Source organism: Medicago sativa, chromosome 1, assembly GCF_051527215.1.
Source record: "Medicago sativa cultivar Bolivia chromosome 1, Bolivia_mono, whole genome shotgun sequence".
Classification (NCBI taxonomy): domain Eukaryota; kingdom Viridiplantae; phylum Streptophyta; class Magnoliopsida; order Fabales; family Fabaceae; genus Medicago; species Medicago sativa.
Genome location: NC_140749.1, coordinates 90080568 through 90191671, shown reverse-complemented (window position 1 = coordinate 90191671; position 111104 = coordinate 90080568). Strand labels below are relative to the sequence as shown.

The window sequence follows — 111104 nt, the reverse complement described above, 5'->3', positions numbered from 1 at the left end:
TGGCATAGCTTAAGAGACTTTAAACTTTAGTCTCATTCTATTATATTGAGATATATATTAAAATTCTATCAATCTCAATGAGCATCAATATTGGATGCTTAAGTCAATTTTGTTGGAATATGCACAATAACTTCTTGGCATGCAAATATACATTGTGCTTCTGTTTTACCAATATTCCACATTTTATGAGGTCATAAATAGTAAGTACAATGTATAATATCAATACTCCTATCGAGTATGATATTGTGTTATTGTGGTACTTATAATTTGAGATAATCATAAATGTTATTTTGTTATTGACATTCTAGTGGCCACATTAATCCACATCTTTTTCTTTAAACTAAGTGTCTATGTTAATCCAATTTGGGGATTATTGAATTTCCTATTTTGCTTTTATGGATTTTCATAGTCACATTTTTTATAAAACTTGGATTAATTGAATGTCGTAGAACATTTATTGATTTTGACTATATGTAATTACACTCTCTTAATAGGCGATCCCTATAAGTAATTACTATTCGTGTACCTATGTGGATATATGACTTCTGTAATATTGAAAACTCATTGGCAGAACCACTAACCACAGACTTATATATATGAGTATTGTAACTCATAATGATTTGATTAAGTCTATGTTATTTTGGGTTAGTGGGAGTTTGTTATAGCATTTTTTTTTAAAATGCTTGGGCTATTCTTTAGTGACACATTCTTTTTAATTCAAACGTGTCACTATAAATTCATCATTTGTTAGAAAAATGAATCTTTGATCTGTATGATTTGTTTTCCATATCGGATTCAATTTCTGCAGCATTAAAGCTCACTTCTCTTTTGATTGATTAGTGCTTTGACCAAATTCTTTATGACAAGTGAAATTTTATATTCTTTTAGTAATTGAGTATTGTCATCCAAGTGGGAGACTGTTGGATTAATTATTTAATTAATCAATTATGGATTGACAATAATCAATTATTATAAGTTAATATTATATTATAAATTATGGTCTATTGTGTTAAACACTAATTAGTTGATGAATATATGTGATTGAACTATTCTTTTTAAATGAACCGTGATGGGTTGGACCATTTAGCTAAGTCCAATGAGAGGTCCCTGCCCTCAGCTGTTTAGCTATTTAAACGTCATCCCATCAGACGGTTAATTATTGTGAACATCATTGTGAAAACCTAAAGCTAGACGGAATGAGGGTAGTCATCCCTCTCATAGTTGTCGGCAGTTATCCTTCGTCAACTTAATTCAAAGGTACACAAATTCTTCTTCCTTCTTTATTATTGATAATATGCTATAACTTGTATCTATTGATCTATGGCTAAACACTAAAACTTTTATCACGGATCACATGCCAGTCAATTTAATAAGATCCAATCATCTCATAAAAAAAAGTGTCCACCATGAGTGATCTACATGCAAAGTTGCAATTAAACTCTGCAAATTTGTTTGATTGTGTTTTGTTAAAAATGAGGGGTGTTATTTGAACAACCATTTGATTAACAACTTACATGACAACCATAATTTACAAAGAAAAAGTAGGTATTTGCACAAAAACCAAAACAATATAGAGATAAAGTAAAAAGTAATGTGAGTATGAAAAAGAAATCTGTCTTAAAAGTTGTCACGAAATGAATGTTCAAATATCATTTTTCTTTAAAAATACAACCCGAAGAAACTTGTTGCATAGATGCATGTGATGTGAGTATATGACAATTATAATGGCGGTGAAACGGCCAACGTTCATTGACCCTTGTAGTTTATAACGATTGATTTCTATTCCCAATGTCATTTCATTATATTTTAATTACATTAGAATCAATTTTAATATTTTAAAACAATTTATCCAGATCGAATCCATTTTTTATATTGGTATTTTTCTTTCTCTTGAAGAAAAACAAATTTCTGTGATCCACACCTTAACTGCGATTAGAGATATCGGGTCAGTGTTTATAATATTTTGCTTATTTTATCTATATATTTTTTAATACAGTATAAAAATATAAGGAGACCAATATTGAAATAAGACATTGATTTATTTGTCGGGGCATGCTTTTTAGATTAGGTAAATAATTTCAAAATAATGGAATCTGGTCATGTTGAGTATGAGACATGCTGGGTAGGGGTCTTTGTTCCCCCTTTTAATTAGTGTCCCTAGCTAATGCTTCATAAGAAAACATTTGAACCACATTAAATTAAAACAGGGAACAAAATTCTGGATCATTGCTGGGTATAATAGAGTTTAGTGTTTTGTTGGTATGTTCTTGTCTGAAGCTCAATGAAACCACTGCAGCAAATATATTTTTTTTACTCATTTTTTAAAGTTTATATGCGTGTAGTGGTCTTAATTATGAGCTCGTCTGTGGTGGCCAGGGAAAACCGTGGCCATATTATATGTGAGATGAGATATATAAAGTAGTAGCATGCAATTTGAAACACTCAAAAGTGGCGCACTGATGTTTGGGTAGTGAGTGACTTGTTGTCTTGAATCTGTTTCTTTGGGGGCATGTTTTCATTAGGTGAGTGAATCAGATTGATGAATCATAATTATATTGTAGTGTTCAATGTGCCCAAATCAAAATCGCGAGAGAATCGATAAATGTTGACTTAATTTATAAGAAGTTAACTCATATGCAGGGTTGTGAGTTCAAATATCGTTGTCAATGTGAGAACTTATTTGATGGTTGATCAGTAAGTAGGCTCTTTGAGCCTTGAGGTTAAAGTTGCTATACGGACCTCTTAGTTTTGCTCAAAAGCACCTCAAGTCATCAAATTATAACTCCTAAACGTACAAAATCTATAAAATCTATTTGATCGTAATTCTTGATTGATTTATCTTAAGAGTTGAGCAATCCATATGACGTATAAAGCAATTTTCTTTTGAAGCCTACCAAGACTCTGGTAAGCCCCAAAGCTTTAAACTTTTTCACATAAAAAAAATCATGAGCGAATATTGAACTTTATTTTTAAAAATTAAGTCGAATTATTTGTAAAATAGCTAGCATTATGAAAGCTCACTTTTGCAATAATATTTTTATTGAAAAAAATGTACTAGAATATTTAATTATGGATACAATTCTATTTAGCATTAACTTGTGTCACAAGAATAAAGAAGATTGAAATTGCATGAAGAAATTCTAGTGTATGCACAAGACAACAAGACAAATTTGATTAGTCTCCATCCAAAGACGAAGCTAGATGAGAGTCAACAGAGGCCATGGTCCTTCTCTCTGTGACTTTTTACCTCTTTATATTTTTTTTGGTTACAAAGCTAATCAAGCAAAAGAAAGAAAAACACAGAAAAGGAAAAGAAAGAGCAACTACGCCCTTGGGAAAAAGACTCCTGAAGCGTCACTCCTTAACAACCCAAGGAGGTCTGCTGGAGGAGTATGATGAATAATGATGTCAACATCTGAAGCCGCCCCTAATTTGGCCAACAAATCAGCACATTGGTTGCCTTCTCTAAGAGTATGCTGAAGAGAGAAATTACCGGTGGTCAAAAGGTCCTTAATGTCCTGAACTAAAACAGCATAAACATGATAGTACTGAGTGTCCCCCTGTATGGGATTGATGGAAAGGAGAGAGTCCGAGTAACAAACCAAATCACTAATGCCCATGTTTCTTGCCAACCTAAGACCGTGATAGATTGCTGTTAACTCTTTATATTAGTATGCATTATATGTTTTAGTCTCTGTTTTTTTAACTTAATATATTGCATAATGTTTCGTTTTTGATTCAATATATATGACATTAGACACTTAAGTTTCTATTAATAAAAACCTTTTAAACAAGTAAAATACAAAACAAGCATAAAAATTATTTATATTGAAGATGAGATTGCTGAATTTTTTTTATTAAATATATAATTATTGATGATTTTAACTCTATGAAAACCACTACGAATATAACTCCAAAAGTAAAAACTGGTTCTTGTAACTTGTTGTAAGGGCTAATTTGTCATTTTTCTTAACTACTAAATTTTTTTTTTATTTTTTCATGAGCTAAATTGAATTTCACATTTTTCCGCAATAACTAAAATAAAACTCGACTAAAAAATGAATCCATACAAAAAAAAAAAATGCGGGACCAGTCAGAGCCTTTTTGTTGACCGCTGGTCAATGACTAATTTATGTGCAACAACTCGGGATGATATTCCCCCTAGCTGGACATTATTCTAAAATAATACTCCTAATAATAGTAACTTCTGGTTCATTAATTATTATCAATATCCTATCTTTTTGATAGCTGGATATACATATGAATGTAATGATGGAGAGAGGAGCAGCCACATATGTTCGAATAAAGAGAAATGATATTTTGACAACCACTTTTTGACAATTTTTGGACAACTTTCTCTCTCATACTCACATGATGTTGTTATCCTCTCTCTTCCTTTTTCTCTCTCCATTGTTTTTGACCAATGAGAAGTGAGAAAAACAAGATTGTCAACAAAGTTGTCATAAAATGGATGTCAAAATATCATTACTCTCGAATAAACTTGTTGGTTGTAACAGAAAAAAGACGTAGGTTGTACAATATGCCTCAAATATATTGTCATTTTCTTCTTTTGTAAATATTTTTTAGAGAAATGTTGTTTGACCATAAAAAATTGATGGCTAATACGATACTAGGTGTTTTTGTGTGTATTTTTAATGTGTACGTAACATGTGGAATATAAAAAATAAGAGTTATGTAAATATAAAAAGAGTATAATCCTAAAAAAAAAAAAATAGTTGTTTGTTATTCCATACTAGATTTTGGACCCGTGCGATGCACGGGAAGTTGATTATCTCATTGACAAATAAATGTGGTAGTTGATTATGAAATGAATAATAGTTGTTGTTGAGCATGAGTTAATGCTTCGAAAAGATGATAACAACAACAACCAAACATTATCCCATTAAGTGGGCTTGACTACACGGATTGAAGTAAGTCATATTGTTCTATCATAAATCATATTTAAATTCAACTCCTTAATCTATAAACCTTTTCTGATAGTTTCTCTTATAGTTCTTCTAGGTCTTCCTATACCTCTTGTAATATGACTATCCTCTATTTGATCTACTCTTCTTACTATAGAATCTACAGGTTTTCTCTATACATGTCCAAATCACCTAAACCTATTTTCCACAATATTTATACTATAGGTGCTACCCCAACTATCCCTGCAATGTTGCCATTTCTAATCTTATCCCATCTAATATCACCACACATCCAACGCAACATCCTCATCTCCACACACTTACTTTATTCTCGTGTTGGTTCTTAACCGCCAATATTTTGTTCCATAAAACATCTTTGTTTTGACAACTGTCTGGTATTTTTTTCATTTCAACTTAAACGGCACGTTTGTATAACAAAAAACACATGAGGCTCTTCTACATTTCAACCATCCAACTTGAATACAGTGAATTACATCTGATTTTATTTCTCCATTATTTTGTACTATGAACCCAAGATTTTTTTTGTTGAAAGAATGAACCCAAGATATCTAAACTGTGTAACTTCTATGATATGATCTCCAACTTTCACCTCTAAGTTTGAACTACTTCGTCTTTTGTTGAAGTTACATTACATATATCATGTCTTGGTTCTACTCAAACAAAAATCTTACGCTTCTAAGACTTGACTCCAGGTCTCCTACATCCCATTCAATTCCTGCCTCGACTCTCCAATTAAGACTACATCATCTACAAAACCCATACATCTTAGTGCTAGCTATTGGATGTGTTTTATAAGTACATCCAAAACTAATGTAAAAAGATAAGGGATTAAGGTTGACCCTTGGTCCAATCCTTGTAATGAAAAATACATTGACAGGGATTAGACTCGACCCTTGGTCCAATCCTTGTTATGAAAAAAAAATCACTGATAATAGTTCCAATAGACAAATCCTAAAACCCCCGAAGTAATTTAGACTTCAAGAACATTTTTGGCTCCAAAAAGTTGTCTAAGAGACTTAAGACCTTTTATAAATAAGATAAGATACTCGATCATTTTCTAAAAATATAAAGAAACAACAAAAAATTAGGAAGGAAATGTGCAACAACTTTTTTGGCTACAAAAAGTTGTCCAAGAGACTTAAGACCTTTTATAAATAAGAAGATACGCGATCATTTTATAAAATTATAAATAAACATAAAAAAATTAGGAAGGAAATGTGGAACAAATTTTTTGGCTTCAAAAAAGTTGTCAAAAATACTTAAGAACTTTTATAAATAAGAAACACGATCATTTTCTAAAAATATAAATAAACATCAAAAAATTAGGAAGGAAAAGTGCAACAACATTTTTGGCTCCAAAAAGTTGTCCAAAAGACTTAAGACCTTTTATAAATAAGAAGTAAGTAAGTTAGACGATCATTTTCTAAAAATATAAATAAACAACAAAAAATTAGGAAGGAAAAGTGCAACAACATTTTTGGCCCCAAAAAGTTGTCCAAAAGACTTAAGACCTTTTATAAATAAGAAGATACGCGATCATTTTATTAAATTATAAATAAACATAAAAAAATTAGGAAGGAAATGTTGAACAAATTTTTCAGCTCCAAAAAAGTTGTCCAAGATACTTAAGAACTTTTATAAATAAGAAACACGATCATTTTCTAAAAATATAAATAAACATCAAAAAATTAGGAAGGAAAAGTGCAACAACATTTTTGGCTCCAAAAAGTTGTCCAAAAGACTTAAGACCTTTTATAAATAAGATTAAATTATAAATAAACATAAAAAAATTAGGAAGGAAATGTTGAACAAATTTTTCAGCTCCAAAAAAGTTGTCCAAGATACTTAAGAACTTTTATAAATAAGAAACACGATCATTTTCTAAAAATATAAATAAACATCAAAAAATTAGGAAGGAAAAGTGCAACAACATTTTTGGCTCCAAAAAGTTGTCCAAAAGACTTAAGACCTTTTATAAATAAGACTAGTATTTGGACCCGTGCGATGCACGGGAAGTTGATTATCTCATCGACTAATAAATGTGGTAGTTGATCATGAAATGAAATAATAGTTGTTGTTGAGCATTAATTAATGCTTTCAAAAGATGACGACAACAACAACCAAACATTATCCCACTAAGTGGGGTCGACTATATGGACTGAAATACGTCATAATGTTCTATCATAATCTATATTTAGATTCAACTCATTAATCTATAAATCTTTTTTAATAGTTTCTCTTACAGACTTCCTAGGTCTTCCATTACATCTTGTAATATGACTATGAGCTATTTGATCTACTCTTCTTACTACAGAATCTACCTGATTCTCTCTACTTGTGCAAACCACCTAAACCTATTATACACAATATTTATATTATAGCTGCTACCCCAACTATCTCTACAACGTTGTCATTTCTAATCTTATCCCATCTAGTTTTACCGCACATCCAACGCAACATCCCCATCTCCGCACAAATACTTTATTATCGTGTTGGTTCTTAAACTCCTAACACTATGTTCCATAAAACATCGCTGGTTTGACAACTGTCTGATATTTTTGCACTTCAACTTTTCATCTACTCATCTTACTACATAATCTACATGTTTTCCCTCTACATATCCAAACCACCTAAACCTATTTTTCACAATATTTATACTATAGTTACTCCCAACTACCTCTACAATGTTGTCATTTCTAAATCTTATCTCATCTAGTCTTAGCACACATCCAACGCAACATCCACATCTCCGCGCAATTACTTTATTATTGTGTTGGTTCTTAAACGCCCAACACTCTATTGCATAAAACATTGTTAGTCTGACACATGTCTGGTACTTTTGCACTTCAACTTAAACGATACGTTTGTATCACATAAAACACCCAAAGCCCTTCTTCATTTCAATCATCCAACTTGAATACGATGATTTATATTTTCTTTTATTTCTACAACATTTTGTACTATGAACCCAATATATTTAAATTGTGTAACTTGTATGATATGATCTCCAACTTTCACCTCTAAGGTAAAACTACTTCGTCTTTTACTGAAATTACATTACATAATGTGTCTTGCTTCTACTCAGACGAAAGTCATAGCCTTCTACGACTTGTCTTCAAGTCTCTAACATCCCATTCAATTCCATCCTCGACACTCCAATTAAGACTACATCATCTTCAAAACGCATTCATCTCAGTGCAAGTTGTTGGATGTGTTTCGTAAGTACATCCAAAACTGATGTTCAAAGATAATGCATTAGGATTGACTCTTGGTCCAATCCTTGTTATGAAAAAAAAAAACATATTTAGATCTAACTCATTAATCTATAAATCTTTCATAATAATTTCTCTTGTAGTTTTTCTAGGTCTTCCTATACCTCTTGTAATACCACTACTCTTCTTATTACATAATCTACATGTTTTCTCTCAACATGTCCAAACCACCTAAACATGCTTTCCACAAATTTATATTATAGGTGCTACCACAACTATCTTTACAATGTTGTCATTTCTAATCTTATCTCATCAAGTCTTACCACACATACAACGCAACATCCCCATCTCCACACACTTGCTTTATTCTCGTGTTGTTTCTTAACCGCCCAATACCCTATTTCATAAAACATCCCTGGTGTGACAATTGTTTGATATTTTTTCATTGGTATCACATAAAACAACTAAAGCTCTTTTTCATTTCAAACATCCAACTTGAAAACAATGATTTACATCTGCTTTTATTTCTGCTTCATTTTGTACTATGAGCCCAAGATATGTAAACTGTATAACTTGTATGATATGATCTCCAACTTTCACCTCTAAGGTTGAACTATTTTCCATTTTGTTGAAATTACATTACATATACTCTGATATGCTTCTACTCATTCGAAAGCCATATGTTTCTAAGTCATCTATCCAAGTCTCCGATAAAGCATTCAATTCCTCCCTCAACGCTTCTATGGCTTATCACAACAGAGAGATTGTTGATAAGAATTATTTAAAATCTTTTTTTTTGGTAGTGTGAATTATTTAAAATCTATTGTTGACCCTATTATAATATAATAGATCCAAAAATCAGGAAGAAAATTTGCAACAACTTTTTTGGCTCCAAAAGTTATCTAAGAGACTTAATAACTTTTATAAATAACATAAGATACGCGATCATATTCTAAAAAATAAAAAAATAACAAAAACGTTGGAAGAAAATTTGCAACAACTTTTTTGGCTACGAAGAGTTTCTAAGAGACTTAAGAAGTTTTATAAATCAGATATGCAACCATTTCCTAAAACTATTAAGAAACTGCAAAAAATAAGGAAGGAAATTTGCAACAACTTTTTTGACTCCAAAAGGTTATCTAAGAGACGTAAGAACTTTTATAAATAGGATATGCGACCATCTTATAAAAATATTAAAGAAACGAAAAAAATAAGGAAGGAAATTTGCAACAACTTTTTGCACTCCAAAAAGTTGTCCAATATACTTAAGAACTTTTATAAATAAGATATAAGATACGCGATCATTTTCTAAAAAACTGGAGAAACGACAAAAAGAATTAGGAAGGAAATGTGCAACCACATTTTTGGCTCCAAAAAGTTGCTGAAAGACTTAAGAACATTTATAAATAAGATAAGATAAGATGTATGCGATCATTTTCTAAAGATATTAAGAAACGACAAAAAATTAGGAAGGAGATGTGCAACAACTTTTTTCACTCAAAAAAGTTGTCTAAGATACTTAAGAACTTTTATAAATAAGATACGTGATCATTTTAAAAAAAAATAAGAGAGACGGCAAAAAATTAGGAAAAAGAGTGCAACAACTTTTTTACATTTTTGGCTCCAAAAAGTTGCTGAAAGACTTAAGAACTTTTATAAATAAGATAAGATAAGATGTACGCGATCATTTTCTAAAGATATAAAGAAACAACAAAAAATTGGAAGGAGATGTGCAACAACTTTTTTCACTCAAAAAAGTTGTCTAAGATACTTAAGAACATTTATAAATAAGATAAGATACGCAGTCATTTTATAAAAATATAAATAAACAACAAAAAATTAGGAAGGAAAAGTGCAACAACATTTTTGGCTCCAAAAAGTTGTCTAAGAGACTTAAGACCTTTTATAAATAAGATTTCACCGACCATCAATAGTACATATATAAAGTAAGGTTTTTTATGCCACGTGTCGCTCACACGTTTATTCTCAATATTTTTATATTTTTTCTATATTTTATTTGACATCTTATTTGACATAAAAATCTCAGCAAACTTTTGATCTTATCCACTAAATATTTTATTTAATTTTATATTTAATTCCTAATGTTTTGTGTAGCCAAAATATCTCAACAAACTATATATAATACTTTCAATACTATCAATTAAATCTTCCTTTATTTTTTTCTTTCTTTTTTTTAGGAAAAGAAGTTTCTATTAGTTTTTTTATTGAGGAAAAATAGGCTTCGGTTTGTTTTTTTTTAACTATAAATAAAGGATAATTTTTTAATCACGTAAACACATATTTTGAGCAGAAACTGAAACTCAACTCTTCTTTTGATCTAAGCTCTTTCTTTTTTCAGGTTTGGCAAACACTTATACTATTGTTTCTTTTACTTATGCTTAGATTTTTATTTTTATATATAATATGAGAGGGAACTAACACCTACGAGTGAGTTTACCGATTGTTTTTTTTCTTCTTTCAGGTCCTTTGAACTATTGTTGCTGGCATCCATTACAAACACCTACGAGTTTCAGGTCTTTGAACTAACACATATACTATTGTTTCTGTTTCAGGTCCTTGAACTAACACCTATACTATTTTTTTTTCCTTTTCGTTTCAACAGTAACGTTTTAATATTATTAATCACCTATACTATTTTTTCAGGTCCTTTTCATTTTAATATTATTAATCAGTAGCGTTTTAATTTTAATAATAATATTTCAAGACCTGAAATATTTTTATTTAGTTTTATATTTGATTCCTAATAATATTTTCAATACTATCCATTAAATGTCTCAACAAACTATATATAATATTTTCAATACTATCCATTAAATATTTCTTTTTTTTAGGAAAAGAAGTTTCAATTAGTTACTATCTCTTTTAGCACCATATTATTCAATTAGTTTTTTTTCATTGAGGAAAAAAAGGCTTCGGTTTTTTTTTAACTATAAATAAAGGAGAATTTTTTAATCACGTAATCACATATTTTGAGTAGAAACTGAAACTCAAACCTTCTTTTGATCTAAGCTTTTTCTTTCTTCAGGTTTGACAAACACCTATGCTATTGTTTCTTTTACTTTTACTTTTGCTTAGATTTTTATTTTTATATATAATATAAAGGGAACTAACACCTACGAGTGAGTTTACTGATTTTTTTTCCAGGTCCTTGAACTATTGTTGTTGGCATCCATTACAAACACCTACGAGTTTCAGGTGCTTGAACTAACACATATACTATTGTTTCTGTTTCACGTCCTTGAACTAACACCTATACTATTTTTTTTTTCTCTTTTCGATTCAACAGCAGTGTTTTAATATTATTAATCAGCTACACTATTATCACAGATACTATTTTTTCAGGTCCTTTTCGTTTCAATATTATTAATCAGTAGCGTTTTGATTTGAATAATAATATTTTAGGTCCTAAAATATTATTATTTCACCAGTAGCGTTTTAATATTATTAATCACCTATACTATCATTTTATGATAACACCTATACTATTATTTCAGGTCCTTATTTCTAAATCAATAGTATATATATAAAGTAAAGTTTGTTATGCCATGTGTCACTTCCACATTCATTCTCAATATTTTTATTATTTTTTCTATTTTTAAAAACCAATATTTTATTTTTTGTCAAAAAAATAATATTTTATTTAACATAAACATCTCAACAAACTTTTGATCTTATGCACTCACTATTTATTTTTATATTTATTGAAGTTCTAATATTTTACTCCCTCCGTCCCGGAATAAGTGACCCATTTTCTAAAAAAAAGTGTCCCAAAATAACTGACTCATTTCAATTTTCAATACAACTTTCATCATTCCCAATACAATATAACACTATATAATACTACTTTTATCATTCCCAATACAATATATTCCACTTTTCCCTTCATTTATACACTTTTCTTAATATGTGTGAAAAACCAAAGTAGGTCAATTATACCGGGACGGAGGGAGTATGTAGCAGGAATATCTCAACAAACTACACATCAATCAATCAATCAATAGTATATATATAAAGTAAAGTTTTTTATGTCACGTGTCACTTCCACATTCATTCTCAATTTTTTTATTATTTTTTCTATTATTAAAAACCAATATTTTATTTAACATAAATATCTCAACAAACTTTTGATCTTATGCACTCAATATTTTCTTTAAATTTTTATTGAATTTCTAATATTTTATGTAGGAGAAATATCTCAACAAACTACACATCAATCAATCAATCAATAATATATATATAAAGTAAGACTTTTTATGCCACGTGCCACTTCCACATTCATTCTCAATATTTTTATTATTTTTTCTATTTTTAAAAACCAATATTGTATTTAACATAAATATCTCAACAAACTTTTGAACTTATGCACTTAGTATTTTTTTTTTTAATTTGTATTGAATTTCTAATATTTTATGTAGCAGAAATATCTCAACAAACTACACATCAATCAATCAATAAATAATCAATCAATCAATCAATAGTATATATATAAAGTGAGGTTTTTTATGCCACGTGTCACTTCCACATTCATTCTCAATATTTCTATTATTTTTTCTATTTTTAAAAAACCAATATTTTATTTAACATAAATATCTCAACAACATTTTGATCTTATCCACTCAATATTCTCTTTAATTTTTTTTTTTGAATTTCTAATATTTTATGTATCAGAAATATCTCAACAAACTACACATAATACTTTCAACAAAGTTTACATGTATGATCTTATTTTATGATTAAAAGACTTCAATTTGTTTATTTGTTTTTAGGAAAAGAAACTTCAATTAGTTATTACTAATCTTTTAGCACTGTATCATTCAATTAGTTTTTATGTTTGAGGAGAAAAAGGGTTCGATTAGTTTTTATTTTTGATAAAAAAAAGGTTCGATTAGTTATTATGTTATCTTTTAGCAGCATATTCTAATGGAAATGTTATTATAAATAAATAAATTTTTGTTAATCACATATTTACATATTTTGAGCACAAGCAGAAATCCCAAACCTTCTTTTCATCTAACATTTTTCCTTTTTCAGGTTTGCCAAACACCAATTTTATTCCCTTTCAATCGATTTTTTTCTCTCATACGCATGGGCCACGAAACAAACCCATGACCACATGTTTAAAAGGACCCAAAACTCTTACCACTTAGACTAATTCATTATGATTTTGTTCCACTTTTTATTCTTGCACCGGACATTCATCTCATCATATATATATTTTTAAGATATTATTATAATTGTAAATTTAAATAAATTCAATCTAATATACTTACATGTGTATTCGTGCACACAAACTTATGAAACTTACTATTTAATATCTAACCCGGGCAACGCCGGGTCTCTAAACTAGTCGAGTCAAAGAGCGAAGTCTTGAGATAAATCCTACGTTAATTGTTATAATAAAATTATACACACAAAAACATAATAGCGTTATGCTAACTTTGTCCTAAAGTACGTGTTAAACAACTAAAAATTAAAATTATTCATTCAATACTTATGCATTCAATTAATTAAAAATTAAAATATTAAATTTAATGCACGAATTCCAAAAAAAAATTGACTCGTTAAAGCTATATTCGGTAAAAACAACGGATGGCTGATAAACTTATAGCGGACGACTCGTGACTGATAGCTTATATCTGATAAATTAATTAAAATGTTTGATAAAATTAATGGTTTAACTAGCTGATAAATGTAAAATGACATAAAAATATATTTTTATATTATTTTATTTTTCTTATAAAGACAAGAACAACATGCCTTTTTATATTAAAAAAATGCTTTTTTATATCGTGAAAAAAGAAAATCTTAGTTTCAGTCAATTGTACAAATACACTTTTTCTTTTTGGTGGTGGTGAATTGTACAAACACACTATGAAGCCATCAATTTTTTTTTACGCTAATCATGTCAATTATCTTTCGGGAACGATATGCATTTTCTTTTTGGGAAATGTTAACTTGTGCCCCAAGGGCACAAGTTTAGGAACTAAACATAGAAATTTTTTCTTGGAAATTGTGCATTCAATATATTAAAAGTTTGAAATTTTGTCTTTTCAATGCAAAAGTTACTTTTTAATTCCATTTTTAGTTTCTTAACTTGTGCCCTTAGGGTACTAGTTAACATGACCCTTTCTCTTAATTGGCATGAATGGCTTTGATATCAAACATTGTTTTGTTTATCTCATTATCTTGTCAAAAATAAAAAGTAGTATCTCATTAGTTGGTTTACTAATGTCAATCCGAGAGACCCTAGCTAAAAGCATCGTTGCATGTGTTCCGAAGACGTATATGATATGATATAGGAGTGAGTATTTTATGTATTAGAGTGGACCGAAATTCATTTAGCCAAATGGTTACAAAATAGGAAAATGTGAATTGCTATGTCCAATATAGATTTGGAAAATGGGCACACCGGATTGAGAAATTGAGTGGTAATTACGTGAAGCAAACGGTGTTATGGAAGTTGGTAATAGGAAGAAAGTGTGTGACGCATTTATATCCCCTTATTTCGCAATGCACATTGCAAAGACATAGATATTTATTTGAGTTGTTTGTTTTTGTGATGTTCCCTGAACTATGCATAAAGTAGTGGCACATGATGCAATGCAAAAAAGCTAAGAAAGTGAGAGATACCAACTCCTATCTCCGTGCCGTTTCCTGATTGTTCCGTGACAAGGGCTATTAATTAATCCCAACACATGGGTGGAATCTCCCAGTGCAAATTATTAATTAATTTTGTTTGTGTTATTTTTAAATGGGTCTTGCTAACAAGTGTCCTAAAGGCATTGTTTAAGGAACCCAAAAAAAGAAACAATGTCTTGAAAATACAAGTCAAACACTTTTTAGAGTCATAACCGTACAATTTCCAATGCAAAAATTGCTACTTTTAGATGCTTAAACAATGCCCTTAGGGCACTTGTTATCATTTTCCTTTTTAAATTCATATTCTTTTGACTCAAAACGACTTCATCTTTTTTTAAGAAAAGTTTAAGTGATTCCGTAAAAAAAAAACAGTTAAATGAGTTGAGCTGCAAAGGCTCACCATGATTAAGAGGCTCCTACAAAACATTTACGGTTGAGATATTTATAAATTATTCATTGAAGAGATCCTAACATCAACAATAAGAGTTGAACTCACAATTTTGCAAATGAGTCAACAACTCATCAATTGAGCTAATTTTTAATGACTCAAGACATCTTCATTTCTTTTTTCTTTTGAAGCAAAGCGAATCTGTATTTTTAAAGTAGAGATTTTAAAGATACGATAAATTGAAATTTTAAATATCTTTGTACTTTAGATTGGATCAAGGCTCAACCCATTACCGAACATGATCACCCTAAGTCACTAGCTCATAGGTAGACCATCACATGGACTCGCCCTAAAGACATTTTAAAAGATCGGATCCGGAACTGGTATAGAGAAAATCATGATTTGTTAAGAGTCTCACATCAAACAAAATATGGCTTGAACATGTATTTATATGTGGGAACAATCCTCACCTCAAAAGTTAGTTTTGTAGGGTTGTGTTAAACCCCAAATTTTTAAGAATGGCTTGAACATGTATTTATATGTGGGAACAATCCTCACCTCAAAAGTTAGTTTTGTAGGGTTGTGTTAAACCCCAAATTTTTAAGATTGTCTACATTGGTCCTCCAAAACAATTGTATAACATATAAATTTGGGTCCCAACACCTTAGTCAGGTTAAGACCCAAACCCAATCGTAAATCCTTAAGACTATACAAATCTTACTTCATCACCATCTCACAAGATATATTTCATTCTAACCCTAGTCCCTAGACATCCACCTCAATGACCTCACGTTTATACAAATTGAACTGAGCGGGTTTTTTAAACAAATTTTTAAGCTAAAGTATTGTAGATAGAAAAAAAAAAACATAATTGGAAGATTCAACATTTTAATTTTTAGTGGATATATATCACTCTATCGACATGAAAAAAAATGTTGCGACCTAGAGTGCAAAACTGTGTGAACTTGGATAGAACCAATATAACTCACACGCTTTAGCCTTTAGTGATTAAAATTGACTGATTCTAATAAGTCAAACAAGCAGTTGCCAAACTAAATAAAAACAATGCACAATGACACCATATAAAACAAAGAAGATATGTCTTTGATGATTAAGTTAAGTGACCTTTAGTCAGTATGAAACAAACACAAGGCTTTGACCAAGAAATGAATTAAACCACAACATTGTTAAAAATCTTACACATGAAACAAACACAGAGCTTTGACAAGCGACCATACATTGTAAATCCCAACTTTTGTTTATTTATTTATTTTGTTCACCAATAAAAAAATACCCCCTAAAAATTAATTAAGATGCTTTATAGGTCATATTCACATGAATGTTAGCAACAGTGTGTTGTACCATAATTGAGTCATACTACCAACCTGGATATTATTATTTCCGTAACAAACCACATATACAAACTGGCCTATAAGTCATGAGTGGTCACACACTCACCCAAAACCAAAAACAGGTAGGACTTGTTAATGACTTTGTGCCATTCAAACACTTCCAAAGGACACACCCAAAATTTGAAACGACATCAACAACTTTCCCTCAAAGGTTTTGTATCTGACACCTTAGTCAATATTCCCCTCCCATTAATCGACAATTAATGGATTCTATTTCCATCCCAATTTCGTTGTCACATTGCCTAATTATTTGGGTTAATGCAACGGTTTGAAATTGGAACATAATCAAAATAAGACTAAGACAATGACATTGATATATATCATTAGGTTTGGGGAGTTGAGGGTCACGATCATGTGCGTGAGGTGTGAATTAAGAGCCCACACATCGTACGTGGTATTATGAGGAACTGCAAAATTGGACACACAAACACCAAAAGCATGTCTGTGTCACATGCCTAAGGCAGTGACTGCACGTGAACAACCCCAATCCACCATCTTTGCCCGGTTGCGTTGCTTAATTGCTTATATCAAAGTCAAAATCATGTTGTAGAATATTCTTATCATTTGTAAGTCGATGTTACATGTGTCTTATCATGGTTTAATCAGAAGCATATATGTAATCTAAATAATTCCAAGTTGATCACATTCTTGGGTTAAGTGTCAGTTATAAGTTTCATCACAAGTGTTAAAAGTAAAGTAAACTCCCCTTCCTTTAGGGCTTGTTTGTTTTTTGTGAAAGGGAAAGGAAAGATTGAGGAAGAATAGAAAGAGAAAGGATTGGGATTCTTTCCATTGTTTGAATCCACCTTAAAAAGGAAGAAAGGATGCTGATAGCCGGGTCCCGCACAAAAAAATGTTTCCGCTCTATTGTGCATGGAAAGTCTATGGAAGACACTGTTTTGAACAAAATTACATAAAAAGCCATCACTCTATTGTTCAATCTAATCAAAAGAATTTAAGCTAATTTTTTTTAGAGTAAATTACACTCCCCTCCCCTCAAAGATGATTGAATTACACTCCCCTCCCCTCTTATGTTAAAATATACACTACCCTCCCCTTGAAAAGATAAATTTATACCCCCTCCCCTATAAGATGCTTGAATCACATCCCCTTCCCTTAATAATTAAACATGCAATACACTTTAATCTATTTTAATTTAAATAATTATTTTTTTGATATATAAAAAATTTGAGCAACCATTAAGAAAAATAAATTCATTTCTTTATAATTCAAATGTCAATGATAATTAAATTTAAATATTTTTCTATTAATTTTATAATTTAGAGTATAAAATTTACCTTAAATAACCATACTTTATTGTCTTTAGTAATTTTTCAGATATTTTAATTTTATTTTAGGTTATTTCTTATTTTATAATAGGGTTTAAAACTAAATGTTAATGCAATTGTGAATAAAAATAGGGAAAATATGTATTCAAATTTTGATTATATTAAAATAGACCCGCAATACTATTTTTTTTTTAAGTGTGTTAGATTATTAATTTTTTTGTTAGATTATTATAAATAAAAAAAAATTGAGGGAGTAAAGTGTAGGTTTAAACATAAGAGGGGGGGGGGGGGAATGTAATTCAAGCTTCTCTTAGGGGAGGGGAGTGAAATATTTTATAATATATTTTAAATAAGAGGGGAGGGGAGTGTATATTTTAACATAAGAAGGGAGGGGAGTGTAATTCAAGCATCTTTGAGGGAGGGGAGTGCAATTTACTCGTTTTTTATTTCTTTTCTCGGATGTTGGTGCACTTCGTTCTCTGCTATGCAAATGTCATCTTAATAGTAACATGAATAAAAAAACTATAAATCCTTTTGAATGTGATGTTAAAATATATTAAATAAAATAAAAATTATAATATAATATTAAAAGTAAATTCTAACGGTGTGTTCTATCGAAATAAAAAAAAGTGGTATGGTTTTATATTATCAATAAAAACATAATTTTAAATTACTTATATATATATAAATCTTTCTTTCCTTACACTTTCACTCATAGCAAACAACTAAATAATCATCTCACTTCCATTCACTTTCTACTCACTTTCATTCATTCAACAATCTTTCCTTTCATTTTCTTTGATATTCCAAACAAACCCTTAAAGATATTTGAATTACACTCACCTTTTTTCTTATGTTAAAATATACATTCTCATTCTCTCTTATTTAAAACATATTAGTGTAATCTTCACTCTCCTTCCCCTAAGAGAAGCTTGAATTACGTTATCTTCCTCTTTTATGTCAAAATCTACACTTTACTTCCTAAATAATTTTTTTTAAAGACCCTAAATAATTTTTTTATTTCTAATAATCTAGCAAAAAAAATAATAATCGAACACACTTCAAGAAAAATAGTATTGCGAGTCTATTTTAATATAATTAAAATTTGAATGCATATTTTTCGCTACTTTTTATTCACAATTTTACTAACATATAGTTTTAAACTCTATTATAAAATATGAAACAACCCAAAATAAAATTAAAATATGTGAAAAATTACTAAAGACAATAAAGTATGGTTGCTTAAAAGTTAATTTTATACTATAAATTATAAAATTAATAGCAAAATATTTAAATTTAATTATCATTGACACTCAAATTATAAATAAGTTAATTTATTTTACTTAAATGATGGTTCAAAATTAGTATATATTATAAAAATATTTATTTATCTTAAAACATTAAATTGTAGTGTATATTTATTTATTTATCAAGAGTGGAGTTGTAATTCAAGCATCTTATAGGGGAGGGGAGTATGAATTTAATTTTTCAAGGGAGGGGAGTGTATATTTTAACATAAAAGGAGAGGTAGGGTTGGGAATAGACCAGGCCGGCCTACAGGGGCCTACGGCCTGGCCGGGCCTGTTTATGAAAAATACTAGGCTTAGGCTTTTGAAAAGGTTTATTTAAGTAAATAGGTCAGGCTTAGGCTATCAAAAAAAGCCTATGAAGCCTGGTAGGCCGGCCTATTTATGCATATTATTAAAATTTATTTTTTATTTATATTAAAATATAATTTATATTAGAATGAAAATCAAATTTGCCTTAAAACTCAAATAATGGAATTTTTAAATAGGCTTTGAGGCCTTATAGTGAAATAGACTTTTAAGGCCTTATAACAATAGACAAACCTTACGATGAAATAGGTTTTAAGGCCAATTTGGCCTATTTAGAAATAGACAAAATTAAATATTTAATGACTTTATTATGAAGTAGACCTGTAAATAGGCTTCAAGGCCAGACCAAGCTTTTAAATAGGTCAGGCCAGGCCAAAAAAAAAAAAGGTCTATGAAATGACATAGGCCAGGCTTAGACTTGCAAAAAATTCCGTAGGCCAGATTGAGGCCTATTAAAGTCTGGCCTGACCTGACCTATTCCCATCCCTAAGGAAATGAAAGTGTAATTCAAGTATCTTTCAAGGGAGGGGAATGTAATTTACTCTAGGTATTAAGAAGTGGTTGTTGAGTAAAGTATGACTCTATTGGGTAAAAATAACGAATGTAATTTACTCTAAGTATTAAGAAGTGTTTGTATAAATTTTTTAACAATATGAGTACGTAATAGTTCATCAATCATCATTAATCATCCAAAATGTTCATGTCAAAGTAACAAACTACTTGCTTTCCATACTTCAAAAAAAAAAAAAAACTACTTGCTTTCCAATTAATTAGACGTGATGTAGTTCAATATAGAAAATAATTAAGTATAACTGATCCGTGCTTTAATGGTCCAAAGCCTATATTATTATTTTTTGATTTTTATTTGTGAGATGACACAGACAGACATTATTTTAAAGAAACAGGAAAATGAAGTAGAAAACCACTTTTTATTTATTTATTTAAGGTGTTAACCAAGATAAGACCAATGATATCCAACCATTAAAAGTGCTCTGGATACTTCTTTCTATTTCCTACCACTACTTTTAGCAAAACATCAAAGACCAATTTGCATTGTGATCTTCAAAATTCAGCTGTGCCATAAAATATTCGTTTAAATCTATCGGGCAAATTAACCAATAATATTTGATTCTATTTTTTGTCAAAAAATATATTTGATTCTATTTGTCAATTTGAAGTTTTTCTTTTTCTTTTAACCAGGTAAATGGTGTGAGTAGTATTTAATTCTACTAGTATATTCTTTTATAATTGCTAGTAGTTTGCTTCAATATAATTTTTAACTTTGTTTCACAGCCCATTTTATCAATCATTTTAGCTCAAATAGTGGAATGAGGGGGAAAGAAAAGATAAAATATTTATTTTCTTTTGACCAAAAAGGTTACAGTTCTCAAAATGCGAAAGAGTTAAAATAAGATACGTTTATGCAAAATGGCCGAAAGTGTTTAGGTTGGGTATGATTAGTTACCTGATTGTGATAGTCGTCACTATTTCCATTTTTCTATCTCAAAAAAGATCATCGATCTAGCCACTTAATTCAAAAACACTTTTCCTTAAATACGGAAACATTTAAATTTTATTAATCAAATAGTATTGCTGTGTAACTATTCCAAAGATGATTGTAAAAGTCTAAAATAGACTCTGGGTGTCGACAAAGGCTGTTGTTTCATTTGATAAGAATTAACTTATCTATAAGTTAATCTATAAATAAATTTCTAAATACTTTTAAGCTTTGTTTGCGAGTTTGGAGGAGAAAGAAGAGAAAAACTTGGGAAAAAAAAATGAGTAAGTGGAAGAAAGAAAAGGAAATGGAAGGAGACGGCTTTAGAGGGTTGTCTTTTCTTCATAATACAAAATCCTCTTCATTTGGGTAACTAAAAAATTGAGGAGAGTTTTGGGGATTTTGGAGGGTTCATATGAATTCTCCAAATTTAATCTATGTCATTATAACATTTTTAAAATAAAAAATATAGTAATTATATGTATTAATTTATCACTCTCTAAAAAACTATTCTTTTAAAAAATTTGAACGATTTCTCCTTTTCCACTCAAATTTTCCACCCCTTAAAGCCTTCTTTTCCCCTCCCCTCCAAACTCCCAAACAAAGCCTTATAATCTTATGGATTGCATTGATCTTTACCAACTTTTGAAATTAAACTCACCTAAACATTTTTTATGTAAAAAAAACTTTGGATTGTACGTAGAGAGAGACACTCGAGGATGTTGTCAATGACAATATAGTTAGTATTCACTTCAAATGCATTTTTTATTTAAGTAGTAGTATCTGAACAACTATGAAGTCCGGATACTCCAAAATGGTGTCGTACCCGTGTCGGATACGTATTGGATACCGATACTCCGCGGATACTCCGGATACCGTATCACAGAAGTATCAGAATTAATTATTTTAATTTAAAATATATATTTTATCGGATACTTAAAAGATACTCGACGGATACACACAGATACTTATAAGATACTTCACACAGACGTATCCAAAAAAAATGAAGTGTATAAAAATGAGACTGTGTTGTGAAAATTTAAGATTCAAATCACTATAATTACTTTTCAATTAACAAATTAAATATTATGATTTTGGTGGATGAAAGTAACGAGAGAGGGGAGATTTAAGCAATCAACATTAAACAAACTTTGTTTTGAGTTCTTTTATTGATACATTTGTTGATATCCTAACATATGAATGAAAATAGAATATGATTTATACAAAAACTTTACATTTTTTATTTTGATCATATGTATTTTTTTTTTTTTTTTTGTAAATTGTAACTTTTATGATTATATAGTATGAGTAATCAATGTTTTTTTAGCCGTATCGTATCCTAAATTTTAAAAATTTCGCGTATTCGCGTACCCGTATCGTATCGTACCCGTATCGCACTACGTATCCGGGCTTCATAGCTGAACAATCATTTGAGACAGTTTTTGTAATAACTTATTTTTTCTGTTTTTTTATTGATAAAAAACAATAGAAAGTAAAAAATGAAGTGGGAAAATAAGAACATAATATAAATATGAAATAGAGTTGTCAAAACATCTTTTCTCTCTTTTTTCTTGGTCAAGTAGCATAGTTGTTAGAATTCACATTTTTTAAGGTGGTGAATAAGTGGGGTGTCTGGGGTTGGAACCTCAGCCCCTACATATAATAATGCATAAGTATGTTCACGGAGACAAAACATTTATCTTTTTATTTTTACTAAAATCCAACTTTGTTATTTTAAGTGTTTTTTTATTGAAGATAATAAAGCTTGTCATGTGACACGTTAATATAGTTGAATTGCTCTCTCGTTTTTCTTTTCTTTCCATTCAACTTTGTTATTTTAAGTGTTTTTTTATTGAAGAATTATTTATTAAAAGCTTGTCATGTGACACGTTAATATAGTTGAATTGCTCTCTCGTTTTTCTTTTCTTTCCATTTTTAGATAGTATAATGATTAGAAATTTATTTTTATAGGATGAAAAAACGGAGTGTAATTTGAACATCAACCCTGTATATATTATGCAATGTTCATGTCAATTGAGTCAAGCTCACGAGGATCAATTACCCACTTGGTTTATTTTCACAAAACATGGTATAAAAATGCTACGAAAAATAAATCTTAAAGTAACGGTACGAAAAATGGTTTAATTGTAGCTCTTAATTCTAGAAAGAATCATTCAGGAAATTTCGAGTTTGATTTTTAGAATAAACAATCAATTTAGTCCTTAAACAACAACTCTATCATGAAATTGGTCCCTAAACTATTGAAATCAACTAAAAGGTCCTTAAACTACGAGAAATACATCGATGTAGTCTTAAGTTATACTCACGTCAATCAAGTTGGTCCCTAAAACCGGTTAACTGAGAGACCGAATTGATGTATTTCTCGTAATTTGGAGACCTTTTAGTTGATTTTAAAAGTTTAGGGACTAAATTAGTGAGAAAGTGATCATTTAGTGATTAAATTGAATGTTTGTTATTTTGTATGTCTCTTGACCAAACTCCATATTATCAGGGTTAAAGCCCCGTGGATGAAATCAACACAAACCATAAGTTCTCTCTTCATATGTGTTAGTTTTTCTATGATGCTTACCTCACACAAATGCTGCAGTTTTCATCTCAAAGCAAGATTTTTCTTGACACAAAGGTTTCTTAACTAGCAAGTATGATATACTTATATATAATTAATTTTGGAGAGAATACATTTATTTAAAAAATGGAGGGTAAGAAAGTAACAAGACATATAGAGGGACAAGAATAGAGGAAGTGATAAAAATAAGGTACAATAATAAATGAAAAATAAAAAGGGGTATAAAATGATAAAGAAAAAATGTTGGTGATGATGGATCGTCATCGTGCGTATCTAAAAACATCTTGAATCTATCTTTGACCATCGTACTTCTCCTTTTCTCTCTCTCTCTCTTAAAAATTTCTCATCATCATCATCCTTCACCTTTTCGCCGCTGTTGCAGACTCTTTCAACACCAAAAAACAACAATTACATAAAACCAAAAACATGATAAACACACAGATAGATAGATAGACAGTGAAAGAAAGAGAGAGAAACAATACACAAAAAATAAATCATCGATTATTTATTTTTTCCCCTTTCATTGTCACTGCCACTTCAATATATTCATATCATTCATTCATTCATTCATTATTCATCATTATCAATTCAACCTGAAACTCAACAACATACATAACCATAACCTTCTTCTTCTTCATCCTCCGATTCATCCCTCTCATCTAACGGTTACGATCTCCTCGTTTCTCCAATCGTACGGCCAGGGGTCCTTTATCTGCCTCTTTCTCTCTCTCTTTATTACGTAAGTTGTTGTTACTACTATCTCTTTTTTTTTTTTCTTCTTCTTCTTCTTCTCATAGTACACCATTTATAACACACTTTTTATTTTCTTCTCAATAATTAATAATCTCTTTTTCATTACCAACGAATCATACTCTCGTACAACACCAACACACACGTACATAACATAGCCTAATCTACTCCATGTAGTACGTCATTTTCCCCACTACCCATTTATTTTTTTCTTTAATTCTTCAATAATTCGTATTCAACTTTTGTTTTTTATGTTTACCCCACTTGTTTTTTTCATCAATCAATTTTGGGTTCATTGTGTTTTTTTATTTTTTTATTTATTATTTTTGTTTTACATGCATCCATATACACAGTTGTTTAATTATGCCTTTTTTTTTAATCATTGTTACTGATGCCAGATTTAGATCCATCATGGTGTTATAATCGTCTTGGAATCTTCAAATGATGTTTATTTCTAGTTGTTTAGCAGCATATACTAAATTTTTTTTTTGTTTTTTGCTCAACAGTTTTTGAGTTATTTGTGCTTCTTAATGATGTGCATGTGAGTCTCTTCTGTGTTCAGATGCTTCTGTTATTAGAGATTAATGATGATGTTCAGTTTTTGTGTAATATTGTACTATTATTGTTGATTACAATTATGTACTATAGAATTTTAGATGAACCGTTGAACTCTCACTCAATTTATTATTTTTTAATGCTTTTTTTACAAAAAGGTAAAATGTTTTGACAATAAATTGTCACCAGATTGTACCATATGCTACAATTTACAAAGTTGGGGTTTATTGTGTTGTCAATTCAGTGGATTTGTAGGTGTTTCTAGTTAAATCTTTAATTTTGAACCCTAATTTAAATGGTTTTGTTATGCAGAGGTTATTGACTCTTGGTAGATACTGTTGCATGTTTTTTTACGGCACTCTTGGTATACTGTTAATGTACTTGATGTACTTAGTATACTGCAATAGGTATATTATAAATATTTTTGTGATTTTTTTTTGAACTCTTTTCAGTTTGTATGTTTACACTTTATCGTATGTAATCATTATTTTACCATGCATATTAGAAATTTAGTATTACACAATGGTATTTGTGGATTCTGTACTTCTTCATACTCTTGTTATTTGCTCAATATTTTTCTCTTGTGATTGAAGTCCTCATAACATGTAATTGAAATGCAATTATACATGGATATTTAACAAGATCTTGTTAGTATTCCATGTGTTATGCTAGTGCCTGGTGTGTCTTTTAATTATAGAAAATGAAATACTTAGGTGTAATTTTTTTTATCTGATATTGTTTCAGAGATTAAGGTATATGCAGTCATAGTAAAGTTTTCACATTGACATCCAATCACATCTCTTCAATTTGTCACGTCATGCTAATAAGTTTCAAATAGAAGGCAGTTATGTAATTCTTTGTTGTGTTGATGGATTGTGATTAGTTGTTAGTGTAAAACAATTTTACACCAACAGTGTATATCCCTTAATTTCATGGTTTTTTACTTTCACATGATGGATTTATATTTGAATTAAGTGGACTAATTTTTGTGCCCGTTTGTGTTGTGTGACTTGTAGGAGGTGATCTATTGAGGTGCATAGAACTCGGGGGCTATCTGCATAGTATCTACTATCTACAAATGATCTTATTTATTTGATTTCAATTGTAGTTAGAAAAAGTAGCTTCAACGGAACAATAAATATGGAATCTAATGGTCATAGAAGAGCAAACAGATATGACTGTGTCGTTAAAGAAAATGGTGATTCCCATTTGTCAAATGATGATGAACATGATCCGTGGACTGCGTGGGCATACAAGCCTCGCACGATCACATTATTACTTATTGGTGCTGGCTTTCTTATGTGAGTGCTTCACTCGATAAACTAATTTCTAATAAGTAGCGTAACTTTTATAAGCTTGGAAATTTGTTCTTTTATAAATTGTAAGCCTTTCCCCTCACTTCAATTTTTTTATATAATTTTATTGTCAGTTGGGCAAGTGGAGCACTTGATCCTGAAAGAGATGCATCAGGCGATGTTGTTACTTCCGTTAAAAGGTTTGGCATCTTTAGTTTTATTAGTGTTCATTTTGCTTTGTTTAGCATTTTGCTGTGTGTATGAGATGCTAAATATCCACACAATTATTTCTTTGTAGGGGTGTATGGGCAATGATTGCTGTTTTTCTCACTTATTGCTTGCTGCAAGCTCCTTCTACGTGAGTTTGTCATTTTAAAATTGTTCTCCCAAGTTATAACGCTTAAACTTTATTAGAGATTCATGTGTATTATATTTTTTACTGGTTTTTTCTTTTCATTCAGGGTTCTTATTAGGCCACATCCTGCAATTTGGCGCTTGGTACACGGGGTAGCTGTTGTATACCTTGTTGCCCTCACCTTTTTGCTTTTTCAGGTTGGTTATGATTTATATTTTGTAAGGATGAAATTTTCCGTTTTGTTGGTGCATCTTTCCTCTCAGTTTTTGCATGCTTTCTGGATTTGCATGTGTTAGCTTGATCCTCCAACTTTGTCTGTCTTCTGTTGCTTTCTTTTGTCATTTTTAACTGTTTCCAGCAACTGAATAAAAGTAAACTAACATTTAATCTTAATAATCCCCTCACAGAAACGGGACGATGCTAGACAGTTCATGAAGTATCTTCATCCTGATCTCGGCGTTGGTAAGTTAATCTGATTCTTACAGTTTAGCTTTGAATCAGTTTGAAATATTTTCATTGTAGATCGGTGTTATTTCTGAGATTTTAAATGCCTAATGGGATATTTAAAAACCGGCTAACTAAATTTCAAATCTGTTATTGCTTTGTATGGTTTTTGACAGAACTTCCAGAAAGATCTTATGGTGCTGATTGTCGTGTATATCTGCCTGAAAATCCTGCCAGCAGGTTTAAGAATGTTTATGTATGATTTCCTCTTTCCCAACTTTGTGCCTTTGCCTATTATCTTCAAATAGTTCATCCATCTTTGCTTCATCATGTTGATATCTTCTAACATGGAGGTTTATTTGTTATGCTTTGTTTTTCAGGAGACTATTTTTGACGAGTTTGCTCTGGCGCACATTATTGGGTGGTGGGGGAAGGCAATATTGATTCGTAATCAGCCCCTTCTTTGGGTGTTATCAATTGGTTTTGAGTTGATGGAGGTTAGGCCATTAGGGTTGATCTGATTAATACAATCTGGTTTTTTTCACGTAGGTTTTATTGTTTTGGTATGTCTTCTGTGTTCTTTACAAAACAACCTATATTTGCATCTTCAGCTTACTTTCCGTCACATGTTGCCAAATTTCAACGAGTGTTGGTGGGACAGTATTATTCTGGACATCATGATCTGCAATTGGTTTGGTAAGTGTTTCAGATCAATTTTTATGTGAATATCTTTTTACTTGTCTAAATCCTGAAGGTATATATATATATATTTTCATTATCTTGGATGAGAATTATTAAATTACCTTACATGTTTATAGTTTGTTAATGTTTTTACATGCCTTCACAGACTTTATTTTCAGACTCCATTGAACCTTCATTATGCATCATATTGTAAATGATAACTAGTAGTACTTGTGTTACTTTTTTGTTGTTGGTAATTTTGTTTTTAGAATAATGTTCAAGCCAATAATAGTATACTTAGTTCCATATTAATTTTCATGCAAATTCAGTTCCTATTTTGAATTTTTGATTTTGTCATCCTAGAAATGCAAAATTTTGGATAGACCATGTGCGCTTCGGTTGATGATTCTGGTGGTATTCAGTAAATTCTTGATTTTTTTTATAAATATTATTTGTTTGAATCATCTGATCCCCTCCTCATCCAGAAAACTTGCTACCTATTTTTATTAAAGAGAATGTAGTTTTGCTTTTGCAGTATTTTTTGTAATTAATGTCTTCTGGCATTAAATTTGCCACAGCTGTTTGTAACATCTTTGACTCGGTTTAATATTGCAGGGATTTGGGCAGGAATGAATACTGTCCGGTACTTTGATGGAAAAACATACAAGTGGGTTGGTCTTAGCCGACAACCTAATATAATTGGAAAAGTATGCTTTTTCCCCGTTTTCCATTTGATTTGTTTTATCATAAGTCACTCCATTATGTTTGAATCTTTGATTTCTATTGAATTTGATGTTGCATGTATGATACTTTTTCACAGCAATACTTATTGTTTGATAGTTTTTTTTTTTTTTTTTCTCCCTAAAATTGTGTTTCTGATAGTATTGTCATATAACTAGTATCTTCACCATGAGAAAAATATTAATTGACTCGGACGGAATTTTAGCCAAACTTCATTGTTAATTTATTATGATTGCTATGGGGAGTGGGTGTGATTTTAACGCGCTTTGATTGCTACTACAGGTGAAACGAACATTAGGCCAATTCACACCGGCACAATGGGACAAAGATGAGTGGCATCCATTGCAGGGTCCATGGCGATTTATTCAAGTTCTCAGTCTTTGCACTGTATTTTTGACAGTAGAGCTCAACACATTCTTTTTGAAGTTTTGTCTTTGGATACCTCCACGAAATTCAGTTGTTATATATAGATTAATTTTGTGGTGGTTACTTGCAATTCCAACAATTCGTGAGTACAACTCATACCTTCAAGACAGGTAACATTCTCAGTCTCTCATGCTATGATGAATGACATCACCCTTATGAATTTTTAACATTTTGTCATAGTGTTCATGAACATTTTTTCAGTAAGCCAGTGAAAAAGGTTGGCGCATATTGTTGGCTCTCTCTCGCCATTTGTATTGTTGAACTTCTGATTTGCATCAAATTTGGACACGGTAGGTCTTTCATCCTCTTCCATATTATAGATGCATATAATATGGTTTAAATGCGTTTTGGTTGATGGTTGAACAACTTTTAATCACCTATGATAAGTTATTACTCTTCTGTCCCATATCATAAATCTACAAGTCATTTTACAATGAGAGACTACAGCGTTGTTTAGTAAAATATACAATATTTTTAGCGTTTACGTTTGATCACTGTCAATATAAACTATTTTACACTGTCAACAAATCGTATGTAAATGATCGGACAATTAATCATTGATGTAAAAAAAAATCTTTACATTGATAGTCTATACGAAATATGATGAATTAAAGCCATATTTTTATGAAACTTATGATATTACATGAGTTTTTTAATTCAGGTGTCAGATGCTTAGATGGCTTATAATATAAGACAAGGAATTGGTCGGTCTTTGACCAAATCACCAGAACTTATTGAGACCATACTAGACATATCCACAATTTTTATTATTATTTAGACCATACTACATACATATGCATGATGCTTTTATTATTCATGAATTATTAAACATTGGTTGTGTTTGCTTCACAGGTTTATATCCCAAGTCGATGCCTTTATGGCTAGTAATTTTGTGGTCATCAGTTGGAGTGGGAATTGTTACATTTTTGGTTCTCTGGTCTTGGCAACTACACCGGAGTCTAGAGAGAAAGAGGCGATAATTGAATTTTAACTACTATTGTAGTAGTGCATTTTATTTTTATTTTTATTATTATTCTTTGATTTGATTCCTTCCTAATTTTTATGGGTTTTCATAGAGCCATACAATGTGTATATACTATCAAATCAACCTCCTCCTCATAATTGTAAATGCTTGCGAGTTTATTCATCTCATGGGGTATTAGTGGATCATAGTTTGAGTTTCTTTTCTGCTAGTAAAATTGGCATTTTCTTCTTCACATGGACTGGAATCAATCATTCTGAAACCAAATGCATCTGGATGAAATCACATGCATTAATAATTTAATATATTATTTTACAAAGTATTTCATAGTCATTTTTCTATAAAGTTAGTGTAGATAAGAAAATTTGTTGTGTATTAATTTAATCAAAATAATTTTAATCAAAATTAAAATTTCATAAAAATATTGTTAGTCATTTATACGTATTAACACAATAAAAAGAAAACACATTGACCGTCCGACATTGGTTTAAATAATATATTTTTCAATTTCTTTTTTTAATTGTAATAATAAAAAATATAACTATACAAGTAGTTTTATTGGGTTATGGCCGATTTTTCAAAAAATCGCTTGGTTGAAAATTAACTCTTCAATCTTGATGACCTAAGTTCGAAAATACACTGCAAATACACAAACATTAGAGCTATGTGTTGCTCTTTTAGAAATCTCGGATTCCTTTTGTCAAAATAAATAAGGAACATGGAGTTGTGTAAGGCAACCCTTTATATAAGAGAAATGTTATTTGAACAATTATTTTATACAACTTTTTCTTTTATACTCGCATTATGTTTTTACTTTCTTTATATTATTTTATGTTTATACCAACTGAGCTTAGCTCAGTTGGTATGGACAATGCATAAAATATGTAAGGTCCGGGGTTCAAACCCTGGCCACCACAAAAAAAAAATTTACTTTGACTTTTGTGTCAACGCTCATATTTCTTTGTATATTTAGATTGTCTCATAAGTTGTCAACAAAAGTAGTTGTTCAAATAACACTCCTCTTATATAATGTGTTTATATGATGTTTCGATGCATTTTTGGTAGAACAAAATAGATAAGAAATTATGTTTTCATAGGTTTGTGATAAATTATGAGATTTTTAAGCAAACATGATGGACCAATACAACAACCTCCATTGCCTATCAAGATAGAATGTACTTTTTTCTTAGAGGAAACAGCATAAAATGTAATTTTGTTTTTTGAGGTAAGTATAAAATGTACTAAAACTCAACATGTATTACAAAGATATCTAATTATATTTTATCATGTACAAGTACAATAAATATCTGGGCACAAATTTTAAAAGTTTAAATTTTCTTTTGAAGAGGATTTTAAAAGTTTAAACTGTAACATGAAACCAAAATGAAATACAATTAAAACGTCTGTGTAAAATCATTTTACTTCATAACATATTTTTTATTTCTTAAAAAAGATTTTTTTTTTCCGGCCATTTCCTATTGATTGTGTCCCTGAGGCACTTTTATGGAGGAAGGAAGTTCCCTTGAAGGTTACTGCGTTCACTTGGCGTCTGTTTCGATTTCGTTTGCCTGCCAAAACAAATTTATATCGTAGAGGCGTTATCTCTTCTGAGGCTCAGATGTGTGTTTGTGTGTTGCAGGTTGCGGTCTCCAGGAAACAGAAAATCAATTTTTTCTGTCTTGCCCCTTGTTTGGTCAGATGTGGCAACTGGTTCGAAATTGGCTTTGCGTTTACTCGGCAGACCATTGTAATATTGTTGATCATTTTTATCAGTTTGGTACCCTTTCTGGCGGTGCTAAGACTCGGTGCTCTCTCATGCATTTGTTTTGGTTTGCTACTGTCTGTGTAATTTGGAAGGAAAGAAACGACATAATCTTTTGTGGTAAAGAGAACCACCCATTGCAGCTTTGGAAAAAATCAAATTACTATCCTTTTGGTGGTTCAAAGCTAACACTTAGTTTTTCAGTATAGCTTCCATCATTGGTGCCAAAACTCATTCTTATGGGTTGTGGCTAATTGTCGTTTTTGTTGTTAAAATACTCTTGTAATTTTTGGATTTCTTCTCAGGTACACCTTGTGCCGGGAGGATAGTCATTTGGTTTTATATATTATTTTGATTTCTTAAAAAAAAAAAAAGAAACTTATATCATGAATACGACTCTTGTAACATTTCAAGAAGTTTTTTTTTTTTTTTAATACGGTACATAAAAAATATGAGTATCATAATTCATTATAAATAAATTATTATCATATTTCACACCAGTTTCATGAATTACATCAGTAACATACTCATAATTTAAATTTCATTGATAATGTTTCTTTATATTTTTTTTTTCTTCTCCAAATGCTTCTTGGCTGTATTCCCATAATATCGTTTACATTTATGCCAAGAATTTTCTTAGTGAGCACACACCATAGTACAATTTGAACTTTGTACCCTTTCAGTTCCCAATTTTTTAAGACCACTTCAACATACATTACTATGTAGAAAATGGACATGTAGTGAATTTCCTCTTCCATGTAGTCTTTCCTCTAACAATTTCTTCATTTTGTTTTTCTCCCTTTGCTTGTAAAAGATGTGTATACCTTATTGGCCTTTGCTCAAGGTAGCTCAAAACTCCACCACCATTTATAATATCTGATTTTACAAAAGACAATCCATTAAGCAAATTTGTGCAGTAATCTGGTTCAACCATACCATTAAGAACTATTTCATCTTCTTCTGGTTCACATAGTGATTGAACTATATCTGAACTTCCACATTCCCTTCTATATTCTAGTGTGATACCAGATAATTGGTGACTCTCTAGAATTTGGTCTGGAATGGTCTGTAAAATAATCAATAATAAAAAAAAAATGAAAGTTAACTATTTGATATTCTAATAATGGTACAAATATTGAAGAATGATAATGAGTATATTAATATTGTTTTGAATTTACCTCTAGCATCCACCTTAGATACTTTACATTGTTAACATGTTGGTTCATGTCCAAATCACTTCTCTTGGGCTGCAAAATGGACAGTGACACAAATCATTAATCGTATATATTTTGTGTCGTGGAAGCTTTCAATTAAAAGATAATACAGGGTTTTAAAATAATGTTTTTGACCACAATCAAGGCCGCGACATTAAGGTTTTTATTTTGTTTTTTTGCAACCTCGACATCAAGCTGCATTTGACGGTAGCTATTCGTAATGTTAAGGATTGTGGTATGACCGCGATTAAAATGATGACATACCTTCAAATTGGAATTCATGTATTTTGCCTCGTTGTTTAATTTCACGATTTTTTCGGGAGCATCTTCTTTTATTGCTTGCTTCTCAATAAACCAAGGTGTAAGTTCATCCCTCACCTCTTCTGGCATTTTGGAGAGGCGTCTTGTTTTGCTGTTCATCATCACCCATGTGCTGTTTTATGTGTCAATATCAGTCAGAATAGTTACGAAAAAAAGTTTTAAAAAAGTTTGCGAAATTGTGCTCGACTAGTACTACCTCTGTCCTTTTTTGCAAGTACCTTTTTGCGAGAACAAAAGGGTGCTGATAAAAATGGACATAGTTAGTATATATGTATACAATACCTTGTTGCACGAGCAAAAATTTGGCCCGTGGCTTGACTCCTTATGAGCCAGTCACGTCGCATACCATTCTTGCCCGATGCTCCAACCCATGTGTCAATCTCAAGTACCTCTCCCCTGTCACATGTTAAGTGTATACTAGTTATTATATTATTTATGCCATGATGAATGATGATACTTGGTAGTAAAAATAAAACTTCAGTTAATTCAATAAAATTGGTTTTGAATCTTCAGTAAATTTCCTATGGTTATGTACAACAAGGTATTCTGGCTATGATTTGGGATTGCCTTGGCCCATATGATGGATTAAAACATGGAATGTTTTAGTGAAACTCTATGCAATGTATATTTAAATTTAAAAGAGCTAGTTGTCTGCCACCAAAGAGGTATAGGACAAAAGATCTTGATTAATATGGAGAAAACTTCTAGGAGAACCTCTAAGAAATAGTACATTTTTTGTCAAGTATGGCATGAAAGTTATCAAATTCAATTCTGTCTTCCAACAAGAGGACTAATGTACATAAATTTGTGTCTATGTATAATAAATAATTGTAAAAAAGAGGGTCTTACCAAATGGGATAATAATCAATGAGAACTTGCATTCTTGATACAACCCAAATGAGATCATTCCTCATCATTCCATGTGTTGCTCCAAATCCATCACTGAGTAGTCCAGACATCCATACATGGTTTAATGCTGTTTCCTGCACGAAATTAAATATACTGTTCATTAAACTATAGTAGATTGCATTGGAAACAAAACAATGAAGCCCTTGTGATTTTTTATCGAAGTCGTGAGAAGTGACTCGATGCACATGTAAAACTTGTTTTTACAATTACAATGCATATGAATTGAATTCAATTAGAAAAAGTGTAATAATAAAGATTTGAATTGCCTGTAGAAGATTGAGGATGCTCTCAAGTGTAGCAGTTTTATCAGGACCAACTTCATAGGACCTAATAACAACAGTTTGTCTATAACCAACACCACCTTCAACCATGAGACCTTGACGATGAGGATCAACCAATTGTTTCTTTGTTGGTATGTTTTGGCGCAGACCATTTTCAACAAGAGTTGTAGGTGCAGCTTCAGCTGTTTGACTAAGAGATTCAACTTTAATTGGAGACCTATAACTTCCATTCATTCTAATACTGTTGTTACTGTTCAATTGGTCATGATGATTTTCTTTCATAGAACAACACCTTACAAGAAAGGAAGAAGCTGAACATGTAAAATTAGTAACAGCCATTGTTCTGTTCCTTTTTTTTTTTTTTTGTTGTTATTTTTTCACTTTCACTCTCCAAAGGATATGGAAGGGGAGAGAGATTGGAAATGAATCTTGTTATTTATAAAGTTTGGACGGAATGAACAAAGGAGGACTTAGAAGAATGGGAGACAAAGATGTGAACCTTGTGATTTAGCTGACAAATCAAAGAGGGATTGCATGGTTTTTGATGCTTGTGGAAGTAGCTGTCCAAATTGAGAAAGGAAATCAATGCACAACCTTGAACTGATCGATCAGCTAAAATGAGACAAAAGCAACTGTTTAGTTTGTGTCAGGCAATTTTGTGTGTTAGTGAAATATAGACATAAAATAGGAATTCTCTTTGAACACTAGCTGCTCTACTAACTTGACATCATAAACCTTTTTTTGACAAGATCATAAACCTTGTCCTCTTCCATATTGATAGTAGTTTAGTCAGCTACATTATGCTTAGTCCTCAATTATATTACTACGTTGTTACCAAGATTTAAGTATATAACTGAATTGTTATGGTTGATAAGAAAGCTGCGTAGAGATATATTGATGTAGGCAAACTGGCTGCATGTATCGAAGATGAAGTGGTGCGGTGCGCAAGAAAGACTCAATGGGAATAGTGCAGATTTGACATCCGGTGTTGGATTGACTCGAATTATACCTTTTCGGAAAGGGAATTCGCTCACGAAACCGGATTTTTATCATTTCAGCACAACTTTATTATTTTTCTGTTTTTGTTTCAGTTTGTTATTTTTCGGCTCATTAGGATTTGTTATTTCCCTAGTATTTAAACTAAACATTCGTAGCCTAAGATGCAGTTTTTCATTCAATAAAATTATCGAGGAAAAACCCCTTTTTTGATAGGTTTGTCACTTGCAACTTGTCAATTTATCTTTTAGGTTTAACGCTTGCTAATCCTTTCTTTCGTTCTGCGTCACATATACATTATCATGGTGATTCACATTATAAAATCCATTTATTCATGTATAAAAAACTACAAAAATCCTGACCAAAAAAAAAAAAAACTACAAAAATTAAGAAATCAACGCATGCACCAACTGAATTAACGTCCCCTTGGTTTTTTCTACCAGTAAAAGACACATTACATTTTTGTGCTTATTGGTATGTAGGGTGTTGTTTTAGGTGATTTCTTCGATTGCGTCTATGAATCTCGTTTCTTGTCTCCGTTAGGTTTCTATATCCTTCAGATTCCGATAAATGGGTTAAAAGATAAAATGTTAAATTATATACCCAACAGTCAAACTGAAAACATGTAATATTTAATAAAGTTCATAGATCACACCGTTAACTAAGGATTGAAAGTAACATGAAAGATGATTGTATTCCCCTTTAAAACCAAAATACATAATATTTATTCCAAAGTAGGGATGTTTGTGAAGATTGAATTGGTATAGATTATTTGAACTTTGATCCAATATATTTGATTTTGTTCTTTGGTTGTACAGTCAGATCGATTTTAAGTCAAATCCTCTCCAATGAAATCAAATTTATATTGGTTTGGATTGGATTAGTTTTAAATTTTCTAGAAAAAAAAAAAAACTACATAAACACTTCATGCGAGTGCAAGTTAAAACAATTAAGAGGTAGCTAGCTAAATAATTTTGATGCCATAACTTGGCAATACATAAGGGAGTACATATCCATGTACATCAATTATAAATTTATAATCAAGGAAAAGTGTTGACTAAACAAATTACAGTTCACAAACAAGTTGATCTCATCAAAATTTGGAATCATATTCATTCCATATATATTAACTTTGGTAATCAAGGAAAAGTGTTGACCAATGTGAGGCAGCAAACCGTTGTGGTCTTCGGGTGTTCAGCCGTCACGTTCTACTAACTTTTGAAGGATAGCCTGCCAAAACATACAAATTAAAAAATTATGCTCCCATTACGACTACCTCTGCACATGTAACATATAACCATGATTGAAAGAACTCAAAGAAGATACAAATATACTAAAGCAGAAAACAAATTTAACCCAAAACACAGATCAAATGCTCATGTGATGCATAAAAATAAAATACAGGTGGGCTTGTTTTGTCAGTTAACTTACAGGGCATGACTGAGATGCCTTTAGTCCCTGATGCAGTTCAGCAGATGAAATTAAGAGCTTTACAGGACGAAATTCAACAGATAAACTATGTCCTCTGTTGTCTGTGAAACATAACAGTTCACGGTGTAGTAGGTGTTCAAACGCCTGCACACACATGGTAAAAATACCACCAAATAAGCATGGGATTGGTGTCAGATGATCATAGGAATATTACCACAAAAATTATTTACTTTATATACACATTTGGCTTAAATAAATCATCAAAGCAAGCACACACACCCTTAAACAGACATTCCTTGCATAGTAATCAGAAGTCTGGAAAGAATCATGTATGCTTTTATACTCTGCAAGATATAAGAGATGCGTTAAGGAATAAAGTGAGACGAATAATGAAATTAAAAAAAAAACAAATATCACCTTTCATTACTGCATTGAAGTTACACAAACTTTTCTCTTTAACTTCCAATCTCTTCATGCTTACCAAAATATAAAGTTCTAAAACGGAGCAATCTGCTAGCAATGAAGATATAACAAAAAAGTCATTAGTTTCTACATGAAGACCAACGGGAGAGAATATAAAATGCAATGCTTTTCTTTTTCCAGGTGTGCTTCAACTAAAGAATACGGCAATGTTTTGTAGACAGAAACGTGACTTTAAAATCCTTTGTAGTCAATAAGTCTTTATCAGAGTTTAAGAACCCATGAAATAATTATTATCCAAGAATATCCTCTCATGCTACAGCAGTTTTCTCTCCCTTAACACATGGGTTATATGGAAAAACTAGAGTAAATGTTTGTCGGACAAACACACTTTCAAAATTGTTGTTAGTTACTTTAGTAATTACCATCTTCGTCAATTACCATTGATATCTAGGTCTATAGATTTAATTATGAGGATAAATATTTCTGTAAAAAAAGCATATAAAAGTATTGAGCAATTTGCTTCTTTGGTCCAAGTGTTTAAGTTCTTCCATATTTTTGACCAGCTAATAAGCGGTAGTTTCTGGAGAAGTATGGCATGATGAGAGAGAGAACACTAATGCTGCAGTTTTTAACGAAACTAAATAAACAATGACTGTAGCATGAGAAAAGAATCCATCATTACCAAATTATAAAGAAAACCCAACAGGGAGAAACCATGACTCGACAAATGGGTAAAGATAGGAACTTGATGAAATCTCTAATGCAAAAAGAAGAGCGTATTATAACTATAAGGTCTTTGAATGTGTGCTGACTGTCATATAATAAATTATAAAAGAGTGTCATACTTTTTAAACATTCCAGTTTGGGCTGTCTCTGGATGTTTGTAAATGCAGTTTCAAAGTTTTCCCGGGACAGAAACCCAGTCTGCAAATCCATATGAGAGACTGCATAGAATCTGGAAAATCAACAAACTCGCCTAAGTCTGGGAGGATAATCTATTTGATATTGAAAAACTAATAGAAGTACCAAAATATACTTACAGGAATTTCAACAGATGCTTGACAGAGGAGTCAAAGTTCAATAATTTATTGAAGATTTCTTTGAACCTTTTGTCTTCTATAATATTCTGTAATTTGTAAAGGATTTCTATACCAGGTATGAAAGTGTGAATTTTCAATAATCAAGAAAAACACAGATGTAAATTTTCCTATGAAAATGGTAGTTTTAATAGCTGTTGACGAATCAATTATTCATAAAAACATAAATACAGTGAATGCAAAGAACTGAATAGGATTGCAAGCAATAGCTCTTTCTCCATAGTTACTAACTTATATATAATCATAAATGAACATCTGGCCAAAATGCAAAAACGTATGCACTACAGGTTAGCATCCAATTATTAAGTCTTCACAATTGCAGAATATAGCAGGCATGCAAACCTCAATCCAAGTAGTATGCGAAATGAATAAATTATAAAAGAATAACTAGATTCAACATAAAAAACCCTCGGGATAAAAAGGATACTTGAACCTTTTTATTAAATTCAACAGCATAATCATATGGAAGGCTTGAATCTATCGGTAATGTCAGCATATGCACCAATAATCTGCATATTAAGTCAAAACAGCATGTTTGACATCATATTCAGCATGGTTCACTCCAAACGGCAAAGGTAACTACAATTTATCTACCTTTGTGAATCTTCTATTGAAGGTGGTAAGAACAACAGCTTTCTGTGTGAAAAACGAGATCGTACTCTTTTCTCCAATAGCTGATCTGCATCCTGCATGGTCAATTATTTTGATTTGTAAGAGTCACTCATTATCTCCAAGCACCTTATGCAGTGATAGATTCTCAAGATTAACAAGCAAATCAAATTGGAAAACTCGCAACAAATAACCATACTTTGTACATCACACAACAATATCAATTTAAAGAAATCTTATTGTTTGTTAACCAGGTATAACTATTTAGACCTGATCACTGAAAATAGGAAATAACTGTAATGCACGTACCAGGCGGCAGCTAATGCCTAGTACTACAGCTTGTGATGATACTGATTGCATTGCATCTAGCAAGCTATAAAGTAACCGTTGTTTACCCTGCAGAAAATTAGTAAGCAAGTAGAAGTAAATGTTTGGTTAACGAAGTCAAAACCAAACATGTAATACAAAACATTTCACACAGAACACACGGCTGAAATTAGTTAATATAGTAGTTGATCATAACTAGTATTAACGACAGTCATAACCAGTAATCTATGCTAAGCTTTTAGTAACAGTCAGAGGGGAATATATAATAAAGTCTTACCTGAGCAAATAGGTCAAACTCATCCAAAATAAAAATTACAGTTTTATGTGCTAATCCACATTCCCTACAACACAAAGATAACAAATGCTTTAGAAATTCAAAATATTTTCCTTTTTCAACCAAGAAAACTTCACTTACTTTAGCACGGCTACCATAAATTGGGAGTTGTCATCAAATGATGCCTACAAAAGGTTCATATCAAATTTAACAAACCATTCTACATAGCTGTAAATGTATAGTGCAAATTGTGTATATGTCAGTCATGTTACCGCTTTAGAGAATAGCAATTGATGCTCCATGCATAACTGCCTAGCAATTTCCTGGTTGAACATCATTTGCAACAACAAATGAGATACTATACAAGAAAAGGCAGCAGTGCAACTTAAATATACTAGTTTGAACAATTTCCATGATAAGATTAATAAATTATATAACCATCCAATTCCTTTATTATTTAGTATTCATAAATACACTGCCTAATGAAAGCATCACAGCTTTTGCCTAACCAGAAATAATCTAAGGTGCGCTGTAAACTCCATAACCATCCAATTCCTTTGAATTTCACAAGTTTGTAGTAGGAGAAAGATTTGACCAGAATTCAAAAAGGGCATTGTCACAGTTCCTCAAGAAGACAAATCTATAAGCTCCCGAGCTAATCCATTGTTGAAGATTAATACTGTATTGAATTTATGTAGTTTAACACTCAAATAGACCTCATGCCAACCAATTTTCCTTTATCATTTAGGCAAGAATGAGAACGTAACGAAGGAGACAAATTAGGCAAATAAGAACCCTTGTATTGCAAACAAAGCAAGACTAGCTTAAGCAAAATCATCAGTAAATCAACACTCAACATAAAGAACCTCAAAAATCACAATACATCAGAAAACCATTTACTTGAGAGAATTAAAACTAGGCATATTTTCCAAATTCGAATCCCAGTGATGGGAATAGAGCTGCATTTGTTGGGAGAAGAGTTGTCCCTTAACTGTTACTCTACATTCTAAGGGGATCAGACCCATGACTTTTTGTTTGAATAACAAATGTTAGTAGGTTTGAACTCCTCCAACTTCTTATCCCTTAACTCAAACCAGTTGAGCTACCCAACCCAACCCAACCCCCACCCACCTCCCAGATTAGTCCTATGACTACTGGCTGTTAGTGACTAAATTGACAGTGAGTTGTTAAACATATTGACCAACTTGATAAAAAATGGTTAAAATTCAGGGACCAACTTGATAATTTAATAGAGTCGGGGACTTTTTTGAAATATTCATAATCTCGGAGAGAATGTGCTACAAAGTGAGGGACGAATTTGGTGTTTTACTCACAGATAAAGTAAATGAGGCAATTAAATTATAATATGATATAGAAGGTGTTTAAATTAGTATGAGAACCTTGAATGCAGAGATATCATCACAATGTAAAAGCCCATTCAACCTAACCTGCAAAAATCCATGAAAATATAATTCAAATTGAAAATAATAACTAGGGTAAATGGGATAAAATTAAAAAAAAAAAAATAATTTATGGAGGCAAGGAATTAAAAATTGAATTGAATACCACTGAAATGGAGTCAGGATATTGAATCAACAAATCTTGAAGAACTAGATCCAAAACCTAAAAAGAAAAAACAAAAGAGAAAATTAAACGGAAGAAGAATTAGAAACCTTTAAGTAGATGTAGATGTGTGTGGAAAACAAACCGCAAGCTTGCCGGAGCCACGAGGACCGAGAAGAAGAATAGAATTGTTGCATGCTTCGGCGACGGAAGTTGATATCATGAATTTGAGCTTGCTGGTAATGATAATAATAATTGATTAAAATAAGTGATTTGATTAAAATTGAATTGAGAAGAAAAGGGAAGTTTGTGGTACCTGTAATTGGCATCTGGAGAGTCTTTGAAGATGAATCCAGTATCGCAGATTCTGCTTCGAAGCAAGTTCAACGCATTCTCTCCCTCCGTCGCTTCCATTGATGGTGATACAAGGTTATTTGGCGGGAATGGAATAATACCCACGGCCACGCGTATTTATTTAATTGGCTTAATACATCATTTTCTCCCTTAACTTATTTTTTGTTATCAATTTGGTCCCTTAACTATAAAATGTCTCAATTTAGTCCCATAAATCTTTTGTCGTTTACTATTTTGATCTCTCCAAAAGTTGAAACTGTGAGAGAGACTCCACCGCCATGGAATCACAGCAACCACAACTTTGTCGAGCACCGCAAGCCGCCGCAGATCCTAACCCCTTTCAGATCCCTAACCCATTTTCCATTATCTTCGCAAACAAGAGGTTTATCAAGAGCGGTTGCTGCGTTGGTAGCATTAATTAAAAATGGAGTTGAACACAAACATTTTAGACATTAACTCCACTTCGTCCTACATTTATATGCATATGATATGCAATTAATTAAGTTAATGATGAGTGAGTGAGTGAGTAATTGAAATTGAATTGAAACTCATATATAAACATTCTTTTCTTCTAGTTTTTCCTTTTCTTTTTTGATTTGTTCTGTTAATTGCTGTGAGGTACTGAGTTTTATTTGTTGTATTGAATTCTCATAAGTTGATATATGAAGGTATTGATTTTATTTATTTGTCGAATGGATGATTCGATGTTGATATGAGTTTTATATGTTGGTTAAATGTTGATTTTTTTTTTCTAGATTTTTTTTTCTTCTGGTTATCGTATGAATATTGATGAATTTGGTATGAATGTGAAGAAGTGATAGAAGAAAGAAGATGAAGAAAAGAAAAAAAAATTAGCTGTTGGCGATCCACTGTTAAATATAATAGACCTGCAATCGAATGGTTGAAATCATATCAAAAATGTTAAACATGAAAAAACTAACGGAGATGACCAAAATAGTAAACGGCAGAAGATTTATGGGACCAAATTGAGACATTTTATAGTTAGGGAACCAAAGTAAAAACAAAAAATAAGTTAAGGGACCAAAAAATGGTCTCAGAATTTGATATATGTATATATTTAAAGTGTAAAAAACCAGAATTTGCTCATTTTTTTTAAAAGGTCCCATAATTATAAAAATTTGCAAATTGGTTCCTTATCTAAGTTGCCGAGAAATCGTGAATCATATTGGTTTTTTCAATTAATTTTTAACTATAAATATCTTAAATATTTAAGGTGGACAAACTTTTTAGGTGGTCCACCATAGACTTTACTAAATTTTTTAATAATAATTCTTTGATTTTTTTAAAAGGAAAAAAAAAGACCGTTAGATCATGCAGATATATTGCATCTTGCATAAACCACGAACATCTAAATGGGCACCGAATTTTCTAGGTTTGAATTCCCAAAATAAAAATTCCCATAATGCATTATATACACCGAACCCATGTATAAATATGTTTGAATACCCGGCTCTAATACGACGTAAAATAGGCTTGGATCTCAATCTCAAAAGCTAGCTCAAGGGATGAGGGTATTCAAACATATTTATACAGTCAATAGTGTAGAACCTAAGCAACGTGGAACTAGAAACAAACTACAAACAATATCAACAAATTAAAATGGGTTAAGTCGAAAATGGTGGTGGATGCTTCTCAACCATCACCTTCATCGGATTTGATTTTGAACTTAAATTCGATTTTTAATTTAGATGGGGAAACATTCATATGTTGTTGGGTTAATTTTAACAAATTTACGGGTCTTTGAGAAAAGAAGAGATGAAGATTGAATTTTTGAAAACATAATTTGAGTTTTTAACTTTTCTCATAAAGATGGTACAAAGATGAAAAAGAATAAAGGAAGAATACGAAGAAAAACAAAAAAAAATAGGTGTTGGCGATTCACTATTGCATACAATGGGTCTGCAATCAAATAGCTGAAACCATATCAAGAATATTAGACACGAAAAGACTAACAGAGTGGACAAATATAATTAACGACAACTTAGATAAAGGAACAATTTGAAAAATAAAACCAATTTAAAACAAAGAATTAAGTTCAGAATTTATTTATTTATTACTACTGCTACTTTGCTTCTCTGCTAATGATAAGACTTCTCATTTGGTATTATTTGAGCCCTGTTCTCATTCTTCTTCTCTGCTAATGCTAATGAGATTTGTTTGCGCTATTTTCCCAACAATTAAAAACCAAAATCATGTTTCAATGCCAGAGCTATACTTGAAATAATGGCACTGCAAAATGATGCCCAAGTCATAGAGCCATTCTTCAGTTTTTTTTAATCGGCAAATATTATTAAACACCATCCCTGCAAGACGCAAGGTATGGACAAAACAAGATACAAATGGTGCCGCATATAGACGGTATACCATAACCACCTAAAAACACCCCTCAAGATAAACCCACCAAAACACATCACCACCTAAAACAAACTAAAAAAAAAAGCATTATAAGCACGGTATCCACCACCGCCCATCGTCACTACTCCACAAAGACCACCCTCAAAATAAAACTCCCAGACCCCAACACCCAAGCTGAGCCACATTTCGAAGAGCACCTAACCGAAGGATCATGCAGCTATCACAAACCTCGCGACCTCCGAACCACCGAAAGAGCACAACACAAAGCCCAAAAATCAACTTGAGTCAAAGAACTGACTCCCGATCTCGAATCAAAAGTGATCAACCCACCAGATTATAGTACCAAATTAGCAGGGCACCCCTCGCCCCTAGTACACCAGAGAAAAACCAAATCAAGTCAAACAAAGATTGCAGCTAGACCCCGACTCTCGATCTCGAAGCCAAATGAACCTGCCCACCGAAAACTTGTACACAATATGTCAGACGAAAGACATGGCATGCGAAGTTTAAACAACAAACAAATCAAAAGGAAAAGACTCAACACAACGTGACACACACCCTCCAAACTTCGTAAACACCTAAACCACCCAAAAAGCACAACCAAGAGCTAGTGACGACGAACATGGACCTGTATAACAGAGGTTGCTTCTAAAGGAAATCACCACAACAAGCACCCATCTCCTCACTTAAAACACCAACCACCACCACACATCATCACCCCCACCATACATCACCACCACCACGTATCACCACCCCCACCACAATTCAATAACCTCCACCACCACTGCATCACCACCGCGCATCACCACCACCACCACCGTCACTGCATCACCACGCCACCAAAACATCCTCGCCAAGAAACAAGCAACAACACAAACATAAATCTAGAGGAAGACGAATTCCAACAACAAAACACGGGCAGTGACGCCGGTTTAAAGCGGAACCACAACCCAGATCATAAAAAGGCGGTCGCCTGTGACAAGGAGAATGCGTTCGTCGCCGTAGTAAAAGAGAACCAATGGTGGAGCAAAAATGGCGGATCTGAACAGCACTTCCCGGATCCCGAAACCCTTAACCTCCTCACACCACATCACCACCACCACACAACCTAAACTGCCACCCAAAAGCTCACCCCAAAGCACCGCAATCCAACCCATGAACCAGTCTTAAAATCCATTAAGAGCTGAACCACCAAAATTATCCGACAAACCAAATCCGACATACTAGTTCCAAGGAACTTTAGACACTGGATTTATTTTTCGTTGACCTCCAAAAGCTTCTTGAAACACATAAGGCATTTCCATGGCAGCCAGTTAGCATACATAATGCCACTTAAGCAACAATTTTGAAGAGTGATGACCATAATTACTCACAATAAAAATACTACAGGCAAAGAGTCCTCACAACTTCAAAAATATTTTCACAGAAGTGGATAACCATGCCATATCTTAACCCATAAAATTCAAAATGAAAATGAAAATTAATGGAGTTTTGGTGTAACAAACCATGTAATGAAAGAGATAGAAGATAATCTTAAAGAGAAACCATGCCATATCTTTCTTAGCAGCCACCAAAGATACAGATCTAGATCCGAATCCAAGTATGGATCTAAATCTACCACCACAAACCACCATGAGCCACCACAAAAATCAGCTGCAACAACCACAAAAACCACCATGAACCGGAAACCAACACCACCATGAAACCAGCCGCCAAGAGAATAACTAGGAGCCACCACCGTGAGCAACTGCTACAACTCCTAAAGCCACTGGTGCAAAGGTCACCGGAGGTGTGGTGATGCGGAGACTGCGCCTCGTCGCACCACCATCATAAGGATCTACATGTTGAAGAAGGGTGTTTGGATTTGAGGGAAAGGGAGACGGCTGTGTGCTTTTAGAGAGATGACATAGTACTTGCTTTTCTTCAGTTTTAAAAAAAATATTTTCAGATAAGACCACAATAGTATATCAAAATTACTCGCATAACTCAACTGTGAAAAGGAGATACTACAACAATAAACAAACATTATCTCAATAGGTTGGATTGACAAAGCTGCACAATAATGTTCTATTCATAAATCATACCTACATGTGAGAGGAGATAATCTTGGAAGTTAAAAAAGCACACTTAAATAGAATGATTCACATGCTAAATGATTTTGGCCTTTTAGGATAAATTAATTTCTATCACTTATTTTCTCTAAAATTTTTTCTTCTTCTATATTTTACATTCTCAATTAATTCTAACCATCATATATAAAACTTTTTACTTTATCATAATCATTTTTTTATTTTATTTTTATAAATAGCATTTTGTTGTGTAAACCGCTCGCTTCCTAGGAGAAGACCCCCTAGTAATTTTGAATTCGATCCTAATGTAAGTAAGATTGAGTCAAAAGTTGTTCCGTCTAAAAATCACTCTCATGTTCTCTAGTTGGCCTACCCCTTGGGCCGGGCTTGCATAGGGGATCAACATGCAACTTCAGTTCAATATTTTGACACTAAGAGCAACTCCAGCGGCAGTTACTTTGCAAGGGTATGTCAGCTTAAGAGCAACTCCAGCGGCAGTTACTTTGCAAGGGTATGTCAGCTGGAGGTTCAAAATGAAGGTTATTTTGCAAATATTATGGCTGGGGTCCGCCAGCTTGTAATAACCATCACTTGCTGAAGCAATAACGATACTTTGATTAAAATATGTATGTCATTGTAGGACCCATATAATTTTAAGTTGCAATCAAAGTAAACTCTAATAAAATATTAATATGTGATGTATATATGAGTTTTTTATAATCACACTATTGGAATGAAAAACGAGTGAGTTATTTTAAGATGATATGGTTTATGGAACCCACAAAATAACCTTTATGTGAAGTTCACCATTATAGTTGCTCTAACTATCGGAAGTTGGGTACAAATATATCCATACTACGAATTATTTTTCAAAAGTTTGGGGATGCCATGGCCTCCTCTTGTCATAACATAGCTCCGTCAGAGTGAGTGGGTTTTTCAAACATCACACCCTCTGTTTCTTTTCCCTCAGCTAGAGTAGCCCATTTAGTATCTTCCACGAAAACATAAGCTTGTAGCTCTCTTGTTTGAAGATCATCGGACCATAACTCAAATGGGATTTGGCTCATAGCTTCATTTTTTGCAAATGATGTTGTCGGTATCATTGTTGAATAATATATCCAACACTGAATCCTCCTTGTAATCTGGTTAATCCTCAAACCCTTCATCACCCCACTTTAGAAAGTAAGTCGATGCAAACATATATTTTCATGCTCGTTTATTGCTAGAGAAAGTGGTAGATGACGACCATCTTCATGTTGAAAGGATAAGAATAAATGAAATGGACAAGTTAGAAGCCACTTTCATTAATAAATCAGTGTATCTACTCAACATTGAAAAATTGGAGGAGCGTGTGAATGGTATCACAAGCTTCATGAAAATATAAAAAAGACTATTGTTTTAATCAATAAAGTATCAAGCGAAGGTTCAAGCTAGAAGACGGGCTTCATGAAGAAAATGTGTATCCGCCTAGCTGACACTACAAGAAACTTGCCATTTAGCAACAGCAGAAACCGTTGGTAAAGGTCTCAAAAGCCGTTGCTATAAGTTATAAAACCTATACCAACGCCCACCTGCTACCGTCTAGGATACTATGCTTATACCAACGGCAAGAATGCCGTCCCAATAGCTTATACCAACGGAAAATTAGCTTGATGCTATAGATTTCGGAGCTATAGCAACGGCATTTTACACCTATTAAATTGCTTTAGTCAACCTCCATATCCGTTGGTATAGGACCAAACTGTCCGTTGCTATAGGTTCTCTCTGTTTTTTTTTTAATAAAATTCACCATAATATAAATATTTTTTAATAATAATAAAATTTTCACAATAATTCCTGACCAAAAAAAATAATATATTCGGCAATACTTTTTTATTGCACTACACAAAATTTAAGGTAACATAAAAAAAATTAATTATATGATCAAAGTAGTAAGTCTTACAAACATATTAAAATAACAAAATAATGTCAATTTTATATAATAACCAACACAAAAATAGATACTACATCAAAAAAACACTAGATGAGCCTAAACATATCCAAGATAAAAACAATTTCTAATCTTCCTCTCTTTCGTCTTCATCACTGCATCGACTTGAAGAATTTATCTGGTTTGGAGTACTAGCACCATTTGTGGCCTATTAAAAGTAAAAATAAAATATGTTACAAACTCTACTTAATTCATGTTATCATAATATTCGAAATCTGAACTCGAAAAATAAAATATCAATTATATAATATACCTGTTTTGCAGCTTGTAAAATATCATTCAAATCTTCTTGAGATAATCGATTTTGTATTACTGACATCATATTTGCCATAAACACATTTGTCCTCTCTTGACTTTCTCGCATTTTCTTAAGTTCATCCCTCAATTCTTGATTTTCAGACAAAGAAGCTTTTGATTTCTTAGGTTTGGGAATATTGCCTATACAACGCACATGTTCCCTCTTTTCAGCTCCTTTTACTCGGGAATAAATGTCATTCTTCCAAGGCATGTGACTTTGTGTCCCAACCGATTGAGAAGTTTCTGCCTCATTATTATATTTGTTTAGTTCTTCCTGAAAAATTATAAGATATAGAGATTATAAGAATACATTTTAAAATAGAATTCATTAATATGACAATCAAAACAATTGAAAAGGGTCACTTTTATGTCATAATCATAACAGAAATGTTCATTAAAATAGAACAATTGAACATAATTTAGAACAGAATTCAAAACAGAGTTCATTAATTTAAAACAAAATTCAGAACATAATTAAATTAGAACAACTGAACCAGAACAATTAAAACAGAATAAGCAGTATCAAAGTAATGGTTGTGGATGGTCATTCGAATAGGGGACCGCTCATTCGAATATATCAGTTATTTGTAACAACTAGTTCAATTTTACCAACAATAAAAACACACAGCATCATGACAAGACAATCCGAAATGAGGCTAACAAAATTCCCCACCGGAATGGCATCATAAAAATCATTCAAAGGGAACTAACTGAACTATACTTGCAAAACAAACTTCAGAACAAAATTCAATTAGAGCAATTGAACCAGAACAATTGTTACAGAACAATTAAAACTGAATAAGCAAGTCCAATTTTATGTCACAATCAGAACATAATTCGGAACAATTAAAACAGAACAATTGAATCAGTTTCAATTCTTACGGTCATAATTCAATTTTATACAACAGTCGGGGATCCAATTTCATTGATTTAACATATCGTTTCAGTATAAGTTATAGAATCAAAAAAGGTATGAACGAAAGAAAGCCTTACTATAAATCTTGCAGCATGTTCATTAACAATTGAACCATCTTTACGAGTACGTGTAGCAATGTAAATCTCTTTGCGTGTGGGCGACACTCCTTAGGCCTTTTCTTTCTAATACCAAACAAATGAAATTATAAGTAATTTGTTTTAGAAATACAATTTATTCAATTACAAGTTCAAATATTAACTAACCTCCTCATTGATCAATTTTGGGAGACTTTTTGTACCCATGCAATGAATATCTTCATAACTTTTACGATTCTGACTATTCTTTTTACTTTCTTTCTACAATTGATACAACATAATGTTAGTCGAAAGAAGGAACCAAGTTCGAAGATTTTTACCGTATGATAATATCTCTTTTAAATTTGACAGATTATAAACTTTCAATTCTCAAGAAGCTAATTGCATTGGAAAGCACGAACATCATAGAGATGCATCTGTTCTACATCAGATTGTACCAAATTACATGAAACAACAATGGTTTAATTTCGTATTCAAAAAACTCGAAGAAATAGCACATGTGTAATCACAATTCAGAATCATTTTTGGCATGTCTTCCTGAAAATCCAACTTAACATTTCTACATAGAAATAAAAAAAAGTCTTAACAACCTAAGATGCAGGTGGGATATCATATCATGTTTTACCATAACATTTTAGATTTTTCAATTAGAGTTTAATACAAATGTATCTAAAAGGTAAAGCTCATTGTCACATAATAAGCCGCATTCACCAGAGAACCGCAAATTTGTACTTGCATACCAACTCACAGTACTTTTGCGAATTGGTTCATCCTAATTCGTGAACAATTCACAAAGATCATGTAGGGTGACAAAAAGGGAAATTAAAGCATAAGTGGTTGAAATCATTCATACCCTTTACCAATCCCCTTCCATATCCTATTATTGAAAATATAACTTCCACAAAAAAAAACTACTTATTTCTACCTTAAACTGAGATTCACTCAATTCAAACTAGGCAACTAACATTTAATTTTCAAGTGAGATAAGAATAAGGGTATGTCATTTCATCCACAAATTGAATCATTAAATTCTAAACTACTACTATAAATTGTACATGTCCCATCATAATCATTATTTTCCATTTTCATACATACCACATTTTCTAGTCTTATAGGTGATTTCAATTATGTTCATCAACCAAAATAACAATAAGTCAATACACATATTCTGATTATTACTTGAAAATGCAAAGTTTCACAACTGAATCCAAAAAAAAAAAAAAAGTAAAATTTCAAAAAGATCACCCTACAACAAAAAATCACTCATAAAAATGCAAAGTTTCATACTTGAATTCATAAGCCAATATACATATCTTCATTAATATTATTACTAACAAAAATTCAAATTCTCATAGTCAAATCTCTACTGCCAAAATAAATTAAAAATATAGCCAAAGGACGCTTATCACATTGGGAGTAGCCAAAGAACATGACATTATTAATACATAAATGAGTAGATGACTCTGTCCGCAATTTGATTCTACTATGCTATGTTACTTCGTTGTTGTGAACTCTTGCTTTTGTTTTAGGGGTAACTGTATTAGGATTTGTATCAGTCCCTTTTCTTAAAAGCTTCAGATGCATAATTTTAATTTAATTAATAACAAGCATTAGAAACTGTCTAGGATTCTTCTAATCACGATGGCAAGTTATTGCTTATTTAAATTATGTTTTAACTAGAACAGACTGCCCAAAACTTAAGGGCTGAATGCCAATATGTGGAATCCCAAACTTTATGAAGAAACTGTGTCAGTATTAGCTATGTAAGGTAAAAAATACAATTATAGATTGAAGTTATCTGCGATGATATTTAAGCAAAATTGAAAAGGAAGGTGAAGTTACCTTTGATCGTTGGTGGTGAACCCAGAGATTGAAAACGGAGGAGATGATTAGATAACTGCAAACACAAATTTAGATACTAGGGACTATAACTGACGGCGGCGAAAACACGAGTTGCCATGGTCTTCGCAAGGGAAGGAAGATGATGGGAATGGTGTTGGTAAGGATTTCACGGTGGTGAAGCTGCTGAATCGATGGTGGTGAAGATGGTGAGATTGGGTTTCACGGGTTTGCTGAATCGATGGAGATGGTGGTGAAGTTGGTTTGCTGAATCGATAAGGGTTTGCTGAACTAAAGTGGGATTGGATTTGGCACATGAGATTGGGTTTTCTTATGAGAAGTAAGGATTTTGTGTTACGTTTCTGTGTGATTTGAGTTTATCTTTTTGTTTTTTTTTTATTTTTGTTGTGGGAATTAAAAAAAATGGTGAAAATTTTAGCCGCTTTTTCTCTCTTAACCTATAGCAACCCCTGTTTGAAATTTTAGTTGCTATATTTTATCTATAGCAATGCTTTTTACTGCGGTTACTACATGCTACCGTTGCTATATGGCAAATTTCTTGTAGTGTGAACGCCTCAGAATGTTCTGGACACAATTTTGATACATTGAGCCTGTTTGGTGCGCATGATAGGATATAGATATGATATGATAAGAAACTGGATAAGGATATGCAATGATATTAACAAGATAAACATTTGTCCTATCACGTGTTTGGTGCACACATGATTATAAAATGGATAATATTATTTTATCATATATGGCAACCGTTGGATCTAAAAGAAGGATTTGTTGATTTCCATGGATGCACAACGAATTCGATGGATGCAAGAGGGAGATTGGGGATATAGAAATTGAAGAATCATTTAAAAATTACTTACAGAGGGACAAGAAAGGTAGAGTGTGGGAGTCGAACATGGTTCTATTCTTAGAGGAATAAAAAATACGCTTGGTAATCCTATCAGGTTGCTAACCCAACTAAAACTAAGGATTAAAATAACAAAGGATTAGCAATAGGTTTATTTTATCATTTTGTATTGGTGCACCAAATAAGAGATTTAAATAGGATATGATAGTGTTGTCTCTTTATCATGCACACCAAACAACCCCTAAGGGACTACTACGACTTTCATTAATAATTACTATAGTGAGTGTTACTTTATCATTTTACATTTTGTATGACTGGCGGCAAGGACCTAAGCAATTTTTTTTATGACTGGCGGCAAGGACCTAAGCAATTTTTTTACAAAGTGCGTCTAGCGATCAATATAAAAAATGCTATAATTGTATGGATCGATAACATATTCAAACCTTATCAGTAAAAATGGAAGGGAAAAAAATCAACGTAAACGACCTATTAATGTCAAACAAATTCAATTCTGATACCGATACACATTTGAATTATGTGCTCTATATCATTTTCCTTGAATTATTCTCAATACTAATCAATGTATTCAAATTGAAACTACAAACCATTGCAAAGTTTTTCTTACTTTTGTCAAATTAATGGCAAACAGAAAGGAAATAGATCGAAACACAAAGACCCGAAGTAACACGGTGTATAATATCCAAGTCACTCAACTAGGGAATAATCTACCTCATATTGTTGATGTCTAAAACACCAATCAAACATGTAGGAATATGCTCCATGAGCTGGAAGCATAATGCATTTTTTCAATTTTTTATCATCCCCAGAATACACAGTACATTTTGCAGATTTAATGTCGTTCAATGCATACACAAAGTTGCTTTCATATCCCCACTTATTCGGGTTGCTCAATGCATAAGAATTTCTTTCTGAAGCATGAAATAACGCAATGTCGCCCAAAGTTTCCAGTTTGACATAACTCATGGTTGAGAAGTCTATCTTGTACACATCCCTTATCCTGTACACATCCCTTATTTTATTGTACCTAAAATCAAGCACTACAAGTTGTTCATTACAATTAACCAACCTAAAGGTTGAGGGTATTTCATTGGGAGTATTCTTTAGTGTTAGAAATTTAATTTTTGATGAATTCAAGCTAATTACCCCTATGTTGCCCTTGAAAGTGACAACATATATTATATTATGCAAAACCACAGCGTCAACAACTCTTACTTTATTTCCCATTGTCGAATAAGTAACCCAACCACAATTTCGAGATTGATAGACATGCAAGATCTCAGGAAAATAGCACAAAACCATCAAGACAAATTCCTCAGAGCATTTGTCAAAAGCAAGCCAAGCACGGTTAAGATCCATATAAGGCTTGATTTCAGAGGGACATGTATTGATTACATTCTTTATTCTTGTAAATGGATTGAGTAGCAAAACTGAATTATTTCTCCCAACCGAGATAAAATATCCGTTAGAAGACGTAACATAGGTATAATTCCAGAAGCACTCATCTATGTTTAAGCGATAATTAACTTTTTGGTCGGGTATGCTGATAAAGGAAAGTGATCGAATAACATAAGAAACTTGAAGAATTAATGGTTCTTGTGATGCCAAAAAATTTCTCCGGTGAATTTTATGAAAAGCCCTCCAATTCTTGCACACATCGGCAAACTGAAAAAAGTCATCAAAATCTAATGTTTGGTAAATGATATCAAGCACATCACAGGGAAGTTCACGGTTCTCTTGTACATTCTTCACCTTTTTCCCTTTAGATCACAACAATGACAACATTAGGTAATTTCTAAACATTTGCCTTTTTATTTATTTCTGAAACACATATTTTGTTGTCTGTCTAATAGTATCATATAAAGAAAAATTTATCACACCATTTTCGTCAAACAACATCCAGACCAGCATAAAATACACATACCTGTGATCCTCTTTTTTTCATGCCAATGTATAGCAAACAATAGATATTCATCATCCTCGAGGAAATTAACACATTCTAACTTAAAGTACTTCAGAAAAACATTCTAACTTAAAACATTATATATGCATTTTATTAACCCCTACTCCCCAACAAAAAGAAAAATGAAAAGGATTAGAGGCATAGGAAAATGTCAATTAGTGAGAAAAAATATAATTTCCATGCAATTCCCCTACAATCATGTGAAGAACCCTTATTTTTTTTTTAATCTATGAAGTTTCTTTAAAAAAATCCAAAGAAGCAACATGTGTCTCGATCGTTGAAGTGTAGTTGTAACTTATGGGTTATTTTAAAACGATGGCATGGACAAATAGTTGAGTGTTCAAGAGAGTGTGAGAGGGGTTGTCCATAAGACTTCTCAAAAAACAAATATACGAAGAATCAATAAAAGATACTAGACTGAAAATTTTAGATCAATTCAAACATAAAAGATACTAGAATACTAATAAAACTGAAGAATTGGAACAATAAGAGTTAAATGCTAAGAAGAAAAACAATCATATCATACTTACTCTAAAAGCTAATTAGGTCAAGCAATTGCTTAGCCCTAATTGCTATACTAATTTCCCTCCAAAGTACTTAACCAAAGAGTGCTTTGCAAGCTAATGGGGACTCGTTAAATGCTGGTGCATGGTTTGAATTTTGAATTTCCCTCCTAATGAGCACATGTGACCTTTGTTATTCCAACTAGGCGTGTCCAATAAGCCATTGTGTCTCATTAATGTTGTCTGCTAATTCAAATTCAAAATTGAGCTGCCAACTACTTAACTAAATGCATCATATCATGTTTACACTTCTCATGCATGCCTCAATAATCAATGTAGTTGCCTTTATAAATATGGAGGCCATACGCATGCAAGTATGCCCAACTCCTTCATTCTATTTGCTTATGTGTTATCAAAACATAAGTCAGTCGTGTCTTTATGTTTTCATCGTTGTGTAGGGCTATGTCCGCAGCTTTCTATTAAGTGTCATCTTATGTGTCGTGTGTTATTGTTAGTGACCATTGTGCCAAGTTTTGTAACGATTTATCAATTAAATGAAGTGTTTTTATCGTTTTATGCTCATTACTTTTATCTTATATATTTGACCCTATAATCTTTATATTGACGATGAAAGTTGTCTACATTTTCAAACAGCTGGTAAGATTTCCTGCTCTTACACAAAAATAAGTAATATTATAACGATCTGCAATCTCGTACTCATGAACAGAAAGCAAGGGATATCATAAACTGTAATATTTTCGACCAAAATGCATCCTTATAGAGCAAATGTATGATGATAACCAGGAAAGAATGTGCTTAATCAAGCTGATATAAAATCCATGACTTATAGCTTATGTTTTAATAGTTTATTACTTTTAAAGTTTGTAAAATTGCCATTAAGATTTATTTTCTCAGTAGTTCTCTATAAGTTTCATTTAATTTATTTTACAAAACACAATTACAATTTAGTTGGTTTAGTCCATGTATATCTAATATCTAATTGATAATTGTATATTGAGCAAGTTAAACTTTATAAGCTGACAGCCTGATTATGAAAATGCTTATAATTAAGCAAGAGATTTCACTCAATTGTCATAATATTTGCAAAAGTTAATTTTAAACACGTGATATAATATTGAACTGTAACGTGTGTGTATAATATTGCATGTGGTGTATAGTCCAAGCGGAATTCTGTTTTGTTGCTGAAATCACACATGCATATAGCAAGTTTTGTAAGTGGCTCCTTATTGGCTTATCACATTAATGATGACATCAGCACCAAGTAACAGACATGTGTTAAATGCATTATTGTCCCCATGCATATAAGCATGCGCCACCCAAATTATTGAGGGCTGCTCCAAGCTATCCATCTATTCAGATATAAAAAATGTATGTTTCTATGTATGGGTTATAGAATCAATTAATGTTTGGCTGCACACTCTAATTGCTTGGAGACATATCCAACAAACTCTCCAATGTATATGTTCATGCGTTTTGCACATTAAATGAGGGTAGCCAAACACAATTTTTTATAGGGTGAAAGAGGCTTTTAATGTACAACTGCACATTCCAATTGTTCATGAGTAGGCATGCTCATTGTTGATTGGCAGTTGAGACCATTGGGAGTAAACATATATTAATGAGCCAAGGAAGCATTTGGTTTTCCAATTTTAGATAGGCCTGCATGCTTACATGAGATGTGGTTAGGGTTTCTTCATAGCTGTACAACAACTAATGTATAGGCTCAGCATGCTTAATCCTCATTAGGAGTGCATGTCTAATACATGTTGGGAATTCACAGAGTCTTATTTATGATGGGCTTTCAAGGATTCAAAATCTGCTAAGTTTAGAATGACTATAACTACTATACATGCCTTCGCTATATAAATAAATAAATAGGGGGGGTTATTCATGGTTAAAGCATACTCACAAATATAACTTAGTAAAATATGGCAGAAATTTACACAACAATTTCGGCTATCTCAGGTGGCAAGAAGGATTTGATACTTATTGTCCGTGTACCTCATATATGGTGCATACCTGACAAGGAAAACCCTAATGAGACAATCTTTATGAACATGCTTTTGGTTGATGAGAAGGTAAAATGTCAGTTATTAGATACATTAATTAACAGATATATTGTTGTACATCTGTGAAGTTAGGTGGCTTTAGAAGACAGTGATTATTGCAATCACATCTTAGCCTTGGTGATGCCCTTCTATTTTCTGTTAAAAAAAATTGGATAACTAAGGTTACTAAAAATGCATAATGTCTTAGCTTAAAACATTTCGATGGTAAAAAAAAAAAAAAAAAAACATGAAAAGCAAACTCACATGACCATTGTGACTCAAGCTAACACTGATAGCGCTATTTTTTGGTGAAGGATGCTCTTCTTTTTGCTCTTAAAAAAATTTGGTGTTGCACATGTTGGCTGAATATTCATAATGTCAAATACTTTTAGATGAAAACATTGAAGTTAGAAATGCAAACTCACATAGTCATTGTAACTCAAGCTATTTTGCAGCCTAAAAGAAAATCGTCCATGTGCTTTGTGAAGGAGGAATTTAGAAGCATTGATTAAACTTAGGTGTCCATGTGCTTTGTGAAGGACGAATTTAGAAGCATTGATTAAACTTAGGTGACTTTTTTTCATAAGTTAGCTCACGTATATAATTGTGTGAATTCCATCAGTTAATTACTAATGGGAAAATTTTATTACTATAGGTTGTTATAAAATATTGTCTTGCACTCTATTTTTATATCAAACCCTTGGCTGTCCGATATAGCAAATAAGGTTGTTATAAAATTTTATAACAACCATATTTACTAGCTGGTATGACCCGTGCGGAGCACGGGTCGATGGTCTAGTAGAGTGTAATCATTGAAGGGTTGAAAGCAAGTAGATAAAACCATTTAAGCTATCAAAGACAAAAATGAATAACCTACAATGTGATAAAGGTCTTAATTAGTTGCATGAACAGAAAAAATACAACATAGATATTTATGGGAATACCCTTCATTGTATTGAGATACTATCAAATAGCTTCCAAACATTTAGTATGATTGTACTTCTAAAATATCTATTGAAATAAGTTTTTGAACCTCGTGTTCTTTTCCATCACAAACAACCATAACATAATATAATTGAACTACTACGTTTACAATCAACAACAAATTTTCTGATTGCAGAGTTAAATATAGTTTACAAAACATCAGACAAAACAAAATAGAGTTCTAGGGTTTTAACACCAACAAAAGTCAAGACGACGCCGGCTAGGGTTTTAACACAGACATCAACTACATCACCATAGAATTATATATATATAGCAAAAAAAGTCATACTAACTGCAGAAAAGTATCAAGATATGAGAAGTGCAATCAATAATCATAAATTACTAACCAGTGGTCTCAAGTTTGATTTGATGTTCCTTTGGCAGGAAGGTGTTGAATCCCAAAATTAAATCAGTATGCCCTTTAAGCAGCTGCTTGACTCTTGCCGCAGAACGTCTTGTATAAATTGTTTGATCCTTGACATCTTTTAGGAGTTTTAAAAGCTCATTGTAATCTCCCCTCTTATCTTGAAACGCAGCTTGTACAGCCTTATGAAACGCTGGCAATGCATCGTCGCGATTTTGGGGGATCTTCATCATTATTCAGAAAATTAATGATTCAGTCTAACTAATTCCAATAATTCAGAATAATAAAACCAAAAAAATGAATGATTTGAGTGAAGGACGAGGAGCATACCATTGGAGGCTGGCAGGCTGATTTTATTATCAAATCAATTTGCTTGTTTAAAAAAAAAATACAAATAAATTAGAGATCCAAAACCGATATTTTGATTTTCCATAAATATCTCAACAATAAATATTTTGATCTTATCCACTAAATACTTTATTTAAAATTTTAATTAATTTATAATACTTTATGTAATTTTTTTTTGAGAGGATGTAACATTTTTTTTGAGAGGTGTGACATTTTTTTTTAAACAATATTTTTTGTAACATAAATATCTCACTAAACTACACATATAAATTTCATTATATCCGACAAAAAATACATTTTTTTTTAAATTTAATATTCGTTTTAACATATATTTTTTAATAAATTTAATTATTTAATCTTCATTCGAACTAAAAAAATATTTTTTTTATATGTATGCATGTCACTTTCACGTTAATAAAATCTTAATTCGAATTAAAAAAATATTTTGTTTTTTTATATGTATGCATGTCATTGTCACTTCCACGTTAATTTTATTTTAATTTTCTTGTTAAAAATATTTTATTTTAATTTTTTATATGTATGCATGTATAATCGTAATGGATGGTAGAACTCTCAAAACACATATATTAATTTGACACTACCATTAAATATTTCATGTTTATCAAGTGTCATGGGTCTTCTTCAAGCCCAAAGTAATTAGGTACTCCATCCGTCCGTCCCTTATTACATGATCAGTTTGACAATATACACTTTTGACCTGACATATTTTGACCGTATTTTTATATTAATATACAAAGATAAATAATATCATATAAGATGTTGTTGGATTCGTCTCGACGAATATTATCAGAATGTTAAATTTTCATAATTTTTTAAATAGATAATTAAAGATATTAAAGATAAAAAATATGCATTAGTATGTGTGTCAAAGTCAACTTGGTCATCTAATAAGGGACGGAGGGAGTAGTTGTTTACGAATTTTTAAGTAACTACAAGTGTTTTTCTAAAAACATGATAATAATTAAAAAAACTCACATTTCCTGTTGATTTTTACTATTAATTTTTGGGAAATGTTAACTTGTGCCCTCAAGGCACAAGTTAATGAGTCAAATGTAGAAACTTTTTATTGGAATTCGTGTATTGCATTTAATTTGTTAACTTTTAATTAGTTGAATGCACAAATATTAATGAAATATTTCTATTTTAGGATTGCTTAACATGTGCCCTTAGGACACAAGTTAACATGACCCTTAATTTTTTTATATAGTATTTTATTAAAATACTTAGATACAAGTATAGTTTATGAGATCAGCTATACTCATTATAATACGCATAGCACATAAGATAATATTATGTAAATCAATTTTTTTTTGGCGGTGACCGAGGTTCGAACCCCGGACCTTGTATATTTTATGCATTGTTCATACCAATTGAGTTAAGCTCACGAGGACATGTAAATCAAATTTAATCTTATGTATAAAGTATCCATATATTTTTATTTTAACCCACCAATTTAAAAAAAATTGAGCCATATTAATCATAAGTTCAGATAAGTTAATATGATAAATATACTTTTCAGTTTAATCATCATGTATAGTGATAAGTAGTAGCAAGCAATGTCCATGTAAAGTGCAAAAATATCAGGCGACGAGGACACACAACACACGCAAACCAAACCAAATCGTATCTATCTAACGAGAACCAAACATAAACACGGCATGGGATTGAGAACCACCACTGTTCCTATGAATATCCTTCCTCAGTTCGGGTTGCTCCGAACCCACTCAACAACCCCTATTCGGGTCAGCTTCCCTCTCTGTCGAAGAAGAAATAATAAGAGTTTTGGTAAATTCGTTTGTTTCGCCGTTGATGATGAACTCAGACAGAACCAACAACAACAGCTTAGTACTAGTTCAACTAGGCTTGGTTCCGCCATTGAAGAAAGACCCGGTATGTTAGAGCAAAATCCATTTTCTCTCAATTCACCATGTTTTTTCTTCACTTCATTGCTCTTGTTTGGCTAGAATCTGCTTAATTAAGTCTGTTTATGCTATAAGTTATTTCATATAAGCTATAAGTTGTTTTCCTAAGCTATTCTAAACTGCAGTGTTTATCATATCATATAAGTGTGTATGTATAAACTATTTTTGTAACAAAAGATAAATTAAAGTCAAACTATTTAGTATTTTCATATAAGGTATAAGCTGTCTTCATAAGCTATCTTGTAAACCTTGTGAAAATAAGCGGGTAACAACTTACAAATAAGGATATGTCATAAGCTATTTTCATAAGCTCTTTAGACAGTCTTACAACCAGTACATAACTCAAATAAGCTAATTCGAACGGGTGCATAAGTTGAAACAAAAGTTACTAGTTGTTTTCTTAAACTCTCCCAAAGTCTCATAAGTGCTTATCCAAGGATATAAGCTCAAATAATGTCAATCCAAACAGACTCTTAGTTAATGATTATGCATGCAAAAGTTTTAGAAATAGAAACTTACTGAATTAACTTTCTATTGTTGTGTTGACAATAAAGATATGCTTGATGGTATAGGTGAAGAAACATTGGAAAATTTTAAGGAAGATGGAGAAAGAAGTGCTATCTATGATTTTCTTTATCCTGATAAAGAGCTTCTTCCTGATGATAAAGAAATGAGCATATTTGATCACCTTGAAGAGCTTCGACAAAGAATCTTTATATCAGTTCTAGGAGTTGGAGGAAGCATTTTGGGATGCTTTGCATTTTCAAAAGATTTGGTGAGGCTTCTTGAAGCTCCTGTTCAATCAGAGGGTGTCAGATTTCTTCAGTTAGCTCCTGGTGAATTTTTCTTCACCACTTTAAAGGTAAAATTTTTACTCAAAATATCTCCGGGGTGTTTTTTACTTCCTTCCCTACCTAGTGAGTTGTGAATGTAATATTTTATTTCCTGGCATGCATTTCATGTGAAGTTTAAAGGTGCTATACCGTTGGCAACTTGACAGAGTTTTCCAGGGTGAAAGATCAAAGTCTTTTGTGTGTGTAAATTACTTTAGCCATTTTCTGCCATAATTAGTTTGTTTTTATTGGGGCGATCCAGCTACTCTTAAATAGGCAACTCACTCTAAATTGAGGAACTCAGTTTAGAGTGTAAAGTAATTAGTATCAACTATTGATGAAGAAAAAAATAGTTGATATTACATTTACATTCATAATTAATCATTGGTTCGTTGTACTATCAACCTTTGATTTTCTCACCTTACCAACTACCTATTTTAGAGAAGTCAAATTTAGGAGGGATTAGTTATGAGAGAAAAATGCTATTACCCAACCTTTGTGTGATATAACCATTACTGTAGTGTATACCCATCTAAATCATGATCAAACTAATATTGTTGTGGTCTCGTGGTGCAGGTTTCTGGATATTGTGGCCTTCTCTTGGGAAGTCCTATCATTCTCTATGAAATCATAGCCTTTATAATTCCAGGTCTAACGAAAGCTGAAAGAAGGTTTTTAGGGCCAATTGTTTTAGGCTCATCAGTTCTTTTCTACGCCGGAATAACCTTCTCCTACTTGGTTCTGGTACCCGCAGCATTAAATTTCTTTGTCAATTATGCTGAAGGTGCTGTTGAATCACTGTGGTCCATTGATCAATACTTTGAGTTTGTTCTGGTTCTTATGTTCAGTACAGGCTTGTCTTTCCAGGTAATTTCTTCTTCCTGTTTTGTACTTCCTTTCTTTTTGAATATATGGTAACAGTACCTTCTAGCTGACACCGATTGATACTTGCCACAAGACCATTGACCCAATGATAAATATAGAATATAATAATATACATAAAAGATAAACTGATTACATTTTTAAGCATGCCTGCATCAGGTCAATTCGTAGCTATGGGTAATATGGATATCCCAATATACCTCTGTTAGGAATTCGAATAAAAGACATGCTATTGCAGTATTGCTATTGAGTTGGATAGCTCATAAGATAGTTTTAATGTTTGTGATCGATCATCTGGATTGGGACATGGGTATAACGGGGTGCCCACGTCTCATATCAAGTAATATAAGATGCTTGAAAGTTTTAAATGACTTGGTTCTTCTTGAAGAAGATTTATCACTGTCGAACAATGTGGACACTTCATACCTACAATATATAGTAACTAAAAAAAAGACTTGGTTCTTCTCCCTTGAGAGCTGGCTTTTAAGGGAGTGTTTCTCAAATGAATGAGTGCTTATCACGTTCTTTTGGAGTTTGGATTATACTTTGCAATTTGCACGTAAGATTTTACCTTGATGTGGTTCTTGAGGAAACAAGATGTACTATATTTGTAATTTTGTAGTATTGTATTACACTGCTTATTTACAATGCTTTCTTTTCTTCCTAAGTTTGGTTGTAATGGCATCTAAGCCATCTTGTATTTGTAGGTACCGATTATACAACTTCTATTGGGACAACTTGGATTGGTTACTGGAGACCGGATGCTATCAGTTTGGAGGTACGTTGTAGTCGGAGCAGTAGTGGCAGCTGCTATAGTTACGCCATCCACAGATCCTCTCACTCAAGTTCTTCTAGCAGCACCATTATTAGGTCTTTACCTAGGTGGTGCATGGATGGTCAAACTTGCTGGGCGTTAACTTTGACCCACATATTACCAAAAGAAATTCAGTTTAAGCAGATTTTTATGTAAATTCACACAGGAGTCTAGTGTATATTTTTTACTCCTACCATAGCATTACTCTTCCTGTATTCTATTAATTGATTTAGACATACAATTATGTAACTAGTTATTCCTAAATTCCACCAGGCCTTGGCATTTGGAGGTATTCCTTTTTGACATAGTTGCAGTTAGTTTTAGGATTTGTTCAGTTCTGCATTTCGTAACACACTTGCTAATTAAAATCCTGATTATGATAAAAAGTCATGCATAACTAAGAAATTTGTCAGGAAGAATTATACCATCCCACGTTAAGAGTAGTAAAGCTAAAATGAGATTTCAACTGTCGCTATTCTCAAGCATTTGACTTCAATTTGAGAAAATAGATTAGAAATAAATTTAAATTGATTTTTGATTTATATATTCTGTTTTCTGTAATCTTAAATACTGGATAAAATTTCTGAAATAATTCCAATTGTGGTGGATCTATAATTGAAATGTTAATTTTGGATCGCAATTCTAATTATGTTTTTCTTTTTTGGTTAAGTAGCCTAGTGGCTAGAGCTCACACATAAATGTGGAGAAATGGGGTGCAATTCTAATTATGTTAACGACTGCACCGCAAAATAAAAGCTAAAATCAGGGGTTATGGATCTTCTTGTGCAATTTTCAGATGAGGGTAAAATGTGATCTCTCACCAATTAGAGGTTTACAAGAAACAAAAACATACTTATATGTGTATATATAAAATTATAAATCAAAAGGATCATTTCATAGATTCTACTGTCAAAAATCAAAATCATTGCACACAAATATAATCTACTTCTCACTTAACGTTATATTTTCCACTCCGGCTTCTATATCAGCAGTACTAGAGCTACTTAGTTCAGACGCAAGCTCGTGCATTGAGCTCCTCAAACCATTGCATGCCTCCAGAAATGCATCAGATGCACCTTGAAGTCCTCCTATTTCCGCCTGCATAACCTCAATAATGCTGCGGATTTTCTCCAATGCAGCCTCAATGGAAGAAATCTCTTGAGGGGGATAGAGGCAAGCTCCAATTTCATCAATCTGTTGACCTAGTTCCTGACACAGCTGTAACAATTTTTCAAGTGAATCTACAAAAGCACTGTTGTCATCTGGTTTTTCCATCTTAATCAAGCCTGTAATAGAGCGAATAAGTCCTTTCAGAACTGAAAGCGTGTCAGACACAACCACAATGGTTCTTTCAGCCACTTTCATCTCTTCAGGTGATAGGTCATTCCCTAGTTCACCTTCACTTGAATTATCATCGCATGGTTCAGACTCCGTGTCAGCTGGATCATCACTAGAAACTGGCTTCAATTCTTTCATCTCGCGTAGAACATCCTTCACTGAAACCGCAACCTTTGTCATTCCTCGCCCAATTGCTGTAATGTTTGAAGTAGGGGTCTTTTTAAGGGCAGAACACGCTTCCCATACAGTACCTACCAGTTGCGGAACTAATTGTTTCTGGCCTTCATGATGGGATCCTGTTAGTTTTTGTCAAAAGAGAATGAAAGGTTGTCAACAATTCGGCAGAAAATTAAGAAATATATTGATGTAGGGATCAGGACAACGTTACTGCTTTGAAAGATGATGATCAAGCAAACAAAAGATACATACATAAACAATGAGCTAATGGGGGATATCAAAGATGATATTGATAAATGTCAATGAAACTAAAATAAATTGCAATAGAATTTAATAAAGGAACACCGAATTGATGCACATCCAATGACAATAGTGATAACTGTCAATGCAATCAAAATGATTTGTAATCACAATAACAAAAATAGCAAAATTTAAGAGTTGAGAGAAGTTCATTCTGCCCGTGTACTTTCTGGAAATGATACGGTTGCTCACATAGCAGCAGTCATACAGTATTCTATGTGCATGGATTGGAGACCGAATATAACGCATACTCATAATAGCATGCTGCGCAAATTCCAATCGAAGACTGTATTTAATACCTTTTATAATTAACCTTATCCAATGGCCATGATTAATTTCAGATTTATTTATGTATTTTTCATAACCAAACTAGAATACTATTTTAGACAGAACAGATAATGCAGTTTCCGAGAGAGAGATAAAATTCCAATTTCCAAATGATAGGTATGCTGATACTCCCTCCGTCCCTTATTAGATGACCTAGTTGACTCTGACACACATACCAATGCATATTTTTTTATCTTTAATATCTTTAATTATCTATTTAAAAAAATTATGAAAGTAGCAACTTTTACATTGGAAATTGCGTAGTTATGACTTTTACATATGTTTGACTTGTATTTTCAAGACAAAGTTTCTTTTTGTGGGTTTCTTAAACAATGCCCTTAGGGCACTTGTTAGAAAGACCCAAATTCAAAATCTTCAATGATATGACTTAGAGAGACAATAGTTTCCTAAAGTTCTCCAAAGAAAAAATATAAAAACCTTTGATAAATACGATGAAAACATGGTGTTATAACAAGGATTCCAAAACCACTTCTACCACCATTTTGACATGTGTAATATAAAACTAAGTAACTAAGCTAGCATCATAATTGGAATGAACTAATGATCAAGAGATAAGCATGTTTTTTTTTTGCTCTCTAGTTTCTCTATTTACGCATGTCAGTATTAGTCACAGCCCTAGTTAAACCTACACTGCAGCATGTTATAGTTGAAATAGATTAGTTATTTCTAGGCTAAATTACACTTTTGGTCCCTTAAGTTATTTGTAGGTTTCATTTTGGTCCCTTAAATCTATTTCGTTTCATTTTGGTCCCTTATTTTACAAATGTTATACAATTTGGTCACTTAAGTTTTATGAAGGTTTAAAGCTTTGCTCCTAAGTTGCAAATATTAAGATATTTTGGTCCCTAGCAGGAAGGACTAACGTGTCTAAATTTTGTAATTCAAAGGATCGTAATATCTAATATCTGTAAGTTAAAGTGACCAAAATGAAACAAAACAATCTTAAGGATCAAATTGTCCATCGTTTGTAATTTAAGGGATCAAAATGAAACGAAATAAACTTAAATTGAAATCTAAAATTAACTTAAGGGACCAAAAGTATAATTTGGCCATATTTGTAAAGAACAATACATGAAGTAAGTTTTAATGTGAATACAATAATCAATAGTTGAATAAACTGGTTTTGAGAGAGGGAGAGAAAGAGTTAGTTTACCATAGAAAGAAACAGTTTCCTTCATCAACCTGAAACTGGAATCAACAACTTGTTTCACTGATTCATGAATGCTGGAAGACAATGTGGGCCCCGCACCTACCTTGCTTCCATGAGAAACCAAGAGAAAACCTTGTAAATTGTTGAAGTAAGATGTCATACTTTCCTCAATAGCTTTTGATTCCGGTTTATCTCCAGTCCAAATCATTCCAACTGCAAAGAAAGTAAATAAATTGAGGGTCCATTTTAATCGGCTTATTTAAGCTAATCCACTGACATAATCACTTATGAGTTATGACATCGTTTAGGAAGAGGCATATTGAATTGAAAAGCGAAAGAGTAGAAAGTACCTGTGGTGGCTTGTTTAGAAACTTGTTCAGCCATCTTAATGACATCTTCCCAGGTAACTTTGTTATCGAAGGAAGAAGAAGAAGGAGTTTGATCCAAAACCTGTAGGGTTTCATGGATGGTGGCGAGGTGTGAACCTAAGACAAGGTTCAGACGCTCTTTCTCTGCTCTTGCTGGCATCTTTGCCTCTCTATGGGATGACGGCGCTATGAACTTGTGCTTGCTGGGTGTGTGTGTGCAACATTACAATTACAAACCATCTAACCTTTATATATAATTTCAATGTTTTTACACTTACAGTATAAAATAAAATAAAAATATATTTTTTTGACAAAATAATAAAAAAAAATATATATTTATTTTCCTATATAAAAATTAAAATAATTTTTTACTCAAGTCAAGTCGATACAAGATAAAGTTTTACTACCTCTACCATTACGGCGTTTAAACTTTAAATGATTGACAACAAGACTTTTTTAAAAGAGGAATGATATTTTGACAACCAATTTTCAACAATTTTTGATGACAACTTTTTTCCTCTCTTTCTATTGGACAATAACAATAGAGAGAAAAATAAAGAGAGAGAATAAAAGTACAATGATAATATGAGAGAGAGTTGTCATAAAAGTTGTTGAAAAATAGATGTTCAAATATCATTTCTCTTTTTAAAAAAAGGTATAGGTTTCATATTTAAAGTAACTCATTCAAAATATTTTTCAACTTTTGTAAATAAAAATAAGGAAAGTGCTAATGACTGTTATTAGGATATTTGTTAGGAAAACAAATATATAATTTTTTTTATTGAAAAGTTGGGTTTAATTTTTAATTTTTTTTGGCTTTAAAAATTATCATTTTCAATGCAAATTTTCTATTTTGTTTGCTTTGTCAACCAGTGGCTTTAGGAGTTAGGACACTTATTTGATGTAAATTGTGGTGTACCATATGACGTTTACTCAGATAAAAACCCTAATACAATAGGTTAGAAAAAATTATTATCACCTATATTCATAAGGTAATATCATAATCTTATATTGCTTTCGGACGAAATAATGGCTATCAATGAAGCGATGGACAATGCGAAGAGGGGAGGAAAGAAGATATAATTAGTTGACCAGGATTGTCAAGATTATGTATGAAAATGAAGAGTGAATAGTCTACTTCCTCCTTGAATTTGTGACCATTGATAAACTTTGTTTCTGATTTTTTTTGAAATAACAAGATAGTCCCTTACTTTACTTCCCGTATATCAAATGAGCCCCTCTGTCAACTCCAGACGTTAGACACAATGACATGCATGTGTTCGTTCACGCCACCTCTCACATATACATGGACGAATTTAGGGTTCAGGGGTTTGTGTGAACTCTAAAGATATGGAAAAAGGTTTTGTCAAAGAAAGACAGAGAGGGACCCGGTTCAAGAAGCATATCATAGGGCGTGTTTGTTCAAGAATTAAAATATCTTGGTTTTCTAGCTTTGCCTATGACTAGTGTAACTTTGTCACAATATTCTCTACAAATTATTTCAATGATGATGGTTGGTCATTTGGGTAAACTAGCTCTCTCTAGCACAGCAATTGCTATCTCTCTGCTATTTGTGCTGTCTCTGGCTTCAGCGTTCTTGTAAGTCTTTTTTTGCCTTATTAGGCTTATCTCTTAAGTATGCTATTGATTTTAAGAGCTACTGTTGTATCTTGTAGAGTAAGCAGTCATTTGGTTCCTTGCACATGTCAGATTGTATCTTTTAGTATCTGAATGTATCAAAATGTTAAAAAATCTCCAAACATGTCTTTTGCTAGTTAGTTTAATCATGAATGTGTGTTATGTTACATGGAAGCAAAGGGTAACGGAGGAACCTATAACAACGAGTATGAAGTACCAACAGAAAATGCAGCTCCTAAGCAACCTAATCCAGATTTAAAAACTAGCAAGTAGCAACCAAGAAAATGCTACATGGAAGCAAAGGGTAACAGAGGAACCTATAACAAGAGGAAGTATCAAACTTTGCATCAGATTATAAGAGCAGGAATCATGCACATAACGTATTTTCCAGCTCCTTGTGAAATCGAAGGATCTTGGCCAAGTAAACTCAATAGCTTCCCCAAGTACAGCCACAATAGAGACAGAGAGGATCACAAGCTATAATAAGAGACATAATAGGTGTGTAAATTTGAATACCAAATGTTTTATATTTCTTAGCACCATAGGTTTCCCCGCATTGAGTTTCAAGTGCACATGACATTCCAAACTTTTTGATATGTACAAAATATAAAATAAAAAGAAATTAGTAATTTCATAATGATTTGAGAGACGGTGTTTATAATCTTCAAAACATCTATGAATGTGTTTTCTGTTTGTAATCTTATGCTGACAAACATAGTAGACATTCATGATTAAACTAACAAGCAAAAGACATGTTTGGAGATTTTTTATAATTTTGACGCAATCAAATAGTATAGAGATACAGTCTGACATGTGCAGGGACCCAAATGTCTGCTTACTCCACAAATGATACAACAGTAGCTCTTAAAATCAATAGCCTAGTTCAGAGATAAGCCTAATATGTCAAAAGAAGACTTACAAGAACGCTGGAGCCAGAGACAGCACAAAGAGATATAGCAATTGCTGGGTAGAGAGAGCAAGCTTACCCAAATGACCAACCATCATCATTGAAATAATTTGTAGAAAATTTTGTGACAAAGTTACAGGCAAAGCTAGAAAACCAACATCTTCTACCTCTTGAACAAACACACCCCATGATATGCCTGAATCATCCTCTCCCTCTGTCTTTCTTCAACAAACCTTTTTCCATATCTTCTAGCTCTATGGTTTAAACAATTGCTGAAAATGAAAACTGATAGAAAAGCACAGGTTTGATATGGTTTTGCCATTAGTTGTGAGTAAATATTTGAATATGTAGCTCTTGAGATTATTAAAAATCAAATAAACAATAATCACATGTTAATTGTGATGCACCAACTTATATTATCAGGCGACAATTCTATTACTAATTATAAAACTAAGTATTTTTTACCACCTGACATGTAAATAGATGCTATTCCCACCTTTCTTTAATTTATTAAATTTAAATTTTAAATCTCCAAATTTTCGCATGAGTTTGTTTTTCACTTTATGTGCCCATCTATCTCTCTCTCCCCTCAATAGAGATTATAATTGTATTCATCGTCCAACAAAGAAAATCACTGTAGAGGAAAAAGGTAAACCAAAAAGTTACAAATTCAATAAAAAATCCAAAAAATTGATCCAATAAAAAATTAGTATCAACAAAACAAAAACAGAAAAACAAACATTTTTCATTCTCACTTGGCTCATGTTCATCTCCGATTTAATGGAAGAGATGAAATAATTCAATTTCTTTTACATCATCATGATATGATAAAGGTTACACTAACACTGCAGAGCCTTGACCAAAATTGAACTGAGAAGAAAAAAAATATCATCTATTTTATAACTATTTCTCCGCGTGAAAACTTTTTCCTCCTTATTCTTTATAGTATCTGAAATTTGATATTTCTCTCTAATCACATCAAGCTATAAGCTTTACAGATGTTAACTAAACAAGCTGCAGCTTTGAGAAACCTACTCCATTTGCTCAAATTGATCTATCTTCTACTGCAAAACTTCCTGTCTTCCTTGAAATATCCTTTCCCGTGCTTTGATTGCCTGCAATCAGACATTCAAGAAATTACTATATTTCAATAAACAGTACATGTTCAAAACTGTTACAGAATCTTAATAAGATAGCATGGCCTAAGATGCTAGTTCTGTTTGAGCTTGAACATAATTATCTTCTCAAGTTTAACATATTAATGTGAAAATATTTAGCCTGACAGGATTTCTTGATCTTAGATGCTTTTGAACTGTGCCTATTAGATTTTCATACTATTAGCTTGACAGGATTTCTTCATCTGAAATGATTCTGAAGCTGAGTACTTTTTACAGACTTTATCTCTTTTTAACGTGGAACTTGTGTTTTTAGAGTAAGCGGTCAGTTTGGTCGCTAAATGTATGAGGTGTTGTCCCACAGCGCCTGAATGTATTGAAATTACAAAAACACCCTCAAGTGTGTCTTTTATTTGTAATTTTATTACTCGAGAACCAAACTGACTAACGAAAGTCGCGTTTAGGTATGTTTTTTATAATTTTGATACATTCATACACTATTGTGACAGTGCCTCACACAACTAAGGATCAAATTGACTGTTTACTCTGTTTTTAATACTAGTGCCAAATGTGGAGTGAGGCAGAGCCACAAAGACTTAGGAGCGAAGGCAAACCTGTTTTTCCCAGTTTGTAAAACCTGTTATAAGGGCTAGCAAAAGTGCTTGACAGAAGGCACCCACAAGTATCCCAATCCACAGTCCTTTTCCTCTTAACTCAAACCAGAAACCCAATATAACAGCAATTGGAATTCCAAAAACATAGTAGGCTCCAAGGTTCACATATGCTCCCAACTTCTGCCAACCAGATCCTCTAGCAATACCTGTATATAAATATAATGGACTAGTGTTACATTCCATAGCATAATTCATTCATGCAGCAGGGACTTAATGAAAAAATGAAGTATCATGCTTTGAATAGCAAAGAAAAAAAGCCAACCTGAAAGGGTGCCATGTAAACTATCTACTATAACATTTAGACTTATCAGAGGAACCATATATGTGACATAGTCCACCACATCCTGCTCATTGCTAAATACATAACCTAACACCTTCCGGGAGGCGAAAATGGTGGAACTCACTAAAATAGCCTCAGAAACTGCAACAGTCATAGAAGCAAAGACAGACAATCGCGCTGCTTGTGGACATCCACCTCCTAATGCATTTGAAACTCTGGTGCTGAAAATAAAAACCAATCAGAGCATCACATTTTACTGTACACAAAAATGTATATGCACAACTAATGTGAATCAAAACCTTGCTGCTGAGCCAGTTGCTTCTGGTATTGTATAGATTGTTGAGATGATTGATAAACTGATAAAAAAACAGAAACAATTTACACAATTAATTAGCACCAATTATATGAATGAAAAACAATTTTGACTTATAGTAACAATTTCAACACAAATTTTAAGACACAAAGGAATTCATATAAGAAAGACTAAGAAAAGTGGCATTATACCATATGGATAAGACTGAAGTTTCAAGCTGTGGGTTTGGAAGAAGACCAGAAAGAAGGATTAGGAGTTCAAATGACCACCACTCAAGGCTGAAAATGATAAAATATGTAAGAAACAAATCATGGCTGAAAATCAACCGGGAAAGAAACACAAAACTAAAATATCCTTTCTCCGTCTCATATTGTTTCATTTGGAATCTGCACACTTAAGAAACTGATTACTTATTGCAAATTTCAATGCAAAAAACGTGTCAAGACTAAAATATCCTCATACCTCATTTATTATTTGTCCACCATATACTTGCAACTACTTGATAAATGAGGGTAACATCGGAAAAAGGTAGTCAATGTTATATTCATATTATAAAATGACAAATAATTTGAGTCATAAATATTCTAAATGAGACACATAATACGTGAAGGAGGAAGTAAGATGTAAAAGGAGGGAGTGAACTACCAAATCATTCCTGCTGATGGAATAGCGTATCGAAAGAACTCTCCTATTCCAAGGAATGGCTCCATTGAAATCGGAACCCGAGTTTCTTCACAATCAGTGGAGAATTTCATATATAATCCAAGTATAATCACGTTCAACCAGTATGAAGTACCGATAGAAAGTGCAGCTCCTAAGCAACCTAATCCAGATTTAAAAACTAACAGCCAACAAAAAGCTACATGGAAGCACAGGGTAACAGAGGAACTTATAACAAGAGGAATTATCAAACTTTGCATCAGAAAGTATCTGACCAGTGCCTGAAGCGTTGCATAGGCAAACAGAGCAGGAATCATGCACATGGCAAATTTTCCAGCTTCTTGTGAAATCAGAGGGTCTTGACCGAGTAAAATCAATAGCCTTCCCAAGAAGATCCATAATAGAGATAGAGGAAGACAAGCTATAATAAGAGAAAAGACAGCAGTGTAAATTTGAACACCAAATTTTTTATATTGCTTTGCACCATAAGCTTGTCCGCATTGAGTTTCAAGTGCACATGACATTCCAAACTATTTGATATGCACAAAGTATAAAATAAAATGCAATCAATTTCATATTAATTGGATTCAAATAATAAGTAACATTGATTTTGGTCTCTAAATCTGTGAGGCAATGTCATTGTAGTCCTTCAATGAATCAGAACTTCAAAAACATTCCTGAATGTGTCTTCTATTAGTAATTTTACAGACCAACAAAAAAAAACATTCAATATCAAACTAACTAATCGAAAACACATTTGAGAACCTAATAAGTAATAACTACCAAACGGCACTCTTACTTTATGAATTTTTTTTAGGATGAAGAGATGGTGCGCCAGTACAAGATAGAGAAGACCTTGGAGTTCAAAGAACACTCACAGAGGGATTTACGTTTACCTCCCTCAAACTATTGAATGGCACATTCAAGAATATTTTTGTTATTTTGATTCATTCAGAGGCTATAGTGCTACTCTGTGTATTTGACATAAGCAAGGATCTAAATGACTGTTTAGTGTACACATGACATTCCAAACTGTTTGATATGTACAAAATATAAAATAAAATGCAATTAATTTCGTATAGGTTGGATGCAAATAATGAGTAAACAATTATTTTGGTCCCTAAAACTGTGAGGCAATGTCATTATAGTCCTTCAATGTATCAAAACTTCAAAAACATTCATGAATGTTTCTTCTATTAGTAATTTTATGGACCAACAAACAAATTACACATTCAATATCAAACTTGTTGGGGAGTCCGGGGGAGTGCCTAGAGCAACAACGAGCAAATGCTCTAGGACCACCCAAAGTCTTAAGGCATTAGGTATATAGGTCACCTATCTTATATCTAACCTTTTGCCCATTCATAGGCCCTCAAACTTGAACTCAACAATCTCTCGCTCAACTATGAGTTCCCACCTCCTGTACTTGATCCAAACACCCTATCCCCTCCCACTCCCCTACATGCCAACGCTTCAGGGCAACGAGATAGACGCCACATCCCCACCCAAAACTTATATTAGGTATGTGAGTCATCTCTCTTATATATCAAACACTATTTTACTCATTCATAGGCGATGTGGGAGTAACCACCCACACTTGAACCCAACAAAACTAACTAATCGAAAACACATTTGAGAACTATACTGACTAGCAAAAGACACATTCAGGAATATTTTTTTTAATTTTGATACGCAATAATGACACTCCCTGACATAAGCAAGAACCCATATGACTCTTCAGTGTGCAAATAATACAACAGTTGCTCTTAAAATCAAGAAGACTTACAAGAAGACTGAAGCCAGAGACACCACAGAGAGAGATAGCAATAGCTGTGCTAGAAAGAGCAAGTTTACCCAAACGACCAACCATCATCATTGAAATAATTTGTAGAAAATATTGTGACAAAGTGACAGCGATCATAGGCAGAGCTAGAAAACAAACATCTTTCACCTCTTGAACAAATACACCCCATGTTATGCTTCTTGAACCACCTTCTCTGTCTTTCTCTAACAAACCCTTTTCCATATTTTCAACCTCTATGGTGGTCTTGAAATTTGGAACTGATAAAAATAGACACAGTTTCGGGGTTTTGATGTGGTTTTTGTCTTTTTGTTGTTTTGGGTAGTACTCCCTCCGGCCCAATTTATCTGAGCCCTTGGTTCATTTCACGCAGATTAAGAAAAATGTATAAATAAAGGGGAAAGTGGAATATATTGTATTGGGAATGATAAAAGTAGTATTATTTAGTGTTATATTGTATTGGGAATGATGAAAGTTGTATTGAAAATTGAAATGACTCAGTTATTTTGGAACACTTTTTTTTAGAAAATGGGTCAGATATTCCGGGACGGAGGGAGTATTTGATTTGAATACGTAGAACTTACTTAGATTCTCCTTATTATTATTTTTTCCTAAATAAAAAATGTTTTTAATTCGGAGAGACAGTTTTTAATGTTGACATGTGATGATTCACTAATTCGGAGAGACAGTTTTTAATGTAACTAGTAACATACCCGTGCTGACGCACGGGTACAGTAAACGTTTGCTATTTGTAAAAGATCATTAATTTGTATAAGAGTTTTGATGTAAATCAATTGGTTATTTATGTGAATAATTTATATGTTTTGTCCAATTATTTGTGTATTAGATGTTGATGTTATAATAAACTAAATCGCATTGTTTATATAATTTATACTTCTTGAAGTAAGTAGAAAACACTTAATTTCCATTATAATGTAGAAAATACAATTGATAGGTAATGTCAATGCATCGTACAATCTTAGGAATAGATAGTCATAAATAGACTATTATAAAATAACCCACATAGTCCTATTTTACATGAAACACATGACAAATATAATAATTATTGATCGAAAATTTAAATCTGACAGTGCATCCTGGTCGGAATTCATTAGTTCGGGCAAATTTATTCCACTTAGGTCCAATTTGTGTAGTGAATTTGCAATCATTATTGACAATGATGTTCAAAGTTTGGTTTTCTCCATTGTCTCCACATAGAATTAGGTTGTCGCATATGTTGCGTTTTAGAAAATTTGCAAATTCACATGGTAATTTCTGCATAAGAAAAATCATATATTAGACGAAGTTAATATATTCTAAATAATTATCATAGGTATAACAAAAGTTATAAACGAAAAGTTGAAAATGTAGAAGTCTAGAATACTTAACCAGTTTGGTTTGTTCCAAGTGTTTCCCCCATAACAACTTCTCTCGTGTATCATAGTTAGTTTAATCAATGACAAGTTATCTCGTGCATTTGAGTTACATCTGAAATTTTACTCAATGCTCGCTTCTCCCATGCATTTGATTTATTTACAATATTTTAGACAACATCCATTTATCCCGTACATTTTAGTTGATGAAGATTCAATATAATTGTAGAATTGAACCAAGGTGATATTCTAAATAGTATACACGTTTTATCAGGAACAATTTTTTATAAATGACAATTTGTCCCGTGTATCAAAGTTAATTTAGTCAGTGATAATTTATCCTGTGCATATGAGTTACTTCTGATATTTTAGTCAATGCTCGCTTCTTTCATGCATTTTATTTGTTCACGATATCATAAGCAATGTCCATTTATCCCGTGCATTTTAGTTGATAAGGGTTTGATATAATTATAAAGTTAAAGTGATGTGATATTCTAAATAGTAGAAACCTATTAAAAAAATTGTTTTTAATAAATGACAACTTATCTCGTGTATCAAAGTTAATTTAGTCAATGTCAACTTATCTTGTACATTTGAGTTAATTCTGAAATTTTAGTCAATGTCCACTTCTCCCATCCATTTTATATATTAAAAAAAAATAGACAACGTCCATTTATCCTGAGCATTTTTGTTGATGAGAGTAGAATAAAAGTGATGTGATATTCTAAATAGTATAAATGTTTTCGCATGAACAATTTTTTTTGTAAATAACAACTTCTCACGTGTATCAAAGTTAATTTAGTTAGTGACAAATTATCCCGTGCATTTGAGTTCTTTTGAAATTTTTGTCAGTGCCCACTTCTCCCGTGCATTTTTTTATTTACGATATTTTAGATAATCTCACTTATCTCGTGTATTTTAGTTGACGACGATTCAATATCATTGTAGAATTGAACTGAGGTGATATTCTAGATAGCATAAACGTTTTATCAATAACATTTTTTTTTATAAATGGCAGCTTGTCCCAGGTATCAAAGTTAATTTAGTCGGTGTCAATTTATGTTGTACATTTTAGTTAATTATGAAATGTTAGTCATTGCCCACTTCTCCCATGCATCTTTATTATATATATTTGCCTAACTTCAAAATGAAAAGTACACGTGGCAGGATGTCTAGCTTGCTATCATTAATTGCTTAAAAATGGTCATTTGAAAATTTGCATTATAGAGCATAGTAACACGTTCTTATTACTTCAAAGAGCATTTTTTTTATGATTTAATTTGAACATCAATACAATTAAAATCATTTGATTCTTTTCCAATTTGAAAACTAAATATGGTCAAACATATTTAAACAGGCAAAACAGATCTCACTAACCATCTCTAGAATCTTTCCAGGTACACTAGCATATTCAAAAGACAATTATTTCATAACCCACTAATTTTGTATTGCATTCAAATTTTAACAAATTACAATTGCATTTCTTATGGTATATTTTTCTATATATACTAATTTCGTTTTAGCCATTTCTTCACTCATAACTTTTTTTTATTCATGTCATCATAGGAGGACATTGTGATTGGTTAGTCATACCAATTGGAGAGTCATGTCATTATCATTTTAGTTTCTAACACAAATTTACTAATAATATCAATTCCATTTTCTTTTGCATATTCAAATACAAAGTTACATTGTTTAGTCTCTGTATATAGAAGCAATGAACGCATTTGATGTTGTTTTTGTTGGAGGGATTAAAAATATTGTGGTTGTTGTGCCTTTAGCCCAAAGTTAAAATCTTTCAAGCTATTTTTTTGGTATTCATTTTGTTTGATCAATTATTTTAGATCCACATTTCCAACACATATTTCTATTTTTAAGATTCAATTTTTTAATTCTTTTTTTTTTGTTGTAGTTTTGGATCCATTTTTCGATCATCTGCAAGATTTATTGAATAATTGTATTATTTGGATCAACTTTCTTAATACATATTTTCATACCCAGTAATTTTGTTTAATACTTTTATAGGAAATTTTTTAGGTGAGTTGGCTCCCATGCTCACGATGATAATCATTAAGGTTCAAAAAACTTTTACAAAGTTCATTATAGTTCATCCATGTAAGAGATCTTAACGTCGGCATAGTTGAATCCACGTCTTGTGTGACATATGGATCGATCTCTTCGCCAACTTAATTAACATTTGTTGTGTATTTTTATTTCTATTTTCATTTATATTACCAAAGAATCCTTTTACGGTAATGTTATAAAAGGAATCTAATACTTAAATGTGATTTATACAATAAGGAATGGTTGTAAACCAATATTATTATTACTTATTGTGATTGATCCTTGCTTGACTCCTCATTTAATACGTTTCTATTACGCGTTTTCATTTTTTTTTATTATATTGCCTAAATTTCTTTAATTCATTATATTATATGAAAAACCCAGATTACTATGGGTTGTTAACACAAAAACTTCACTAATACACGTGGACTCATTCATATTATCACATATAATTTTTTTTATAAGTTTCAACACATATTAAAACGCATGCATGATACTACCTCCGTTCCTAAAAATAGGAGCCTTTTGTAAAAATTATGGAGATTAAGAAAGTTGGTTGTAGTATTAAATTTGTACTAGATTTTTGACCCGTGCTCCGCTCGGGTTTATTGTAAAGGGATGGACATACGAATAATAAAATGCAATATATAATAGGTAACAGTGAAAAAATAACACATGATAATCCATAGTGACAAAATAAAACACTTCATAAAATGTATGACATCTGAAAATATTATAAAAGAAAATTTGGTAATCCTATCAATAATTCAGGTATATATAACCAAGTTTACATGAAAATTTGGTAATCCTATCAATAATTCAGGTATATATAATTCATGTATCAAACGTGATCATTGATATGCTCATAGTTTCTAGAACAAACGTACAACATCAAATAAGTGTAGAAAATATTTTCTTCAAAAAAAAAAGGCAAGAGGATAGGAATGAAATTGGTGCGATGCATTTTTTTAAATGGAATTTGTTTGGTCAAATAATTGCAAACCTAATAAAGCAAATGAGCAGGAAAAAATTAGGTTAAATTGCTGCAGACGTAACGAAATTAATAAATAAGGATATAATTACTATTGTTTTTACAATTTTATCCTTAAGAGAGAGAACTAATTTATGTTTTCAACATAATATTTATCGTTATTGTCAAAAAAAACATAATATTTATCATTGATTGAAGAAAAAGATGCAAAATAAATAAGGGTATGTTGGTAAAGAAATAGCAAAATAAATAAGGGTATGTTGGTAAAGAAATAATTAATGTTCTTGGAAATACCAAAAGGGTCTTATAAAAAAGGACAAAATTTTTCTCAAAAGAGTCTTATAATTAGAGACGGAGGTAGTACATATTTAAATTTTTCATTTATTCCGATTGATTTATAGTGAAAATTAGTCAAAAAAGTTTAACTTACAATGTGCAAATTAGCCAAATCTTATTTTTAATTGCCAATAAATGCATTAGTTTTCCTAAAAAAAAGCATTACTTTTCAATTCATGTAAGCGATCAGGAAAAGTAACTATTTAACCATTAATAAGTGACTAATTAACCATTAATTTTAGCAGATTCCCTCACTTTTTCTATTTTACGATCCACAAACCATGCGCATTTGCTTGTGTGCTTTTTAATAAGTCGTAGGTAATTTTTTTGACAAGACCATAATCATTTATAATTACTGAATTCCTTTGATTATATCATTTTGTCGGTGATTTTTTTTTTTTTAAAGATTGTTGATGAGGTTATAAAGAACGAAATCGATAATCATAATTTTATGGATGTGTTAGAGATTTTTGGTTAATTAATTTATTAAAAAGTTAGACTCCATTAAATAATGTAACAATATATAAAAATTTCGAATAAAAACAAATTTTGTCAACTCAAAATATAACACATCAACATTTTCTATAGTTAAATTCCACCAAATACCAAAAATGATGGAATTTAAAATAATAGAGATTGATTAAAAAAAGGAAAGTTCTATGGTGAAGTCATGAAAATGACTTTTTCGACATATGACCAATCATTGAGCATTGTGTATTTAATTCATTCCAAATCAAATTATATGGTGTATTGCACATTTATGTGTCATTATATCTTTACTTATTGCATAATCTTAAATGAATCAAATTTAATTTGAAATCTACGACGGTGGAAGACGAACATTTGAGATCGGAAGATGGATACCAAGAACACTGTTATTTGAGATCGGAAGATGGATACCAAGAACACGGTTAAATGAATAGGAAGATGAATTGACGTCGAAATTTGAGGAAAATGAATTGAGGTCGAAAAATCACCAACACAGATCAGTACCTTAAATGAATACCAATAATACCGTTATTTGATGTCGGAAAATGAATATGGGTTAGTGATTTTTCGTTCGGCATATGAATTGGAAGGTATGAAGAACACGAACGAAAGCGAACACGAACGAAACTGAATAAGCAAAAGTTATACTATTGGCTAAAGTTATACTATTGGCTAAAATATTTACAAAAAAGTTAATTTCCTTACTGCACCATAGGTGCCCTTAAAAAAATGCTTGAAATGGAACGACATCTAAAAGCTAAAATATAATATAAAAATTAAATAAGTAACATCCAAAAACAAACAAAATAGTTTATTATAAGCTCCAGAGTCCTGATGAAGACTACAATAAGTTGGATAATCACAATGCGCAAAGAGAGACCACACAGGTTAGATGGACACCACATCATCATCAAAACCTTAACACATTACGTATATTGGTAATCTCACTTATATATATATATATATATATATATATATATATATATATATATATTAGGATCAACTCTTCCAGTTAATTTGGAACTTTAACTCACAATTGACACGTTAAAATATATGTCTTAAGTGTGAGACTCTCTGCGTTTGTGATCTATTGACATAGTCAAATAAGGTCGGATAGAGGCACAATATTGTAAAAAAGTTGGGTTGATAGTGCATGGTTTCATGAAGGAAGGTTTATGTTTCCATCCTTCATGAAAAGAGAGAACAAAAATTAGAAAAGAAGGAATATAAAAAAGGGTTAATAGGGCTTTAACCCCCTGTAATATAGGTCATTTCTGGTTTTACACCCTGTAAAAAAATTGATTTACCCCCCTGTAATTTTTTTTAAGTTACCCCCTTTATAGGTCATAAAAAAAATGAAAATTTCTGCAAAAAAAAAAAAGGTTTTTTTATGACCTATAAAGGGGTAAATAAAAAAATTACAGAGGGGTAAATTAAAATAATTTTTTTACGGATGTAAAACCAGAAATGACCTATATTACAGGGGGTAAAACCCTATAAAAACAGTTTGAACATGAGAAAGGTGATAAAGGAAAAAAAAGTAGTGTGTGTTTTTTTCATAACAACATTGAGAGTAGAGTGGGTAGTGGTAATTTGATAGGTTAATTGATGAAGTTGAAGATTTATGAGTAATTATTTCACAAAAAAATATAATATCATTTTAAAATTTCTAATAAACATGTACTCTCTCTCTCTCTCTCTCTCTCTCTCTCTCTCACACACACACACACACACATCTATATTTTTCATTGTTAGATCCCACTAAAGACTAAAAGTGGAAGTATTTGAAAAATAGAGGTTGGATAAAAAAATCATGAAAACAAACAAAATCCAAAAACTTATATTTAATATAAAATAATTATACAAATAACATTCGAAAACTAAAAAAATAACAATTCACTATAATGTTCAGAGTTATGAAGGAGCCTACATTGGGTTGGATCGCAACATTTGATTAAGAGAAACCCCATAACTTAGATTAACACCACATCGTCATCCAAAACCTTAAGACATTAGTTATATTGATCATCACACTTATATGTTCCTTACTATGTACTACTACATCCAATGTACAAGTTTAACTCACACAAAAACACAATATTATATCTCCCTTAATTATGAGACTCTATGTGTATGTGATTTGGTGAGTTAGCCAAATAAGGTAAGAGACACAACATGATCAAATGGTAAATTAGTAAATTAGGAAAAGAAAGAAGATGAAAAGAGAATTTGAACATGAGAGAAATGGTAAAGAAAAAAAATGGAGTGTGTGTTTTATCTATGAAGGTATATAGAATATAGCGAATTACTAATAATTTTATGGTTTTGTTGAAGCTGTTGGAGATTACTGGGTAATTATCCTACAAAAATATTAAACTCGTTAAAAATATGTCACATCAATTTAAAATGTCTAATAAACATGTATTGTGTCAACTCAAAAGAACATATCTATATTTTTCCTTTGTCAGATGTCACCAAAGATCAAAAGTGAAGGAATTTGAAATAATAGAGGTCGAATAAAAGCAACCGCATGAAAGCGAATGATATTCAAAAAATAACATGCAAGGTAAAAAATTAAACAAAAGACACAAAAAACTAACAAAACAAATCCTCATAATATTGAGACTTCATTGGAAGACACAATGGGTTGTATGATCACATTGGGCTACGATCAACCACCCAAGTGAAATTGATATTACATCTTTTGTTAAAGTCTTAAGACATTGGATATAAGGGGCCCTCACTTATATGTTGCTCCACATCCACACTTGCATATAATATAAATTTTTAATCATACTTGACAAATTAACAACTCTTCGTTAAGTGTCATAACCTATGTATGTGATCCACCATCAAGAACTGCTCGTCCACACTATTGAATTGGGACAAGATGCCATCATTGAGGCCTTTGGGTGTCAATAGTGGTGTGGATCAACACATTGGAGAAAAAACAACCACAAGAATGATACCACATCTTCTTCTAAAATTTGAAGGCTTAAAGATGAGTTTTTTCCCTCTTATTTGTTGTTCAACCTCTGCTATTTTATCCAACATTTAATTTGTTGAAACAAGCGTGGTTCATATAATTCCTCTAGGGTTTCGATGATAACAAAGTATTAAAGAACAATTGTAATACTAACATATCTTCAAGTGTACGGAATCAAAGAATGAATCTATCATTGAAGGATGAACATATGAAGAGCATCAGAAGGACCAAGAGAAGCCTAGAAGACTATGGTAGAAGATCTAAAGAAAGATCAACCATAAGTCAATGTCCTTAGAAAAAGGATACCTCATAGAAGCTCGAGAGTTACCTCAATAGATTATGTGAAGGTCATCAGACTCAGAAGCTGACGGCCAGACTTGGATGACCCTCAGATTTGATAAAATCCTGAGTGGCCTAGAATCCACGTAGGTTTTGTCTTCTTCTGTGAATTGTCCCTATCATAGTATCTGATAGAGCAATTCTTTTGTCTTCTTCTGTCTACGTGTACAAACGGACAAAGGACCTCAAGAACAAAAGGAATGCAATAGATAATTCTACTTTCAGCAAAGAAAATTCAGAGGACTATTTAACAGAATTATTCATATCAGGCAAAGGCCCAACATTCTTGATTGAAGCTTCTCAAAGACTCTATTTACACTGACACTCTTCTTCAACATCTCTCAAATGACTGCATATATAAGGAGCTGAAGATCTAATGAAGAATTAACAAGACTCTGCTATTTTACTGTGCAATTACTCTGTTAAATCAAATAACACAAAATACTTAGGATTTTTGTATTCAAGTTCATATCTTAGAAATCTTAAAGAGTTTGTTCATTTGTTCAGTTTGCATTACCATTGCTAAATCCAATGTAAGAACAAATTGATTTGTTTACTATTGTAAACATTTAGAAAGTCTCTTGCCTACATGCTTGAGCAAATAAGTCTCTTGGTGAAACCTTGAGCAACTAGGAAGTCTCTTGGAGTTGTCCTTGAGCAAAAAAAATCTTTAGGTAGTGTCCTAGAGCAAAAAAGTCTTTAGATAGTGTCCTAGAGCAAGGAATCCTTGAGCAGTTGTGCTTGAGCAAGGAAATCTCTTGGAAGGGTCCTTGAGCAATTTGTAATCCAGAGTGATTATAGTGAAATCTCTTGGAATTTCAAGGGGACTGGACTACTCCTGTGTTATGAGAAGAACCAGTATAAAAATGCTTTGTGTCTGCTCTCTCTCTCTCTCTCTCTCTCTCTCTCTCTCTCTCTCTCTCTCTCTCTATCTATCTATCTATCTATCTATCTATCTATCTATCTATCTATCTATCTATCTATCTATCTATCTATCTATCTATCTATCTATCTTTGTGTTCTGTATTTATACGCTGCATTCAGACTCTAAGTCAAAATTTGCATACCTCATATTCTAATCAGGTTTTTAACACCAAGAAAAAGAAACCAGAAAAAAACCAATACAATTCAAACCCCCTTCTTATGTTTTACCCACCTTCGTAATTTTAGCTAACACTTTATATATCATAATATTCTCTCTCTCTCTCTCTCTCTCTCTCTCTCTCTCTCTCTCTCTCAAGTACGACGAAGTTCTAGCCCGTGCTTGGCACGGGTGTCCATACTAGTTTTATATATTTATCAAATTTTAGACAATGTCTACGTATCTCGTGCATTTTAGTTGAGGAGGGTTCAATTTAATTGTAAAATTAAAGTGATGTGATATTCTAAATAGTATAAATGTTTTCGACAGAATAATTTTTTATAAATGACAATTTATCCCGTGTATCATAGTTAGTTTAGTCGGTGACAACTCATACCATGCATTTGAGTTACATTTAAAATTTTCGTGATCATTTCTCTCATGCATTTAAAATTGTATTAAAAAATAAAATACATCAATTAAATTGTGACAATTTCTTTTACAAATGGCTCACGACGGAGGAAGTGATGTTTAATTATTTCTTTTGATCAAGTAAAGTGATTTTTAATTTAATTATAAATATTATTTAGGTTTAATTAATTTGTAGGTCCCTAAACTATTTGAGAATTTTTAAATAGGTTACTGAACTAAAAAAATATTGTAATCAGGTCCTTAAACTATTTTCTTTTTTTAATAAAGTCCTTCTGTTAAACAAACATTAGTCAATGGTTAGTCAACATTGATATGAAATCTAATTAGGTCCCTAAATTTATTTTCAATTTGTACGTAGGTCCGTGAACTATTATATACATTTTATATATTTGGAATTATTTTAAATTGTTAGTATCATCAACAACTTATTCTAATAAATATATTTAAATAATTAATATACAATTGAAAATTAATTGAGTTTCTTAAAAATATTTTATTTTTTGATAGGAGTTCCTTAAAAAAATTGAGTAGTAATAATTTTTAAAGAGAAGATAATGGAATTACCCTGTGTACCATAAAAATTGAAGGGAACTTGTAACAAAAAATCTAGTGATCCAATAATTTTTTGATAATTAATATACAATATAAAATTAATTGAGTTCCTTCCAATATTTAGAGTTCCTTAAAAAAAATCGAGTAGAAATAATTTTTAAAGAGAAGATAATGGAATTCCCTGTGTACCATAAAAATTGAAGGGAACTTGTAACAAAAAATCTAGAGATCCAATAATTTTTTGATAATTAATATTCAATATGAAATTAATAATTTTTTTTTCATTGATACTAATAATAAAATATTGTTTTTTATTAGTATTAATCTACTAAACTAAATAAGAAAATCAATGTCTGTTTTTTTGACCATTTTGCCCTTATTAGGGGCATTTTGGTAAATTGGTAATTGGTGAGTGTTTATACTATATATAGGCTAAACCACAATTAAGATCATTTTTCCCCTCATTTTCTCTCTCATCTCTCACGGTTTCCTCCCTCTCTTCTCTCACGATTTCCACCTTCTTCCTCCCATCTCTCTCTCGGCCCTCTCATTCTCAACCCCAAAATTCTACAATCCTCACCCAAACCCCATGAAAATCATCATGCAAACTCATTTTTGAAACCCTCATGATGAATTAATCATCAATCAAGATTCAATCCTTTTCTCCTCTTCCAGTTCTGTCCAAACTGAACCCTAACCCCATCCTTCAATCTTTCAATTCATTCATTCATTCCAGGTAATTAGGTTTAATTAAATTCTCTTACCTTTTGATTTGTTTTACTGAAATTGATAATTTTAGGTTTGATGCTTTTGATTTTGGTTTTTATCTGTAGAAGTAAAGTGATAGGAGAAGTTGCTGGTGGGAAATCTCTATTCATGAAGGATGAGTTGTGATAGATAGATTGTTGAAGGTATCATCTTTGCATGTTTTTATTTATGTATTTTTGTTTTGTTTTGTTTTGGATTGTGGCTGGAAATTTTATTTATGTATTTTTGTTTTGTTTTGTTTTGGATTGTGAAAAGAAAGAAAAAAAAAGGGGAGAAACGGGAACGGGAGGAAGAAGAACGGGAACGGGAAAGGGCCGTCACAACTGCGGCGAAAAACAGCGGCGCCGGTGAGGAAGAGTAAGAGAGAGACGGTTGTCTCCAATCTAAAGTCATGCATGCATAATTCTCTCTGGTTTGAGTGCTGAATCTAATTCTAATCTTGCATGTGGGTTTGATTGAAAATTTGTGATGGATTTGTGAGAAGAATGTTAAGTTTGGGTAAGAGGGATCTGAGGTCGAGAGTGAGGCAGAGGGAGAAGAGTAGAAGAAATGGAATTAGGGTTCTGAGAAAGAAGAAGTAACTAAAGAAAAATTAGGGGTTTTCAAGACTGAGTAATTGGAGATGGAAGCTAGGAACTTAAGGAAACAAGAGCACCAGAGCTTGCTGCCATCACCATAAAGAATTAAAGGTGGGTTTCCCTTTCCCTCATCCCTCATGCATAATCTAAATCAACTAATTTAGGGGTTATGAGACATGAAATTGATTGATGAAAAGTAAATTGTTCATTATGCATGTTTGATTTTAAGAATTGAAGTTATTGCATTGATTTGTTTGTGTATTTTTACTAAATTGATTTTGTGTGAATGATAGCATGATTGAAAGGTTTATTAGCCACTGGAATAATTTGATTGAATGGGTTTTATGGTGAAGTGATTCTTATTGTATATGAAAAAGGAGATTATAAAAATGAGCTAGGTTTTTCTTAAAATTACTGCAGAAAATAGCTTCAGTGCAGGATTTTTAATAATTTATTGATTTTGAATTTTTAGACGGGACCAGTTGCATAAGTTGCAGTTATAAGCTGGCTGCATACAGTAAAATAATCAGAAATGTTTGATTTCATATGAATGATTCAATCATAGGTTTTATGGACTGCTGTGCTGGAATTGGTTTCTACAGATCAGTTTTAGTGTTAGATTTTTCTGAAATTGATTACTTTGAATTTGGATATGGGACCAAATGCATTGTCTTCGTGTGAGTATTGGTCACGTATAGAAAAATTTACAAAAATTTATAACTTCAATTTATATGTCTTTGTTGCTTTGAATGATAGATGATTAACTCATTTTTTTTTATGTTTCACATATATTGCTTCTACTAATTGAGTGAATTATATGTTCAGGTTCCTCCACAACTGCAAGCTTCTTTTATTGCAGCAGTTGATAAAGGAAACATAAGAAGCATGCCAACATAGTGAATAAAAAGGTTCTAAAATATTTATCTAAGATTTGATATGTTATGGATCATGTTATTTTATAATTATATGCATGTAATATCTAAATTTCGAATCAGTTTACCTTTAAGCGTATAAACAAATATGTATTTGCGAACAAAATTATCCGAAAAAAAGCAATCCACCCCGTTGACAGTTTACAACTCAACAGGGTTAACAATCTCGCATAAACATATATGTTGGTTGATAATCTTACATAAACATATATGTTTACGTGAATTGTTTTCATCTTTGAAAGAGTTGCTTTATGGTGTGACATTTAAAGTTATCTCATTATTATTTTCTTCCATTTCAAATATGTAAGTTATACCAAACTAAATATAAACATGGATCCGGATATTATCTTGGAAATTTTGATTGCAATGAGTTCTGCGTCTATGGCTCTTTAATTATTGCAATTACCATTCCTTCATGCTGCTCATTCTTCAATATTTCCTAATGATATGTTCCCTGTCACTTTTTTTTATTTTGACAAAATGTTTTCTGTTACTTGACAGGGATGTTGGCAGTAATATCGCATTGAAAATTCTGAAGCGTGTAGAAAAAGGTTGGGGTCAAGGAAGTATATCGAGTTTGCTGCCTCAAAAGAATGATTTTCTTGATTACTAAGGTAGCAGTTTATGTTGGTTTGAGGTTATGAGATGGTTATTGGTTTGTTTTGTTGTTTGATTGTGGTTTTGGATACACTTTGATCATGTCTATGCGAACTGCGTGCTGCAATTTAGAACTATATGATTTGTACTAAACTTTTATTTTATTAATATGTTTTATTTGGTATGATGATTAAAGGAAACTGATAAGGTTGGTGAAGCAATATGGTGAAAGAAAATGGGCTCAAATAGCTGAGAAGTTAGAAGGAAGGGTTGGCAAGCAGTGTAGAGAGCGATGGCATAATCATTTGCGTCCTCATCTGCTTTAACAAGATCATTCAAGCGGTATCTGACTGAGGATCAAATTTTCAGGTTTTCTAACTACACTTTGACTTTGTTTGGATATATTAAGCGCTTATACCATTCACACTTATCATATAAGTGCTTATATATAAGCTATTTCTATAACAAGATAAAAAAAAAAGTCAAATTGTTTTCATATAAACTATAATCTATTTTCATAAGCTATATTGGAGAGCTTATGAAAATAAGCTGAAAACAACTTACAAACATGTCATAAATTGTTTCCTTGAGCTCCTTCAAACAATCCTAGAAGTGTTTATGGCAGTGGATAAACTCAAACATCTCAAAATCATTTGGGTGGTTTAGTTCAACCACTTGAGCTACGCCTCAGCTCATGGTTATGGACCTTTAATTCATCTGTTTTAAATAATTGTGATTTTTCATGACTTTCAATTGCTTAATGGATGTCAGGTCAAGGTTCTTCGTTCTATGAGACCGATTAAACTCGAGGATGTAGTTTTAGGCCAATATAAGAACCACACCAGAGGAGGTGTTGCATATCCAGCCTACATTGATGACAAAACTGTACCAAAGGACAGCTTAACCCAGACATTTGCCGCGGCTGCCCACTTCATAGATAATGCAAGATGGGATGGGGTACCTTTTTTGATGAAGGCTGGGAAAGCATTACACACCAAGAGGTAAGTGAAAGGAATAAGTTTTGCACAATGTTGTCAATAGCAGATCGTGAAAATTTGCGGTTTGTTGAAATTCTGCTATGCTTACAGTGTTGTAGTGCTGATATAGCTGCTATTTTACAACCTTTTGTACTAAATAAAGTATCGCCAATATATAACATCAAAGTCAATAGTAGGTATATAACTTGCCAACATCAAACCAATGTCACAATACAGAATACAATCTCAATGACTACAAAATTTTGGACTGCAGAATTTCACCTCATTTGATATAAAATAAGAATTTGTTTACAACACACTATTGTGAATCTCATCATAAACTTAAAATAGAATGTACAATTGTTTTTGCAAACTAGCACTATAACTATACTATCTACAAGTATGTGTTTTATATGTTTTGCGCCTATATGATGCATAATAACAAGTATGCAAGAGAGATTTTTAAGTATTTGAGATGGAACACTGCCAATATTTTCCCATCTCTTTTAAGCTGAGATCAAGGGAATAATATCAGCTTATGTAATGCCAGAATAAGTGTTTCTTGGTTAATTTTTTTTTTTGCTAAATTAGACGGTCAATAAGATTGATCTAGAAGACAATATTATCTTGCATTTTTATGTCAAGATGTTAAGATAACTACAAGTTTGAAAAATAATTATTTAAACTGTACTGGGTAGATTTTAGTGATAAGTTGGATGATGGCCATGGCCATTAGCCCCTATTTTGAACAATGTGTTTTGGTCATGTGACTATTTGGTGTAAGGTTTTTCACTTGGATTTTAGTTCATAAACCTGGAAACTGCAATTAACATATCTTTTCTAATTTCAGGTTTACTGATAAACAAATTATGAGGCTTCAGGAGACACCTGATGAGATACCTGAGGGAGGAACGCCTCACACTGTTAGCTTACTATTGCATGACAAACTGGTGGATACTGGAAAGCCAGGTGACAGAGTTGAGGTGAGACTATACCATGACACTCTGATAAATAGATATTCTCATGTTTGTTCAATGGTCCCATGAGTGTTTTGTTGTACATCAGGTGACTGGTATATACAGGGCTATGAATGTCAAGGTTTGACCAACTCAGAGAACTGTTAAGTCATTGTTCAAAGTATGAGTTATCTTCTCAAACTCTTTTGCATTTAGAGCTTTGCCTTTGCATTTTTCATCTTGTCTAATTGACATTAGTTCTGTTCCGTTTGGCCCTTAAAAGTTGGCATGATTCATTTCATTGTTCTAAAGGAAAAATGTGTTGCTATCATGAAGGAATCCCTGTATGATAAATATATTGATGAGCATGGGGTTGTTGATTTTGGTTGAAGCAGGGGGATCAGTCAACAGAAAGAGGCAAAACGCTTTCTAAATGCTCTTAATAAGCAATCAGAGCTGGAACAGAAAGATTTCTTTTCAGTATCTGTATGTACTTTCTATTTTTCCCTGCATTTGTTGTCAATTGTTTTTGTTCTCGACAAAAGACGTATGTGTTGTTTAATTTTTCAGGAAATATACAGTCTGGCTGATACCTGATATGGATACTTTCATCGAAAATTTAAACAGCGTTGGTTATCTACTCAAAAAAGGACCAAAGACATATCAGGTGCGATGAGATTTTTACGCTCCACTCTATAGAGGTTTGTTTGATGATTTCCATCTTATTAATGTGCAACTCTTTCATACACCAAGAATCTATAATGCCTTACCTATCCCTTCCTAGCCACCTCTATAAGGGGAAGAAAGGTTTTAAAATTTTGGTGACAAGACAATCCTTTTGACACATGCAGGTATTATCCTCTTTGTACTCACGGAGCCAGTCGTCTAGGTCAAAGGGCTAAACTGAAGTTGAGTTATGTACATGTCAGTGATTAAATGTAATAGCTTTTCGTTAATTTATTGTGTTTAAGAATCCGAAAAAAGGGTGTACCTTATCTTATACCAAAGTTCCCTTTCCCGGAATACTTTAAGAATGTGCTTTGTCTTGTGATGATTGTCATCGAATATGCAATTTCAAGGGGACGAGAAAATTAATCTGATAATCTCGCATGTAATTATACGACAGTTTTGCTGTATTGTGAAATCTTTAAAGGTAGAAAGTCCTTTACCAATCAGATTTTTTTCATTCACAATAGTTAGAGTTTGAATCCTTAACCACTTATCTATTTGCTTTTATGCAAATGGTTGCTGCAGATTGGTTGAGATCTGACAGAAGGGAAGATGATCTTGGTGGCCGTCCTGGGAGCATTATGCAGGTTGACTTTGGTGTTTTGGTTCTTAATTTTGATTATATTTAGCCATCAAGTAATTACTTATATATATATTTTTATATTATGAAGAAAAATCAATTTGATGAATTTTGTTAACTTGCAGAAATATGCAGCACAGGGTGGGCCTGAGTTTTTCATTGTAAACATCTGTGGTGTTGTTCTCCCTTTGAATCCTTCTTTTCTTAAGATCATGACTCTGCCATATCTAAAGTAGGTTTCTTTTCTAATCAATGAAACTTAATCTTTATATAATGTGCATCTCATTACTTTCCTTTTTAGTAAATCATGGATTTAATCATGAAATTGCAAGTTGGCTAATCTGAGTCTTTGAAATTGGCATAATTTCGGAGACTAAATTAATCAAAGTTCTCAAGTGGCAACGGATTTTCAATTTCATAGCTATTATTATATTTGGAATACGTGATTTTCTCCATTCTAATCTTTTACTGTTAAATTATATTTACATAATCAAAACTGAAATTAATGTTGTGCCTGTCAGGGATATAACTATGGCATTTCCCAACTTTGTTTTGCACACCGAGGTGGAAGATTAGCAACAAACAATTGAAGATCAATGCACTTGAAGGATTAAAATTTGCAGCTATAGAATAGAATGTATTGTAATTGTATATAACGTGTTTAAAGCAAAATCAACCACTTCAATTTGCAGCTATAGAATAGAATGTATTGTAATTGTATATAACCTTAGGCAATTATAAGTTGCCTTTGCCTAATTAAAATCAATGGATTCACTTGATTGTATGCATGATATATATGTACCGAACCCAGTTAAGAAAAATTGATATGCCAATGAATGATCAAAGAAACTACATAAATAAATATAAAAAAAAAATTGTTTGGAAATTGTAGAGTGATTTTAAATCAACAGGCATAGATTTATTTGCATCAGCTTATAATTATTTTATTTATTGTGACATAAAATTTACTTCCTTCATGGCCGTGTCCCCCAGCTGTGATCATCGTGTTATAGATGGTAATTATTCTTAATCTGATGATGTTACTTATGCTATATAATTTATTGATCCATGACATATATTACTCTACTGTTTAGTCGAGCTAAATCCCTTTTGTAACTCAAATTTAACCTTATTTTTGTGATCATGGGTTGAATCACCATTTGTCCTTAATATTGTGATTGTCTGAGACTGACAATTTAGTCCCTCAAATATAGGAAATGACAATTTAATCCATTGAATTTAAAAACGTCAATTAATAGTCATTTTCTCAAATTTAACACCAAAATTTTAAATGTTCTATATTGTCCAACTCTCATGCATGCAAGAGAGAAGCTAATATGCAGGCATTTCATAAGTTTTGATGGATGTTTTTTAAAGTGATATTTTGTTGGAGAGACTAAATTGATTTAAGTTCTCCAATTTAAGAGCTAAATCATCCGATTCCCACAATTTTATTAACCAAAATGGTGATCCGCGCAGAGAAACATACTAACAATATGTTTATTATTTTGTTCAGTGGCGATTGGTGTCGAATGGTTGAAAGCATTCAAAGGCTGTATTGAGAATCCATAAACCATGTTGCTGTAAAAGTAAATAGAAGGCTCCGATGAAATACTCAATTCCTTTTTTCCAGTGATATTGTATGCGGGATGTAAGATTTGATCACCTGGTATTTACCCATTTGGTTGAAATTTGTAATTTTTTTTATAAATGAGGGTAGATAAGGCATTGAATTTTTAGTCCTGAAATCATCTTCTTAGAAGAGAATCTGCCCTTTATACAAGCAAACGAGGATCTAAGATTTTCTTTGTTAGATGGTGTGAATAATTGAAACACTAATTTTATTTTATTGGCATCTCACCTTGTGTTGATCGAGTATGCATTTCGGTCAAGTGACGAATGTGCGAACTTGAAATCATCAACTCAATTTATGTCTAAGGTTATATGATTGTTGAACAATTACTGAAGTTTTCTATTTATTCAAACCCTAATTATAGTTTGATAGTGTAACTATTTGATATATGAGTATGAGCAGTTAAAACATATGCGATTTGTCGAAACTCATTGCGTGCTTTTCTTTGCTCATATGAATAGTGTTTATTTCAGTGACTTACATCATAAGTTATTTAATGTTGTGCATGTTTGTTTGCTTTTTTCTTTTTCAAGCTGAGATCAAGGGAATAATATCAAGATTACCGAATAACTTTAGCTTTACTTTTAAAGTTCTTTTATTAGTTTCAATTTTAAAATAGCTTTTAGTTCCAAAATAAACCTGGTAATACAGAGCCTATATTTTTTCTAGAAAGTTAATCCAAAAATGTGTCATCAATATAATGTCATGGACTTTGGCTAAAAATTCTGCAAAAGAACCATGTATTTTACCGAGCTAGATATATAACTGTTTTCTATCAAATGCAGGTGGATTGTTGAAAATAGACTAGACAAATTAAAATTTGCAAGGCACGGGTTGTACCAAAAAATAAATAAATTCAAAACTTCATGGGTACCCATGGATACCTGAATACCCACGAGTACCCGTATAGTGGGTACCCACGAGGTTAGATTGACTCTGCATAGTGCAGGGGTGGTGGATCAGATTAAGTACACAATTTACAATTATTCTACTAAATTAACTTTACAGTTATTGAGTTGTTGAAAGCCACTACTTTTTCAATGCACGTTTAGCCTTCTCAATTGTTGTCTTCGCTGCAACTTGCTTTGTATCTCTCTACAAAAAAAGTCCTTGACGTTTTCATTTGTTACTCGTGATAAGCCGTTTTGAACATTTCATTTTCTAACGCGTGATGCAGGAGTGCTCTAAATATTGTGTTATGGTTTATAATTATCTGTCATTTTGCAATCTATCTGTCCGATATAATATTTTGTCAAAAAAGTAGCTAACCCCCGTGCGAAGCACGGGTTTGTAACTAGTTTCTAAAGAAAAGATAATTGACTTCCTCAAAAAAGAAAAGATAATCGACTTCTCCCGTGTAACATAAAAATTGAAGGGAACTTTTCAAAAAAAAAATGTTAAGTTCCAATAATTTTGAATAAATTGAAAAAATAAATGCACGGGCCTATTTAAATTTCGGCCCAATAAAACCAACAGCCCAGATATAACACTAAAATAACTAAAATCATAAACCCAACATTCATTTCAGCTTCTCTTTTCTCTCTGTCTTCTCCACCCATAATAGAAACCCTAGCCGCTGCCACTCTTTTTCCGGCCACCAACCTCTCCGTCCAGCCTCCTTTTTCCAAAAGAAATGCATATTTTTGGCGCTCTCTTCCTCCTCTATCTTTCTATCAAATCATAATTAAAAAAGGAGGAATCTTGGAAATTAGTAATATTTTTTAGATTTACGTTTTTCTGCCACCTTCAATGTTTCTTTGTAAACTTTGACCACCTCTGAGTTAGCCCCGTTATCGCAATAAAACCCAATTGTTCTCAAACGCTTCAGATCATATTTTTTTGTTGACCACCGTACTGAAATAGTCACCACTATACAAAGAATGTTTGCACAATACTTCGTCTACATCTATTACATGCTATTTCGTCTCAACTTTATGCATGCAACAACATAAGAGACATTAAAAGATAAGTATCAGATATGGTTTGGATTTGAGTATTTTGTTGGCTAAAGAATCAGATCTGGTTTGGATTTGAGTATTTTGTTTGCTAAATATGTTTCACAGTTATCTGAAATTGTAAAATTGTAGATCAATTATTAATATTTGAAATGTTCACATTTCTCCTAATATTTTAGTCTCACCTACAATTTCAGAGATTTGTGACACATTTTGATGAATTAACTCTGTTAATAAATTAAGCAAAAAAAAAAAATCTCCTTAATCCTTATGGATTTGTTTCATCACCGTTGCATTTTTTCTTAATCAGGAACTGTTTTTTCTAATAGAAGCTTTGAAAAAGCATTTGTTAGTTTTTAGATCTGAAAAAATATGTGTAATTTTGTTTTTACAATAAATAAAAGGATTATGGGTCTTTTGTTCTTTTACTTAACATAAATTAATTGTAAAAACAGTGAATACATAATATTTTTATTTCGGTAGAAAAAACATGTGAACCGGATATTTATTTAATTCATAATAACTGTGCTTCTCATTTGGAAAAAAAAAAAATAGTGTTCCTCTAAAATAACTAAATATAGTGTTTTTTGGTACAGTAACTTTTATTGGATTTCTAGTAACAGTTTTGAAAAAAGAAATTGACTATTTACCCTGTATCTTTTATTCTGTTTTCTATTTAGGTTGCTGGAAAGACAAATCATCAAGTGTTCTGAAGAAAAGAATAGAAAAGAAAAAAACAGTTCCATTAACCACAATGCACAAATGTTATGGATATCTCTTCTACTTCATATTTTTTTCTTCATCACACATAGTTCCTCAACTGTTCACACGTGGTATGTCATAACCACACATCAATGGCACATCAATTTTTTCTTAAAAAATAAAATTACACAGTACTATAACTAAACTCAAGATGACTTGTTACAAACTTGTAGAAGTGAAAAATACATTTATGACCACATAGAAATAACATAACTTTGTTGGTTGTTTTTCATTATTTATTTACTGATATTTCTTTGATGTTTGTTGGAGAGATAAGAACATTGTCCAACTTTCCTACAAAAAAAAAACATTCCCAAGGTTAAAAAAATGAAGTTTAAGAATACAATGACAACTAATGAGATTAGGAAGGAAAAAAAAAAGTGTAGTGAGTATCTAGAGCAACACATTGAAGAATATATATTTGTGCATTTGAAGAATAGATATTTGAGCATTTGATTTTTTTAACACAAGAAAGTATGTCTATGAATGAAAGTAGGAATGTGTCCAAACATGTATTTTATGTAGATTTTATTTTATTTCTTGATTTTATTTTATTTTTTACAAATTAGTTATATATATATTTTTCAAAACACCAAGAATATTGCTAAAAAACAGTTCAAGAAATAAAAGAAAATCTACATAAAATCCACATAAAATACATGTTTTCTCATCTATATAAAAGGATCATTCACTTACCCATGTTTTCTCATCATTTACTTGTGTTTTTCTTATTGTTTTATAGTAGAGATATTGAAGATAAGAAGTTGAGAAGATGCAACAGCTGAATAATGAAAAGTGGGAGAAGAAGTGAGTGAACACATTTTATGCAGGAATGGAGTATCTTATAGAAATATAGGATTTGAAATAAGTGAAGAAAGGGAAAAGAAAATTTGAATTTGAACTGACATTGGAAAATGTAATAAGTGTGATGTATTTGATTGATGTACTGTCTATTTTTTAGATCTTTGTTGCAAAAGGGACTTTTTTCATTTCCCTTACAACCGAAATATTTGATGTTTAGTTGGCATGTAATGGAAATGTTTTTTTAAAGAGTAAATAAACTAAACTAATTGCTTTTTGTACTTAAATGACATTATAGTAGTTAAGTGACATCATTTAGTTAGAAAAAATAAATTTTAGACAAAATTTACCCTCAATAGTGAGATGTGGCAGCCAACCATTGATGGGCAAAAATAAATTTTCCACAACATCTTCTCTTCTTATATTAAGAGAGATAGTTTGTTCCCTGGACATAGAAGGAAGGAAACTTTGTCCATTTTTTTGTTGTGAGGGATTCAACTTTGTCCTTTTATTTATTGGGTCATGCTAACTTGTGTCTTTAGGGTAGATATTAAGGTTTCTATGTCATTCGTCCGGTGGATCCAACTCCATAGTGGATGTGGGTTCACACGAAGGTTCGAGCCCGGGCTAGACATCTTTCGACCTCAACGTTTTAGGGGAAGAGGAGGAAGAGGTTGCCCCGCATGCGGCTCACACCATTCGAGGTGGCCCAGCCCAACATTCATTCGCAAATCCTGTATTGAAATTGAGACTGCTCGACCTCGGAAGCTAATTCGCGTGTAGGATGCGCATCACTCTTCCTACGACCTTAGGATCGAGAGCTGGCGGATGCTCCCATAACAGACCGAGCAAATTCTCCGCAATAGAAAGGATTTGGGGGGAAGAGCTCAGGTCTGGCGATGACTACAAGAAAGAAATTGAGCGGGGATAAATCCAATTTCATTGCCAGAAGGTATGGTTGTGCCTAAAGAAGGGCAGTCAGAAGAGGAGAAATCAGCCTGAGTTCAATTAGTCCCAGAAAGAGCAAATATTTATTGAGAAACATTAAATTTCAATCTTGTGAGAAATAAATCGCACAATTTACGATGCATAATTTCTATGTTTGGAACCTTAACTTGTACCCTTTAGGCACATGTTAGCATTTCCCTTGTTCATTTATTGTATTATTGCAAAAATCTCATCTGAACCCCGGATGATAATGTTTTAAATATAAAATTGTTACAATTATTTCAAAAATGTTCAATTTTTGTTAAAATTTGAGAGAGACATGCATTGGAAAACACACACATAAGTAAAGGATATATATATATATATATTATATTATATTATATTATTGAGTATAGATAGATATGAAAATGATTGAAGAGTCTATGTGAATACTTATCGTTTTTTTTTTGACAAGATGTGAATACTTATCTATTGCAAATATTTTTATTAACGCATTGCTGATATTTTTTTTTTGTTACCATGTGGTAGATGTAAAGTTCTTACAATGTTTCTTGAAAACTTGTTGAACATGCAAGGTGCATTTTTCCCTTCCAATCAAATTTTATCTATATATAAGAGCTAGAAATCAAACTCTTATGATATTAATCTTAATTCTTATTTCTTTGGTATGAATAATTAGCATTACTTTAGCCTAGCTTTAGTTTCTATGTATTTTTTTTTAGCAATTCTTCCTTTCTGATAATGACAAAGGGGAAGAGAAATACATGAACATTTTGTGTGTTGCATCCTCTTTGCATTCATCTGATTGCAACATTCATATTATCATATATTGGTATCATCTGCATCACTACATCTGCACTGCATGTGTATCATACTGCAATTATAATACCTGTAATTCACCCTTGTTTGGAAGGGCTTAACATTCTATAAAAATACATAATGTTCTAGTTTGGCTTAACATCCTAAAGAGTTGTGAATTAATAAAAAAATTCACACTGTCTAAAGAAACCTATGCTTATATGGAAATGTGAATTTAGTGAAAAATCTTATCAATCCATGGCATTTAGTCTGCATTCAACATCATCTGTTTTTACCCTTCTTTTGGTATCAATAGTTGAGTAATTTAATCAATTTGAAGTTCAAGGAAACTATGGCTAACATATTCAGGGGGAGCCCTGGAATGGCGAAAATATTCCTATGAATAAAAAAGATTAGACGATCCATGCTTGAGTTCATTCACTAGATGATTTGACCTTTGAAATTTGACTAGATACTTTTATTGTTGACCAGATATATAATTGTCGGTCCTTAGTACAAACGATTGGTTTATTAGACGAAGTGGTCGTATAGATGAGTTGTTGTACAAATGCTTGAACCAAGATGAGATGATTTGAACAGTGTTCCAGAAGATTTGATCCATACATAATGATTTGAGCAGTAATCCAGAAGAACTGTCTTGAACAGAAATTCAGACAAATTGCTTTGAACAATGACCCAAATGGAACAGTTTGAACAATGATACAGACGATTTTCTTCACATCACTTATTCAATGGTCTAGAAGATTGACTTGAGATTTATGAACTTTGATCAGAACATGCGGTTAAAGCTTTTGTACTAACAAACTTCTTTTTCTTGTTCACCGGAGATGAGTGGATTATATGTGAGTGAACGTGGTTATGAAGAAACTCATCATCATTTATTTGTTGTGTGTCATATTTTTGGGCAAATTTGATATGGTAATTTTTGTTGGTTAGACATATCTAGTGTTTTTGAATAATCCTGGTATGGAGAATGCACAACTATTTGAAAGACAGATTGTCGATGGTAGGGTGCTGAGAGAGAGAGATTTGAGTCTATTTGGTTGGCTACTACTGCCCTATATGGAAACCAATTGACTCATGTGATATTTTTAATCAATGAGAAATCAATGTATATAAGTTATTGAGAGCATTAAGCTCTTATTTGAAATTGACTGAAATCTTGTGTCAAGAGTTTCAATTTTGCATTAAACAAGTGGTGTATTCAATCACTAAACTTGGTGTTGCGCTTGAGGTGGTTTGTTTTCATATTTGCATGGGTTGATTTGATTTCATCGTTGTGGTGACTATTATATTTTCTTATTCTTGACACTTTTTTTGGTGTTAACCCTTCGGTTTTTAGGGAAAGGGGACCCTAATAATTTGGTGTTTTGATATGTTAAGAATCGCTTTGAATAGTTTTACTGCTGACTTTTTCACAAAGAATGAAATTGAAGATTACAATGATAAAAGTTACACTAACACATCAAAACCTTGGCAAAAATTAAATAAAAAAAAATAACATCAATTTTATAACTCTTTTCTCCGTGAAAACTTTTTCTCCATATAGTATCTCAGATATGATCTTTTAATTAATCAAGTTGGCAGCTCTGAGGAATCTTCTGTATTTGCTCAAACTAGTCTATCTTCTATCACAAAACGTTCTCGAAATATCCTTTCCCGTGCCTTAATTGCCTGCAATCATAGACACTCAAAAAATGAGTTTATATTAACGAACGGTATATGTTCAAAACTCTTACTGAATCTTAATAAGATAGCATGGCCTAAGATGCTAGTTCTCTTTGAGTATGCATATTGACTTGAAAATATTTAGCTTGACTAAATTTCTTGATCTGAGATGCTCCCAACTGTGCCTATTAGATTTTTATACTAAAACTGACTGATACTCACAAAACCAACTTTTAAGCTGAAGGGTATCACTCTTAATAAATTATTTTCGGACTTTCTCATTTCAACGTGGAATTTGTGTTTTTCGAGTAAACGGGCAGTTTGGTCCCTAAATATGTGAGGCGCTATCACTACAAATTGACTAAAATAAGACATATTCGATGACTAAACTGACTAACGAAAGTCACATTTAGATATGTTTTCGTAATTTGATATTTGAGAGATTGCTTTTAAAGAACAAAGTGAATGTTTACTCTTGTGTTTTTACTACTAGTGCAAAATGTGCAGAGACGTAGAGCCAGAAAGACTTGGAAGTGAAGGCAAACCTGTTTTTCCCAGTTTGTAAAACTTGTTATAAGGGATAGCAAAACTGCTTGACAGGAGGCACCAACAATTATCCCAATCCAAAGGCCTTTTCCTCTCAATTCAAACCAGAAACCCAATATAACAGCAATTGGAATTCCAAAAACATAATAGGATCCAAGGTTCACATATGCTCCTGACTTCTGCCAACCACATCCTCTAGCAATACCTATAATAGACAAGTGTTACATTCCATGTCATAATTCATTCAGGTACCATAAATTTCATGAAAAAATGAATTATTGTGCATTGAATTATAGAAAAAAGAAATAAAGAGCCAACCTGAAAGGGTACCATGCAAACTATCTGCTATAACAGATAGACTTATCAGAGGAGCCATATCTGTGACATAATCCACCACATCCTGCTCATTGCTAAATATATAACCTAACACCCGTCGAGAGGCGAAAATGATGGAACTCACCAATATAGCCTCAGAAACTGCGATAGCCATAGCAGCATAGACAGACAATCGTGCTGCATGTGGACATCCAGCTCCTAATGCATTTGAAACTCTTGCGCCGAACAACACAACAAAAAGAAAAACCAAACACAAACAAAGAAATAGCATCACTTTTTATTGTACAGAAAAATGTGTATGCACAAATTGAATGGGTTTTGAATGATGTGAATCAAAACCTTGCTGCTGAGCCAGTTGCTTCTGGAATTGTATAGAGTGTTGAGATGATTGACAAACTGGTCATGGAAAAAAAAAATCAACACTAATTTATAAGAATGGAATCAATATTTGACTATAAGTAACCATTACAATACAAATTTTTTAACACGCGAAGTCGTCCATGTGTAAAACTAAACACTAGGGAAAGTTATACCATATGGATAAAACGGAAGTTTCAAGCTGTGGATTTGGTAGAAGACCAGAAAGAAAGACTAGGAGCTCAAATGACCACCATTCAAAGCTGAAATGATCAAATATGTAAGTCACAAATCATAGCTAAAAATTAACAGGGAGGATAAGATTTAAGAGGAGGGAGGGAACTCACCAAATCATTCCAGCTGAAGGAATAGCATAGCGAAAGAACTCACCTATTCCAGTGAATGACTCCATTGAAATTGTAACCCGAGTTTTTTCACAATCAGCAGAGAATTTCATATATAATCCAAGGATAATCACATTCAACCAGTATGAAGTGCCAATAGAAAATGCAGCTCCTAAGTTACCTAATCCAGATTTAAAAACTAATAACCAACAGAAAGCTACATGGAATCCAAGGGTAACAGAGGAACTTATAACAAGAGGAAGAATCAAACTTTGCATCAGAAAGTATCTGACCAGTGCCTGAAGAGTTGCATAAGCAAAAAGAGCAGGAATCATGCACATAGCAAATTTTCCAGCTTCTTGTGAAATCAAAGGGTCTTGGCCAAGTAAACTCAGTAACTTCCCCAAGTTGAGCCACAATAGAGAGAGAGGAACACAAGCTATAATAAGAGAAATGATAGCAGTGTAAACTTGAACACCGAATTTTCTATATTGCTTTGCACCATAAGCTTGTCCGCATTGAGTTTCAAGTGCACATGACATTCCAAACTGTTTGATATGTACAAAATATATAATAAAATGCAATTAATTTCATATCCATTTGATTTGATGCAAATAATTTCACAAGTGTTTATCAAGTATTTATGTATAAGCTATTTATATCACAAAAGATAAATCAAAGTCAAATTGTTTTCATATTAACTATACGTTATCCTGGAAAACCTGATATGATATTGGAATCTATATATTCATGTCATCCACCAAATACTAATATCAAAAGCTAAATACTAAGATATATATACAAGGGAAAAGAGGACTTACAAGAAGACTGAAGCCAGAGACAGCACAAAGAGAGATAGCAATAGCTGTGCTAGAAAGAGCAAGTTTACCCAAACGACCAACCATCATCATTGAAATAATTTGTAGAAAATATTGTGACAAAGTTACACTAATCATAGGCAATGCTAGAAAACCAACATCTTTCACCTCTTGAACAAATACACCCCATGTTATGCTTCTTGAACCACCCTCTCTGTCTTTCTCTAACAAACCTTTTTCCATATTTTCTAGCCCAGAAAATTGAAACAGATAAAAGATATTTGATTTGAATATGTGACAAAGTTACACTAATTGGTGTTTTGATATGCTTTTGGCTTTTGTTGTCGTTTGTAAAGTTTTGATTTGAATACGTAGGTAGAACAGAAGTTGAGATTATTATTATTCAAATTGAAATAAACTATGTATTGTTCACATGTGAATATGTATGCAATGCACGAACGAACTTTTTAAATGTAATAGTTTGCTCCAAACACGGAACAAACAAAAATCATCGGTTAATATACGATCATTACATGTGGTACACAAACCCCCTTGAACTGTGCCATTTTATTTACTTACTTCACGTGGTCTCAACTCTCAATTATAAACGATAAACAACCTCTCACTTTTAGCCTCTCAAAATAAAAAACCTCTCACTTTTAGATTTATCGAATAAATAATTTATTTGATTACATTTAGATTTATCGAATAAATGATTTATTTGATTAAATGTGATACGTTAGTTATTCAATAAATTTAAACAAATTTTTTTTTTTTATAATTGAAACCAAATGAAGTATTTATTACCCTATCAATCTTTTTTTTTACCACATGTATTAAAAAAATATTGAAATATTAAATTTGCCAGAAGTAGTTGTGATTATTATTAAATTGTCTTTACATTCAATATTACTTTTTATATTTTAAGACAACTTTTTTTTTGAAAGATATTTTAAGACAACTTGATAGTATATCCTGTAAACTTAGCTCAATTGGTAAGGATAATGCATAATATATGCAAGGTTTGAGGTTCGAACGACACCACCAAAAGACAAATTGATAGTAATTTTTAGGCTTAATAGCAGTTTTCGCCCTCTAACTTTCACGAAGTTGCGATTTTGGCCCCCTAAGAAAAAAACTACAAAACCGCCCCCTAAGTTTTGCAACTGTAGCAGTTTTAGCCCCCCAAGGCCAATTTTTGGTAAAAAAAACACGTGGCACCTCACTTAGGGTGCCACGTCAGCGTAGACCGAGTCAAAAATTGGCCTTGGGGGCCAAAACTGCCACAGGTGCAAAACTTAGGGGGCAGTTTTGTAGTTTTTTTTCTTCTTAGGGGGCCAAAATCGCAACTTTGGGAAAGTTAGGGGGCTAAAACTGCTATTAAGCCTGTTTTTTAAACATGTCAGACAAATGTAACAAAAAAAAAAACAATTCAGATAAATTGATATAAATATTTTATTTGAACATGCTAATATGTATCCTTAGACATATGTGAACGACTCCACAAATAACAAATATTATTGAGAAAAAAATAATTTTCAACAAGCTTAAAAATAAATTGACAAAATTTCTAATACATAATTTCTATTTGATATCATAACACGCGTTCTAAGGGCACATGTTAGTATTTTCCTATTTTATCGTGGTACAATACTAATACTACTATTACAAATTTTTTTTTTTTTGAGGATACTAATATTTCGATATTGAATAGAGTAAAAATAGTCAAATATCTAACCATCTATTATGTTGTTCATATTCGAGATTTGATGAAGTAAGAGATTGATAAGAAAAAAACATACAATTATCTATCCATCTTTAACACTTCGTTGTTAGAGGAAAAGGGTTCTCCAGATCTCTAAAGTTTAGTACAGAAGTTTATTTTGGTCAAATATTTTATTAAGTATCAAACTATTTGTGATTAACAAACAATTATAAATTGAATAAATACCAATCAACTCCCCATATCATTATTTTATTTAATAAATACTACCACCACCGGTAGTAATCTTACATGATTGTTTTTTGGGTTAATTATGTTTTTAGTCCCTATAAAATAGCGACCTTGTAAGTTTAGTCCCTACTTAATTTTAATTGCATTTTTAGTCCCTAATTTTGTTTTTCTGCACTGAGTATTAGTCCCTACTCAATTCAAATTTGCTTAATTTATGCTTAAACTCTTAAATTTTTGAACAATTTTTTGCAGACATGTTTAGAACATTACTAAAAGTTCGTCCGCAAAAAATTATCGCAAAATTTGATTTCTACATCCAGATTTTATTACTTTTTATCTTTAACTTTTGTCGTTTTAAAAAATTCATATTTAATTCATTTCATGTCAGAAAATTCTAAATTTTAGTAAACGAACCTTTCATAGTGTTCTAATCTTGTCTTAAAAAAATCGTTCAAAAATTTAAGAGTTTAAGGATAATTAATCAAACTTTGTTTTAGCAGGGACTAAAATTATAAGTAAATTTTTTTTTATAGGGACTAAAAATGCTATTAAAATTAAGTAGGGACTAAACTTACAAGGTCGCTATTTTATAGGGACTAGAAACATAATTAACCCTTGTTTTTTTATCTACTAACATACTATTAAAAAGATGCCCTATGAATTTCCCATTTTGCCCTTAGAAGGGGCATTTTTATAATTTCCTAATTCATGAATTCACTTTGTTGCCACATCACTATTTTTTTGCCATATTTCCCATTTTGCCCTTTACCAATTTTTTTTAATTATTTTTAAATTTTTATATTTTTAATAACTTTTAACTATTTTCCAATTTTTTATGTTTTAACTATTTTTCAATTTTTTCTCCCAAATTCAGTTGCTTCTACGTTGCCGTTGTGGTAGATTAAGGTATCGTTTGACCCGACTTTTTTTCCAACTTCTCTACATTTTTAAGGAGAAGTTAGGCCAAACACAATATCAATTAAGTACTTACCAAAAAAAGTACTTTTTTTGAATGCATAAAATTGAATGGAATGAGCTTTGACCAAAAGTTGTTGAATGTTGCTTTAAAAAACTACTTCTCGACAATTTATTTCACAAGCACCTCTTTTCAACTCACGCTGGAAACTTTTTCTTTTATTTTTTAATATTATATTTCAATATGTTTTTTTCTTCCATTTAACATTATTTTTTAAGGAGGTTCCGTTTAATTTTATTATCTTTTTTTCAATGGAATTTTATTATCTTTTTATTACTTATATATTTAATTTCAATATCGTTTAATCATCACAACCTCACAAATATTTTTATTCACACTGTCATTTAATGATACCAAATATTTTTATTTTCTTTCTTCAACCTCGCAAATATACACACACACATACATTAGCGTTTAGAGTAATACTTTATGTGTGTCTATTTTTTTGTTACGCTAATGCGCATAATTTTTTTTGGCGTTGCATAATCCGTATGATTATTTTTATAAAATTTTGATTTTAATTAAAAGTAAAATAGTAGATGTCTTTTCTTCAAAAAAGATATAGATGCCTAAAAAAATTATACTTATATACTTATATATATATATATATATATATATATATATATTCTCTCAAAATATATATATATATATATATATATATATATACATATATATATATATATACATATATATATATATATATATATATACATATATATATATATATATATATATATATATTGCACCTTTATATTATAACAAACTATGCATATCTTTTTCTTATTCAAAAAAACTAAACATATTTGTTTCCATGACACCAACAATGTAACAAATATAATATCATATAATATAAATTCTTATCTTTTTGAAAGACACCAGAAATATGGTATTCTTATAACGAAATTTGTTATAGAGTATAATTGAAATAGAAAAAACCAACTATTTTGATATTATTTATGTTATTATTTTAGGCTCCTTAAATTGTTTCTCCTATTCAAATATTTAACAAGTCATTAATATGATGATACAAATTTGTATTCATGTTACACAAAATAAACTTTATTGAGTAAATATAGTATTTGTAAAAAAAAATATCTTTTATTTTTTAACATTTTTAGCCTTCAAAAAATATTTTAAACATTTTTTTTGAAGGAAAAACATTTTTTTATTTATTATGTTAATTCATAATAAATTCAAAGTTTTGTCCTCATGAGTTTAGTTCAGTTGATAGGAACAATGCATAAATATATGCCAAGTCTGGGGTTCAAACCCCGGACACCATATAAAAAATAATAAATTCAAAGTTGGTAAGGATTAATATGACTTAACTTGAATTATATAGCTTTGATAGTTGAACATTCACATTTATCAGACTTGTGATTAAGTGAACTCAATGTGTGCTTTTTTGCAATGTATTCATTTGCAGGACATTGTTGCAGCTGGCCGGAAGGGCAATAACATGTGGCTTCAGCTCTGGTTCTCCTGCTTTTCCTTCCAATTCGATACTAACTCTCCATCTCTACTTTTGATAACTTAGCTTCCTTTTTCAATAGTTATCATATCCAATTCTTCCAACCAAGACTTTTTAATCTATACGGGTTTCAATCAAAGGAATTAATGGATGAATAAAATCAATTGTTACATCATTACTTTCAGCAAATATTGAATCTATTTTGTTATTGCAAGTTGAAATCTCATCCAATCAAAAGACCGCAATTGAAAAATCTGATTAGTGCCTTAGAAAGTTGTTCATGAAATTTTTCTGCTGCAAAATCACATGAATAGAGAATTGGAGGGTGACACACATTTTTCAATCTGAATAACTAAATGGATAGAGGATTGGATTGGTTGTTTTTGCAATCATATTCTCTTAATTACTATGAGTGGAAATTTTGAATAAAGAGAACATTGTAGGACAGATTGTGAATAATGAGACTGACTGGTTTAATTTTCATTGCAGAGATATAGTAAAGCTAAATATCTGCTAAGGTTAACTGGCATATCAAGGCAATGAGTAAAGGTGATGGGATTCTTCTCAAGATGTGACACGTGGGCAAATGTATGTTACTAGGATAGTTGCAACCAATCTAACACTCAAAACACTTAAAGCACTTTAAATTTATTATCCATAATAATTTCATTTAAGAAAGAATGATTATTAGTACTAGATAGATACAGAGCAATTCATTATTACTAATTTATGATATTTGGGTTTGGTCCAATAAGTTTCAGTTTCATCCATGGCGTAATTGCTTGAATTGCTGAGTAGCATAGATTAAGTAATTGCAGCAAGAGTTCAATAGGTTTGACCAAATATAGAAAACAAACAGATATAGGGGTACTTGTGGGGAAGTTATTACTCCTTGAGTTCACCATCCTATGGAAGCCTAACAGCGTGTGAGAAAATTCCAAAGGTGATTATTATTGATTGTTAATTGAATCATCATTTTATCTTTGTTAACTGTTAACATGTTGGATTGTTTCTAATGTGTTTCATCATATTGTTTTTACAGGGACGCGACGGAGAGGAGATAGTTACTCCGGTTAGGCGTTCAAGTAGGATTAGGAGCATTGTCACTTCTCCTGTATAAGCTCTTTTTGATGGCTCTCCTACATAACCTAATAACTTTGCTTGCCTACAATCTGAATGTATCTTTTTCTATTTTCTATTAACAAAAGTGTCTTGTCTTCTGAATCTTCTAGCTTTGCTTATAAAATGTTGAATGTCATAAACATATGCAGCTGTTCTACTCATTTGCATACCTTCTGAAAGTATTTTAAGTTGAGACTTCATAAAAATATTGCATTGAGTTTTAGGGAAGAAAAATTCTAAAAATGTGAGTGTCCATACTCCTACATTATTATCTTTTTGAGATGAAGGACACCACTATATCATTGAGTTATAACTAAAATGAAGGTTCGAATTATAGTTCTTACACATCCATAAATGAGTTAGTAAAAATAAGAAGGAAACAACTCAATTTATGATGTTTGAAACAAAAGAATGTTGGAGTACTACGTCCACAATCCATACTCCTAGATCAACAATCTTTTTCAACTCTTCTGATTTTGAAATTACTACACAAATAACATGGATGGGGAAGAGATCAAACACAACTATATATGTGTGTTCCAGATCCCATACCTGATAATCGTGCACAATTATGCAAGTTAAAGTTTTAATACTGCTCAGTAGTCTAAAGTCCCTCAAAAAATAAGTATTGTAATTGAACATCAGAATAAAACAAAATTGTGTACTGCATCTTCAAATACTATTCAAAAGGAAGGAAGTCTTTGTAGCAATTATTTTTTAAGGGGTGGCTGATTTTTTACTCTGTAAAATTTGATTTTCTTTATATCTCTTCAATGTCGCTAATGTATATACACGAGTCTATTTTAGCTATTTGAGATAATTAGTGGTGTATCTAAATAGATAGACCTGACTACTATCTCGAGTATTGATTGTAGTATAAGCTCTTTTGATGCTTTGATAAATATTTTAAAAAGGTGCACATTTCTAATGTTTGTGTAATATGTTTACTTAATTCTCACATTTATAATCAACAACAATCTCTTAGAAAAATGCAACTATCTTCCTTAATTTAATTATTTTTCCTTTAGAACAATTTTTTTACAAAATATGTTATTCAATCCGTGCGAAGCACGGGTTTGTAACTAGTTTGACAAATTGAAAGTCATGCCATTTCATTGAAGATGATAGAGGAAATACATAAGGGGACATGATGAAAAACCTGATCACAAACCATATCTAAAGCAACACTTGCTAATACACCAGCTGCTCTATTTGCTTTTCTCCTAATAAACACAACTGTTGAGTTTGGTAAACCTTGATCAATTAAATTACGACAATGGTAAATAATTGAGCCAAAGTCGGAAGTATCATCTTTGGGATGATTAAAAGCATCAACTACAGTCTCATCATCCAGCTCAAAAACAACATTAACCATACCCAACTCAATAACCCAATTTATAGCATGTAAGAGACCCTTAGCCTTTCCTTCTGGAACCTGTAAAAGAGGTGTAAGTTGGATAGTTTTGGCTTGGACAAAATGGCCATGATCATCACGAATTAAAATGCCAATTCCCACCATGTTGTGAGTGAGACAAAAAGAGGCATCAATATTGCATTTCATAAAATTGGCTCTGGGTTTGATCCAAACTTCCTGCATCGGTTCTGCATTTGGATTCCCATACGCTGCCATATATTTCTTGATTGTTTTTACTGAATTAATAATACGTGAATAATCAACCTAATAGTATTAACTATAATTTATAGAATAATTTAATACATTTAGTATTATTTTGGATCGATACATTCAATGTTTAAAAGTATTATTTACGTTAATTTAATTTACCAGTCAACATTCAATTAATTTTATTTATTTTTTTTGACTGGTTAATTTTATTTATGATAAAAAATTAAAATATAAGATATATATTTTTTGACTAAAACATATAAGATATTAAGGTTTTACTAATAAAACATTTTATATTTTGGAAAACACACATCCTGAATAAATTGCAATAAAATATTTATATAGAAATTAGTAATATATTTACCAGTCAGTTTTATTTTCTGGTCAAAACCAATTAATACACAATCATACATAGAATTTAATCAATATTTATATTAAAATATATTTTAGTTTTTTTAGTTAATAGATTTTAGTTAAATACTAACAAATAATATAGGACGGAGGAGTGTTAAGCAAAAAATTTAAGTGCATTTCTTCAAGGGTTCGTTATGGGAGATTTTGAAGGGGAGAGTTTTGGACGTTTAAATCTATATTTTGATGTGTTTCATATTTTTTTTTAAAAATATTTAAGGAACATTATGATTAATGATCGTATAATATTTCAATCACAATTGATTGATTTTAAAAAATATTTATAGTTCTTCAATTTTTTTACAGTATCCGTAATTTAAAAAAGAAAATTAAACCATCCCTTCATAAATCCTCTATCCAATCATACCTTAATTTTTCACCTATGGTTCTTAGTTTAAAATACAATTTTTATTGTGTATAACAAATTCTGAGAAAATTACGAATTTAAAGAAATTACATGTAGTTGAGTTAAAAATCATACAAAAAACGCATAAAAATTGCATTTAAATTTTCCCCGTAATGTAACTTTCATAATCTCTGAAGTAATTATAAATTTGACCACCTCAAAAAATTAAGTCTAGCTCTGCTGCTAAGAGAAACCTTATGTTGATTTTGAGAATTAACATTCCAATGCAGAGATATTGTAGATAAATAAAAGTTGGGTTGAACTCGAAACCGAAAAACAAAACCAGGATTTCTTATGATTCGATACATTTTTTTTAAAAGAATAATGATTCGATATATAAAAACACTAAAATTTTCAAATTTTGTTCTAATAAATTCAAGATACTGATAAGTGTTTAAAAGTGATATATTTCATATGGTAGTTTAGGCATTTTAGTGACTTGTTTGACAAGATTCTCCATGGAAAACTCCAAATATTATGCAAATATGTCATTTATGCTTTTGAGCCTTATTCTACCCTTTTTGTGCAGGAAAATACAAGCAAGGAGCAAGAAACGTCAAAGTTCAAAGCCATACGCTATTAGCGTGTTCTACGCTATTAGCGTGAGCAAGAGATGCCAAGTCCAGAGAGATACGCCAATAGCGTACCTGGGGCGTGATTCTGGGCACATATGAAGAGATGCGCTATTAGCGTGATTTACGCTATTAGCGTAACCACCCCAGAGAGATACGCCAATAGCGTACCTGGAGCGAAGCCAAGGAAATGTGATCAAGAAACATGCTATTAGCGTGAGATACGCTATTAGCGTAAAAGCTCCAGAGAGCCACGCCATTGGCGTAGTTTGGGCGTAGCAGGGCAAAAAGGACCAACGTGGCAGGCTTCCATTGGCCATTAAATAGGCCGACCTACTACGCTATTAGCGTACATTTCGCTATTAGCGTAGGTGTAAAAACACAGCCCATTTAAATAGCATTCTTACCTCTCTTTTAGGTCATTCACTATTCCATTAGATATTTCTACATTCTAAGAGAGAGGTTAGATCTATTTCAAAGAGAGAAACACAAAGCAAGTGATTAAGGAGTAGATTCAACTCAAGATCACTTTGGACACGAAGGATCTTGACATGGAATCTTCATCTTTCCTTCATCCTTTGCATAGTATACATGTCTATGTGTAGCTATCATCTACTTTGTAGTATTGAGGTAACAAACAAGCTATTATGTAATCTTTTGATCTTTTAATGTATAAGGTTCTAGCTTAATGATTCAATATTGTTGTTATTCTTATGTTTAATGCTTTCAATGAGATTCAAGATGATTTGGACACGAACTCTTGAATCTAGAACTAGAATAACAATCTATCTTATGTTATATCACTCTTGACAAGTTTGTAAACCTTTGATAATTACTTTTAATCAAGAACTTAATGCTTTCGGATACTTAATCAGGCTGGACACGGTCGATTAAGTTATCCGATCGACTTTGTTATCGTTTAAGGGATTTGGACACGAATGTTTAAACGCTAACTTAGAAATAACGATATCGCTTTGGACACGAAGGATGTTGTAGAAATGATTGTGATAATATTGGTTATAAAGCTAGAGTCTGTTAATCGATCGAGAGATTGCTGCTGTTATGCTTGCTTGTTATCTTATACCGCAAGCGAAATAGTTCGATCTTCTCTCATTTTTACTTTTATGTCATTTTTGGATATAGTGTTACAAACAAACATTTTATAAATGATACCTTAATGTGAAAG

At 31.8% G+C, this 111104-nt stretch overlaps 11 protein-coding genes and 3 long non-coding RNA genes across 35 annotated transcripts; 5 read left to right on the top strand and 9 right to left on the bottom strand.

The window, feature by feature from the left end:
• The first annotated feature begins 23910 nt into the window (after positions 1 to 23910).
• On the top strand, positions 23911 to 30002 carry PSS1 (phosphatidyl serine synthase family protein). 6 transcript variants are annotated; one of them, XM_085740495.1, is made up of 14 exons: positions 23911 to 24347; positions 25226 to 25320; positions 25930 to 26214; positions 26343 to 26408; positions 26507 to 26566; positions 26670 to 26760; positions 26971 to 27025; positions 27184 to 27263; positions 27388 to 27504; positions 27619 to 27703; positions 28304 to 28395; positions 28712 to 28965; positions 29057 to 29145; positions 29708 to 30002. In XM_085740495.1, the coding sequence occupies exons 3-14, from the start codon at positions 26054 to 26056 to the stop codon at positions 29833 to 29835; spliced, it is 1278 nt and encodes a 425-aa protein (XP_085596621.1). In that variant the 5' UTR covers positions 23911 to 24347; positions 25226 to 25320; positions 25930 to 26053; the 3' UTR covers positions 29836 to 30002. The 6 variants fall into 6 exon arrangements, with proteins under 6 accessions (XP_085596621.1, XP_085596617.1, XP_085596622.1 ...); XM_085740491.1 differs by having other exon boundaries at positions 29036 to 29145; XM_085740496.1 differs by having other exon boundaries at positions 23911 to 24899.
• A 2061-nt stretch (positions 30003 to 32063) lies between these two features.
• LOC146958985 (palmitoyl-acyl carrier protein thioesterase, chloroplastic-like) lies at positions 32064 to 35691 on the bottom strand. Its single transcript, XM_085740500.1, has 6 exons — positions 34310 to 35691; positions 33984 to 34117; positions 33417 to 33530; positions 33078 to 33246; positions 32778 to 32846; positions 32064 to 32665 (listed from the first exon to the last, which is right to left on the bottom strand). Exons 1-6 carry the CDS (start codon positions 34661 to 34663, stop codon positions 32318 to 32320), a joined length of 1188 nt encoding a protein of 395 aa, XP_085596626.1. The 5' UTR covers positions 34664 to 35691; the 3' UTR covers positions 32064 to 32317.
• Positions 35692 to 36260: 569 nt separating this feature from the next.
• On the bottom strand, positions 36261 to 41489 carry ORC4 (origin recognition complex subunit 4). 2 transcript variants are annotated; one of them, XM_085740498.1, is made up of 16 exons: positions 41361 to 41489; positions 41190 to 41280; positions 41048 to 41104; positions 40882 to 40929; positions 39754 to 39804; positions 39623 to 39666; positions 39485 to 39548; positions 39190 to 39276; positions 38866 to 38957; positions 38699 to 38780; positions 38215 to 38300; positions 38020 to 38129; positions 37169 to 37261; positions 37031 to 37095; positions 36752 to 36895; positions 36261 to 36550 (listed from the first exon to the last, which is right to left on the bottom strand). In XM_085740498.1, the coding sequence occupies exons 1-16, from the start codon at positions 41456 to 41458 to the stop codon at positions 36515 to 36517; spliced, it is 1248 nt and encodes a 415-aa protein (XP_085596624.1). In that variant the 5' UTR covers positions 41459 to 41489; the 3' UTR covers positions 36261 to 36514. The 2 variants fall into 2 exon arrangements, with proteins under 2 accessions (XP_085596624.1, XP_085596625.1); XM_085740499.1 differs by having other exon boundaries at positions 38705 to 38780.
• Positions 41490 to 47698: 6209 nt separating this feature from the next.
• Positions 47699 to 49230, bottom strand: LOC146958983 (uncharacterized). The gene is made up of 3 exons (XM_085734248.1): positions 49124 to 49230; positions 48087 to 48404; positions 47699 to 47981 (listed from the first exon to the last, which is right to left on the bottom strand). Exons 2-3 carry the CDS (start codon positions 48339 to 48341, stop codon positions 47901 to 47903), a joined length of 336 nt encoding a protein of 111 aa, XP_085590374.1. The 5' UTR covers positions 48342 to 48404; positions 49124 to 49230; the 3' UTR covers positions 47699 to 47900.
• Positions 49231 to 52334: 3104 nt separating this feature from the next.
• On the bottom strand, positions 52335 to 58362 carry LOC146958982 (uncharacterized). 2 transcript variants are annotated; one of them, XM_085740490.1, is made up of 3 exons: positions 58077 to 58362; positions 57730 to 57970; positions 52335 to 53623 (listed from the first exon to the last, which is right to left on the bottom strand). In XM_085740490.1, exons 1-3 carry the CDS (start codon positions 58077 to 58079, stop codon positions 52551 to 52553), a joined length of 1317 nt encoding a protein of 438 aa, XP_085596616.1. In that variant the 5' UTR covers positions 58080 to 58362; the 3' UTR covers positions 52335 to 52550. The 2 variants fall into 2 exon arrangements, with proteins under 2 accessions (XP_085596616.1, XP_085596615.1); XM_085740489.1 differs by lacking the exon at positions 58077 to 58362 and having other exon boundaries at positions 57730 to 58070.
• A 1355-nt stretch (positions 58363 to 59717) lies between these two features.
• Positions 59718 to 62869, top strand: APG2 (Sec-independent periplasmic protein translocase). 2 transcript variants are annotated; one of them, XM_085740488.1, is made up of 4 exons: positions 59718 to 60005; positions 60610 to 60899; positions 61447 to 61737; positions 62460 to 62869. In XM_085740488.1, exons 1-4 carry the CDS (start codon positions 59774 to 59776, stop codon positions 62667 to 62669), a joined length of 1023 nt encoding a protein of 340 aa, XP_085596614.1. In that variant the 5' UTR covers positions 59718 to 59773; the 3' UTR covers positions 62670 to 62869. The 2 variants fall into 2 exon arrangements, with proteins under 2 accessions (XP_085596614.1, XP_085596613.1); XM_085740487.1 differs by having other exon boundaries at positions 60592 to 60899.
• A 466-nt stretch (positions 62870 to 63335) lies between these two features.
• LOC146958980 (uncharacterized) lies at positions 63336 to 66477 on the bottom strand. The gene is made up of 3 exons (XM_085740486.1): positions 66230 to 66477; positions 65883 to 66092; positions 63336 to 64200 (listed from the first exon to the last, which is right to left on the bottom strand). Exons 1-3 carry the CDS (start codon positions 66405 to 66407, stop codon positions 63509 to 63511), a joined length of 1080 nt encoding a protein of 359 aa, XP_085596612.1. The 5' UTR covers positions 66408 to 66477; the 3' UTR covers positions 63336 to 63508.
• Positions 66478 to 69517: 3040 nt separating this feature from the next.
• Positions 69518 to 73895, bottom strand: LOC146958979 (protein DETOXIFICATION 14-like). Of its 3 annotated transcripts, none has more exons than XM_085740479.1 (7): positions 73621 to 73895; positions 71820 to 72364; positions 71366 to 71452; positions 71161 to 71217; positions 70844 to 71082; positions 70522 to 70727; positions 69518 to 69907 (listed from the first exon to the last, which is right to left on the bottom strand). In XM_085740479.1, the coding sequence occupies exons 1-7, from the start codon at positions 73858 to 73860 to the stop codon at positions 69854 to 69856; spliced, it is 1428 nt and encodes a 475-aa protein (XP_085596605.1). In that variant the 5' UTR covers positions 73861 to 73895; the 3' UTR covers positions 69518 to 69853. The 3 variants fall into 3 exon arrangements, with proteins under 3 accessions (XP_085596605.1, XP_085596606.1, XP_085596607.1); XM_085740480.1 differs by having other exon boundaries at positions 70844 to 71076; XM_085740481.1 differs by lacking the exon at positions 71161 to 71217.
• Positions 73824 to 74374, top strand: LOC146958978 (uncharacterized). Of its 2 annotated transcripts, none has more exons than XR_015024776.1 (2): positions 73824 to 73956; positions 74189 to 74374. It is a non-coding gene; the product is annotated as an uncharacterized LOC146958978 (long non-coding RNA). The 2 variants fall into 2 exon arrangements; XR_015024775.1 differs by having other exon boundaries at positions 73827 to 73959.
• Positions 74375 to 84730: 10356 nt separating this feature from the next.
• Positions 84731 to 91186, top strand: LOC146958977 (glucose-6-phosphate 1-dehydrogenase 2, chloroplastic-like). 11 transcript variants are annotated; one of them, XR_015024763.1, is made up of 15 exons: positions 84731 to 85014; positions 85112 to 85189; positions 85302 to 85735; positions 86450 to 86532; positions 87058 to 87170; positions 87350 to 87522; positions 87925 to 88154; positions 88981 to 89113; positions 89196 to 89267; positions 89482 to 89572; positions 89657 to 89787; positions 89938 to 90239; positions 90341 to 90402; positions 90521 to 90627; positions 90917 to 91186. XR_015024763.1 is itself a non-coding variant. In XM_085740484.1 (5 exons), exons 2-4 carry the CDS (start codon positions 87943 to 87945, stop codon positions 89232 to 89234), a joined length of 384 nt encoding a protein of 127 aa, XP_085596610.1. In that variant the 5' UTR covers positions 87368 to 87522; positions 87925 to 87942; the 3' UTR covers positions 89235 to 89267; positions 89399 to 89533. The 11 variants fall into 11 exon arrangements, 1 of the variants encoding a protein (XP_085596610.1); XR_015024769.1 differs by lacking the exons at positions 84731 to 85014; positions 85112 to 85189; positions 85302 to 85735; positions 86450 to 86532; positions 87058 to 87170 and having other exon boundaries at positions 87368 to 87522; positions 89657 to 89753; positions 89938 to 90010; XR_015024768.1 differs by lacking the exons at positions 84731 to 85014; positions 85112 to 85189; positions 85302 to 85735; positions 86450 to 86532; positions 87058 to 87170 and having other exon boundaries at positions 87368 to 87522; positions 89657 to 89753; positions 89938 to 90024.
• A 2356-nt stretch (positions 91187 to 93542) lies between these two features.
• Positions 93543 to 95806, top strand: LOC146958975 (uncharacterized). Its single transcript, XR_015024773.1, has 2 exons — positions 93543 to 94816; positions 95488 to 95806. It is a non-coding gene; the product is annotated as an uncharacterized LOC146958975 (long non-coding RNA).
• Positions 94839 to 95576, bottom strand: LOC146958976 (uncharacterized). Its single transcript, XR_015024774.1, has 2 exons — positions 95442 to 95576; positions 94839 to 95039 (listed from the first exon to the last, which is right to left on the bottom strand). It is a non-coding gene; the product is annotated as an uncharacterized LOC146958976 (long non-coding RNA).
• Positions 95807 to 98705: 2899 nt separating the features above from the next.
• LOC146958974 (protein DETOXIFICATION 14-like) lies at positions 98706 to 101936 on the bottom strand. Its single transcript, XM_085740478.1, has 7 exons — positions 101386 to 101936; positions 100568 to 101112; positions 100397 to 100483; positions 100204 to 100259; positions 99846 to 100085; positions 99527 to 99732; positions 98706 to 98987 (listed from the first exon to the last, which is right to left on the bottom strand). Exons 1-7 carry the CDS (start codon positions 101623 to 101625, stop codon positions 98925 to 98927), a joined length of 1437 nt encoding a protein of 478 aa, XP_085596604.1. The 5' UTR covers positions 101626 to 101936; the 3' UTR covers positions 98706 to 98924.
• Positions 101937 to 108007: 6071 nt separating this feature from the next.
• Positions 108008 to 108535, bottom strand: LOC146958973 (uncharacterized). The gene has a single exon (XM_085752854.1). The coding sequence runs from the start codon at positions 108533 to 108535 to the stop codon at positions 108008 to 108010; it is 528 nt and encodes a 175-aa protein (XP_085608980.1).
• Positions 108536 to 111104: the final 2569 nt, after the last annotated feature.

What these genes read in the sequence shown, in the direction of transcription:
- LOC146958980 (XM_085740486.1), bottom strand. Translation starts at nt 66,407, where the DNA reads ATGCCAGCAAGAGCAGAGAAAGAGCGTCTGAACCTTGTCTTAGGTTCA. An exon ending in TTCTAAACAAGCCACCACAG is followed by an intron (nt 66,093 to 66,229) that starts GTACTTTCTACT and finishes CTTTCTTTGCAG; the next exon opens with TTGGAATGATTTGGACTGGA. An exon ending in GGAAACTGTTTCTTTCTATG is followed by an intron (nt 64,201 to 65,882) that starts GTAAACTAACTC and finishes AAAAACTAACAG; the next exon opens with GATCCCATCATGAAGGCCAG.
- LOC146958985 (XM_085740500.1), bottom strand. Translation starts at nt 34,663, where the DNA reads ATGGCTGTTACTAATTTTACATGTTCAGCTTCTTCCTTTCTTGTAAGG. An exon ending in GCATCCTCAATCTTCTACAG is followed by an intron (nt 34,118 to 34,309) that starts GCAATTCAAATC and finishes AATTTCGTGCAG; the next exon opens with GAAACAGCATTAAACCATGT. An exon ending in ATTTTTGCTCGTGCAACAAG is followed by an intron (nt 33,247 to 33,416) that starts GTATTGTATACA and finishes CACATAAAACAG; the next exon opens with CACATGGGTGATGATGAACA.
- LOC146958973 (XM_085752854.1), bottom strand. Translation starts at nt 108,535, where the DNA reads ATGGCAGCGTATGGGAATCCAAATGCAGAACCGATGCAGGAAGTTTGG.
- LOC146958977 (XM_085740484.1), top strand. Translation starts at nt 87,943, where the DNA reads ATGAGACCGATTAAACTCGAGGATGTAGTTTTAGGCCAATATAAGAAC. An exon ending in AAAGCATTACACACCAAGAG is followed by an intron (nt 88,155 to 88,980) that starts GTAAGTGAAAGG and finishes TTCTAATTTCAG; the next exon opens with GTTTACTGATAAACAAATTA. An exon ending in AGCCAGGTGACAGAGTTGAG is followed by an intron (nt 89,114 to 89,195) that starts GTGAGACTATAC and finishes GTTGTACATCAG; the next exon opens with GTGACTGGTATATACAGGGC.
- LOC146958974 (XM_085740478.1), bottom strand. Translation starts at nt 101,625, where the DNA reads ATGGAAAAAGGTTTGTTAGAGAAAGACAGAGAGGGTGGTTCAAGAAGC. An exon ending in AGCAACTGGCTCAGCAGCAA is followed by an intron (nt 100,086 to 100,203) that starts GGTTTTGATTCA and finishes TTGTGTTGTTCG; the next exon opens with GCGCAAGAGTTTCAAATGCA. An exon ending in TTACAAACTGGGAAAAACAG is followed by an intron (nt 98,988 to 99,526) that starts GTTTGCCTTCAC and finishes CTATGATTGCAG; the next exon opens with GCAATTAAGGCACGGGAAAG.
- ORC4 (XM_085740498.1), bottom strand. Translation starts at nt 41,458, where the DNA reads ATGGAAGCGACGGAGGGAGAGAATGCGTTGAACTTGCTTCGAAGCAGA. An exon ending in TCTCCAGATGCCAATTACAG is followed by an intron (nt 41,281 to 41,360) that starts GTACCACAAACT and finishes TATCATTACCAG; the next exon opens with CAAGCTCAAATTCATGATAT. An exon ending in AATTGCTATTCTCTAAAGCG is followed by an intron (nt 39,667 to 39,753) that starts GTAACATGACTG and finishes AACCTTTTGTAG; the next exon opens with GCATCATTTGATGACAACTC.
- PSS1 (XM_085740493.1), top strand. Translation starts at nt 26,054, where the DNA reads ATGGAATCTAATGGTCATAGAAGAGCAAACAGATATGACTGTGTCGTT. An exon ending in TTGCTGCAAGCTCCTTCTAC is followed by an intron (nt 26,567 to 26,669) that starts GTGAGTTTGTCA and finishes CTTTTCATTCAG; the next exon opens with GGTTCTTATTAGGCCACATC. An exon ending in AACTCATACCTTCAAGACAG is followed by an intron (nt 28,966 to 29,035) that starts GTAACATTCTCA and finishes ATTTTGTCATAG; the next exon opens with TGTTCATGAACATTTTTTCA.
- APG2 (XM_085740487.1), top strand. Translation starts at nt 59,774, where the DNA reads ATGGGATTGAGAACCACCACTGTTCCTATGAATATCCTTCCTCAGTTC. An exon ending in CGCCATTGAAGAAAGACCCG is followed by an intron (nt 60,006 to 60,591) that starts GTATGTTAGAGC and finishes TTGACAATAAAG; the next exon opens with ATATGCTTGATGGTATAGGT. An exon ending in TTTTCTTCACCACTTTAAAG is followed by an intron (nt 60,900 to 61,446) that starts GTAAAATTTTTA and finishes CTCGTGGTGCAG; the next exon opens with GTTTCTGGATATTGTGGCCT.
- LOC146958983 (XM_085734248.1), bottom strand. Translation starts at nt 48,341, where the DNA reads ATGCCTTGGAAGAATGACATTTATTCCCGAGTAAAAGGAGCTGAAAAG. An exon ending in TTTTACAAGCTGCAAAACAG is followed by an intron (nt 47,982 to 48,086) that starts GTATATTATATA and finishes TACTTTTAATAG; the next exon opens with GCCACAAATGGTGCTAGTAC.
- LOC146958979 (XM_085740479.1), bottom strand. Translation starts at nt 73,860, where the DNA reads ATGGAAAAGGGTTTGTTAGAGAAAGACAGAGAAGGTGGTTCAAGAAGC. An exon ending in GCAACTGGCTCAGCAGCAAG is followed by an intron (nt 71,083 to 71,160) that starts GTTTTGATTCAC and finishes TTTTATTTTCAG; the next exon opens with CACCAGAGTTTCAAATGCAT. An exon ending in TTTACATGGCACCCTTTCAG is followed by an intron (nt 70,728 to 70,843) that starts GTTGGCTTTTTT and finishes ATTTATATACAG; the next exon opens with GTATTGCTAGAGGATCTGGT.
- LOC146958982 (XM_085740489.1), bottom strand. Translation starts at nt 57,979, where the DNA reads ATGATGAAGATCCCCCAAAATCGCGACGATGCATTGCCAGCGTTTCAT. An exon ending in AATCAAACTTGAGACCACTG is followed by an intron (nt 53,624 to 57,729) that starts GTTAGTAATTTA and finishes TGTGATCTAAAG; the next exon opens with GGAAAAAGGTGAAGAATGTA.